The 137,364-nt window shown below is 38.8% G+C and overlaps 1 protein-coding gene across 1 annotated transcript; it reads left to right on the top strand.

Moving 5' to 3' along the window:
- The first annotated feature begins 805 nt into the window (after positions 1–805).
- LOC149065952 (neuronal acetylcholine receptor subunit alpha-10-like) lies at positions 806–114,866 on the top strand. The gene is made up of 9 exons (XM_089253294.1): positions 806–971; positions 26,216–26,355; positions 53,493–53,638; positions 55,330–55,374; positions 65,156–65,265; positions 65,375–65,558; positions 68,008–68,362; positions 94,655–94,848; positions 114,447–114,866. The coding sequence occupies exons 2-9, from the start codon at positions 26,316–26,318 to the stop codon at positions 114,789–114,791; spliced, it is 1,419 nt and encodes a 472-aa protein (XP_089109420.1). The 5' UTR covers positions 806–971; positions 26,216–26,315; the 3' UTR covers positions 114,792–114,866.
- Positions 114,867–137,364: the final 22,498 nt, after the last annotated feature.

Here is a 137,364-nt window from a genome sequence, read left to right on the forward strand (position 1 = left end):
GAGAGCGATACAGGACAACAGCTTTATAATTTGAAGTTAGAGGACGGGGGGAAGACCGAATAAAAATTTATTTATTTTTAAAATTTTGTTACACTTCACTTCAACTCCGAAAACTGATACAGGGTAATTTTTGAACGTCTTTTGAGCATTTTTTTTAAACTGAAACTATACGACAGACGATTGATACGACAGACAATTGCCGGATCAGCACTTACAGGACACCCTGTATACAACAATGTATACAATGTTATACCCTGTATACAAAACTGAAAAATCTCACAACAGATATTTTAAAATTTCTATTCGACTTGATGTTTTAAGCAAAATTGGATATAAATATTTTTGAAATGCTTAGATTCATATATTATTATTGTCTCTTTTTGCATTTTTCCCCACATTTTACTTCGAGAGGAATCAACAGTGAGTCCATCTGTAAAAAAACAAAAACAAAAGTGAAAAATCTTTTGGTGCGTTTGACACATCCGGCGATCTGGAAGTAATAGAATGTTTTGGACTGTTGTTATCTTGTTTTATGATTTGTAAGAATGTGTACAGACAGACAGGGACTTCTCGAATCTTCCATTCCGTTACGTGTGGAAACGGCTGGTTCAATATACACCAATCCATCCTTTTCTCTCCTCTTGTATACCATTCACGAAACCTCACGCTCCAGAGCATCATTTTGTCAGCTTGTGATTGGAAGAGGTTGCATCTTCGGGGTCCCGCCCGTTTTCCCGGCGTCGCCCTGTGTTGAGAGAGAGAGAGAGAGGAGCCCCAAACAAAAACATTTGGTGGAAAAAGTGTCAGTGTGGATGAGTTTTTCCTCCCGGTAGGTAATACAAAACGAAAAATATATTGTTATTGCAACTACTTCTTTCGAGGAAACAAGTCGCTTCCAGTGAATCTGTCAGTTGAGTTTTTCCCTTTCAGAAACACGAGCTTTTCATCTATCGGATATGTTTCTTTCAGAGGTATGATATTATAATCTCCGAAAATTAATTTAGTTATGAATTATTATTATTATGATCAGTTTTGTATATTTTAAAAATTAATACACATTTTATCTTCATATATTTGTTGTTATAAAGTTCTAAAGTTAAGTAATAATACAGTCGAATCCCGTTATATAACGAACTCCAAGATACCGGAGAAATAAATCGCTTCGTGTTAAAACGAAATTTCGTTAATAAAGGAATTCCAGGTTTTTGTATTGTTCCTATGGAAACTTCTGTGGGGGGACTAGAAAAGTGTTCGTTAAAATGAGATTTTCGCTGTAACGGTATTCGTTGAAATGGGATTCGACTGTATATATGTTACGGTAAATGTGATTAATCAGTTATTGCACATGTTATGCCATCAGTTATTATACGGGGGTTGTTCTAAAATTAAGTAACAATTAGAGCCCGGAAGTTCAAGCAAAATGCCGTAAATGCCCTTTTTTCGCCTATTTTCGAACTTTTTTTGGTAAAAGTTCGTTTTTTTGAAATTTTCGTTCCATAGATGCCTGTTTTAACATAGTTTGAGGTTTATTAGTGGATTTCAGAGTTTATAAAACTTGGATATCTGTGGATATATCTTAAATTTGTAAAACTTGGATATTTTGAGCATTGAGATCTTCAAAAGAATAGCACTTTTTAAAATTTTCCAACTCTCCGTATTTATTATCATCAGAAAGGCCCCGGGGCGCGGTAGCCCAGGTCGATAAGATACTCGCCTGAAGTATCAAAGGATGTTTAGAGGTGTCGCGAGTTCGATACCCGGTTCGTCCTTGTCAGGAAACTTTCCTGACGCAGGGGTACAACAGAAACGGTGGCATGACCACAGAAAAAATTGCTATCGCAGGATGTCCCGCATCGAGGCGTTAGCGCACCAACCTTTCGATGAGTATAAAAACAAGCCTGCCGTTCGGAATCGGAAATAAATTGTAGGTCCCGGTCTAATTAGCTTTCGTGTGCAGAAAATGACCGTGGTGCGACAAAAATGATCAGAAAGCCCCCCATCCCACTTAAAGGCCCATTCAGACGCAAACAAGTCATCTGAACGATTGGTGTTGTACAGTCGAATCCCGTTTTTACGAATTCCCTTATAGCGTTGGGGTTCGTTATAACGGGATTCGACTGTAATGCATTAACTTTGCTTTGACCGGACGGCATTAGAACGTGAATGAATTTGTTTCACGTGAACGCAGCCGGCGTTAGAAAAACAGAGGAAAATGAGAAATTTTTGTTCCTCCACATGCTTCACACAATATGTCTCGCTCAGGCATTGGACTGCGTTGTAACTTATGTGTGTAGTGGACCCATTGTCCTAAGAGGTCACGAATTGACGTTATGGGTCACACAAGGCGGGGTAGGAGCAGACAGGACTCTGGGACCCATGTTGCTTTGATCTTGTTTTTTGCACCATAAATGCACTGCAAACAGCTACGTGACTATTTATTAAATATACATATTCAGCTTTCGATTAAATTGATCAGAGTCGCCCTCAAGGTTGTGTGTGACAGACGCGGCCACACAGGGGCCCCCGCGCTCGAAGGAGTCTCGCATATGTGATAATATAAAAGAAGTTAAATTCGATATTAAATGACAATGATTATTTCAAATAATACAGCAAATAAACCAGAATTATTCGCAACTCGAGGGAGCCCTATAGATCATTTTCTCTACCGGCTTCGCGTCTGGTAATGGTGGCCCTGGAATTGGCCTAATCTTGAGGGTCTACTAACATTTTATTTTGGGCTTGAAATCAACCTAACGTGGATACTAATGCAGTTATTACAATTATTGTATTAATAATTTGTAATTGAAACAATAGACGGATTAAGTGGAACCAATTTTTTAAGCTAGTTTTTGGACCATTAATAGCTTTGTTTTAGTAATTTTTTTTCTTCCTTCCAAAAATAATAAATGCCTATTTAGTGCCTATTTTGGGCATTGTAAGTGCTTTTTTGCCTGCCTATTTTATACATTTTTAGTGCCTTTTTGCCTGCCTAGTTTGACCATTTTTAGTGCCGAAACATCCGGGCTCTATTTATAATATATATGTTACGGCAAATGTGATAAATAGGTTATTGCCATGCGGTTTGAGATTACGGGCCCCATCTTGTGAATCCAAAGGCCACGTTGTACATGCTGGCTATATGTTGAACATGCATATCATGGAGAATCTGAAATTCTAGATTTCATCACTTTTTTTATGAGTTAAAATGCTAAAATAACCAAATATGAAACGGAGTTCGTAAATGGCCATAAGAAAGAACGAAAACAAGGACAAAATTGAAATTAAATTGAATTTTTATTAAAAGAAAATTAAATCATCCATTTGGATCTGCGGTCGAATCTCCCGTTGTAACGAACTCCAAGAGAGACCGGAGAATTTATTTCGTCATAAAGTAATTCCATGTTTTTGCATTGCTCTCATGTAAACGTATCTGGTGGATTAGAAAAGTGTTCGTTAAAACGAGATCTTTGCTATAGCGGTATTCTTTAAAATGGGATTCGACTGCAGTATATAAATTAGATATAAATTTTTTATACAAGAGGATGACGTCACTCTCCGCTACCATACGAAGTTTTTTTAACAATTGGCTGTTGCGAAGATATATTTTGGAAAGAGGGAAAATTCAACTGCCCCCGCGGGGAATCGAGCCCACGTCCTTTCACTTCCCGGGTGAACGCACTAGACTACAGAGGCACCGAATCTCTCAATCTTTTCTTGGAGCTCGTGTGCACTGAAAGGGACCGTACATGGACGGCCGGACCAGAAGTTGTTAAAAAACCTTCGAATGGTAGCGGAGAGTGACGTCATCTTTGTATAAGTCGCCATCTGGTGGCAGCGTCAGCAGTTGTGAGCTTGGCCTGAGTCTGGTCCGGCCGTCCATGTACGGTCCCTTTCAGTGTACACGAGCTCCAAGGAAAGATTGAGAGATTCGGTGCCTCTGTAGTCTAGTGCGTTCACCCGGGAAGTGAAAGGACGTGGGTTCGATTCCCTCCCCGCGGGGGCAGTTGAATTTTCCCTCTTTCCAAAATATATCTTCGCAAAAGCCAGTTGTTAAAAAACCTTCGTATAAATTTTTTAGGCAAAATTTTCAAAAAAAACAAAACCGCAGCTTTGCCGTCTTATCGCATGGGGCCCGGGGGGCCTCGAGTGCATAGGGCTTCCTGATAACAAGATCTGGCACGATAAAATTTTCTAGAAAAAGCATGTAAGTTTATAAGTAGGTATTTTCCGCTAATTGTGGACCTCAGACTATCACTTTGCCCGGGGGGGATTCACGGTGCTGCTAAGACGACCCCGAACCGTGAAGCTTTTATTCCTTTCGGACACGTTCCGTAAAACACGCCCCCATTTATGAAAGACATGAAAACATGCGAAAAATGTATATTATATTATTATTGCAACTATTTCTTTTGAGGAAACAAGTTGTGTTTCCAGTGAATCTTCCAGTTCAGTAACTCGTTTTATTTAAAAAACACGCGCTCCATCTTTCGGACATGTTTCCTTCTGAGGGAAGATATTCCTCATTGTCACTGAAAGAAAATTTTAATTATGAGTTATTATTCATTATAGATGATCAGTTTAGTATATTTTAAAAATTAATACATATATATAATATGTTTTGTCTTCATATTTGTTGTCATAAAGTTCTGAAGTTAAGTAATATTGTATATATATATTACAGTAAACATGAATTTAAGAATTTCTAGATTTGATAATCTGTTATTGCTGTGCATAATTATTCATTGTAGATGATCAGTTTTGCGTATAATGTAAAAATTAATACGTTTTCTTTTTAAATTTGTTGTCGTAAAATTAAGTAGGCCTAATAATATATGTTACAGTAAACGTGATAAATCAATTATTCTGCATAATAATCTGTTGTGTATAATTATTCATTGTGGAGTTATTATCGTAGAGTTAATTGTGAGTTATTATTCATTGTGGATGATCAGTTTATTGCGTATAACATAAAAATTAAAGCATATTTTCTCTTTAAATTTGTTATCATAAAGTTTCAAAATTAAGTAATATTATATATGTTACGGTAAAGTGGTAAATCGGTTGTTATGCATAATTATCTGTTGTTATGCATACTTACCAATCGTCTTGGTAAGTGAAATAAATTTATCGCTTTTACCGGCGAATATATGCGTAACCAAGAGTAGTCGGTACAATTTGATAAATAATTGAAATTTATCGCCTTTATTTGTGATTATGCATAATACCATAGAGCGTAAATTGTGAATTTAATAAACGAAAAAACTTTCGTACCCCGATATAATGATATAATACATGTATGAATTGTCATGCATATTATACTATACAGATTATCAAATTTATCGATAACGCTTGGGTACTATGCATAATCGTCGATGAAAGTGATAAATTTGGGGGAAATTATCGAACTCGCCAAAATGTTCGATGAGTATGCATAATAATCGGATTTTTCACATTTACTGTGACATATATAAGTTATTATTTAGTATAAATATAACGTTCACGCGTACAATGTTATTCAAAAGTATAATTTTTACTCCTCATCAGAATTTTAAGCGGTGTGTTGTTAAAAATGTTAAATTTTTTTATCAGCGAGAAATAACAATATTGAAAAAAAATAACAATTTTGGCGGGAGAAACCGTTTTACCCGCATTTAACGCTCTGTCATTTTCCCAACTTTCCTCTGTTTTTCGAATTCGAATATTTCAGTGAATATTGCACTTTTGGCATCAGGAAAGACGAGGCAACAGCTTTCAAACTGAATTTTGGGGCACACGGGGACTGTATAAAAATTTATTTTTTTTATTTCAATACAGTAGAACCTCTCGATAACGAACATCCATGGGACCTAAACCTTTGTCCGCTAACGGGGAGTTTCCGCTATTGGGGAGGTACGATATACCGCAGAACCTCGTTTATATGACTTTCACATTCATACGGCGCTTGTCTTCGGTCGCAATTGGTTCCTATATGCTACTGTGTGTAAAAATGATACATCGATGGTTATGCATAATCATCAATTGTCCCGATAAATAAAATTTCATTTTCTCTCTCTCTCTCTCTCTCCCCCATTAAACCGATTAATTATTCTTTCCCGTACATGATACGTGCACGACACATATTTTGCAATAAAAATTAAATTAAATTAAGAAGAACTAAACATTCATAACAACATTATCAGTTATGTTGGCTTTCATCACACGTATCAACATGTGCAAACAAAACTAACATTACCATTCGGAATCGGCATGCTGGACCATAGTTATGTTAGTCAAGTAATTAATTGACGGATTATCATATTTACAAATACAAGATTAGGATTATACATAATCACCGTTGAATATCATAAATTCCCGATTTGTGAACAAAAATTAACAAATTAGATTTTGGAAAAAAAAAAATTGGAGTCTGCCTGTAGTCCGCTATCGAGAGAGTCCGCTAACGGGGAGTGAAATACATTAAAGCCCTATTCCACGGGACCGGAGATCAGAAAAGTGTCCGTTAACGGGAGGTGTCCACTAACGGGCAGTGTCCGTTAAGGGAAGTTCTCTCTCCACTGTAACTGTACAACTGCTTGAAACATGAATGATATATCTGAATATTACACGTTACTTGAAAACTGTTTACATTTGACGTATGCCCCTAGGAACAACGGTTCGCCAGTAAAATAGCGTACCTTCTGTTTGTTATGTACCTTGTATATGTGTCAAGAAATAGTTAATAGTAATGTAAGAAATAGTAAGAAATAAAAATGTATATTTAATACATTTTTATTTCTCTTAGAAAGAGTTCTTAAAAGGAAAAAAATCTTGTGTAATTTTTAAATTAAATTCCTTTCAAGGAAATTGAAAATCCTTTTTCCTCAAACATATTACTAAATATTTAAATTTCAACTGGAAAAAACTTCCCTCAGGGAAAATTGAGATTATTTTTCTTCCCGTGCTACAACTAATGATAGTTACGTAAAATATCATATTTTATATGATGTACTAATTATTTTTCGTCCACAATTTTTCTTCATAATAAAGGGAGTCTCTACTAATGAATGAAACCACGGGAATTAAGGAAAGCCGCTATAAATCAGGGGCTGCGCAAACCCCGGCCCGCTTAGGGGTTCCATCTGGCCCGCGAAAGACGCGTTCCGATACAAAAGCCTCATTACACGCTACACCAGTGTTTCTTAACCTTTTTTTGCCCGTGGCCCCCTTTGAACCATATTTTTTTCTCGTGGCTCCCCTGTCTTACCCAGAGTTTTCAACTCTCATCTAGAAGCAAGACACTTTATACGTATTGAAATGATTTTTTTCAGTGAATTTATACTGAACGAAAATTTTGCAAAGAAAATTGGCCTCCAGACCAGTAGCCTAGAATTTATTTATCTCCCCGCTAGTCCGAGTTCTATCAGGACCGTCTCAATATCATGCCCCCCCCCCCCAGGCAAAGTGATGCTATAGTAGTCCCATACTTTAGCTGGAAATAAACAGCCTACATATTTCCTATTTATTTTCAAAATCAATTGTACTATACAAAATATCATAAGGTAGGGTCACTTATGGGCATGAGGCCCCTCATAAGAGTGGGACTGACAGAGCTACAGCCCGGGGCCTAATATGGTTTTCATCTTTTTTTTTTTTGTTTTTCATACAATAAATTTCATATAGGGAAGGGGGTCTGAAAAATTTAGCCGGGGACTTGAGAAAAACCCCATCCTAGGGAACTTGTTGCAAAATGTAGGCGGTGAGGCCTGGGTGGGTCCATTCCCTAAAGAAGGCCCTGGTTTTATGGGTGGTTTTGTTGGATTCTCTCTCTCACTGTATATAAGTGTTAGTCACTAATATAAAAACTTTATTTCTTCACACCTTAATTTTTCTTCTCAGCTCTCCAAACCACCTGTCATGGCCCCCTTCTCCATTTTCTTCCGTGGCCCCCTTGAAGTATCCCAGTACCACAGCGGTTGAGAACCACTGCGCTACACGATATAAACCTAACCTGACCATATTTGCTTCATAAAAATACGGGGAATCGGGATCCATTCGAGGCATCGCCAACTAACCTGAAAAGGAATTGTCAAAGGCATTTGCTAACTATAGTAAAAAAAAATGTCATAGGAAAGCAAAGTTGCCAACTATCACTAAAATTGCAGAAAAATCTGCCAACTGGAAGTCACAATGGAAATGTAATTCACGAAAAAAAACGCATATGTAGGACCACTGAATACGAGATGGGGGATTATATGACTATTTGATTACATGGTAATTAGTCATAATTTCCACAATACTGTATTTTTAAGTTATGAAAATAATCTCCATCCTTTATTTGAGTAATAAATAAAAATTCAAGTAAACGTCTTCTTGAAAAAATACGGGGTATTGCATAAAAAAAAACAAAGTCGGGATGGCAAACTTATGGGAATGCCCCAGAAAATGTGGGTCATATGGTCACCCTATATATATATATATATACTAGTTTCCGCTCCGAGAACTGCAGAAATAGCGATGTTAATGATTAAAATTATAAACAGCAACACCCCTGTTAACGGACACCTCTCAGATGTGGCCACCCCCCCTCTTTTACTGTCAAATCATATCCCCCCCCCGTATAATGAAAGCATGTATTTCAAGCCTCCGATTAACGGCACCTTTCTTTACGGATGAATTTTTTTGTCGCGCCGATGACCGTAAAAGAGAGGTTTTACTGTATATCTTACTGTCACAGCCCGAAATTGGCCAGTTCCCGAAGTGGCCGGTGATTCCTGGCTTAGATCAGAACATCGAGCTTCGGCCAGGAATCTCCGGCCACTTCGCGAAATGTCCGGTCAAAGTCCGAAAGATTTCTGCAATTCGGTCTTTGGCCAAAACTCTTGTCCAATTCGCGAAGTGGCCGGTCTCGTCGAGAATTGGCCGCATTTGGGGCTTTGGCAGTAGCATATACACACACCGTCGGGTCACACTATTGTGACTACCTCCTAGTTCGGACATCAACTGCGTGTAGCTCTCGGACTAGAGCGAAAGTTGCGAACTGGCTTCGTAATAAAGGGAGATGTGAGTATTCTAAAAAATGTTGTCATAGGTCAAAAAAACGTCATTTATCAGATTTTGACAAAGGGACTTGTCGGCTTTCCAGCCGATCTGTCTGAAACTGGACGGTCTGTGAAATATTATTAGCGCCCTGGCGTCGTTTATTAGACAAGTGTCACCACTGCGATTAACTAAACTAAAGACAGCGAAGCACCAAGGGCCGTTTGTGCGAGACGTGAACACTAGCTGTGAGAAGGCGTGTTTGTGTGGGTGGGGGCAACCCACTACTCGCATAGAGTCGAGCGATTCGCTGTTCAAATGAATCAAAGAACCTCCAGACTTTAGTCTGAAATGTTAGTATCGCGAACTCTTAATGTGTATGGTTCTCTCCAAAGCAGATGGATAGTCATTGTACTCGTGGTAACGAAGTTGCTTCGGTACAAATGAATTTAATTTCCAAGACCGGATCGAAATTGACCTCTTCTGATTAGCAAAGGGCTACATCTTCTGATGAGTCACATTCTATTCGGTGTGAATGAATAGCCGCTGTCGTATCCGAGGATAAGACTCTGTAACCATTGCCGAGAGAATAAAAGCTGGTGATACCCAGGGCTATTTAATAAGGGCTGTCTCGTGAGGGGCTGGCGTCTGTACCAGCTGACGTCATTGCTCCACCAGAACCAAGAGTGCTACCCTGTTAATAACGGTAGTTTGTGCAATCGCGGTCCTGCCTGTTTAATTAAATTCTTTCCAAAATTATCTTTTCGATCATTGCCATTAGTATTTGTATATTTATTAGTTTGTTCGTTTAACCATTTAAAATAAGTTTTGCATTTGCTTACGAAAGACTAAGAATATTCTTCTCGGATTCATTTCAGTTGAATCGTTAACTGTTATTGGATCAATTGAAAGCCAACTCGAGAAGACAAATAATTTCAATTATCTTTCGAACTTTCTGTGTGATTTTCAATTATCCCTTTTTATTTGCATTTGAATTAGCTGTAGTTTTCAGAAGAAAAAAAAACATAGTTATTACCAATGTAACTGCCACATAAAAACACGGGAAGCAAATATTAAAAACAAAACCCCTAATATAAAATAACAGTTATCACTATTATTAATTCGAATGCTAATATCGAAAGACATTGTTACTTTTACCAACTATTTCTTGGATTTAAATCCATATCTTAGCTTTTTTTTCGCGTCTTTCCTATAATGCACTTTAATTCAAACTTTTAATTCTGATAAAACTCTTTATCCTTGAATAAACGTGTATAGATTGTGGGCATTACACGAGGGAACTCCTTCGTATGTCTCTCTCTTTCAGCGCTTTAATAACACCTTCTGTATGGTTGAATGCCTCGTGCTCACCATGGGGAGATTTAAAAACTCTTTCGAAGCTATCAACCGTTCTTCTCCTCGTCTCAGACGGCATTGTTAATCCACCAAAGGATAAAGTCATTCATGAGTCAAATATGAGCGCACTTCCAGTCTACTTGATCGAGCTTCTTACATTTGGACGCCCGTATTTTGCGAGTCTCTGGGTCTTTAGGAAAAGTACGTTAAGTAACTTGATCCCAGGTTACCTCCTCCGAGTATAGTTCTTGCACGTTGCGATCGCACAACAACTCACATATTCGTTCATCACTCATTTCCACAAGAATCCCATTTTTTTTTCATAAAAGCACCATAAGCGCACACATGTGATACAAAAACGAAACCCATTAACAAGAGATCACTCACTTGAAATAGTAAAATAAGCAACTAAAATTCATAATAATCCTCTCAATCTCTTTGCTCTGACGTCGTTTGCTACGAAGTGTTTGATCAATGACGTCGCGCGGTTGCCTCGAGACCGCGCCCATGTGAACCAAAGTGGCGAGCGCGTTTATAGAGAGATTAAAAACCATTATTATTATAACACTGGGTGATAATAGTATTATTGTCTCAGGAATGTCATTGGGGCATTGTCCAGGTTCACAGATACTTCTTGAAGCCTGGGGCGTATAGGGTCTTCCAGAACAGTAATAAGATATACAAACAAGTTTCTCTGACAATCATAGGAAAAGCATGGAAAGTATCTGACCTAATTCTTCAGACTTGAAACAGATCGAGAAGATTTGAACGTAATTCCATCATACGAGGGGTGTTCGGAAGATAGAAGTGCAAGGTTTGTTTTGAATAAATTTTTGTTTGGCAAAACGCCTATTGCGAATTACTCACTAGCGTGTCCAGAAAATTCAACGCCGAACTGTTGTCGGTGAATTTTCCGTCAATGAATTGTTGGTCGCTGAATTATTTTAGAGGTGAATTTTCCTAACAGTGAATTGCATGGCGGTGAACCCCTCACTAATTCATGCGTTATTTTTCTACTTAATTGCCACACTTGTTCCAACATTTATTTGATCTCGGTACTAGTTTCTGTACCCCTTCCCACAGTGCCACAGAAACCTGCCATCGGCACCACATTGCGACTTTTATTTTTATTCCATTATTGGATTCCATTCCGGGTTGGATTGGATTTAAAATTTGTTGGTGCAAGGACCAATTTGGTCAAACTGCGCCAAAACAAGTGGTTATATAAAAATAAGAAAAATTGCCTTTTGTAAATGTCAAAAAACTAAAATTGTGCATGATAAAAAGCAACGTGAAACGTAAAACAATGACATGAATTGTAAAACACTATAATTTGTCGTATAAACCAATGGCCTTGATGAATTTAAAAATGCGCAGATGCATCGCAATGGCCGGATAAAATGTCACGAAGCGAAAGATGATTCTGACCAAAAAGCGGTCGTAAAATGATGACGATGATGTGAACAAGTAAAAGCGTGAGCAATGGTGAATGGACTTTGACAATGTGGGCACTGTGGTTGACTCTCTCGTAATAATAGATATGATTGTGTGAGGCGACTGTGTCCCATGCTTAACAGGGCAAGTAGAACTTCCTCCTTTCGGTTAGTCCTGCAGCTCGAACGCCAATGACCAAGTGTGGGCTTGATGGCATATAATTTATTATTTACTTGGTTTATTCCATTATCGTCATGGCATGTATTGTCAGCAAGATGTTTTTCCCGTTGAACAAGAACAAATCGTCGGTGTTTAAGCAAAACGTCTCCAAGTCCAGAAAAAAACATTTTGACGCACTAAATGCGGTTGATTAGAAATTCAATTAATTACTTCATGATATGAACACTTATGAACCACTGACCAGTTATTTAAACATCAGAAAATCTACTCAGAGAGTTAGAAATCTTCAAAAGAAACGCTTACCGATTTTCGTAATGACTCAAAGGTATAAATTGACAAAATCTCAAAACTGGACTTGATGACTTCTGCTTGTGAACACCGACGAAATTAAAGTCACTTCAAGGTCCACGCTGTATAGTCGAAACTTACACAACTTGAATGTTTGAGAGAAGTGCATTGGTGACGTTCGCTGTGTGAGCCCGAGTAGGATGACATCACTTGCCGGCATTACCCTCCGTTTGCTTTGAATATCCCATTGAAAGTTTGGTAATAACTGTAATACTAAAGTATAAAGCGCCTCCTCTGCCCCAGAAAATAAAAACCCGGGACATGTTCATACATGTTCTCACTCGTTCCGGAAGCGTTTTCTTTGTTGAAATCGAGGCTTTGAATTTCTTGGCTTTTGATGAATGCGCATTTTACTACTACTTCACCAAACACCAACTCTGGCCATATCGCTATATTGCAATTTACTGCCATTAGTGAAATGGGTTGGAAGTGAAGGCGCTGTCTATCGGTGGTCACCTCGAGTTCGTTAGGGAAAATATCTTATCTATATCCTCCCTTGGGTTCGAACCCAGGACGCTGACAACAACCTTCACGATGGTAGACGAGCATCTTACCACCATGCCACTCGGGCACTCGTGCGCATTTTACTGTCGCTGATGATTTCTCCTTGGATTCATCAACATGGTCCTACCTCCAGTTCTTCATTAGATTCTTCTTTGAGCTATAACAGGGCTGGCCAACTTTTTTATATTCGAGGGCCAACAAAATGGCCAGCTGCAGCGTCTCGGGCCTCAATTTCGAACGTATGGACCACACCAGTAAAATTAACTGGAAAACTCGCAGATTTTTATACGCCGTAGGTAATGAGGAAATCATGGGCAACTAAGTTGTTGAGTTTTCAACTATAGAGCTGGGGACTTTCTGTGTACTCCACCTTTTCTTCACAAACTAACACATATAGTCCTCCAAACACGAGGTGAGACTTGACTACAGCCCCCGTCCCATAGGACGATTACAGTCGAATCTCGTTAACGTGAACCCGCTAAACATGGAAATCGGGTTAACGTGAGAAGAATTCTTGATCCCATCATTATCTATGGCGATATGTTTAAAAATACGGTTAACATGAATGAACTTTTTAAATGGAAGATCGACTGACGTGAAAGGATTTTGTCAAGCTGAATGAAAAAGAACGTAAGCTCTTTGCGGAAAAATTCCGGGATGGTAAGGATTGAATGCATGTCGTTAATGTGCTTCACAACGGAAGGGGGGGGGGCATGACATTGGTTGTCATTGGGGAGAGGGCTTTATTGCCCCTGAACGTGTGGGTGGTGGAGGGAGGATGACGCTCGCACTCTTATCGCTGAGTCGGCTCGTTGTTGTCTGGTTTTCAAAAGCTGTTATAACGATTCACGATCACAGATGGCGACATGATGCGAACTTTCTTCCGAGAGGGACGACTTGACTTGAATATTATTCAGGGCTTTATGCATCCATGGCCATACCCTGGAATGAATCATAGTAAGAGGAAAATAGAAACATATAAATATTAGAGGATATAGTCCTCTTCCACAAAAATGTGTAACGTTCCGGGGTGGGGGGGGGGGCGGTAGAACCTACGGGTATAACATAGGATCCTATGGGTTTGATTGCGTTGGGGGGCTATAGGAGAAAAACATTTCTGGAGAAGGGGGCGTTGGGACAAAAAAGGTTGGGAAACAGACTCACACAAATAGAATGTCAAAAATTAATTTTCTGTCATGCTTGTTGTTTAACATGAAATTCGGTTAACGTGAAAAATTCCGGTGGAGCGTTGAGTTTCACGTTAACGAGGTTCGGCTGGTTGACTGTATCTGGTTTCATTTCCAGCTGAATGCAATACATTAAAAATTGCAGTTTATTTTGCGAGTTATTCCGTCCAATATGCTCATGGTTTTAGTTTTACGGACGAAACATTTTTTTTCTCCAAATTTCTCTGCAATTACTGCATTATTTTTTTCTTTCCGTTACACTGATTTGTACCCCTTCCATAGCTTCGTAATAGCCCGCACGAGGAATTGATTCATGCAGCAGTAGACTTCGAGAGAAGTTTTGTTATCGAGATGAAAAGCGTGCTAAAAAGCCAGCCTGGAATAGGTAACCACATGATGGTTCCAAGGTGGACCAGCTTCGCATGGATGAGGCAGACTATCTGTTGATGTAAAAAAATTCACGCGCATTGTTGTCGAATGCTCCTGTGTGTGTCAATAAAATTACAACGAACCAGATTTGACACACACATATTATTATTACATGAGCTACCTTCTTTGACTAGAATATCGGTGGTTCTGTTTGGAGAAGTGCCAGTCTGGTCTGGTGCAAAGTAAAATGTCACCAACCTGCCATGTCGAAATTCAGCGGTGAATGCAACTCTGTTTTTGCCACAAATAATCATTGTCTGAGTGGAGGACTCCTTCAGTTAAAGACGCTATATAGTGCAACCTTTCCACTAACTGACACTCCCCGTTAACGGAAACTTTTCTGATCCCCGGCCCCATGGAATAGGGGTTTAGTGTATTTCATTCCCCGTTAGCGGACAGTAAAATTACATGCGCGCGCGCTCTATTTTTTTTCCTCAAACTAGAATTTCTTGATTTTTTGGTCATAAACCAAGAACTTATCATATTCAACTAAGATTATGCTTAATCTCAAGTTCGTGTTGGTAATGGTAAATCGTCAATTGACCATTTGGTTAACTGAACATAACTATGGTCCAGTATGGTGGATTTGAATGGTAATGTTGGTGTTGTTTGTGGAATACATGTGTGAGAAAGCCAACATTACAAGACCGATAGTGTTGTTATGAATGTTTTCATCTTCTTCATACGTGTTTAAAAAATAATAAATAAATAAAAAAGTAAAGAAATAAATTAAAAAGGTTATAATTTTTTCCCATATTTATCCGTCTTTCCAACTTTATTGGGGAATTATGCATAATCGCCTGTAAAAGTGATATATGTGAAATTTAATCAAACTTTCCTTACCGAAACGATTGGGGATTATGCATAACTCTAACGTACTGACCATGTCATGTGCAGCACGTTTTGAGGCCTGAGAAATTTTAGTCTTTGATGAGGGTTGTTTAGATGCTCGTACTCTTAGTTCCTCATCCTTTCAAAGTGATCCTCTGCGATTTGTTGGATGTAGCTGACGATGGTTGGAATCTTCAGGTCATTTCTAATACTAGTCCTCCTGATGTACTTTGGCACACACATAAGGGTTCTCGGTATTTTATTCTGTTGACAGATATGATAGGTTTAATGATCGATTTAAACAATATGACTTTGTTTTTAAGAGTTAGTCTTGCACTTGAGAATGTAATGCGTGATATAATTCCCATGGTTTGGATAGCTTCTTACATGATTTATTTGGGGAACGTAGGATAATGATTGGTTTAGAATACATCCCGAATATTTCACTTCCTTCACAGGTCTTATGACTTTGCTGCCCAGATAGATTGGTGCTTTAGTGAATTTGGTTCTTCTTGTTAGCCAGATGAACTGACATTTGGCATGATTAAGTTCAACAGCATTATCCTCACACCAGTCTTCCAACTCCTCCAGTCTCCTGAAGATTTTCTCTGCATTTATCCGATTTTCTGTTGTTGGTGATAATGATTGCATCATCCGCAAAGAGTCCCAGTATTCCCATTTGCGGGGCAGGAAAGTCATTGATGTAGATGGAGAAGAGCCGAGGCTCAAGAACTGATCCTTGAGGGAACCGAGGCTCTTATTGGACGAATAGAAGAACAAGCATTTCCATTTTTGACCAGAAAATGTCTGCCTTTAAGATAGCTGTTGAAGAACAACACGTAGTGGTCAGGAAAACCGTATTCAACAAGCATGGCCAACAGAGTTACGTGATTCGTTTTGTCAAACTCCTTGCTAATGTCCAAACACATTGCGCAAGTGAATTCCTTGTGATTGAAGGCTTGTATTGCGAATTCTACGACTCGATGCAGCTGTGTGACACAGGAGTGGTTCCTTCTGAATCCATGCTGCTCAGGACGAAGAAAATTAGAAGATTCGAGATAGTTATTGAATCGTATAAGAAGAATACGTTCAAACAGTTTAGATACATTGCTCAGAAGGTTGATCTGTCGGAAATTTTTGGCTATGAGACGGTTGAAAACGGAAAGTTTCCATACTTTCGGGAAGTGACAAGTTTTAACAAGCTATTTAAAATGTTGATGAGAGACATAAGGGCAGATTTTTGAGAGCAAGATTGGAGATGTCGTCCAGGCCAGAGGCTTTCTTGATCGAGAGCTCGTTAATTAAATTCTTTAATCTCTTACATAGTTGTTAGCTCTGAATCTTGAAACCCACTAAGACTCTGATGACGTGGTCTGTTGAGAAATTCTCCAATTATATTCAGGTGTTCCCACCGTGAGTGCCAATCGGTTAATTACTGTTAGGTTTGGATCGGTCCTCATAAGTTTCGGCAAGCACTTCCGCTCTCTCAGCATCAGTGAAGACCAATTCATCTCGTTCATTTGAATTTTGGTAATTTTCTTGTTGCAGATCTTCCAAACTTTCCATATAGGGAGCCTTCACTCGCAGTGGCCTCTTCAACGAAGTTCGAAAAGCGCTCGTTGACGAATCCTTTGATTTCTTTCCTGATTTCCTTTTTCCAGTCGATTGAGCGCAACTACTTTGTCCAAAGGACGACGAAATCTTTGGCAGGATTTTCTTATTTTAGTTTTGAGTCAAATTTTTTCCTTCAGCTCAAGAGAAATTTCAAATTTGTTTCTCGGGTATTTGATTTTTCTAGTTGAATTGTGTAATGCGGATGTAATCCTGTCCGCAAAAGATGCTCGTTGCTGCTTCAACTTCCTCCTCATTTACTATGCCGAAGCTCGAGAACTTCTTCAGCATGTAGCAGATCCCTGAATTTATTTTAGTCGACGACAAAGCAAAACAATAGCTATTTTACTTACCTGTAATAAAATCTATTTATTTCTTTTTTAATTTTTATATTGCTTTTTGCAAATATTGAGCACACCTATAGAAGATCTTATTCTTTTATCAATTGTGCATTTATATCAAAAATTACGTAATTATTTCCTCCCATTGATTTATAATTTAATTTTTCCACAAATTCTGAAATTACAGTCGACGCTCGATATAACGACCCCCCCCCGTCCCGTTGAAAACGAACGTTATACTGAGAGGGTCGTAATATCGAAAGTAAAACATATAATAGTCGTTCTAAGAAAATATTTGGAACTTATCCTACCGGTCGCTGTAGTGGAACGATCGCTATAACGTGGGGTCATTATAACGAGCGTCGACTGTATTCGTTTCAAAAATTCAAACAATTATTTCTTTCAGAGATTATGAAATTATTTCTTTAAAAATTTCTCTGAATTCCTATCTAAATCCATTCAGTGATACCTCGGTTTTCGTCGATAATCCGTCCGAAAACAATCGGCGAAATCCGAAACCGACGAAAACCGAGGCAATTATTTCCACATTAATCAATGTAAGTCCAATTAATTCATACTAGACTTTCCAAAATGAGACCAAAAAACAAATTTTATAGGGAATAAATAAATTTTTATAGAGAATATGTGTTTTTAATACTAAAAAACAATAAGAAATTAGTATAAATGACTAATGTAAAGAATAAATGAACATGTAATGGAATTTTCACATTCTTATACCTTTCTGAAGACTCTTCTAGGCGTGTGAAAGACGGCGAGAAGGGGGAGGGGGGGAAAGAGGTGCAGATATTTTTGTTTAGAAGGGGGAATCCCCCTCCATAAGGACCTTAGGTATCAAGGCACTGTCTAGGACAGGGATTTTGAACCTATGGGTCACGGCCCACTAGCAATCGTCCCAGGCATTTTCTTAATGAGATTGACATACAACGGTCTGGACTTTTTACATCGGCAACTTTTCAGTCCACGCGTGAAATATGCGGTATTGATACCACTCCATAAACTGGTATATACAGTATAACGCGACCATACGTCGTGAATTTTACGAGACCCCACACAAGGCCCCGTTCTTTTTCAACGAAGCAAATTCCAACGTTTAAGGTATCCGACTACGTAGAAAACGTCATTTTGGAAGAAAATATGGATTTTAAATTTTTAATTTTTTATAAAAGCCCTATTTGTTGCGATTCCAAAACGGGCCTTGTTTTGTTTATATGATGCTTAGAACCAAAGTTACGTTCACTTTAGTGTTGCGTTTTTACATAAAAGTAATACGCGAATAAAGACTTTAAACGTGTTTTACGAAGAATGCTATTTTTTTTCACATTTTACTTGACTTTGTGACGTGATTTGTAAAAATTGATGCATTGCATCCTTACGAAATTTTAATGTGATATTTTACTATACATTGTTGAGGTTATGAACTAAAATCTAAGGTCTATCACATATATTTTTTGAATTACAATGTTTTATAGGCAAAATGTAGGATGAAATTTCAAAAAATTCACACATACTTAAACATATTTTGGTGTAACTTATGAACATATCATGCAATCCTTTAAATTTTGGTCCATAACCTGCAACATTACTAGCTAAATGCACTGTGGAAATCACAAAGCATTTCATTAATAAAATTTTTTGCAATTGTCTTTCGAATATCACATGAATTGTGCCGAAAATTTGACATAAAAACGACTATTTCATAGAAAATATAATAGACAGACCAAAATTTGTCACTGTTTCTACCATTTCGAGATACTTTCTATCAAAAAATGTATTTAAAGGTCACTCCAGAACCATTTTAAAGAAAAGTGACAAGAAAGATAGTCGGATACCTTAACTCTTTACGGAAATCAAGGATTACGATTTTTTTTCTCAAAATTCATTAATTATAACATGATAATTACGACTATTATTATTTCGTATATTTGAAAATCCAGTACAATTTGCAGTAGAATTTCATTTACCGCCCATCTGGAAATTTTCCAGTGATAGTTACGCGTACCTCTATCATCATTTTGGCGACAATTGGCGATTTCCTGTAATTGGGATACCACAACACTCCTGTATTTTTCTCGAGAGCTTTATGTTGTTACCTTCAAAATTTCTGTCATGTGCGCAGGATCACGTTGGATGATGATGGTTTTTCACGCGTCAACAGATGCAATTAACTAATTCCCTATTACGAGAATTGCAAGATAGGAATCCAAACGACGATATCTTTGTAATTGGGATTCGATAGCGATACGAAGAATTTAAAGTAATTGCAACTGAAATTAATTACCTTCATTCTAGCTTAATGTATTTATACACGATGCATTATAATCAATTCCTCTCGCCGCAAATTACTGGCGAACCGTTCATCTTAGACGTACACTTCCAGTTCGAAAAAGTATCCAAATAACGTGTAGTACTCAAATATGTCATTCATGTTGCAAGAGGTGTTACAGCTTTAAAATTAATTTTTTATACAGTGTCCGTGTGCCCCCAAAACCAAATTAGAAAGTTGTTGCCAGCAAAAAACAAAAAAATCCATGTTTCCAAGTGAAATATTTTCTGAGATATTCAAATTCGAAAAATGGAGGAAATTTGTAAAAACCCACCGTTAAATAGGGGTAAAACGGTTTTTCCGCATCTACAGCTCTTTTTCCCCAACTTTCCTCCGTGTTTCGAATTTGAATTTTGCAGTGAATTTTGCACACGAGAAACGTGGAATTTTTTTTTTTTTTTTTGTAGGCATCGTAGGAAATATCTTTCTAACTGGCTTTTTGAGAACAGGGTGTCCATAAAAAAACGTTAGCATTTTTATTTTAATAATCATACAAACCCTTGCAACATGAATGGCATATACGAGTACTTTACGTTATTTCGAAACTTTTCCATTGGAAGTATACCTGTAGGATCCAGGGTTCGCCTGTAAAATGTCATACCTCCCCCCTATTTGCTATGCAGCCTGTATATCTACATTAAAAATACAGTAAAAGTCCACTATACAAGGATGACGTCACTCTCCGCTACCATGCGAATTTTTTTTAACAACTGGCTGTTGCGAAGATATATTTTGGAAACAGAGAAAATTCAACTGCCCCTGCGGGGAATCGGACCCACGTCCTTTCACTTTCCGGATGAATGCCCTAGACCACTAGACTACAGAGGCACCGAATCTCCCAATCTTTCCTTGGAGCTCGTGTACACTGAAAGGGACCGTACATGGACGGCCGTACCAGACTCAGGCCAAGCTCACAACAGTCAGTTGTTAAAAAACCTTCGTATGGTAGCGGAGAGTGACGTCATCCTTGTATAAGTCGCCATCTGGTGGCAGCGTCAGCAGTTGTGAGCTTGGCCTGAATATGGTGCGGCCGTCCATGTACGGTCCCTTTCAGTGTACACGAGCTCCAAGGAAAGATTGAGAGATTCGGTGCCTCTGTAGTCTAGTGCGTTCACCCGAGAAGTGAAAGGACGTGGGTTCGATTCCCCGCAGAGGCAGTTGAATTTTCTCTGTTTCAAAAATATATCTTCGCAACAGCCAGTTGTTAAAAAACCTTCGAAAAGTCCACTATAACGGCAGTTCACAATCAGAGGGAAAAGCAGGTCGATAAGACACTCGTCCAAAGTACCAAAGGATGTTTAGAGGCGTCGCGAGTTCGACCTTGTCAGAAATATCTTTTATATATGTCCCCCAGCGCACCAACGTCTGGGGGGAGTATAAAAAAAGAGTGCCGTTCGGAATCGGCAATAAACTGTATGTGCCGGTCTAGTTAGCCTTCGCGTGCAGAAAATGACGGTGGAGCGACAAAAATGATCAATGAAAACATGCTTTTGAAAATTTCCGTTGTCGTTGTAGCGAATGTGTGTGTGTGGTTTGATTTTAATTCGTAAATAACTCGCTGTAAGCGAATATTTTTTTTTTTTGTATATTTAGCATTAGCTCTTTGACAAGCACTTGCGAATAACTCGTAATGTCAAGATTGTCGTTGTAAGCCGTACTCGCTAAAACGGAATTTTACTGTACAGAGGGTCTATAACGAACAGAGCGTAAGACGTTTTACTGGTGAACCGTTGATTCTAGAGTTATACTTCCAATTATAGAAAAAGTTTCCAAATAACGTGCGGCACACAGACATGTCATTCATGTTTCAAGGAGCTGCATACTTATTAAAATGAAAATGTTAACTTTTTATACGGTTACCCTGTGCTCTAAAACCCAAATGAGAAGTTGTTGCGCTGTCTCTGTTGATGCCAACAGAAAAAAATCCATGTTTCTTAGAGCAATATTCACTGAGATATCAGAAAAACGGAGGAAAGTTGGGGAAAAGCGGATAAAAAAACGGGGTTTCCGCATTTAGAGCTGTTTTTCCCCCCAAATTTCCTCCGTTATATTCAAATTCGAATATATTTCAGTAAATATCTCACTTAGAGACATGGATTTTTTTTTTAGTTGGCATTAGGAGACAGGGCAACCACTTTCTAACAGGGTTTTGGGGCACACGGGGACTGTATAAAAAGTTCATTTTTTTTTATTTTGATAACTATACAACCCCTTGCAACATGAATGGCGTATCTGAGGTCTACACCGTTATCTGGAAACTTTTTTTTTTTCCTAATTAGAAGTATACCTCTATAGGATCAACGTTTCGTCACTGAAATGCCATACGCCCGTTTACTATGCGCCTAGTATAAATGCGCGGGGAAGTAATCAAACTGACTGGGCCGATGTCGTGAAGATGTCCAGATGGAGCTGCGTCGCAAATAGCTGAAGTGATCTCGAACTATGCCTCTGGTCACTTGAGCGATCTTCAAATGTGCCACGAATCGCTTGAGTGGTCTGGAAGTATCCCGCTAAACATTTAAGTGATTTGTTAATGTGCCGCAGGTCATTTATTAGATCTGGAACTGCACCGCAGGTCATTTAAGTGATTTTTAAATGTGCCACACGGACTGTTTTAATGGTTTGCGAATATTCCACGGGCTGCTTAAGTGATTTGTGAATGTGCCTCGGACTTCTCGAGAGATCTGGAACTGCACCGCAGGTCATTTCAGTGATCTGGAACCGAGCCGCAGGTAATTTAGGTGATTTGTAAACGTGTAACTATAGCTATCTGTAATTGCGCCGTCGGTAGCTTAGGTGATGTGAAATTGTGCCACGGACTGCTTGAGTTTTCTGCAAATGTGCCGCAGACGGCTTGAGTGGTCTCTGCAACGGTGCCGCAGGTCATTCAAATGATCTGAAAATGTGTCGTGGGTCAATAAAATGTTAGCAATTGTGCCGTGGGCCGCAGAGGCGATCTGGAACTGTGCCACGGTCTGCTTCAATGGTCTGTAAATGGGCTGCGGGTCAAGTAAGTGATTCTGGAACTGGCTAACACAGCGAAGGGTCGGCAGTGGGGGGGATAAACACTGTTTAACAAAACAATAATTGCATGAACAATGATTTAGTCAATTTCTGCAAAATTAGGTTTGAGCTCGCGAGCCACATCCACATAAGACGACTCTGAGGGCCACGTTTGGCCCGCGGGCCATGGGTCGAGCATGCATGTTCATCAGAGGAATCTTTAGGAGTTTCATATGCGTATTCAAAATCCACAAAATTATGTCTAAACTTCATTATTTAGAGGCTAACCTTGGGGCCGTCTTAAAAGCATCATGGACCCCTGGGCCAAACGATTTTTCTGAGGCCCTACCTGGTAAATTCTAGAAAATTTCAATCGGATCTCGTTTTTGTTGAGGCCCCCGGGCCGTGCCAGGGTGGACCCATGCGTTAAGACGGCACTGGCTAACCTCTAAATGCAATTAAGTCTTCCAAGTTAAAAAGGCTTTTAATGATTTACTGTCGATATTTTAATTGCATCCGATATAACGGCCGACGTTTTTGGCAAGGAAATAGTAATAATTTTGTCTTATTGCCAAAGATATCGTTTTACCAATATTATCCTGTCACTGTTTTATGGATTTATTGTTGTAAAAGATTCGGGAAACTGGTATTTAACGGGAGAAAGTATCCATTTCTCCCAACCGGGATATATTGTTGAATTTATCGAGGAAACGGTGACGTTTCCTTGACGATGTCTTTAAATACAGCCCGTCGAATCCCGTTATAACAAACTAAAAGATACTAGAGATGTCACTTCGTAATAACGAAATTTCGTTGTAAAGGGATTCCGGAGTCCTATATTGTTTCTATGTAAATTTATTTGAGGGATTAGAAAAGTTTTTGTTAAAACGAGGTTTTTTTGCTACAACGGTATTCGTTAAAACGGGAGTCGGCTGTAGTTTATTTAGTGTATATGTTGCAGTAAATGTGATGAATTAGTGATTATGTATAATAATCTGATTATTATGAATAATCGCCAACCATTTTTGGTAAATTTGACGTTTCCCTAAATTTATCACTTTTACAGGTAATAATGCGTACCCAACAGTCGGTCAATTTGATATATACTAAAAACCACTTTTAACGGCAATTATGCATAATACCCACATTCGATAGAATATTTGACAAATGCTAAAAAATTACACAAGTAATGATAATTTGATAAAATGATACGTGATATTGGGGTATGATCGCGAAATTTGGCAAATAAGAATTCACTATATCGGGGCACAACCGTAAAATTAGTTAAATAGGCGTACGTTATATCTACGTCTGATTGAAGAATTCGTCAAATAAGGTTAATTATATCGGGGTCAGATTGTAGAAATCGTTATATAGGAATTTGATTGAGTTCGAACAAAACTCGTTAAATCAAAGATTTTAATAAATGAAAGTTCGTTATATCGCGGTGCGATAGTAAAATTTTATACATAGAAGTTCGTTATATCGAGTTTTGATTTCAGAATTCGTCAAGTAGGAGTAATTTCTGGGATGTTCGGAAAAATTCGTTAAATCAGAGTTCATTATATTCGTTCCAGACCCTGGCTCACGAGTACGGTTAACTGAATAATAAATCTTATCACGGCAATGGGAACAATTTATCATACTTATCAATACGAAATGGTGATTATGCACAATAAGCGGCAAATGCTATGAATTTAGCATGATTTATCATGTTTAGCAACAACGCTTGGATACTTCGCATAATCGCCGGTTAAAAAGTGCTAAATTTTTGAATATATATTAAATTAACCAACGATGCTTGGGTATTATGCATTATCACCGGTAAAAGTGATAAATTCGCGGAATTTTTTCAAAGTTATTAAAACGGTCTACGATTATGCATAACAATCGGATTTATCACATCTACATACATATATGCGGTGCCTATATTATGGTAAATGCCATGAGTCCGGTTATTATGCATAACAATCAGTTGCTATGCATAATAGTCGGTTACAATTGTATGATGATATTTTTAGTATTTATCAAATTCACCAGCGACGTTTGTGTAGTATGCATAATCACCGGTAAAGTGTGATAATATTTTTTAATATTTATCAATTTCATCAATGACGCGGCGCTTAGGTGTGATGCATAATCGCATGTAAAATGATAAATTTCGGGAAATTCATCAAACTTATAAAATGGTCAGCTATTATGCATGATAACCTGTTACTATGCATAATGGCCGGTTGAAAGTGTGTGTGTGATAATAATTTATGGTATTCATCAAATTCACCAACGACATGTGTGTATTATGCATAATCGCCGACAAAAGCGTGAGAATTTTTTAGTATTTATCAAATCATCAACCACGCTTGGGTATTATGCATAATCGCCGGTAAAAGTGTGAAAATATTTTTAAGTTCCATCTATATCACCAACGATGCGATGCTTGGGTGTTTCGCATAATCGCTTGCAAAAGTGATACATTTCGGAAAATTCGTCAAACGATTCGTCGGCGATTATGCATGATATCCGGTTACTATGCATAATCGCCGATTGAATGTATGTGTGTGTGATAATAATTTCTGGTATTCATCAAATTCAGCAACGACGCGTTTCTATTGTGCATATGTCGCCGGTTAAAAGCGTGAGAATCTTTTAGTATTTATTAAACTCACCAACTACTCATGGGTATTATGTATAATCGCCTGTAAAAGTGATAAATTTTGAGAAATTCATCAAATTCATAAAATGGTCGGTGACTATGCATGATAACCGGTTACTATGCATAATCGCTGGTTGAATATGTGAGTGATAATATTTTTTAAGTATTTATCAAACTCACCAACTACGCATGGCTATTATGTATAATCGCCTGTAAAAGTTATAAATTTTGGGAAATTCATCACACAAACTTATAAAATGGTCGGTGATTATGCATGATAACCGGTTACCATGCATAATTGCTGGTTGAAATATGTGTGTGATATTTTTTAAGTATTTATCAAATACACCAACTACGCATGGTATTATGTATAACGCCAGTAAAAGTGAGAAATTTGGGGAAATGTCTCAAACTTTGGTCAGCGATTATGCATAATAACCGGATTTATTGCATTTATCGTAACATATGCATAATGCCCAGAGTCTGAAAAACACTGTAATTTGTCAGGTGTAATCAAAGGAAACACTCGAGCTCCATATCAAGTTAGACTGAATGTATATTTTAATTGAATTCAGCAAGAATTCTCTTGATCTGAAATTATTTTTAAGCTTAAAACAAAAAATAATTACCTCCAATTTTTTTAAATTAAGCTCAGCAATTACTGTAATCGTTTTTCGTAAAAAAGATAAATAAAAGAATAATTTATATATACATATATATATATATACATGATTTCACGATTTTTAAAATTTTGTAAAACTAATAACTAACGTACCTCAAGGCAAAAATTTTGCTAGTTTAAAGAAATTATTTGAATCACGGATTTGATTGGACGTAGGAAATTCGAGTGAGGAGATGCAGCGCAAATTACAATTATTGTCTCTAGTAAATTGTTTTAAATAATATATATATATATATATATTTTCAATTTGTGGTTTATTAAATAAAAAATTCAATTTTCTTTTATAATTTCATACAGAAATGGATTGTATCAGACTTTAAAATCGAAAAATTCTCCGGACTGATGGTGACCATTGATTTCATCTTGGAAATGGATCGTGATTTCTGATGCAAGTGCCATGATGATATTATTTAGATGGTGCTTCCTAGTGATGCAAGGTAATCGGGGGGGGAAGGATTTTGTAATTATTTCATTATAGGTTGTGATACTGTTGTTTTCTAAAATCAAACGTGGTTTTCTTTACTATTCATTCAAATGCTGATTAAAGTATTAGAATTTCGAGTGAAAATTCGAATTTTTTAATGGTTCACTTTGTCATTACTCATCACCGGGTTCGGATTTCTGTCATTGCTTAATTTTTTTGTGATTTTTAGAAATTTTAAAGCGCTTTTTCATGATTTTCAGTATTTTTGAGAAATTTTTTTCATGATTTTCAGAAATGTTAAAGCTTTTTTTCCTGATTTTCAGAAATGTTAAAGCTTTTTTTTCCTGATTTTCAGTAATTTTGAGGAATTTTTTTCATGATTTTCAGTAATTTTAAGGCATTTTTCCTGATTTTCAGTAATTTTAAGGCATTTTTCCTGATTTTCAGTAATTTTAAGGCATTTTTCCTGATTTTCAGTAATTTTAAGGCATTTTTTCTATACTTTTCAGCAGTTTTAAGGCATCTGTTTAAATGCCTTAAAATATGATACGTCACGTGTGTTCTCATTTTTTTCAGCTATATCTGATGAGCCTAATGCATAACGCTTCACAAGTGCCTACAACTAGGTACAGTAAAAAAAAAAAAAAAATCCATAATCATAGTGAAAAATCTCATTCGATAACATTGGTACTAAATAGAGGGATGCCTGAAAAATAACATGTTAATTGAGCGTTTGAATGAACGTTGTAACACAATCGAGATTAATAATTGCCATCATCCCACCCGTGACAGGGAATGCTTGTCTACTATGAACAGTTTGGCGCTTCTTTATAAGAATAATCACCAAAAAAAAAACAAAAAACAAACTATCACGGCATAATTTCTCTGACGGTTGACGTCACCTTAACATTATAAGAATGAAGTTATCGATTATTATTCATCCTCGGACTACACAACTGTCTGCTTCATGTAATGTGACTTCGTGTGTTCCGAGACACAGTAGAAGGGAATGGGGGGTTCGAGATTAATCTACGGCGTTTAATGGACAGTAAATGATAAACTATCTTCTTCGTGGTGGGATGGCAACTTGTCAACTGATATAAGTTATTGTTGCTCCCGGGTCGGAAAGTGCCAAAGATATCACATGAGCTACTAATGATGGATTCGGTTCTTTGATAAAAGATTTTTCGCTCTTCCCTCAACCTCCGTGTAATAATGATGATAATAACACGCGGGTCAAATATTTCGAGACTTGTTTACGTGATAACGTGGAAAAATTCCCATGAACGAAGTTGTTCGGTTGGATATGATGATGATCCACGCGGCATTTCACCAGTTTTCTACGAGTAAAAAGTTGTTTTTCCTGCATACTTTTGTTACTGTGCGTTTACGATACATGTTACGCGATAAACGTGATAAGTCCGGCTATTATGCATAATAACGGTTAATTTTTTTCATAACTGTCGAGAATTTAGTAAGTTTGATGAATTTTCCTGAATTTATCACTTTTCCCGGGGGTTATGCATAAGCGTCGTTGATGAGTTTAATAAATACCAATAAATTACCAATATTCCTAGTGATTGAACGTATTATTCAAGCGTCGTGGGTAAACATGACAAATCGTACTAAATTCATCACATTTGCCGGTTATTATGCATAATCGCCTTTTCGTATTGGTTCGTTTAGAATAAGACAACCATAAGTATTCTTTATGGGCATTGTATAATATTTTATCATGTGTATATATTGATTATAATTTTTGTTAATTGCATTTTTAATTGGGTTGCTATATTTTTGAAATATGTGGCATCCATATTTTTATGGGCATTTTTTTCTCAGCCACCTCGTTGGGCATTTTGTCTGTTGTGGCGTTGTATTTGTATAAATATGATAAATTGTCTCCATTCCCGTGATAAGATTTAATGTGAGCCGTATAATAAATTCGTTAAATAAGAGTTCATTATATCCGGTGCACACTGTGGCTTACAAGAGAGTCCGGTCATCTAAATAATAAATTTTATCACGGCAATGTGGGATTGATCACTAATGTGGTTAGGCCATACGTTCCAGAAGAATTTCGACATTTGCATTTTATAGTCTCTCAGGGAATGGCGTCAGACGCCTCACAAAGTGCTGTCGCAGATTAATCATACTTACCATTAAAAAACAGCGATTACGCATAACAACCGGCAAAGTGATTAATTTCTTACGATTTAGCACATTTACAATGACGCTTAAGTATCATCAAAGCCTCCTAGATACCACTACTAAACCACACATGCACCTCGTCCAGATTCCTCTGCGGAACTTCTAACGAATTGGTACATGTTGGAATATGAGTGTCAGCGTTGTGATCCTAACGGGGTTTGTTTATGTGAAATGTGCTTGTTATAGTGCTGCCACCAATTTTTCTAACTATGGGTGAAGTATAATGAATTGAATAAAGCCTCCTAGATACCATCAGTCTAGATACTATCTACCTCCTAGATACAGTAGAATTCGGACTATCCGACCTGACGTTGCGGAAGGGCGGGCCGGATAGGCTGGAGTCCTAAAATGCACACTTCCTACCCCACCATATCATCAAAAACACAATTTTGATACCAAAATCCGATCCTATTCATATTTTGTGTGACCTCTTGGTACAATACTTTATAATTAATGCCATGTGACACGTTGGAAAGAAATGCGATTAACATATTGGGATAAATCGAAAATATGTCCATTCTTAGATGAAACAGCCATAATATTTTTTTATGGGCAGTGTGCTTATATTTTACTATAATTATTGGCTTCTTATTGCTCTTATTGAGTTGCTGTATTTTTGATATACTTTAGATACACATCTGGCATCCATATTTTTTATGGGCACCTTTTCTCAGCCACTTCGTTGGGCATTTTGTCTGTTGTGACCTTTGTATTTGTATTTATACATAAATGTGAACATAATGTAAATGTTTGTCACGTACGTTGGACGTACGTTTTAGAAATTTATTATACATATATATGCAGAAAAGGAAGTTTACGAATATAAATATTACGAAAATTATGTAAACAGTTCTTGTTTATCATTTACTATGTCATTTTTCGCCTGTAAGTAGTCATTATCTTACGTATAAATGAAAATTAACGCATTTCTCCGTAAATATCGCCGAATCTGCAAACAAACTTGGCAAAGTTTGGCGACAGCTCCGATGGTTTGGCGACGTCATGGCGCCAAGAGACTAGGCCGGATAGTCACGAGCCAGACGGTCGAGATTCTACCGCACTAGTTTATCAAAGGAGGATTTGGTATTATACATAATCACCGGTAATAGAGGTAAATTTGGGGAAAATTATGTAAGTTGCCAAAATGGCTGGTGATTGCTCACAACAACCGGTTATTATGCATAATTCACTGAATTTATCACATTTACCGCGCGTAATAGATGTATTGATACGACTGTAATCGATTCATTACCATGTGCCATGCAAAGGACTCTTTTCTTACCGGGGAATGGACAATAAAAGTAAGGACATTCTCCTCTTTATTACCATCTCTTGTTACAAACTTCCTCCTCCTCCTCCTCATAAGAGGATTCTAATGAGTCAGTACTTATCCAAAAAAGGTGAAAGGGAACGTTGATTGAGATCCTGAATGATAGCATTTATACCAGTGAAATATACCGTCATTACTGTTCTCATTAGTTGAATAGCACTTTTATGAACAGTTCGATTCATCTCGCGGTGGGAGAGATTGTCCCTTTCACATGTTCAACCAAAGTTTCAAGTTGCGAATAATGATGATGAGTGAAACAATCGTGACAAATCATCGATTTTTCTTTCGTCGGTTCTCGTCCTTTTGTTTTGATGGAGTGTCGTCCTCATCGTCTCATGCAGTGCCTTTTCATAAGTTTAATTCTAGAAAAGAATACTCTTCTCCGGTTTCAAATTGAAAAGCGAAAGTTTTGAAGCTTTACAAGATAAGCGTGAAATTGATAATATGTGTTAACATGAAAATTTCGATTTTGTATTCCTCGCCGTTTTGGAACGGTTCGTCTGGAATTTCGGAAACATCTGATGAACGAATCAAAACGGAAAATAAATCTTTTTATTAGGTGTCAGGGCCGTCCTTACCAGACGCGTGGTCCTGTGTAAAAATAATAAAGGGGGCCGCCTCTAGGTACCGTTTTTTTTCCCTTCTATGAGAGAGGGGAATCGAAAATTCAGAATATATGAAGAAACTCTTACCAGAAATGATGAAAATTCAGAATAAAAGAAAAAAAAATTCCAGAATTGATAGAAATTCAGGATATATATGAAAGAACTAGTTTCAGAATCTAGATGAAAGGAATTTCAAAATTGATTATATTGATATTACACCTCTAATAATTAGAGAGAAGAATATATATATTTATGTATATATGCTACTGTTAAAGCCCGAAGTTGGCCACTTCGTGAACTAGCCAGCCCAGTTGACCCAGCCAACGTCCAAAATTCGGACTTTCGCCGTCTCCTATACGTCGAACCCTATATATGGATCACTAATATGTTGATATTCAGATTCCTTTGATCGTTAGGGCTGCCATAGCTAACCATAACAATATCTTCTATATATATAAAATTGATTTTCTGTGTGTGTGTCTGTGTGTGTGTATGTTCTCTATACAAATCTACAATTTTAGATCGATCGTCGCCAAATTTTGCATATATACCAAACGGGACCCGACTTGAACGATAGGCTACTTTAAAATTTCGTCAGACCAGGGCAAATGCCCCAAATGGGCAAAAAACTGTCTGGCAACAATGGTTTTTGGGCCTCAACAATCACTTTCCGAACGTTTACTTTGGTTACCGTGGTTCCCTAGCAATGCGTTTCAGACGTGTATATGCCTTTACAACGGTTTGTCACTTCTTTAATCCTGTTAGTATATGTATAATAGTTTATGCCTTTATAATGGTTTGCCACATTTTCAATATGCTCTCAGTAATGAGGCTTTTTGAATAGACGTCATAATCATCATCAGCATCGCTTTGAGAGTCGGGAAAAGGGTGATCCTCATAGAAATCAGTGCTAAAATTGTAGATTTTACTGTAGAAATGCGGAAATTAGTGGGATTTTCCGCCCCATCAATAATTTTAAAAATTGTATTGAATTCTCGATTTTTGAAATATTGAGGTCGCTTAGAGATATACGAAGTCCAAGAGATTAAAAATGAAGTAATTAGCCGGACCTACTTTTGAGTTAGACATTCATGCAATAACACTGATTTCAACTTTTTATTTACATCTTCTCAAGCATGAAAAATAATGTCTCCGGATTGTCTTTTGATATTCAACTGCATTAATTCATAGTTTAGGATGTTTTAAAATGAATTATGGGCCCGTAAAGTACATCGAAGAAATTCCACAGCTTCAATTAAGCATTTTTTAAAGCTGAAACAGGCAGATGGATAAATTAAAGTTCGGGGGGGGGGGATCGAAATACCTGGCGCCCCTTAAAAAAGGAAAAAAAAATATATTCGTTTCTATGTTTCTTTAAATCTAGATTTGTTTATTTCATGAAGTCGCTCAGGAAGTCGTCATATTGGTTAACTTAGACACGGTTTGCATGTCCCTCAAAGAAAGAGGGAGATATCACGTGATCCAAACAGCCTCATGGAGGAAAACCCGGGCAGCGCCGGGTATTATAGCTAGTTTATTTATAAAATTAGCTTTTTTAATGAATAAGCCATAAGAGTGTTAAACACAGTATAAAACGGTCGACAAGTGGTACATCAATCAAAATGAATCTAATCTAACACACACACACGATATATCACAAGAATATAAGAATATACATGTGTGATGAGGTTTCCTCTGATGCTTAGAGGGGACGGACTTAGGAATTCAGTTATAGCAAAAATTGTGACTGCTCCTGACTAAACGACTACAGCTACGCGACTATGACGACTATGCAACTCAACATTTTCAAGTATTGATCTATAATTATCAGTCGATAACTGATAAAATCAATTTGCCGTGAGGTTTAAATACAACTGTGCAAAGTTGATTACGAAACTGTAACAAGCTGTATAACAAAAACTATTTTTGAGTAATTGAAGCGTAAATGAAGAGAGCAAAGCAACTGCGCCACCGCAAGTAGTCAACTGAATGGTTCCGAAGTGTTTCGCGAGATAGCAGCTCTGTACATGCAAATTAGAGAGGGAGACGAATTTATGGAAGGGGACGGATATCGGACACTTTCCCTTAATACTCGGTAGATGGACATTCCTGAACAATGTAAGATAACTGCGCAATTTCCGAAACAATTTTCCCTTCCGATTCCAACTTCCATATTAGGCTTACCTCATCAGAACTGTTCTCCGTAGCTCGCGGCGTCTCAAATAACTGACGCTATTGCATGGGAAAACATGGATCCTCAACAGCGGTGACGTCATTTGAGGCTAATTTGCATATTTCGACGACCAGTCGTGAAAATTCTCTCTTTACAGCTTCTAAACTTTTCGCGAACGCAAATTTCATTCTTTTTCACAAAAAGGTTTTTTATTTATGAATTAAAACATTGTTTCTGACATTCAAATGTTCAAAAAAATATTTTCAGAAACCGAGACGTGTTTATTAATCACTAGCTGTAATACCCGGCGCTGCCCGGGTTTCTTCAATGAGGCTTTTTTGGATCACGTGATATCTCCCTCTCTTTTTCTTGAGGGACATATAAACCGTGTCCAAGTTAACCAATATGGCGACTTCCTGCGCGATTCATGAAATAAACAAATTTAGATTTACAGAAACGTACAAATGAATATATATTTTCCTTTTTTAAGGGGCGCTAGGTATTTCGATAAACCTCCACTCCCTGAACTTCAAGTTACCCATCTGCCTGTTTTAGCTTTCAAAAAATGCTTAATTAAAGCTGTGGAATTTTTTCGATCCACTTTTTACGGGCTCATAACTAATTTTAAAATATCTTAACCCACATGAATTTATGCAAATAAATATCAAAAGACAATACGGAGACATTAATTTTCATGCTTGAGAAGATATAAATAAAAAGTTGAAATCAATGTTATTGCATGGATATCAAACTCAAAAGTAGGTCCGGCTAATTACTTCATATTTAATCTCCTAGGCTTCGTATCTCTAAGCGAACTGAATATTTCAAAAATCGAAAATTCAATACAATTTTTAAAATTATTGATGGGGCGGAAAACCCCACCAAATTTCCGCATTTCTACAGTAAAATTGGCAATTTTAACACTGATTTCTATGGGAATCATCCTTTGCTTGACCCTCAAACTGATGCTGATGATGATTATGACGTCTATTCGAAAAGCCTCATTACTGGGAGGATTGAAAAAGTGGCAAACCATTATAAAGGCATAAACTATTATACATATGGTAACAGGATTAAAGAAGTGACAAACCGTTGCAAAGGCATATACACGTCTGAAACGCATTTCTAGGGAACCACGGTAACCAAAGTAAACGTTCCGAAAGTGATTGTTGAGGCCTAAAAACCATTGTTGCCCAACCGTATTTTGCCCATTCGGGGCATTTGCCCTGCTCTGACAAAATTTTAAAGTAGCCTATCGTTCAAGTCGGGTCCCATTTGGTATATATGCAAAATTTGGTGACGATCGATCTAAAATTGTAGATTTGTATAAGACAGAAAATCAATTTTACATATATAGATAGATTATTATTCAATAATTCGTTTTTTTTTTAAATTTAAGAGCATCTTAACTGTGCACTGTGTACAACGTACAACCATTTTTCTTCTCTTCCCGTTCTCCTAAAGTGATCCTTAAACTTTCCCGGGGCTTAGTTCATCCCGGATTGGAGTATGCCGTCATTTTTCGGACACCATACTTACAGAGGCACATTGACTTGGTCGAGGGGTGCAGATAAGAGCCACGCTTGCTCTTGACGGGCTTAACCGCTTTGTTTAACAGCGATTGGCAAGAAATTTGGATGGTCTATGTTTGACGAATCGGCGATGAATATCATGACCTTGTTCTAACGTAATGGCACGTTAGAAAAAGGAAGGAAAAAAGTAGAAAAGCAAGGAAAAAAAAAACAAATGAAGGGAAAACAGTATATTACTATACAGTCGGCCCCCGTATTCGTGGGGGGTTGCGTTCCGGGAGTGACCGCGAATACGGGAACCATAGGGTTTTTTTTCCTTGTTTATCTCGTTTATTGAACATCATGAGAAGAGCAGGGCGACACTGAGGTAGACGAGAATGTAAAAGAGGGTGCCGCGGTTGCTGGCGATGTTTTCTGAAAGAACGTTGTGATTTCTGTTTGCCGTTTCTTCTCTTCTTCATATCATCAAGTATGTTGACAAGGCTTCCTCTAATAATTTTGCTACTTGTGAAGAATGTGCCATAGAGCAGTGTTTCTCAACCGATATCATTTATACAGGGCCGCGAGTGATTAGCCGTTTCATTTTTCGTCATTCATTTTCCGTTGGTCGTGTGTTTGACCGGGCCTCCGACTCACAAAAATGAATGAAACCGGGCCGCGGGCTTGAAAAGGTTGAGAACGACTGCTATAGAGGGATCTATGTCATGAAAATAATCTATTGCTGATTTGAACTTGCTAAGCCCTTCCGTGCTACACATGGTGAACTTATCTTCCATTCTATTGATCTTCTTCATCTGGTACCGCTTCAGATTCAGGAGCAGTCAGCTGCATTAATTCCTCATCGGTCAATGCCCCTGAACTGCTATTAATTAGCTGTTCGACTTCCTTTTATATCCATATCATTGAACGCTTTTCCACCCACCTGTTTCGCTAACGTGACGATGCCAATTTTAAAATCTCTTCAATTGGCTCTGTAGATATAGTTGTGTCCTGGAGCGCACATTCTGGCCAAAGATTAATCCAACCCGATTTGACTGTTTCTCTCTTAAGAGCTGCCACGGCTCTAGCGACGACACTAATCGCATCAGCGATAGTGCAATTTTTCCATAACTTCAAGACATTTTCTGCATTTGCATCTTCTTCTATTTGCTTGCACAATCATCTCCGTTGCGTGACGTGCATAGTGAGCCTTGAATGCTCGCATTAACCCCTGATCAAGGGGCTGAATTATAGATGCGGTATTGGTACACATATAAAGGACTCCCACACCATCAGCTTTGTACTCATTGACATCTGGGTGTCCAGAATTTTTATCCAGTATCTAAAGAACTTTGAATGGCATATCTTTACTCTCAATGTACCTCCCGATTTCCGGAATTTACCGATTACCTAATTTTGTAAAAATTAACTAAGCGGCACATTTACGAATCGCTTAAATGACCCGAGGCACAATTCCAGAGCATTTAAATGGCCCGTGGCACATTTTCAGATCACTGAAGTAGACCTCGAAGATCCCTTTCACATTCAAAGATCATCTAAGTAACCCGCGACACAGTTACAGAACACTTAAACGATCCGTGGCATATTTAGAGATCCCTTGAGCCACATGTGGCACAGTTTTAGAGCACTTAAGCGGCCCCCACTGTGGTTCTACATCACTCAAGTAATCCGTGACATGATTACGGATCACTTGAGTGATACATGGCTCAGTTCCAGAGCATTTAAGTGACCCGGACACATTTCCAGAGCACTTGAAGGATCCGTGAAACATTTAGAGATCATTAAAGTGACTTTGTAGGGGACTTATCAAGGGAGAATGTCAGTTCAGGTGACCAATAACTATCGAAATGCTTTTCCGTTTTTGGCGCACCGAATAAGATGCCATTAAGAATATTTCATATCTTCATAAAGGGTGGTTGATGACGTAAGCATCATCCAAACACCCCTTCTCCCCTTGACATCATCAGTCAGCAAATCCGGGAACCCCTCCCCATTGATGCTGACGTAATACTTGAACGACTCCAAACGGTCTCGAAACGTAAAACAAAGAAAGGGAGGGAAACTATGGAAAGGCAATATAGCTGAGAAAAAAATAATAATAATAATAAATCACCAGCCTACACGTTATTTCTCGATGAAATATTCCATTTAATCGGATTTCGAAAATATGTGTTTCCCGAAAGGTAATATTTTACATGACATTCGCAGAAATAGAAATCCCAAGACTCTGTTCATGATCAAAAATGTGATTTCTTTTCAGCAGAAATTCCACCTTTTTTTTTCATAAAACAAAATTTATTACCACGAAGGAGTAGGTGGCAAATAAAGAAGGAAAAATGGCGGCGTGTGAAATATTTCCGATTTCTTGGCTTTTCTTTTGCTTTCTCCCGATATTGCGAAATTCTGCGCGATTGGAATCGATTCTTTTGTTTCCGTCACAAGAAGGTGAAGAAATACCCTTTTTTTCTTATTACATCATCTAAAAAAAGTAAAAGAGTTTCTCCTGGACGTGACAAGACTGAGCTTTGATTGATCAACATCCATGTGTAATGAATCTCTTCGAGTTTAGTCTAGTTCTAGACACAGGAATAGACCACCTTTACTTTTTTTTTGCCATCTTCTTTATACGACCGATATATCTTTTTCTTATGCTTTATGTGTGCAGCGTCAGCCGTTTTCATGGACGAAAAATGGACGAAAGTGGAGATTTATTAACAGCGCCGTCGGACCTTTGACCCCACACCCTTTAATTTCTTACGTCCGGAATTAGACAATGCACTTAATTCCGTGATTTATTGTTTCTATGTGCGTGCGTGGGTGGCAGGCTCTTGTCGGAGGATTGTGACAGATATCTTTCGAATGTATCGATTATTTTGAATGCGGCTCGGAATAGATATCGATGCCCGCCAAATACATCGATTTCAAACTGAAATAAATATTCTAAGACAGGCGTGCACACTCAAAATTCTCAGTCTGAGGGGCCAGACATGCGGTTTTTCTACTGTTCGCGAGAGAGAAACTGGTATATATAGACTGACCATACGGCCCGTATTTAACGGGACATTCCCGTAACCATTTTTTTTAAAAAAAAATACACGTAACAAAATACAAAAGAAAGGCAGATAACAAGACAAAAAATAAACAAAAATGGACATATAACATACACCCACTTTGTGACCTTCGAGGGACTTCTCGTTCTTCCGAAGGTCTATAATATATTGTAATAAAAGAGTTCTATTTCTGTTAGGCCACGATTACACTGTAAAAGTTTTGTAAAAGTGTTTTTATAAAACTTGACAAATACAACCATTAAGCTGGTCGATTACATTCGAGCAAATACAACCGATCAGTTTATTGGTTGTATTTTTCAAGTTTTATAAAAACACTTTTACAAAACTTTTATAGTGTAATCCCGGCCTTAAAGCAACCTGTCACAACATTCTATTCGCATGTACAGTATACATTAACACCCGTATGCACACAAAATAAATTTTATACAATGCCACACAAAAAATACACTTTGATAATTAATAATCATGAAGATTGTACATGTGCATTGTAAAAAAAAACATTTTATGTAAATATTTTTATTGCATTGGTGTTTCGAAACTCTCTTCGAAACCGCTCTTTCCAAAACAAAAAATATTACAGTTTAACCTGATATTAATATGATTTGTAGCTTGATATTGATCCAATATTTTTGGAGCAGTGCAACTACAAAACTTTTTTTGAATAGTGTTTCATCTGTTTTTGACACTTGATATTCAGTTCTTAGTCTGGTTGATGATCTATTTCGATTCTTTATCAACACCATTCTTCATTTGTCATTGCAAATTTTATTATTCTGTATACATAGTTTTGTCTGTTAAAAGGTTAATGCGTGGCACTCAGTTCTGTTTTGGTTCGATGGATCATTTTTTTAGGAATCTGACTTTATTGTATACATTATATATTTCATTTATGAGGGTGTAGTTTCGTCCCGACTCATCAACGTCATCAAAAATTATGCCGAAAGCAAGCGAAGCTGGCAGTTATTGCTAAGTAGGTACAAAGAAAACAAGTTAAAAGGTACTACTTCATCAAAATAAGTTCCATTTTTTTACATTAACCTCAATTGAAATGCTCGTCTCCATTTCATGAACTGCGTAGGAGTAGAGGCCACTCAAGTGGGAGCTTGAAGTTTTTCCAACCCCCAGTGACGGAACTTATACTTTTAAAGGGTTTTATTATTCATACATTTACCACACAGAACCATTGCAGTGATTCCCCCCTCCCCCACTGAGTCGTTTTACATTGTTTTTCGGATATTCCGAGTTTCCAGTAATCTGAGGTGGTCTTGGTACCGTTAATTTTTGATTATCAAGACTCTACTTGTACATGGTTCTAGGGATACAATAAAAGCAATGTTTTGTTTCATGTTCGTACATTCATTGCGCAGCGAGAAGCAATCCATACGTCAAGAAAGTACCAAAAGAGCTAAGTAGAAGTTTCCGATCGAAATTGAGGAGTCCGCATGCAGTAAAATGGATCTCTTCTTCGTCGAAAGCACCCTTAAGAAGCACCAACGTTTCATTCTTCGCACTGTACACCAGCAGCATCTGGTTGTATTTCCTTCTCATGACGCAACGAACTTCCATCATGGCCTCGGGTACTTTAGAGGCGCACACCACGATCATCACCTGCAATATGATGCTTAAAACTAGGAGCGTCGTGTAGAGTACCGTGGCAACCGGAACGTAGAACATGTAATTATAGCGTATAATGAGCGTTATATAGATCAGAGCGAAGGTGAAGTTTTTCGTGATACCACACAAAAGAGGTACCGAAAACGCATCACGTATTTTTTGGACGCTGGCGTACATTTCCATGTATATCTTGATGGTATCATTGTCGAACTGTTCCGGATCCGTCAACCGGGTGACTATTATTTTCATCGCCTCGCTCACGTGGACAGTTACGACGCAAAACACCAAGAAGACGATACCGGGGATCACGACAGCAACGGTGGTGAACGACGTAACGCCCAGGAATAGTAGAAACGCCGCCAACCACTTGTCGTAATTATCCTTGTTGGCTCCCAGGAACCAAACTTCACGTTCCGTATTGCCGACGAAATATGTCTTGACGCAGGGTACGACGTACGCGATGCACGAAATCACCATCAACCACACCAAGGCTTTATTCGCCGATGACGATCCGAAACCAATCTTCAGGTCATTGGAAGATTCGGTGAATTCCCGTATCGCCCGGCGGACGTTCGCGGATTGACTGTACATACCGTACCACAGCACGGCGCAGCAGACGTAGTGACTGATGTGGAACAATTTCGCGTTGCGTGTGACGTCTGTCCTGACGCAGCACATGGTGAAAACGTACAGGAAGATGACGTGGAAAAATAACGCCCCGAGGTTCAACGATCGTTTTTTTACGGCTTTCTCCTCACTTACGAGATCGAAACCGAACAGACATGATATCGATAACAGAAAGCCATAGCGTTTGTGGTTCTCGAAAGCACAACAGGATCCTAGGATTTTGCGTATTCTGGTGGCAAGGGAAACTTGTGGCTTTTCTTTGACCATTTGTTCTGATTTGAGCCAGCAATGCTTCTCTTTTTTGAATATTTGGTTCATTTCTGTAAAAGGAATAAAATAATAATATTAATAACAGACAGTTGTGTCAAGATTTTTACGACTGGAACCTGATGAAATAACTTGGACTAGTTGTTTTCAACGTAAGGTTTCTCGCGGAACCTTTGATGATAATGAAGTAGTTCTACGTAACTGAAACATTTATTTGAATATTTATAAAAAAAAAAAAAAAAAACCAAGTTTCTACTCTGGCGTCTCAAAAGCATCATAATTCCAGGGCAAAATGAAAGAGAGCTTAGGCATCACCTCCAATAAAACATATTTATTGCCATAAATCATTGTGCCAGATCTTATCGTGGAAGCCCCAACGCAATGAGGCCCCCGCATGGCCCTCACAAGGAAGGGGGGGGGATTAGCAGTGTTCCAGCCCGTAGCCCGGCATGGTTCTCTCTCTTGTCGCGGGCCGTGTCACGACTCGTATTAATTTAAATAATCAAATTGCACTACGTAAATAACGGCAGAATATCTGTGTTAGTAAGGAACGAAAGAGCTTTTACTTAATTTCACTTATGATAAATCAGAATTACGAGACATTTCATCATTCTCCATTCTGCTCACTCACACGAAAAAAAAAACAAAAAAAACAACAACATATAATAATAATAATAATAAACATAAAACATGGTCACTCACCGCCGTTGTATTTTAATCTAAAGTACTGTCACACCTCCGTTTTTTTTTTTGTTTTTTTTTTTCATATTTCACTCACAAACCTTTAGCGCTACAAAGAAAGCAATTAAACATAGTGTTTCAGTGCTTGACGTCGTCACACTATACCAGGAGAGTGTGTTTGTAGTTCTAAAAGGGACGAAAAACTTTACAGTCAGTTTTGGTTCCTTTGTTCAGACCAAAACCCCCTCAGATTGTGCGAGGAAAATTACCTGACCGGGTTGTGCTTCATGATAGGTTCGAGGATTAAAAAAAAAGGATCACAAAATATGTCTTGAGAATGTTTTCATGTTTGGCGTCAATTCTGTTGACCTGTCACAGAAAGTTTTGTCTAGTATAAACAAAATGACTGAGTTGTGGGATTTCCAAGCGCGCGGGGGCTCTATTTCTCTCTCTCTCTCTCTCTCTCTCTCTCTCTCACACACACACACACACACACACACACACACTCTCTCTCTCTCTCTCTCTCATATCATTATTTGTTTTTCGACCACAAATTCACAATGGATGGGCCCGTTAACGATCCCGGCCTGGGGTCTCTACTGCAGGATGCGAATACCATGGGTCCTTTTGCCCGGATGAGACTCGTGTGTTTAAAAGGCCCTGGATGTCCTGTAAAGTGCACGTAAATTCTGTAATACAAGAATCCTCACTTCTAGTGGGGGGGGGGGGGGGAAGTGCCAGAAAACCAATCGAGAGGTTTTGTTATAACCATCACTACACAGAAGAAAAGCTACCTTACAAAAGGTCTGACACATTTTTCAATAGAAATAATCATGATGCTAATTATTGAATCATAGGGTGTTCATCCGAGTTGTTGGTGAAAATATGTTATGAGTACAAAATCAAATATATACATCCTCAATGAGGGTAAGTGAGCACCATGACCGAAATAAAATGGTTTGCAGGATAAGCATCGCTAAAAAAGTCACGGGAATTTTTTTAAGACAGGAAAAAAAACAGCCGATAGATGGCGCTGGTACGAGTGACTTCAGTGGAAATATGCAAATGAGCGGTCATTGCCTTGCGTAAATTCCGAGTTCAGAAGAATGTGAGGACTGGAAAAGGGCCTTTAAAACAGCGACAGGCCCAAGAAGCTTGTTTAGCGATTTGAGGAAACTGGGAACGCTGGAGGATCGTGTAAGTGCCGCTGACCATGTTTAAGGAAGGCACGTTCTCCGCGTGTTGCAGCCGAAATGGAAGCGTTAGCGACTGAATCAGCTGCAGGGACCAGCAGTGCTCGCGAAGCTGCCAGACGCTTGGGCTTACCACCACCTTCGATACGCAATATTCTTCATGGAATCCTTGATCTCTACCCATACAGATTGCAGTCGTGCCATGAACTTTTATCAGCGGATACCGTACAGAGGGAAGCATTTGCGAGTTGGGCTTTCTCCAAAATCAAACAGAATCCCACCTGGGTCTTTAACATCTTGTGGACAAATGAAGCTCATTTTTCACTTCTTGGCGACGTTAAAACCCATAACTGTCACATCTGGGCGACGTCTTATACACGTGAGTACGCGTGGAAACCAGAAACCATTGCATTCTCCGAAAGTGACAGTGTGGTATGGGTTCACAGGCTCGTTCATCATAGGACCCGTCTTATTTGAAACGCAGTGCCCAGTAAATGGGTGGAAAACGGCTGCAGTGAATGCGCGGCGTTATTTAACGCGAGAAGGTCGTGCCATGTTTGCGTGAAAGAGATGCGCTTTCTACCGTCACGTTTATGCGAGATGGAGCTACTAGTCACACTGCTACTTCAGTCAAGGCATTCCTGATACAGACGTTCGGGGAAGACAAAATCATTAGCAGGCGTTGCAGGTTCTCATGGCCTCCCCGGTCTCCAGATTTGACACCGGCGGACTTCTGGGATATTTGAAATCCCGGGTGTATCGTTCCGGTCCATCCAATCTGCCGGAACTGAAAGATGCGATCCGCCGAGAGACGTGTTCCGGACCTGCTGCACTCTACCGTGGCCGGATTTGTGACTCGCCTGCAATGTGTTATCTCCTTTGGTGGTTGGTAATGTGGAACACATATTGCTGTAATAAACGATTTGGAGACATTCTGTTCATTATTTACGTATGTTTTCTTTGACTTGTGTACGTCAGCGTCACCTATCGGCTATTTATGAGGGGTTTTCTTCCTGTCAAAGAATTCCCGTGACCTAGCGATGCTAACCCTGCAAACCGTTTTTTATTTCGTGCATTTTTTCCAGTTTTATGAATTTTTAAACTTTTTACGGCCTTTTTGCCCACCTATATATATATATATATATTATATTACATGTAAAACGTCATTCAAGTGGAGCTACTTCTATCACCTATCAAATAAGAAATACAACTGTCGTGCTTCTTTGATTAAAATTGATGATCAGCTTTTGATTATTGGGCCGCATTGAAAAGTCCAATGTAGTATGTTATTAGAAAATATTTTTTCAGCAATAAAATTAGTTGAATTGCCAAGTTTGTTCCCATATTTTTTTCAGATATTTTCCTATATTTAAAATGTTTTAAACACAGTAATAAAACATTCAGGGCCTAAACAAGCTTGTATAAACCCACAAAACAATAACCGATACATATCAGTCGGCATAAATGATAACAAAACAAAAAAAAAAAAAGAAGAAAAACCACACAGATATATATACATAACACCAAGAAATAAGTGGCAACAGGAATGGAGTTGATAGACAAAAAAAAATTGGCATTTAGCAGCGTATGCAAGATAACATGAAGATTGCTCATTTATTAACTGAGGAAGTTAATTAAATATTTTGGGAGCTAAATAAATTAAAAATTTTTGGAAACTTGGTACCTGTATAGTATGACGTCTAAATTACATTCCAGATTTATGTAATTTCAGATTGAGATGGCCACTTCTTTTATAAAACATTTTTAAACTTTTATAAACGTACTAATGTTGTAGAGGGAGTAGCTTTAATTGATTGAAAAGTGGAAATGTATGTATACGCGAGTCCATTTTTACTCAAAATAATACGGAGGAAGGACTTCTGTGTGACGAAAAGTGTAGAAAGATTGCTGAAGTATGTCCCGCACCCCAACATGTAATGCCGTAACGTAATCTAGATTCTACCAACGCAAAATAAAGTACATATTTAACAGTTGTTGTGTATGGTTAATTAACATTAGTGTAAGGTACACATATGCCATCTAGAATGGGCAAGTGTATGGTAGTCACACAGACTCCACTAATCACGCATTACAGCTTAATCTTTTGGGAACTTTATTGTGAGCTCAGACCAGACCAGAATTGAACTTTGAGGCGATTCCCAGCCCGCGAGGGCCAACTGCCGGCATAAAAACTGGCCAAGAAGACCTGTGAAGAAGAAAACGTGTACATGTTTGTAGATAGATATGTGTTTGCATGAATGTGTAGTGTATGTAAAAAGAACTGGTCAAATTGGTTAAAAGTCATGATCTGGCAAAGTTAAAGTTAAAAGTCATGAAGCAGGCAAATGTCATCACAGTTCACAGAAGCAGGTCACACAATCTGCAGCTAGCAACATCTATTCGAAGTGGAATGGGGGGAAAAACATCACATGGGAGTCGGGACGCAAAAACCCCAGCTGTAACATCAAAAATGCAATACAGGTAACAAAGTTCTGTTTCAACTCAGTGCATCAGAAATTAATGGGGATTTACTATTGACAAATTTCATGTAAGCAAAACAATCCAAAGTTCAAAAAGAGTCTTCTCGCTCTTTTTTTTTTTTACACCTTTTTCACATGTACATCATATGCAGGTCAAAGTTCAATATGCAAGTTCAATTGGGAAATATATGTGCATATACAAAATTCAATAATGAGAAAATACAAATCAAATAGATGCGAATAAATGTCAAAAGTGGATAGATACAGAGTATGCAAGTAATGTGAGTATATACAATTGAATGAGAGAATTTATGTATTAAAATAGTATGTATACAATGAGATTTCTCATCTGCTCACTCACTCGTTTACTCATTCACTTGCTTATCTGTTTCCTCACTTTCTCATCTGCTCACTCATTGCTTGCTCATTCACTTGCTCATCTGTTCTCTCACTTTCTCATCTGCTCACTCATTGCTTGCTCATTCTCTTACTCTCTTGCTTATTCGCTCAGTCGTTCACTTGCTCTCTCACTCCCACATTTTCTCAACTGCTCATTCCCTCATTCAATTGCTTACTTGCTCATTCATTTACTCATCTGCTCACTCACCAACTCCCTGACACACGTGATCAATGGCTCACTTTCTTACTCACTCACCAATAAGACACATCAACCCACTCAGTATGTCACTTTCTGAGAAAACTACCAATTACCGAACTACCAAGAAAACAGCAATATTTTATAAAAATATTACTGCAATTATTACTTAAATTGATTAAATCAATGATTGTTAATTGCATATATGGCTACATGCTTTTTGATTTCTTTTATCAAGTACGAATTTCAATACTATTTTAAACGTAGAATGATTCGATCTTAGATATCATTGGTATGATATAAATGGGATTTTCAGTAGTTTTTTTTTAAAAAAAAACCAAGATCTTTAGAGCTCGATATTGTCTGTAAGTGAAAAATTAGAACTACAATTGTTATTAAAACTATTTAATAGCCATATCTCCCTTTAATCCCGAGCTCAAACGATCGTGCGGGTGAAATTACTTAAAATTCATGTTTTTAAAAATTTCCCTGTCTTAAAGGGTTGATGAGTTTAGCATTTCAAACTTAGAAGTAAAAATGAGTAAATTTGAATTTATATTTTAAAAAACGAATTTATTTACATACATAATTTTTTTTTGAAAAAAACCCTGATTTTTGTCAACCCTGTGCAGAATAAAGAATGAAGTTAGAAATTTTATATCAACAATTTTCTCTTCTATGCATACAGACAAATTACTGTTCCATGAATCACTGCATTTATTTTATCATTTATCAAGGTCAATATTATCTAAAAAATTAGTGGTAGTATATTTTGCATGCTTAAAAAACATGTTTATCTTCAGGATTTAATATTATTCAGTTATACTTTAAAGACGCAATACAGTCGATCCCGCTCATAACGTTTTCAAAAAAACTGCAACTAAAAACGTTACAAGCGGGAAATGTCTATAAGAGTTGACATAGTTTTACATCGACCTTAGCTTTTTATGTCGTTTTTAATTTAATTTATTAACAAACATTACGGAACAGAGATTTAATTAGTAATTGTTTGTTATAACAGCCAAACTATAACAGTTTCCGTGAAATCTGAATAACATTAAATGGCAAATTTTCTTGCCTTTAGACAAAATATTGAAAAGTTTCCAGTCCTTTAATTTCTTCTGCAAACGTTGCAACTGGTGTGTGTGTGGTGAATGACATCTACAAATTTAAGAATTTTTATTATTTCCTCTAAACTTAGAACTTGCTCTGAGATATTTTGACTCTAACTGTGTTCGGCAAAATTTAGCGCTTTCGCTGCTTCATTTTCCAAAATCCCAAAGGTCATGAAAGCATGGTAATACCTGTGAAGAATTAAAATCCAAGAAGTACAGTTGGGAAATCCGATTTTTCGTATCTGAAAAAAAAACCCGCTTTTAAATGCTACTTGACGCTGGAGTCTGAAAATCTGTCAAGTTGTTTATGTTTTGTGTCCATGTCACACTTTTACGGCTTGATTTTGTATCAATAGTTTCATTATAGTTTCATTCAATTTGTATCAATAGAAAGACCACCTTTGCTTTGTTATATGTAGTCGTCTATAACAACACTATGATATGATTAATTTTTTTGGAATCGATCTAATGAGGCAAATTTGAATAAGACCGCAAAGAAAAAAAATTTAACCTCTTCTGAGAACTTTTTCTGGTCCTTATCTGTTAGTCTCCCTATTCAGAAATGTAACTTCGATCAACCTTGTGTATTAGAGAAGCAGTGGTAAGGGCAATTATGCTCTGCACACTATTGTTGGATAAAGTGAGACAACAAGGAAAAGAAACGTTCAATGCTACCACACACACGTATAATCACCATTTTCGTTTCTTTACGCGAAAAAAAGGTGAAAGCCGATTCCAAGGGAGCAAAAAAACTCTTTGTGAATTTTCCGAACGTTGTAAGCGGGAATGGAAAAAAATTTAAACGTTGTATCCGGGAAAAGTTAACATTATCAATATGTGAAAAAAGTTAAATTCACGAAAAATTAGTCGTACTAAGCGAGAAAACCGTTATAAGCGAGATCGACTGTATTTACAAACCAGTAACTGTTAATAAATTAAAAAATAGGTCATGTTCCATTCTGCATAAATTAATATTTTGAGCTGAAAATTAAAAAAAAAAACTGATTTAAAAAAAAAAAAGTCGTGATTTTTATCAACCCTGCGACACAGTAAGGGCATTAGGACCACTTACATTAATGTAAGTGGATTTGCTCCACCTTATCTAGAAAGCTCATGCGGATCAAGTCTGGGTTGCACTCATAATTGAAGAATGCCTGGCTCTGAGTGGATTTATATGAACCATCTCGGCAGCCCAAGTTTGGGTCGTGACGCATAGCGGCGGCTCTTTGTTGGCCGTGCACCCCGTCGCTCTAGAAGGGGGGGGGGGTGCCACATCAATTATAAAAGACCCAAAAAAACTTGGTTGACTCATAAAACGTGGTCAGGGAGACACCGAAAATTGGTCCCGCACGGGTAGAAATTTATTTTCTCAAGAGATGCTATATAAATAATGGGTCCAACATTTGTAGAGAATTTGGCTCCACGTCCCTGACTAGCCATAGATCAAGAACGTCTGGTCGTAAGTGGTATGAGCAACTCACCTCGGAAGCCCCTGCGGCCCAAATTTGGGTCACGGCCCATAGATTAAGAACCCCCTGTTCTAGCTCATGATTTTTTAAAGATCAATTTTCACAATTTGACTCCGAAAACTAGAAAATTTAGTTATACTTACGTGTAATACTAGAGTCCAATTTTTTATCCTTCATGGTTTTGATATATGAACCTTTCATGGTTTCCTTTCGACTTCAATTGACAATTTTGAAAGGAGATAACAGAGAAAAATGACGTTCAATTATGTCCTACCACTTAATGTCGAGTGTACGCGATCACAATAGTCTCGTGTAATATATAATGAGATATATTATAACCTTTTCCTAGACTGCATGAGCTTTTCCGAAGAATATCATGCGTCATGCCAGACAATTGCAAAAATTGTAATAAAATATATCGATTTTTTTTTGTAATTTTATGGAACCATATAGAATCGATCATTTTTTCCATCTATCGATAATAACATTTTATAGATACAAAAAATGGAAGTTGGTACCGGTATTGAATAGGAAATGATCGATCATTCTCATAATCTGCTAAGAGAGAGGCCACCGTGTTAATCTGCTTATTTTATGATTTTGATGCAAAAGAGGAAAAAATTCCGAATTTCTTTTAAGGTATACGACCAAGTTAGATAGAGGCACTTTTCTATAAAATGTAATGGGAACATTGATAGCAATTTTTTGATAGAAAGTGTCTTGAAATGGTGAAAACAGTAACAAATTTTAGTCTATCTATATCATTTTCTATGGAAATGTCATTTCTATGGCAAATATAGTTGCAAAAATATTTTGTTACTCAAATGTTTTGTGATTCCCACTGTACATTTAGCTATCGATGGTGCAAGTTATGAACCAAAATTTGAGAGATTGCATGATATGCTTGCTCGTAAGTTGCACCCAAATGCGTTGATGTACGTGTGAATTTTTTGTGAAGTTTCATCCCACATTTCGTCTATAAAACACTGTAATTCAAAAAAATATATGTGATAGACCTTAGATTTTGGTTCATAACCTCAACAATATATAGCAAAATGTCATATAAAAATATAGTAATGATACAATTAATAGACTTGTAGCAATCACGTCACAAACTCAAGTAAAATGTCGAAAATATTATTCTTCGTAAAACACGTTTAAAATTTTTACTCACGGATTACTCGCGTGTACAAACGCAACACTAAAGTATGCGTAACTTCGACTCTGAGAATCATGTAAACAAAAGAGAGCCTGTTTTGGAATCTCAAACTTTGGACACCTTAGGCCCCTTTCACACGGAACGGAGGCGGGCGTCTTTAGTTTGAAATTCGTGCGTAAAAACGATTATTTTTTCGCAATTTTTGTAATTATTTTTCTCCTTAACCCCTGATTCAGAGTGCTCATAGGCAGCCTAGAGCCATTCTTTGGTGGTTTAATCTAATCTAGAGCACCATAGAATATATGGGTATAAAGATGCCTTCAGTTCGATCCTTTGCAAGCAGAAAAAAAAGGGGGGGGAGAGATTTTCAAAATGTCTGGGCTTAGAAATATTCATATCACAATTCTGTCTTAAGCCGGGATTACACTATGAAAGTTTTGTAAAAGCTCTTTGATAAAACGCGAAAAATTCAACCAATAAGATCACCTGCTGCATTCGCTTGATTGCAACCGATGCGCCTATTGGTTGAATTTTTCGAATTTTATAAAAGATCTTTTACAAAACTTTATAGTGTAATCCCGGCTTTACGCCCGGATTACACTATAAAAATTTTATAATAATTCTTTTACAAATGTAATCAATAAGCTGATCGTATGCATTTGGTTGCTTTTTTCAAGTTTTATGAAATAACTTTCATATACGTTTTAGAGTGAAATCCCATACTTAGATTAGTCACTTCTGAAATATAAAATTTCATTATTTTTTTAGTTTATAGACTCAATATCGAGTGAAATATACTTGTAGGTATCGGGGGAACCACCAAAACTATTCAAGTGCTTAGGGCTTTCAAACGTCTTAATCCGGCCCTGATTGAACGTCGTAGTGGATAACGTTGTTTAATAAAAGTATTTTTTTAAGTTTAAAAAAATTTAAAAAATAAATAAATATTTAAAATAATTTAAAATATTTTTTGAATAATTTTAAATATTTAAAAAAGAAAATTTTTAAATTAAATTTAAAAGTTATTAAAGTATTTAGTCAATTATATAAATATTCGTAATGAATTTCAGAACGGCTTATAATTTTGGTCTCGTCAGTGGCCGTTGTTGACAGGTTTTATTGAATAAAATTGTAAAGTATGGACAAAAGGCAGTTAAAGTTGCTATATCTCCATCTCAGAAGGAAATGAAGGGATATATGTATGTGGGTACATCATATTGATGAGCAGGGACCTTCATATGGTGTTTTTAAGGGTATTTATGGTAAATAATTAAAAAAATTCCGTGCAAAATCGTCTTTAAAAAGTAGCCAAAGATGCGGACGAATTCGCTCCGCATCGTGTGAATAGCTCCGAATAACCCAATTGTCAAAACTTGTATGTGCTGATGCGCAGCCCGCACTTTAGGTTTTGACACATGCGGATGACGTCCGGACCCGCATGAACATTTCCCAGGTGCGAGCGAATTTCGGCTCGTCTGAAAGGCTCAGTTATATACCAATTGTTAAAACTTCGTCCGGACCTGCGTCGCGTGAAAGGGGCCTTAATGTGATGACTTCATATTTCTATTGTTCAAGGAATATTATTATACTTCAACTTTTCGAAAACTAAAAGATTGCAGTCAAAGCACTGCCGCGAAAACAGTTTCAAGGCTTCTCAGCCCCGATTTTATATTTTTTGTGGGTGGGGTTTACATGCATTATCAAAAAATATACAAAATTGCCGTGGTATGTATTGGATGCTGAATGAATTAGCAGTAATTCTCCATACATTCCTTACAATGGAAATTTTAAAATACGAATAAACTTTAGAAGTAATATCTTTAAAATAATACAAGGTGTACAAAAATCCCATGGAAGTATTTAAAAATAAATAAAAACTGGAAAAATGACCAGAATAAAAAACAATTTGCAGGGTTAGCATCTCTGGGAATTTTTTTAATACAGGTAAAAAACCTTCGAAAAACAGCCAATAGGTGGCACTAACGTACACAAATCAATATATATATATATTTACGATATTGATTTTGCTAATCAACTCTATTGCATAGAGTAATATTGTTACGAATTATGAACGATAGATTGCGCAAGTCTGTATCGCAATCTTCTGATGGCTCTCAAAATATCGAAATCGGTTGATACCGGTTTCGGTTTGGCGGAAATGACTGTGATTGGTGGAGAACTGGCAGGGCGTGTAGAGAAAAATCCAGGAAGTCCCGCCCCCTTTAAACAGTGATTCAACGCCCCTCCAGACAGTCCGTATGGTGGCGCTGCCGACTAGGAAACTGTAAAATAGAATCTTGTAGAATGTTCTTTTTCTCGAAGTTTCTCCGGAGTTATAAATACCGTGGTGCTCACAAGATGGCAGGCTCAAAGAGACTGGATGAAAAGTCAGTCGTGATTTAACTTTGTGAGAAAGTTGTTAGCTCTCTGATTACGTTGTAAGTACGTATAAATTGCTGTTCTGTAAATAAATCTGTGTTTGTCCGTCGAACCGCTTCTTGTTTTGCAAACTCGAAGTCTTGTGGAAAATTATCCGGAACATTATTTTGATGAAGTTTGGCTGATCTTTCTGTATTTTACTATCCTGATTTTCATTTATTCTGATTCAGCATTTATCGGACTGTATGTTTGGGTTTTTTTTTCTATTAACTTACAAGCACTTCACATCTACACAAACTTGTCTATAAACCCCTTCATAGCTAGCAAGAGCAGTCTGTAAGTCGCCAGGCAGCCCCTTCGGGCTGGGCAGCGACGAGAAAAATTAAATTCTGTCTGTCTGTCTGTCTACTCAAATGCAATCAAATACAAAAATGAAGTTCCTTCATTGTAATTGGGGGGGGTGACCATATTTGTCGAGGAAAATACGGAAAATTTCGATGGATTGTCATAAACATGCAACATCCCAACTATTGCCAAAATTGTCTCTAAATAACTCTCGGCTAGAACTTGAAGAAGCAAGTTAAAGCAAGTCTGCAAGAAATTGGAAAGTTATTTTACGGGGAAACAAATATTTTACACGATGAGAGAACAAGCGAGATGGAAACTCATATGAATATAATTATATTTTTATAATAAAAGTTTGAAATTATGCAAATTATCTTCATCTCTGATTACTGCATTTGGATTAATGCAAGCCTCATTGAAAAAAAAGGGGGGGGGGGCATTTCATATAGGAATTGCTTGCGAAACTGATGCAAAAACTCCACCACCACCACCAGACCAACCGTGACCCCTAGGGCCTAGGGGATATAAGCTGGTCCTTCTAAGGAGACGTGGGCCTAGGTGGAAAAGTCCAACGACATGCAAGACCAGCAAATCTCCCACACCAAGTCACACAGCCACAAGCCAACCAGCAGCAGGAACCCTCATACAACTTCACCCCCTCCCCACCACACACGTTCCCACTTCAGTGCTGCCATCTATGTTTCAGAGGTGAAGTGAGTGAAGTGTAATAATTGATTCACATTTGTCTCCCGTTTGTAGGCCTGTTGCTCTCTGTGGCGAAACTTTTTAACGGGGAGATCGTTTCGCGTGTGCGCCTCGAAGTTGGAAAACCACCTTCAAATGACTACCACGACTGTGGGGCTCGAACCCGGGTCCTCACGATGTGAGTCCGTAACCATGACCACTCGACCACCGGCTGTTGATTTGTGCTTTTTTTCCCAACTTTTCTCCAATATCCAAATTTAAATATATATCTCAACGAAAATTACACGTAGAACAAGGGAGAATTTTTTTTTTTTTTGTCCTCAAGAGAGATAGGGCAACAACTTTCTTACTGGGGGTTTTTTTTTTTTTTTGAGGACAGGGTGGTCAAAAGGTTAATGCTTACTTTTTAACAACTGTACAACCCCTTGCAACATGAATGACGTATCGAAGTTCTACTCGTTATTTGGATACTTTTCTTGACTGAAACGCGCCTCTAAGATCTTCAGTTCGCCAGCAAAATGTGGCAAGGGGAATTAAGTTATAACAGTGTATATCAGGGGTTCTTGACCTTTTTCAGCCGTTACCCAGAATCAACAGAAATGATCAGCTTCGCGACCCACGGGACTGTTTGTTTTTCTTTTTTTTTTTAAATTATCGAAAGTTTATATAAGGACTGTAAGCGGATTTGTACGACCCACCTCAAAAGCCAAAGCGAATGAAGTTGGGGTAGCTCTGGAATCCCTGGATGCAAAGAGAGCCCTACGACCCCTCTCGGAAGACCCCACGAATCAAGTGTGCGTCGTAGCACAAAAGCCCCCGACTGTAAGTGGATTTTCACGAACTATCTCGGAATCCTCTTAGAATCAAACTCGTGTAGTAACCCCATAGCTCGAGAACCTCCTGGCGACCCTTCTTAAAGACCTTGCGAATCGGGTTTGTTTCGTGACCTGTAGCTCAAGAATTCCTCGCTGTAAGTAGAATTGTATGACCCTTCTCGGAACCACTGAGAATCAAACTTAAGTGGTGACCCATAGATCATGAATCATTGGCTGTCAATAGATTCATACGACCCTTCTCGCAAGAACCATATGAACCAAGTATGAGTCGTAACAAAAGGTCGTAAGCTGTGAGTGTATGTGCGACTTATCTCGGAAGCCTCTGAGAATCAAACTTTGGTAGTGGAAACATACATAGATCAATAACCCATGACTGTAAGTGGATTTATGCAATCCATGTCGAAAGCCCATACGACCCAAGTTTGGATCGTGACCATCGCTCAATTATCCCTGGCTGTAAGTGGATTTGCGATCCTTCTCAGAACGCCTGGCAAATCAAGTTTGGGTCGCGAACCCCTAACGCAAAAGATTAGGTGAGATTTAGGAGATTTGAGTGACCCATCTCGGAAGAACTTGTGACCCATAGGCCAGGTTCCCCTTCTGTACATCTTAATTTTATTGATATCTCATTTTAGGTCGTTGCTTGAAAAATCGGAAAAAAAAAATAATAATAGATCTCTAAATCATGCACGCACGCACGCACACACACACAAAGAAATGTGTTATCGATAGTAATAATTATGTGTTTTATCGATTTTATTTGCAGCAATAATCTCAGTAGCCGATGAGAATGAAGTTCGCCTTATGCATTACTTACTGGATAATTATGAGAAAGGCGTCAAGCCTTCCGTCATCGCTTCTCAAGCTCTAAACGTTACGTTCGGATTAGCACTTACACAGATCATAGATGTCGTGAGTTTCGCCGATAAAAATATCACGGGTAAGATTCTGTAAGCGGGAATGCGCCAAATTTGGCGATTATTTTTTGTATCTCATTAGTTCTGGAATTTTCTTTCATTACTTGTTTCATTAATTCTGGAATCATCTTCCATTAATTCTGGAATTATCTCTTGTCAATGCTAAAATTATCTCTTTCATTAATTCTAGATTTTTTTCTTTCATTAATTCTAGAATGTTTTCTCTCATTAATTTATCTTTAATTAATTCTGGAATCATCTCTCCCATTAATTCTAGAATTATCTCTTTCATTAATTTTGGAATTATCTCTCTCATTAATTCTAGAATGATCTCTTTCATTAATTTTGGAATTATATCTTTCATTAATTCTGGAGTTATCTCTTTTTCATCAATTTTGGAGTTATTTCTTTCATTAATTCTGGAATTATCTCTTGTCAATGCTAAAATTATCTCTTTCATTAATTCTAGATTTTTTCCTCTCATTAGTTCTGGAATTTTTTTTCATTAGTTCTGGAATTTTCTTTCATTACTTTTTTTATTAATTCTGGAATTATCTCTTGTCAATGCTAAAATTATATCTTGTCAATGCTAAAATTATATCTTGTCAATGCTAAAATTATATCTTGTCAATGCTAAAATTATATCTTGTCAATGCTAAAATGATCTCTTGTCAATGCTAAAATTTATCTCTTGTCAATGCTAAAATTACCTCTTTCATTAATTCTATATTTTTTCCTTTCATTAATTCTAGATTTTTTCTTTCATTAATTCTGGAATTATCTCTCTCATTAATTCTATAATTACCTCTTTCATTAATTTTGGAATTATCTCTCTCATTAATTCTACAATTATCTCCCTCATTAATTCTATAATTATCTCTCATTAATTTTATAATTATCTCTTTCATTAATTCTATAATTATCTCTTTCATTAATTTTGGAATTATCTCTTTCATTAATTCTGGAGTTCCCTTTTTCATCAATTTTGGAATTATCTCTTTCATCAATGCTGAAATTATCTCTTTCTATAATTCTAGAATTTTCTCTTTCATTAACTCTCATCATCATCAAATGGCAATTCCAATTTTCATCACAGAGTGTTTTTTATTCACAGAGTTTCATTAATTCTGGAATTATCACTTTCGTTATTTTTGGAATAATCCCATCGGTGCTGAAATTACTTTTCTCATTCATTGCTTTAAACTCCTATGGATACCATAAGAAAATAACGGCGACTGCGTCGACATTCAACGGTGATCTCCCGATGAATGATGTTAAGGACACCGTTCTCGGCACTTTCCAGGGCGAAAATACCGCTGACATCATACTCCCTCCAGTAAGGCCGGTATTACACTATAACAGTTTGATAAAAGTCCTATTATAAAACTTGAAAAATGCAGCCAATAAGGTCAACGGTTGCATTTTCTAGAATGTAACCAATAACCTGGTTGGTTAGATTTTTCAAGTTTTATAAAAGAAATTTTATCAAACTTTTATAGTGTAATACCGGCATTATATACCTAAGCTCGATGAGCTGAAACCTTGGTGAAATTGGAAATCGCCAAACTTGGCGCAACACCGCTTACGGAATTTTAGCCAATATCACTTACTCAATGATATTATTGACTATTTATTAAATATAAATTAGTAAGACTCGTGGATTTTTTCTCATGTCATTACTCACAGGATGAACGGAACCAGATCTTAACAACGAATTGTTGGCTCAATCAAGTAATGTATATTCAAATATAATTATTATAATATTCAAAAGGTGATTATGACATTAGACTAGAGCAATTTCTTTAATGCAGTTTCTGGTGAATAAGTCGCATTTGGGAAAATGAGCGTATAGACCAGGGATCTTCAACCTTACAGACAAGGGGGGGGGGGCACCAACTCATATAATTTAATGACATCTCAATTTAAGGGGCCAATATGGGACCGTTCACAGAAAATTCACCGACAACAATTTACCAGTAGGAAAATTCACCGACGAATGAGCGAACTAGGGATCAAGTGAGTCATCGGCCTACTGAGAGAACGATCGACTGACATAGGGAGTGACCTGGTGATTAAGTGAGCGACCTAGTGAGTGAGTGATATAACGAGCGACCCAGTGAGTGAGTGATATAACGAGCGACCCAGTGAATGAGTGATCGAATGAGCTACCTAGTGACTGGCTGAGGGCGGTATTCACCGACATGGTTTAAACTATAGTCACAATTGTTTGATAAGAGATCGACACGGATTGGTTATATTCAGGTTTTAACCAATTTATGTTGATCTCTTATCCAAAAATTGTGACTACAGTTTAAACCAGTGATTCCCAAAGTGGGCGTTAACGCCCCCTGGGGGTGATAAAAGCCACGGGTGTAACATAGGATCCTATGGGTTAGATTGCGTTGTGGAGCGATGGGAGAAAAATATTTCTGAAGAAGGGGGTGATAGGACAAAACAGGTTGGGAAACTATGGTTTAAACCATGTCGGTGAATACGGCTCTGAGTGACCTGGTTAGTGGGCGAGAGCGGGCTAGATCTAGTGCATATTTTCCCAAAGTTTTCGTTCCATTGCCCCCTTCTTCAGAATTTTTTTTTTCTCTCATCGCCCCCCAACTCAACCAAACCCATAGGATCCTATGTTAAATCCGTAACTTCTATCGCCCCCCCCCCGGACCATTCCATCGCCCACCAGGGGGTGATATTGCCCACTTTGGGAAACATTGCTCTAGTGCATAGTTCCCCAACCTTTTTTATCCCATCGGCCTTCCTTCTTCGGAAATATTTTTCTCCCGATCCACCCCGCAACTCAATCTCACCCACTGGATCCTATTTTATACCAGTAGCTTCTACCGTCTCCCTGGAACTTTCCATCGTTAACACCGTTAACACCCACGTTGGGAATCACTGCTCTAGTGTGTGGCGACAGCGTCCACCACTGGAAGGTGCTGTTGCCACAAGCGTAATAGGGAAAAAAGAGCGTGCCTTCAGTGGACGCGTTTGCCGCTCAAACCAGACAGTCACGCTGTCCGCTCATATCGATGTAATACGTTCTTGTAGATTCTGTTGCGTTAGTTGTATAATAAATGTTTAATTATGTTTGAATTGTGAAGGAAGTGTTGCCTCTAACCGTCTCTCATTCCTTCCACAACAATTGGTAACCCGGACGTGATTTAAACACGCATCCTTCTTGTTCTTCTTGTGAATGAAGAACAAGGACTCTGCGCTGCTGAAGAAGAGTTCAGGTTCGCGGCTCCAGAAAAGGGGTAATTTCGTATTAGTCGCCACGGCGGTAGGTAACGGCGGAGGAGGAATTAAATTGAGAGGAAGAGCGTTCGAGATCGGCCGGATCACCAGTTGTTGTGGACAAGGCCGTCTTAAGAGCATCGTGGGCCCCCGGGCCAAGTGATTATTCTGAGGCCCAACCAGGCAAATTCTTGAAAATTAAAACCATATTTCGTTTCTGTGAGGCCCCTGGCCGTGCCCGGGTGGGCCCATGCCTTAAGACGGCACTGGTTGTGGAAGGAATGAGTCAGGTTAGAGGCAGCACTTCCTTCACAATTTTCAAACATAATTAAACATTTATTATACAACTAAAGCCGGGTTTTCCTGGGAGTATTTCTGCGCCGTGTGCAGCGTGAAAACGCTGAATCTTGAAATTCAGGTTTTTTTTTTATCAATCAGAGTTTTCACGCTGCACGCACTGTAGAAACCTGCTCCTAGGATAACCCAGCTTAACGCACAGTATCTACAACAGTGATTCCCAACGTGGGTGATAACGCCCGCTTGACAAGAAGGACAGAGCACCTCATTGCACTCCGGCAGTTCAATACAGTCAGTCTAATTTCTCCGAGACGTCATTAATTAGGTTTGGGATTCATCCTGCTCCTCGCTCGCAAACAGTGCCACCAGCGCACTGTCAGGGTGAAGACGCGGCGATCTCCTTAACGGCGCTGGTACCGGAGTTGCAGGAGCTGGAGGAGACGGATCCCTTATCTTCTCGGGATGTTCCTCAAGGAATTTCACCATTTTTCTTATCTTTTCCTTTGATTCCTCTCGACGTAGTATGCCAAGCATCCATGGTCTTGTGTAGATGGGCAGTCGGCGAACGGAAGTGATAGGGTGTCGTTTCTGGACAGCATGTGGCGTAGTGCAGGGGCGTGCCAGGCTCAAGACAAGAGCATTTATCGCTGGCAATCACTTTAAAGCGATGTAAGGTTGCCGGGAAAGGCCCATGACCGGTGACAAATAAGATGAGCTCTCGTGACCAGCCCCTGCTCCTAGTATCTACTTTCTTCATAACTTCATGAGTTGATCTTCCTGACGCCTCCGGCATATCCCAATGCAATTGCCAATTTGCTATCATGTCTCTCCAGAGGAGTGATTTTGTGTGAGAAGCTGGATATAAGAGTTCGTCGTAAAAGACTCCGGTATTGGTCGCTTCTTTGGCCGCCGCATCCGCAAGCTCGTTTCCCCACTGGCCGTTGTGGGCTTTTACCCAGGAGATGCGTATTGATGGGTGAGATACAAGTATACTCCTTATCTTTCTCGCCATTGCGTTTTCAGAGAGCGGGTTTAGAATGGCCTGGATACTCGAACGGCGATCGGATCTTATTACAGTCTGCTTCCTGTTTGTAGCTGCATCCAGAGCTGCTGTAAATATAGCGAGCATCTCAGCTTGATATACTGAATTATTTTCTTTTAGTTTAGCAGCCCATTTATGCACGATCTCCGTTCCCACGGTTTTTATACAGGCAGCTCCTGTACCTGATTCCAGTTTAGAGCCATCCGTGTAATATACGACGGATTTCTCCTCAGGTGTATCATCCTCCGAAGATTCTATTAATACTTGATTGGCCTGCAGAGATTCTGCAGGATGCGAGGTCCAGCCTATAGTTTTTTGCTCGAAGGCGTCCGGGACTAATGTTTCCTCTAACAATGGACATGGCTTGTGAAGCTTTAGAAGACGTGTGACTCTTGCCAGGAATTCTATCTTGAGGGATAATGGCGGGAGCCCCAAGATCACCTGAAGAGCATTCGTAGGTGTAGTTCTATACGCACCAGAGATATATAGAAGGAAGGGTCTTTGTATAGAATCGAGCCGTCTGAACATCTGGACCTTGGGAGAATGCCATATTGAAGCTCCATAAGCTATCATAGGCTCAACCACTGTCAAGTAGAGGGATCTCCTCAGAGCCCGTGTCAGTCCCCACTGTGGTCCAGCCATCAGACGCATCTTCTGAAGAACACGTGACGCCTTTCTCTTCTGTTCTTTGATGTGATCTTCCCAGCTAAGTTGCTTATCGATAAACACGCCTAAATAACATAGCACGTCCGTTTTCTTGATGGTTTTCCCTTGGAACCAGATGGTGGGAGGTCTTTTCTTTGATATCCACAAGAATTTTGTCTTAGCCATAGAGAGAGTGAGCTTATGCATGCGCAGCCAATTTGACACTGTTCTAAGGGCTTCTTCTGCTAGATCACCTGATCCCTTGACAGTAGGGGCAGATGCAATTATCAAAAGGTCATCAGCATAAGCCTGAACTTTGACGTTTGAGGGCCAATTAATTTTCAACAACTCATCCAGAACAAGATTCCATAACAAGGGGCCGGAACATGAGCCCTGAGGTGCACCCTTTTGAAGCTCTTTCACAGCTTTTCCCGCATCCGTGACCAACACCGCTCGGCGGTGGTTCAGAAGGTCCGATAAGATTACCTTGAGCTGTTGTGGTATGGGCGCTATTGCTAGACGGTGGCGTATAGACGAGTATCTGAGGTTATCGAACGCCCCTTCTATATCCAGGGATATGATGGCTACGTCATTACCTCGATTTCTTTGCGTCTTAACCTCTTCCATCATGTCTGCAAGCGCCATTTCTGCTGAACGACCTTGTCGGAATCCATACTGGTTGGCATGCCAGAATCCTTGCCTCTCCGTGTAAAACATGACTCGTTGTACCAAAATTTTTTCCAGTACCTTCCCGAAGCCAGAGAGTAAAGAGATAGGGCGGTAAGCTTTTGGGTCTCCTGGACGTCTTCCTTTCTTCAATAAAAGGAGTAACTTACCTTCTTTGAAATGATTTGGAAAACATCCCAGTTGCAGGCACTTATTGTATAGGGAATGTAAAAGATCTGGAAATGCTTTATTTATCGCCTTGACGATCCTGTTGTTCACCCGGTCTAGACCCGGGGCTTTCCGCATATTAAGCTGGTCAACGATTCTTTTTATCTCTTGCTTAGATATTGCTCTCATATTCAAATCCGGGTCGAAGTACATACTAGAGCTCATACAAGGAGGACCATAATCATCGGAGTAAATGTCATTAAGGTGTCTTTCCCCCGCCTGCAAAATTGTTTCGTCACCAAATTGGCTCATAGTCAGCTGCGGTTTCGTTTTGCGGGACATAGAAGCACGATATACGGTACCAAATTCAGAAGCCGTTTTTTCACATAGTGCACGCCAGGCAGATAATTTTGTTTTACAAATCTCTTTACGGTACTGAGCCTGATATTTATTAAATACGATGCGCAGGCGAATTTTGTCCCCCTGATCTTTTGCTCGTATATATCGTCTTTTCAGAGCCCTGAGCTTCTTGCGTGACTCTTCCAGTTCAGTTGTCCACCATGTGCTTTTGTAATATGCTGAAGTTGATCATACGTTCGGCACTCACGAATCTGCCTTATCAGGACTGGTGTCGTACTTCTGAGGATACGAATAAAATTGAAGAGCTTACGCTGCGTTGTTTTGAAACAAGGGGTTTTAGTTGATGGAGATGAGTCACATATCACCATGTGAATATAGGAGTGACTACTTGCCGAATATTCCTCTCCCACAGACCATTGTATGGCATTTGCTAGAGACACGTGATTGCATATAGATAGATCCGGCCAGCCGAAGGATCCAGTGTGTCCATAGGTCGGTGTGCTGTTGTCGCCATTCAAAAGGAAGAGGTCTTTGGACATAAGGAAGTCTAGGATGTCTTCACCTCTTTCATTATTATCGGAATAACCCCATAGAGAGTTGTGTCCATTCCAGTCTACGGCAATAATGATCCCGTGCCTTCCATTCTTTACCACGATCTCCTCAATCTCCTGGATGGCTTCTTTTATGTCCTTGTATGGAGAGGAATATGAGCTAGCCACGATCAGCTCCCTTCCGTCCACGTGCAGTTGCACCGCCACCGAGTTATTCATAACCGATAGCACAGCTCCATGAAGTGCTCTGTTGCGGATCAGGATCGCAGCCTTCCCATTATTTGATGTCCAGCGTGACCAAGTCAAGGGGAGACCCTTGAGTTCCGGACCTTGCGCTGTGGACCAGACCCAGGGCTCTTGGGCCAGTACTATGTCCACGTTCATTTCGTTGGCAGTTTTTTCTAATTGGTAAGTAGCCGCTTTAGAGTGATCTAAGTTAATCTGAAGTAATCTAATTCCCTGCTCTTTACTCAGTAAATTATTATTGGCCATTACAAAATCTATTTCATGATATTTCGTCTACCCTTGATAAGAAGAAAACTGGTGCACATACGATCATTGGCACGGTGATAGACATCGAGATTTGTGCCATGTGCTAGGTTTTGGAAACAGCACTCCACACATCGGTCCTTTCCTTCTCTCCTGAAATCGGGGATCGACGGGAAGTTATATTGATAGAGTTGAGCACCGAATTGGAAACGATCAGCTTCTTGGCAAGATCTGCCATTATCATAATTTGCCTGCCGTCTATAGTTTTTGCCACTACTATAGCTATTTCCATTAAGATGCTTCATATTTCCCGTGCGTCGCTGACGATCTGAGTCAAAGTGATGTCGCCATCTACCACAATCTTGCTGCTTCATAAATAAGCCGCCGGTGCTACCGGATTTGTGATTTGTCAATAGAAATGTTGGGTGAAGCGGGTTGGCTGACATAAATTTCGAGCATCGGGATCTTTTTATCTTTCGCAATCGTTGAGGCCTCGGAGAGTCAATGAGCTTTTGGTGCGAGTTTCCCCTCGACTCACACGTATCATTCGAAGGTGACCAAGTGTCAAGGACTATGTATCTCGAGATAGTGTTTTCGTTAGGTATCTCTTCGATACCCTTCAGCGGTTCAGGATTAGCTTGCCACTGGCGTTCTTCCAAAGGCGTTCTCCACTGCACTTTTTTAGTATTTCGGGGGCAGCTCTTATATGTTGAATTTGCACTTGGCTCACCGTTGTTGTCCCTTCCAATGTCCTGAAGATGAACCGGCCATTCAGAATTACATTGCCGTGGAATTTTATTTCCACTTTTCTGGGCTCTAATCTGCTGTTGTGTTATCTGGGGTGGCCACGAGTCCAAGGTACGTACCTCTAGCTCCTCCTCTTTGGTAGATCTTTCATACCAGTCCGATATGGGTGTACGATACTGTACTGTGCTTCGATACTTCTGTTACATGGTCGAACTTACCATATGGACTATTCAAGAGCTGATCACTATGTTGGTCTTTGGTAGAGTTCGTGTTGCTCTTCCTTGTGCAGGTGTCAATTATTAGAAAGGATGGGCCTGGAGATGCGAGCTTCTTTTGGCGTTGCTGATCTGGCTGGGTTTCCTCATTCAGCTCCTCCTCAAATTTCCCTCCAGTTTCTGGAAGCTGTAAAGACACCTTTGCTCCCATCAGGACAACCGGATTTATCTTTTCTGAGAACCTTAGCTTTTTTCGTGCAATTTTCCTGATATCCTTACATTTTGGACTGTTGTCTTCACTTATGAGTGGCAAACGCAAGTCCAGTTCTCCCATCGCGCAGGCGCGCTCTTTTCCCTGTTACGCTTGTGGCGACAGCGTCATCTAGTAACGGACGCTGTCGTCACAAGTGACAGGCCGGTTTTGCTCGTTCATTCACTCACGTTGAGCTGATGGCGGCGAATTGTTGTCGCTGAATTTTCTGGACACGCAATGGGACCCCGAGTTAAACGGTGGAAAATAATTGAAGACTTTTACTAATTTTAAAGTTATCCCTATTATTGATTATTAATCTTGAGTAGTTCTGAAATATTATTTTCACTAATAATGAAAAAGTTTACGATGAATTACTGATTAAATTAATTAATTCTGCGATTAATGTCAGCCTCGAATCAGTTGAAATGATTCTTCAATTATTTGTTTCGGTAACTACGAAAAATTATTTCCCTTCTCAATATACCTTGAAATAATTTTTTTCAAAATAATTATGCAATCATTCCTTTATTGATTTCTAAATAATTTATATCGGGAATTACGTAATTAATTCTCTCATTGATTTATAAGTTTTTGTTTCACTAATCCTAAAATTGTTTGTTTACAAAATTCTTGAATTATTTCTTTGAGTTTCATCAATATTCTTGAATTATTTCTTCCATTAATTCTGAGTTTTCCTCAATTTGGTCCCGAATTATTATTTCTTTCATTTATTCTAGAGTTAATCTTTCAATGTTTTCAACCATTTTTGGAAAATGATCGGCGGGCTACCAACAAAAAGCTCCGAGGGCAAAATGGGGCCCGCCGGCCATGCGTTGAAGGCTCCTGGTTTGAAAAAGGGCTCTGCGCTGATATGTTTATGTCGAGATTTTGTTTGCAGCGCCATCTTTGGATAAAATGTTTTACTATTTTTTTTAAAATTTGATTAATAAAAATTCTACGTCATGGCTCATCCTCATCATATAAAATAAAATGCCCTCATTTATAGTATTGAGAAAGAAAAATTACTATATTCCAATTAGCTGCAAGGGCCAAAAGTTAATTTTTGAATTTGTGTAAGTCATTATTTTTTAAGTTATTATTATAATAATTGTAGTTTCATTTTTTTTGTGTAATTGTTCTTTATTTCTATATAAGTTTAAGCAAGATGTCTGAAAGTCATATTTTGTTTGAATTTTCTGTAATGTCCGCTGTCACTAGTTATTTGTGCATACCAAAATGGATTTTATGATGAATTCAGGGAATGAGTCTGAGGTCAGTATATCTCAGTCAGAAGAGATGATAGTTCTGATTTATTTAGTGAAATGACATTTATTCAGTGTAGTGAATCAGAAGATGATGAGATATGATCTCAGTAAGCACGTGGGTAGAAAAGAAAAAACAGTGTGCTCCTCGTTTCAGTGTAATGTGGGACTTCGCGCTGTGCCACGTTTTGAAATTTTTCACATGCAGCGTGATATCTGTTAGAACGTATGCTAAAAACATTTTCAAGGTATTTTTGATAATATATATTTTTTTGTAAAGTAAGCAATAGTCCACAATGAATTCTTTCGATGTGTTAGTAAGGTCGTAAAGCTGTTTTCCAAAACTTCTTACACGTATTTTCAATAATTCTTTCTATGCAGATATCTATCTTAAATGTCTCAAAAGCAATAGATTGGATAAATATAGTATCAGACTATTTTTTTAATTTAAAAACTAGGCGCATCGCAAGAAAAACTGGAGATCTGTGAATAAGATATTGAATGTACGACCACCAGTAGGTGAAGCAAAAACTGCTTGCTGACAAAAATATTTTAAATTTTCGAATTCAGGATAGAACATATATTAATTTTCAGCAATAGAAAAATGTTTTTTTGTGATCGGAAATTCGAGAAAAAAAATCCGACCAAGAAGGGGGTTAACAGTGCTGTCGGAGACATTTAGGAGAACAGTTGATTAGTTAAGATAAAGTTTTTAAATCTCTCCATGGTGAGCGCGAGACGTCCAACCATGGGAAAGGTGCCATTAAAGAGCCCAAAAAAAGAGTTTCCTCATGTATGCCCACAAGCTATCCACATTTATTCCCGGATGACGAGTTTTATCAGAATTAAAATTTTGAATATGAATAAAAAGTGCATTAGGAAAGAGATGATAAAAAAACTGAGATATGATTTAAATCCAAGAAATAGTTGGTAAGTATCAATGTCTTTGATGTTAGCATTCGAAACAATAATAACCAAACATTTTATATATTAGTTGTTTTTCTAAATATTTGCTTCCCATGTTTTTATGTGACAGTTGTATTGGTAATAACGAAGAGTTAACACTTCTAAAAACTACAGCTAATTCAAATGACAATAAGGAGATAATAAAAATAATAGAAAGTTCGAAATATAATTGAAATTATCTATCTGTTCAAGTTGGCTTTCAATCAATCCAATAAAAATTAACTAACGTACATCATTCAATTGAAATTAATCCGAGAAAAATATTATCAGTGGAAGTTCCTTCATAACCAAATGCAAAATTTCTTATTCTAAATGTTTAAATGGTTGAACGAAGCAAGTCAATAAATACGAAAATACTAATAGCAATAATCGAAAAGATAATTTTGGAAAGAATGCAGTAAAATATCGGCGGTGTACCGCAAACTATCATAATTAACAGGATGGAAAAGCGGGCGCACACTCTCAGTTCAGCTTGGGCAATAACGTCATCTGGTACCGACGCCAGCGCCTCATGAGACGGCCCTTATTACATACATTCCTGGGTGTCACACACACAATTTACAGATGCTTATTGATATATCACTTGTTGATTGATTTCTTTCGGATAGAATTGGATCGATTACAAACTTCGATGGAATGCGTCAGATTTCGGAGGAATCGAAAATATACGGCTTCAGGCAGACACAGTATGGAAACCCGACATAGTGCTTTACAATAAGTATGACGGATGGTTTCTGTAATTTTCTATTTTATTTTCGTTAATGCGTGGATTGCGATGTCTCGAAGTAAATGAAATTTTTCACGTGCATGGCTGTTTTATATTGCAGTGCCGATTCCCAATACCACAACGGTATCCTCAGCACTAACGTGATCATTGGAAGGGACGGGAATGTCACGTGGTTGTCCAGCATCATCTTCAAGAGCTCCTGCAAAATCGACGTGTCGTGGTTCCCTTTCGACCAGCAAATCTGCAGGATGAAGTTTGCTTCTTGGACGTATGACGGATACCAAGTAAGGGAACGTGATATACAGGGTGTCCCGTAAGTGCTAATGCCTCCTTTATGCTGTCATTTCCCAGCTTTTCTCCGATTTTTGAATTCGAATATCTTGTGGATATTCAACTTAGGAATTTGGAGTTTTTTTTTTCTGTTGGACTCAGAAAAAAGACAGGGCAACAAATTTCTAATTGAAAGTCAGAAGACAAGGGTAGCGTATAAAAAATTTAGATTTTTTTTTTAAATTTTGTGACACACACTGTATTTTTACTCTCAAAACTGGTACAGGGTAATTTTCGAACAGCTTTTGAGCATTTTTTAAATTGGAATCATACCTCTACGACGTGACGGTTGATGAGATAAAGGCCACATTAGCACTTACAGGACACCCTGTATATGTGACGGTAAACTTTATAAATTGCTTGTTATGCAGAGTAATCGGTTATTATGCATAGCAATGAGTTATTGTGCAAAATCACCAATAGTCTAGGTAAGTTTGATAAATTTACCGCTATCGATTATGCATAATACAAGGTGTCGTTGGAAAATTTGATGAATGCTAAAAAAAGATTCTACGTAATTATAATCTCATAATAATTTTATTACATGTAAATGCATGCGTGCATATGCATTTGAATTTTTCGGCTTTTTCTATTAGTCATGCATAAGGGGCCGTTCAAGTATTGCGTAAGCAACTTTTCAGTCATTTTTGACCACCCCGCCCCCCTTGTCAGCAAAACGCTGACCCCCCTCTCCTCCCTTGTCAGCAAAATTTCGTCATCAGCTCTTCCCCTCTGAATCCTAACTCATACTTTCATAAAGGGTAGTTGATGACGTAAGCATTATTCAAACCCCCCCCCCTCCCCCCTTGTCATCAAAAGTCAGCAAATTGGAAACCCCCCCCCCCATCGATGATGACGTAATACTTGAACGGCCCCCTAAACAGGCGTAAAATTGAATAATTTTTAAAATGAATGCATATTTTTAAAGCTCAATCACATTTTCATAATTTTTTTAAAGGACCTGTCGCTCACATTACATTAAAATCCCCTGTTAACGCGCATTCCTTTCTTACAGACAATTAATAATTTCCATTCGTATAATAAAAGTTTGCATTTCAAACCCCTGATTTACGGTCACCCCTCTTTTACAGACACATTTTTTTTTATTTTACCAGTGACCACAAAACAGAGAGGTTTTTCTGTGTAACTGTGTTACGGTGAATTTGATAAATCGGTTATTATGCATAGTAATCAGTTATTACGCCAAATCCTTAATCGTCTTCAAGTTTGATAAATTTGTCACTCTTACAGGCGAATTTGTATAATACCCAAACGTCGTTGGTAAATTTGATAAATGAACGGTTCGGACGAAAAGACACGCGATTAAAGTTGTCATTGAAAAAAGGGAACTTTTTTTCTCTCCTGAAAGTAACATAGACCGTTTTTCCGTCTGTGAAGGCGACTGAAACGCACTGGGAACTTTGACCGTTGTTCCAATTATAAAACCACGATTGCTTCTGCATAATGCCATAACAACGAAATGTGTGAGTTTCTGCAGGAACTAATTTGAGGAAACGCCAAACCGGAAGCTATGTGGAACATTATTCAGTCGAAAACCCGATTTCACAAAAATGCAACATAGACCGTTATTTGTCCGAACCCTGAATTAAATTTTTTTTAAAATCATCACTTTTACCGGTTATTATGCATAATACCAAATTGTCGTCGGTAAATTTGGTTAATGCTAAAAAAATTACGCATAATGATAATTTAATAAAATGATATGTAATGTCCGGGTACGACAGTGAAATTTGTTAAATGAGAGTTCATTATATCTGGGTGCGATCGTAACATTTGTTAGGAAGGAGTTCGTTATATCGAGGTGAAGAATTCGGGGTTAATTATATTGTGGTCCAATTGTAAAACACGTTGAATAAGACGTTATCGTTATACTTTGGGTCTGATTACGCAGAAAACTCAAAAAAATTGTTAAATTGAGAGCTCGTTATATCGTGGTACAATCGTGAAATTTGTTAGATATTTGTTCATTATATCGAGGTACAATTTCAGAATCAACAATTTCGTAACCATTACACTTCACTCTGGATTCAATTCAGTTTCATATCATTACACTTCACTCATAGTTATAAAAACTGACGGCAGGTGGCAGCACCACAAGCATCACACAGAAACAAACTTCACGTTAGGTTCACTACACACATTCCACAGAGGAATGTGTACGAGGTGCGGTTAAGTAGTAGTATGACGTAATCAACCGCACATTTTTATTATGCATAATCGCCAGCGAGAGGGATGAATTAAAGAAATCTGGCCAAAAACCTATGCATAATATCCGGATTTATCTCATTTACCGCAGCATATTATACTCTTGAATGTACCAACGCAATTCAGATAATTATTGCGATACATGCAATTCACGTGAATTCTCGCGTTTACTTTCAGCTCAACCTCGTCATCCAGACCGAAGAAGGTGACTTGTCGAATTTCGTCGAGAGCGGGGAATGGGACCTCGTCAAGATGGTAGTGACACGGAACGAGGTCTTCTACAGCTGCTGCAAGGAACCTTACCCGGACATAACGTATTCCATAGTCATAAGGAGGAGGCCCCTGTTCTACGTCTTCACCCTGGTACTGCCCTGTGTGCTCATCACGGGAATCGCACCCCTGAGCTTCTACATGCCATCCGATTCTGGAGAGAAAGTCACTCTCGGCATTACCACGCTTCTCTCAATAACTGTCTTCCTAATGGTCATTGGAGAAAGCATGCCGCCGACTTCAGACACGGTACCCCTCATTGGTAACCACCAGCATTTCATGTCGAATCAAACATGCATTTGAATTTCATGATAATGGTGATTTTTTTCCTTCAACAGTTAACATAGGCCAGGGGTTCTTGACCCATGAGGTGCGACCCAAACATGGGTAACCGCGACTTCAAGATGGGTCGTTCAAACTCACTAACCACCAGGGATTCTCGAACTATGGATCACGATCGAAACTTAATTTGAGGTGACTTACGAGATGGGCCATACAAATCCACATACAGTCAGGGACTCTTGAACTATGGGTAACGACCCAAACTTGATTCGCAGGGGCTTCCGAGTTGGGTCATAAAAATCCACTTACAGCCAGAGGTTCTTGAGTTTAGGTCACGACCCAAACTTAATTCGCAGGGACTTCGCGGATGAGTAGTAAACATTCACTTACAGCCAAGGGTTCTTGAGATATGGTCACAAACCATTGATTACGGTCGTGACCGTAGCCCAAGAACCCCAAGCTGTAAGTGAATTTTTACCCAACTCGAAAAAGCCCTTGAAAACTTGATTCGCTTCCGAGATGGGTCATAAAAATCCACTGACATCAAGGGATTCTCGAGCTATGGGTCACGACCTAAACTTGATTTACAGGGGCTTCCTGGAGGAATAGTAAATATCCACTCAAAGCCAGGGCCAAACGTGATTCGCACGGGCTTCCGAGATGGATCATTGGATCATAAAAATTCACTTACAGCGAGAAATTCTTGAGCTATGGGTCGCAACTCAAACTTGATTCGCAAAGGCTTCCCTGAAGAGTAGTAAACATTCACTTAAAGCCAGGGGTTCTTGAGCTACAGTCACTCCCCAAATTTGATTCGCAGAGGCTGCCGAGATGGATCATAAAAATCCAGAAACATCGAGGCAGGGCCGATTCATAAGTGCATTATGGACCTCCGGGCCAAGTGATTTTCCTGAGGTTCTACCTGGAAAATTCTCAAAAAATTCAACTACTTCTCTTTTTTCTGAGGCCCCTGTTGTCTTGCGGCCCCCGGGCCGTGCTCGGATTTGCCCATGCGTTAAGACGGCATTACATGGAGGGAGGGATTCTTGAGGTATGGGACATAACCCAAACTTGATTCGCATGGACTTCCTGGAGGAGTAGTAAACATCAACTTACAGCCAAGGATTCTTGAGCTATGGTCCCAAACCCTTGATTACGGTCGTGACCGTAGCTCAAGAAACCTTGATTGTAAGTAGATGCTTACTGCTCATCCGGAAAGCCCCTGCGAATCACGTTTGGGTCGTGACCGTAGCTCAAGAACCCCGTAGCTGCAAATGGATTTTTATGACCAAATTTGGAAGCCCCTGCAAACTTGAGCCCGACACAAACTTGATTCGCTGGGGCTTCTCGGAGGAGTAGTAAACATCCACTTAAAGCCGGAGTTTTTGAGCTATGGTCACGACCCAAATTTGATTCGTTAGGGCTTCTTAAATGGGTAAAAAAAATCCACTTACACATCCAGGGATTCTTGAGCTATGGGTCACGACCCGAATTTGAGTCGCAGGGGCTTGCTTCCGAGATGGGCCGTAAAAATCCACGTACATCCAAGGATTCTTGAGCCAAATTGAAACTTCCCGAGATGCCCGCGGGCCACCAACAACTCATGTAATTCAGTGACACCTTAATTGAAGCCGATGGGGCCCCCGGAGTTAAACAGGGACAAAAACAATGGAAGACTTTTATTCATTCTGAAATTATTTCTCTTTTAATAATTATAAATTTTGAAATAATTTTTTTCACTAATTCTGAAAAGTTCTGTTTTATTAATTTTGAGACTGATTTTAATCTGAAATCACTTTAAACGCTTCTGTAATTATAATACTTCGGCAATTCTGAAATAATTTACTTCTCAATGTATCCGTACCTCAGAACCCTACTGTCGTATACGAAGTACAGACGACTGGATGCCAAGCGAAGATTATTTGGAAAGAAAAGTCACATTCCTCTATGGGGAATGGAACCACCAACCTCACACTTTCCGGACGCGTGTTCTACCATTAAACGGCAGAGGACACACATTTCCTTCCCTAAGAACACTGTGTTCCTTTCGGCTGAACGGGGACTGCGCAATAGTGTGCTAAGTAGCAGCTCGTAATCGAAATTAGCCTCCAATTATCTTCGCTTGGTATCCAGTCGTCTGTACTACGTATAATTAGCGCAGAGGTTCGTCGTTTCGTTCTATGTTGCCATCTAGAGGCTAATTTCGTTACGAGCTGCTGCTGTCGAGTTAGGAGGCTGTCTATTGTGCAGTCCCGTTCAGCCCACCCAAAAGAATAGTGTTCTTAGGAAAGGCACGAGAATGTAAAGCTTATATAATTACAATTTGATTGGTCCTTCTCAAGGGTGCACAACGTTTTGAATCCGCGTTCCAGATATGTTGTACTTCTGCCACTTAAGGAGGGGGGGGCCGGCAGAAACTGAAATATATGAGGTGACTATTCAACAAGCATGGGACATTTCCGTCCCGATTTTCAACAGAATTTAGTTGATTTTCTTGAGGTGATAATTATCACAATTAACTATAGTCCGATAAACATACTCATTTCATATATTTGTCAAACACATTTTTTTGGTGGATTTCATTTTAATCAATGCAGTAGATATATATTTTTCCCGCCATTGGTGATTTTTCCACAATTTTAACAATATTTGGCAACTTTCATCTTTAACAACTGGTTACCTTTGACAATTTTTTGGCTATAATTAGCTACTTTACTTGCCCTTTGCAATTTTTTATCTATAACTAGCAATTTTTCTTCTTTTGATAATTTATTGGGCTTATATATAATTAGCAATTTTCCTTCTTTTAACAATTTCTTTGGCTGCATAATTAGCAACTTCACTTACATCGACAATTTTTTTGGATGAATAATTATCAACTTTACTTACTTTTTGACAATTTATTTATCCATAATTATGAAATAGACATACCCTTGGCAATTTTTTCGGCGATGACCAGTATTATTCCTCATATTTTCATGAAGGATATATACTGTATGTATGGGCAAACTTTGATTACTGAATTTTTTTACCGGAACACCTTCGCGCGCGGGCCAGATGAAACCCCTCGGCAGACCGCATTTAGCCCACTGACCGGTGGTTGTGTGTGAACCCTTATCTAAAGTATCCCTACACTTGCAGAGTATCTGGAAGTTTCATTCTCCTATTTTACGCAGTTTTGAACGTAAATAGGTTAACTAATAATCGGGCTAGTCCGATCATATTCCGTACTGCTAATTTAGTTTGAGTCAGTAGGAATGGTTTTTCTAGACTGTAATCTTTTTTTCAGGCTCTTAACAAGACTATTCAACATAGATAGTGAATAGCAAACAAAAAAAAAAAAAATTGCCGGGGCCCTGCTAGTCTCACCCTTATACGAACCGTACGAGGTATCTGGTTCTGATCAATAGTATATGATGAAAGAACAACGCTACCATAAATACAATGCTACTCAAAACAATAAATTTTAGAAACTGTACTTCGTCCACAAGAAGATGCAATATCCCACCAAGTCCTACTTTCGGCTAAAATACAAATACAACCTACTACAACGGCACTGCTCACCTCACAAAAATAAGAACCAGTTAAAATTTTCGAGAACTCGCCAGGTAGGGTCCATGACGTTCTTAAGACGACCCTGCGGTTTAAACAAAATGAGTGTAGATCAAGTCGAGACTTCGAATGATCGAGTCAAGAACCATATTTTACACTTGAATCAGCATTGATCAGTCACCGAAGACCGTAATTGGTGGAACGGGTTCCAATGGATAGTTATAATCCATCAAACCCCCTTCATCATGACTCTGCCAATTCCTGTGCAGTAGTGCGCTTTGCAATGATAGTTAGATTCTAATAAGATGTGTGAAGACGTAGGTTCACCTGAGACCCAAGGGGTTTTTTTTTTCTTTCAAGCTCGGCTTTCAAGAGCCGAGATATAATTTCGTAGTTTTCAAATGTTCATAGACCTGGCAACACAGGTCGAGGCATGTGTAGAAAGTTTTTTGGTCTTTTTAATCGTGCTTTGTGTCTACTGTCGTATGATGAAATCTCCGCAAGGTGTGGAAATTCAGAATCGTTCAATTTATCAAATACGTTCTTTGCCAGATTCTTTGCATGTGACGTTACATCATCTACTCCGGAATCACGTCTGATATTAACGTTTCTAACGTACCAAGGTAGTCCGGTGTATCTCCTCAGAGTCTTGTTCTGAAATCTCTCCAGAGCGATGATATTCATTTTCTTCGAGAACAACCAGACAGGCGCAGCATACAGAAGAATCGGTCTAATTGCCATCTTATACAGAATAATTTTATTTCGAATTGAAAGACTTGAGTGCCTGTGGCTTAGTCTGTTGAGCATGACCGAGGCCACGGTCGCCCTACGGATGGCATCAACACACTTCCGGGAGAAACTGAATCTCTTGTCCATTATCACCCCCAAATATTTATTGTGAATGACTGGGTTGATTATAGCTCCTTGTACCTCTATGTGTGCTTGTTGTGGTAATGAGGACTTGTTAGTGAACCACATGAATTAGGCTTTATCTGCATTCAGTTCAACACGGGTTCGCACACACCAGCGTTTGACCAATCTTACCATTTCTTGCAAGTTTGAAAGGGCCTTGCCAGGGTCCTTATCTGTGCAACAAAGGGCACTATCGTCGGCATAAAAAGCGGTGAAACCCTTAGCGGTGGGACCTAACACACTTCCCTGAGCAATTGATGAACGAATCTGTCTAGAATTAGATATTGAGTCATTTATCTGTACTCGGAAGGAGCGCGAGTCGAGATAATTGCTCACAAATTTGATGATGTTGTACGGCATTCCCATGCGAATCATCTTAAACAGCAGCCCATTGTGCCAAACTTTATCAAAAAGATTTCTTCAAATCGAAAAAAGCTACTGCTGCAGTGTCTTTATAAATTTTGGCTTCTTGAATTCGTTCTACGAACCGCAATAATTGAGTGCTGCTCTGGACCGATAATGTTATTGTCCTCTACAAATTTGTGTAGTCTGATGGCTACCACTCTCTCAAAAAGTTTCCCTAATGAACTGTATTGATTAGTCGCACATCTGTTTAGCCAATGTCAATCAGAATTACCTTTTCAACTTATGAATTGATATATTTTTGATGTGTATATACAGCCAGATAGACCCCAGAGAATAATAATTATTCTTAATTCTGAAAGATAATACAGTATTATGATGATGTATTGCCAGTCGCAATTGAGAATTTTATGTAAGAAAATAAAGTTTAAAATTTGTTCATAGATGACGCTGCGCCGTTTGATTTGAGATCAACTCACATTGGACCTAAAAAGGCCTTGAGAGTGAGGAATTAAAAGTACCGTTTTTTTCCTAGATTTAACCCAAACTATTGAGAGTTCACACATTAGAATGTGGTGGTGGATGAAGAAAACGGTCAACTATATATATAGGGGGTTCTCAGGCTGTGCGCCGTGGCACCCTGGTTCACCGACAAGCTTTGTCTGGGTACCGCGGGGGGAGTTTGAGAACCCCTACATATACAGAGGTGCATAGGTAACAGGCTGTATGACATTTTGTCGGTGAACCGTTGATCCTAGAGGTAAACTTCCAATTAGGAAAAATATCAAGAGGTTGTATAGTTATTCAAAAGCAAAGAAAAATAAGCTTTGTATTGTGTCCAAGAACCAAATTAAAAGTTGTTTTGCTCTGTATCTCCTGGAGCCAACTGAAAATATTTCGCGTTTCTAAGTGCAATAGTCACTGAGATATCCGAATTTTAAAAATGGAGGAAAGTTAGGAATAAGAGCATTAAAATTTGAGTTGAACCAATATCCCCTAATGAAAATTGGGGGGGGGGTATCTTTAGGGCAGAGGTCTTCGACCGTTTTCTAGTCGCGAGCACTGCCTGTACCCATCATCAAACGAAGAGCACTCTTACGTCATGTTTGACATAACGAATGCATGAAATTCGAATGATTTTAATAATTAAATGCAATTTGTACAAGGCGGTTTATATACGAAACGTTGATCAAGTGCTCGCGAACACAAAATCGGACACGAGCATCATCGAGCACTCAGGGTGCTCGCGAGCAACGGGTTGACGATGCCTGCTTTAGGGGGGTGTTGTTTAAACCCGCATTTAATGCTCCCTACTATATACGGACACTACTCCGACCAACGTACTCCCGTTGTGGTGGACGTATTTCATTGAAACTTTGCATGCTAAGCGTTATTTGGACCATGGGGGAAAAATAACTGTAATAAAAAAGCACCACTTTTCCATCTGGTGGTAAAAATTTAACTCTTTTTTTTAATATTGAACCTTTCTTCCCCCCCCCCCCATGGTACATGTACCTTCATCAGAAGGGGCGCTACAAATGTCTGAGTAGTGTGAGTTTATTTGTAACCACTCTATATTCCCGCATTTATGGAAATTAATATTCGCAACTGTTTCTTGTTTTTTGCGAAACACCTCATGAGAAAATTGTAGAAATATTTTCTGTTACAGTTATTGTAAAAATGCGCTTTATTTGAATAATTTGCTTTTTTAAAGGTATTTCCAGGGTTTCTTTTACATGCACATTAAAATATGTATGAGTAAGATAATAAATATTCAAGGTATGACTTATTCAGGGGATGTCCTGTAAGTGTTTATGCTGTCTTTATCTCATCAACCGTCCGTCGTAGAGGGGTAGAGTTTCAGTTTAAAAAATGCTAAAAATTCGTTCAAAAATTACCCTGTACCAGTTTTGACAGCGAAACTGGTGTTTCAGAAAATTAAAAAAAATCTAAATTTTTAAACGGTCCTCTTGACCACTAACTTCCAATTGGAAAGTGGTTGTCCTGTATCTCTGAGGCCGGCAGAAAAAAATTCCATGTTTGCAAGTACAATATTCGCTAAGATATTTGAGTTCAAAAATCTGAGAAAAGTTATGAAAGAACAGCAAAAACCAACGAAAAAACGCCCCTTTCCCCTTATTTTTATGCTGTCTTTTCCCAACTTTTCTCCAAATTCGAATATCTCAGCGAATATTGCACTTAGAAACTTGAAAATTAGAACAACTTTCCAATTGGAAGTTAGAGCACATGGGGACGCTATAAAAATTTAGATTTTTCTGTTTCGTGCATTTTCGCTCTCAAAACTACTGAAAATTTAGATTTTTCTGTTTCGTTACACACTGCATTTTCAGTCTCAAAACTGCTTTACCAAGCACCAACTCTAGCCATATCGCTATATTGCAATTTACTGCCATTAGGGAGTTCCAGACTCCGTCACGAAGCTGGGATGGAAGAGGGTCTCGGCAACGGGATAAGTCCAGGGACAAAGTTCTGGCGTTCATTCATGCATGCCAATAGATAGATGGGTTGGAAATGAATTCGCTGTCCATCGGTGGTCACCTCAAGCCGCTCTCAAAACTGGCACAGGGTAATTTTTGAACACGTTTCCAGCATTTTTTAAACGGAGACTACCTCATCGACGGACGATTGATGATATAAAGGCCGAATTAGCGCTTACAGGACACCCTGTACGCAATGTTTCATCGAAAATTGTGACATTACATAAGATGAAAAGAATCGGACGGATCATTTTATTTTGCGGCGGTTACGGAGATACATTAACCGCGCTTAGCGATCCACTTAAATATCTGCCAAAGATTCTTGCCACGGAGAAAGTTATCTTTGGGATAAAATATAAGAAAGTAAAAAAGTGTAAGAGAGAGGAAAATGTTCGAGTGATGAATGGACGAGAGGGGCCACAACCGAGATTTTCCTGTTACATTATATTACACGTCATGCTCCTCAAAGTTTATTGCTTCCCAGTGAATCGCTTGGGGATTAAGGCTTATATCCTTCTTCGGCGACCTCAGGTTTTGGTATGACAAGAACTGATTGCAACGACACATACACAAGGTTTCGACTTGTATTCTATGGAGCTACAACATCCTCTTTTCGGAAGCCATTTTTCTCTGTTGTTTTTTTTTTCCCCCCGAAAGAAAGATGTGCAATGATCTCCATCTTTTTGTAAGATAATATTCAGACGTTTCATTTTCCGTGAGTCTGCGGTGTGCTGATAAGAGGGGGGGTCTATCCCCAGATAGGGTCCAATTCGTTTATCATGGTGATGCTTATATTCTTGGAAATTTATTATCTTTTTTTTTCTTAGAATTATTAAGCGGTCCCTTAAGTTTTTTTGCGTGTGTGTCTTCATGATCATAGTAACATGTTATGGCAACATTAAAATCCACAGAAATGTCTAGTTTAGTGTTTTCATCGAATAATCGGCGCTTTTTTATTTAATATAGGAGTTTATCCTATATTAAATTCATAAAAACTCATCCAAATTCTAATTTATTGGCATTTAATTTTTTTTATTACTGCATAGACATGGCAATGATGCAGTTTGACGGTTCCTTGAAGTTTTAAATCTGGGAATTTCAGTGTACATCAGTGATTTACGTCCTCTGGCGCATGTGTAAGGGTGGATCAAATGAAAATGGAACAGGGTTAAAACTTTGTCTATTTTTGTATGAGTGTGGTGGAGTTTTTGTGTAGAGGTAGAGTGAAGGTAAGGTAGGCAACCCCCTACTGGTGAATACATTTGCCCTAAGAAGTCGCTCGGAATTACGTGATATGTTCTGGTGGTCGGCCAACAGTCGGCAGAACAATCGGTTGCTTTTTCACGCGCGTCTGTGAAATGTTTGCGAGTAAAGAAGAGCAACGTGATGTTGTTCATTTTTTTAGCGACAGAAGGAGTTGGGGTTCGCGAGGTGCATCGGCGAACGAAGGCAGTGTGCGGAGAACATGCACTATCATTGACTCGTATGCATGACTGTCACAATTGTTTCCAGAGCCCCAACAAGCAACTATAATCTATAGCGATAGCCCTTCAAGTATGCACACAATACAAAACCCGATGGCCATCCATGGCTAGGGATATTCCGCAGGTCCTCCACAAGAGCCCATGGATTCGCATACCTTGGATCAAAGCGCATGAGGGTGAGTGGGGGATGGGGAACGAAAAAACAGACACCATAGCCAAAGCAGTGACAATCAATGGCACACAATTAATCAAAATATTATGCAGATCATTGCCTTTATGGTGTAATCGGCACTCCCATCCATTACTCGACAACATGTAAATCAACTGCACAATGGAAATAACAGGTAAATAACTACACAAATAATTAAATTAAAGCACAAGGGTGGACCCGCTGCTAAAAACGCCACACTCTGGATCAGAGAGATTTTAAAAAAGAAAAGTAGAGTGAATAATGTCAAGAAAATAATTAGATGGATAGAAGACAATGAAGACAAAGTGATCCACAGACGCCATATCAGCCAATAGCACAAGTACAAACTACTACCACACCACACATGCACCTCGTCCATATTCCTCTGCGGAACCTCTAACGGATGGGTACATGCGGGAATGTGCGTGTAGTGAATCCTGACGTGAAGTTTGTTTCTGTGTAATGCTTGTTATGTGTAGTGTGCTGCCATCTACCAACAGTTTTTCTGACTATGAGTGAAGTGTAATGATTGAATAATTTACCGTTGTAGGCCTGTTGCTCTCTGTGGCGAGATCGGCTCGCATTTGCGCCTCAAAGTTGGGAACCACGGGAAACCAACTTCAGCCGACCACCACTGCGGCGACGGTGGGGTTCAAACCCGGACCACCACAGCTGCACACACAAGTATGAACTGCCCCACCTCGGCGTTCACAAAGAAAAAAGAAACTGATCGATCAACTATAAAGAAAACTGATTGATGGCACAAGACGAGTATAATGTCGTAGAAATCGAACGGTTTAAATTGAAGATGAAGATCAGAATTTTATACCTGATTCATTATTGATTTCAATATGCGATTTAGGATTTTATATTCGAATCAAGATTTAATGTGCGATACAGTATTATATGTTTGATTTCCGATGGCTGTGTCTAGCAACTGATTTTATACTTAGATAATGATGTCATACTTGCTATGATTGTAATGAATTTTGTGATGTAAATGTCTTTTATATAAATGAATTGCCAGAGGTATCCAGTCCGTGAGGACAATCAGCCCATATTGCCATACCGCAATGTGGCTTGGATATCTTTCGGTTTGACGGCACAATCGTTCCCGAGATGGACGGGAATCTGTGAAGAACGATACGCAACCTAGTCAAGGTCACCTCGTCATCTTAGACATAAGGTGGGAGGTACGTTTTGGTTCCGTTCGTGTGCCATCATTACAGAAAAACTCTACTACAGGAAAGCGAGTGCTCAGTAGGATCGCTCATGCCAGTCCTGCATAAGTACTGACCTGTACCAAGAGGTCACGAAATATTAATAGGAGCGGTTTTTGGCATTAAAATGGTATCGCGTTGATGGTACGGTGGGGGTACCGCTGTGGTGGTTGAGTGGTCATATTGACAGACTCGCTTCGCGAGGATCCGGGTTCAAACCCACCGTCGCCGCAGTGGTGATCGGCTGAAGTTGGTTTTCTGCGGTTCCGAACTTCGAGCTGATCTCCCCCGTTGAAAAGCCTCGCCGCAGAGAGCAACAGGGGCCTACAACGTTACAATTATTCATTCATTACACTTCATGCTCAGTGAGTTGAGGAAAAAACTCATAGTTTACAAAAATGATTGCAGATGGCAGCACTACAAATAACAGGCATTACACAGAAACAAACTTCATGGAAAGTTCACTGTATATACACCCACATTCCAACATGTACCAATTCGTTAGAGGTTCCTCAGAGGAATATGGACGAGGTGCATGTCTGGTTTAGTAGTGGTACGATGGGGGTAGGAAGTGAGCATTTATACAACTCCGGCTTTTCCTTTATCCGGCGGCCCGCTTTTCCACCTCATCAGGCCGGATATTTCGGATTCTACTATACATTTCGTTTTCAATTTTACACTGTAATACCAACGCAATGGGAGTTTTAAGAATGTTCCGGTTTTTAACATTGAAGGACCGGACACACCCCGCTTCCCATCTCAAGGAGATATCAAAGCGTTCCCGAAAGATGGGTGCATCCGGAATTTTATTAAATATGTATATGTATATATATCTATATAAGTTTGTATAACAGAATAACAAATCCAATTACAGGAGCATAAATCAACGAAATAATTATGATAAATCATGATCTAAGAATCGAAATCTAAATTGATATTATATCGTCCTTGGGGCACGTCCAGACTCGATAATCAAATTCCGTTGGTGGCGGTCCGTCCGCGTTCGTTGGATGTCACTAGTCATGTAGGCCGTACAACGACGAATCGATGTCATGTTTGCGTCACATGTCCTGGTCCAAGTGTCCAAGTCAGCCAATGTTCGGACACCCAGATGTTTTAGCTCATTCTAGGAACACATTCCTGTTCCATAAGCATCCTACGTCTTAATTCTCCTGGGCAATTAGGAGATTTCATCATTCCCGAAGCTACATCGGCTGGCTAGCTGGATTATGGGGTGCATTGATTCACAACGTTAACATGTTAAGTGTTTATAGTTTCTCCAATAAAGTTCACCGTTCAACGACGTATCAGTTTCGTGAATTTCCGGTACCCCTACGTGGCCGCAAGTTGTAGACTCTCCCTGGTATCAGCTTTACTGGTCTGGAAGGCTGAAATTCATCCTGCTTCTTCCGTAGTCCACCCATCTTGTCGTGCAGCAAATATAGGTTACGGTCTAAAAATTGAATCAAATTTTGAATGCGTGAGAAGTTCATCGGACTTTTTAGTATTCTTCTTTTGAATGCCGTCATCTGACTTTGTGACATCTGACCAAAATGAAACGCTGATGTGTGTGGACATTGGCAGACGTAATGCCATAGCGAGCCCGTAGCACCACACTTACAAGCATTGTGAGATGATCGTCCAAAGCGCTGCAAGTATGTCGGAAATGGACCATGCTCAGTTAAAAGGATTGTTTTTGTACGCGGCCATACACACTTGCGCAAAGCCACTCGACGTTGTATCTTGTAGACGTCTTTCGTTGAGTTCTTGTTCCATTCAACTTGCCAAAGATGAAGCATTCTGTCTTTCAAGATATTACGGGCATGACTCCTCGGCCAAGGTAGAACAACCAAGTCTTTCAATGTTGTCGCTTCCTTGGCAAGTTGATCCGCTTTTTCATTTCCAGCAATACCAACGTGCGCTTTGACCCAGACTAACCTTATGTTGTCATGAGCGCGTAGGATAAGACGAATACTTCGTACGTCAGGGTTAGGTGAACGAGGATCTTGTATGGCTAGGAGGCCAGATGCGCTATCTGTCAAGATTGTTACTGGACAAAGCATCTCTCCCGCACGTTTAACAGCATTGAGTATCGCAAAAATTTTGGCTTGGAATACGCTATTCTCTTTAGCTAACCTTCGACTCCATTGCTCCTCTATTGAACCATCTTCCGCTAGTACCACATACGCGCAGCCAGTAGCCGTTTCTGTTTTAGAGCCATCAGTGAATATTTTCTTAGAGCCCAAGGAATCTATATTATCAATACCAAATGGCATTATTTGAGACTTGGTGAGATGTCTGCTTGGATGAAACAGCCATTGCTTATGCCGCTGCTCAAATTGGTTTGACGAAATTCTCTGCTCGTCCAATATTATGTCCTTTTCAAGATGTAGCAGTCTGTTCTTAAGAGCCTCGTACTCCATGTAAATACTCAAAGCTGGGTTGCCTGTAGCCACATACAGAACTTCGTTCGCGGTTGTAACGTATGCTCCTGTAACATATAGAAGAAAGGGACGCTGTGCGATATCCAGAGCTCTCTTTTGTTTTTGAGTTGGGTGCTGATACCAAGTGGCGCATCCATATGAAAGTTGCCTTTGTACAATAGTCTTATATAAGATGTTGCGAAAGGCTCGCTGCATTCCCCATTTCGATCCGGCCAATCTGCGCAGTAATTGCAGTGTGCCATTTACTTTGTCGACCTGTTTTTGGATGTGCGCCATAAAGTTCAATTTACTATCAAAGTACACACCAAGGTATCGTATTATCTGAGACGGTCGAATTCGTATACCTTCAATGTAGATCTTAGGTTTCATCTTTTTCTTTGGGTGCGGCCACAAGAAGCGGGTTTTTTCTACTTCCAATTGAAGTTTATTATTAGCCAGCCAAATGCTCAATTTTTCGAACACTGTCTGTGCTTCATCCGTTATTGCTATATGGTCTTCGCCGGATATAACATATACCAGATCGTCGGCAAATGCCTGTATATATACCCGCGGGCCCCAGTTAATCTGTAAAAGCGTGTTGAGGACAAGTGACCACATCAAGGGGCCGCTGCATGAGCCCTGTGGACACCCTTTCATCTGCTTTTTCATGGCTATTCCTCCGTCTGTGGACATCATTATATATCTGTCTGAAAGCATATTCTCAATAACTCGCGTCAGGTTTCCAGGAAGTGGCAGTTGGCGAAGTTGATTGATAATTATTTCATGGCGCAGCGAATCGAAGGCTCCACGAATATCTATCGTGACTATCGCCGTCTGATAGCCTTGTTGATGCATACCGACAATTACTTGCAACAGTGAATCTATAGCTTTCTCAGCTGACCCTCCAGCACGAAATCCAAATTGTAGAGGACTTAGCCAGTTCATGCACTCCAATTGATACATAAGTCTTTGCACTATAACTTTCTCGTAGACCTTACCTAGAGTGGGTAGTAGGCAAATCGGACGATATGACCGTAGCAATTGTGGGTCTTTATCTTTCTTAAGGAATAGCAGGAGCTTCCCCTTTTTAAAATGTTTAGGAAAGAGAGATAATTCCAGGAACCTGTTGAGAATTTCAGTAAACGATTCGGCATTGGCTTCGAATAATGTCTTCAGTATGGGAACACTAATATTATCAAAGCCAGGTGCTTTTCTATTCTTCAACCTTGTGACAATACTCCTGATCTCTTCCACTGTAATTTGCTCGTCATCTGGGATACCAGTTCTAATTGGTTTTACCAAGGATATTGTGTCCGTAGGATCTGGGTAAATCGTATCGAGTTGCTGCTCCGCCGCTTCCAAGATTGTGGAATTGTGACTCCCGCTTTGCATCATCAAAACTTGAGGCGGTACTCTCTTGCTTTTGAAAACAGAACGGTATGCGATCCCATAAGGATTATTTTCAGCAGCGCAAAAATTTGTCCAGCAGTCGTTCCTAGTTTTCCTAACCTTCTTTAGATATTCTGCTCTAGCCTTTTTGTAAATCGTATGGGCCTCACCCTTGAACTTACCTTTAGCCTTGAGAAATTTTCTCTCCAAGGCTCGAACCCTCTTTCTATGAATGGCTAAGTCCTGTGTCCACCAGTTGGGAAGTTTTTCGTTATGTTTTTGAGCACGTCCCAGTATATTTACGCAAGCAGACTGCAACACTTCCATAAAGGTGTCCACAGTTGCATTGAGGTCTTCTTCCGTGTGTGTCATACGCAGCTGCTGTGCAAAATCGGTTAACATTGGCCTGGTGTGTGTCTTGAGCCTGATTAATCTCCGTGTGGTCGTCCTATAACGCCATTGCAGTTGAGATTGACATTCTATATGCAGGTCCAAATGAATATACCGATGCGAGCTGTGCGAATCCTCGTTTCCTACTGACCAGGCTGTGTGAGCAAATAATTCTTCAGACGAGGTAAACGTGAGATCCGGCCATCCTTTTGTACCAAAAAGTTCGTAAGTAGGTTTTGTTTGGCCAGCGTTAAATAGGTACATGCCGTGACCGCTGAGAAATTCTTGTAATTTCCAGCCTCTGGCATCTGTAGTTTTGTAGCCCCACAATGACGAATGACAGTTAATATCGGTTGCAAACATCTTCTCTTTAGCAGTAGATGATAGATGTATTTCTTCTAGTTCTTGTAGTACCCCGTCTAAACCCTCGTAGGGAGAAGCATAGGCACTCACCAAGATTATTTCTCTCTGTCGAAGGCTAAGCTGTATGGCAACAAGTTGTTTACCTATACGATAAGTTGCTGGATGCACCCGCGAAGAAGAAGCTATAATTGCACTTTTAGAATCTTGTGAACTCCATATAGTCCATTGTTGTGGCCAGCCACGGAGAGCACCGCGATTAACCCACGGCTCCTGTACCAACAATAGATCAATCTTGTGTTCTATTGCATAGGTCACCAAATGAAAAGTACAGTTCCTAGATCTGTCCATGTTAATCTGAATTAGACGCAAGGGCGCCTCCCCTTCTAATAGGTTTACGTCAATTTGAGCACTCATCTCTTCTTGGTCTAGTGTATCAAGCTGCGACCCCGTACAAGTAAATGGCTTGTACATTCTTTGCCGGCTGTTCTATGATCTGTTCTCAGTTGTGAACCGTGGGCCAAGTTCATCAGAGTGCAGTCTATGCACCTATTTTTTGCTTTGTTTATTTCTCTAGATGACTGGGTATGTGTTCTTCCAAATCTTGAATAACAGCATGACGTCTTTCTTGCATTATCGTGTCTGTCTTCGCCATCATCACACCTAGCCGTCCCCAGTATGTGATTCCTGTTGATATCTATACTTCCCTTGCATGTGGGATAATCCCCCCTTGCTATTTCCTTGGGAACAGTCCATTTCGCATGTGTATGACGACTCTGTGATGACCATCTTCCTCTCTCTGAGAGTTCGTAGCCTGATCTAATCCCAGCTCTTCCGTCACTATGCCTCTGGAAGCGATTGTCTTGCACTGCTGGTATGTTACACCACCATTGTTTATTTGATCCATTGAAGGATGACATTGCTCTGTTGTTTCTTCTACCGCCAAATGGTCTTTTTGCCAGAACCCTGACATGCTTGTAGTTTTTCCCTCCATCATATTGATGCTGACGTTCACTTTCCTGCTTGTAATCGTCTTGCCAATCAATGTTCATCCGTGTTGGCTGTAGTGACCATTTATCTGCGATGTGGTTGTCTACCGCTCCTATCCTCCGATTTTTCTCTATTCGAGAGTACCATACATCCTTTCGACTGATGTTTGTAGATTCATTTATGGAATTTTGTGGTCTGTTAGAACCACTCATCACTTTATAACCATATCTCTTCTTTTTTAAGGGCTTATCACCTACCACCTGTGACCACGATTGCTGAGTACCTTGCAGTTCTTGGTCATTACGATTGTAATTTGCCTTGTCATTTTCTACCTTATGTTTTAGCCTTATCGAGGTGTCACTGGACTTTGTTAACGGAGGCCACGTGTCGAGAGTTGTAAAATCCGTCAGCTTTATTGAGATATAACCATTGTCTTTTTTACTACTGCTGTCTTCCGATGTTGATGGATGCCGTTTATTTTTTCTGCATACCTTCTTCCAGTTTTCACCTTCCAGGTTACTATGAGCTGACTGCAAAACGTCTTGTTGCTTTTGCTGATCTTCGTTCCAACTGTCCTCCTCATAGAATGATAGATTTGAAATTTGTGATGATCTTATTGCAGAAATGTTTAAATTAGCATGGCCATCCGGCAATATCACAGAGTGTGCGTTTTCATCCTCACATAGGTTATAACTAGTGATTTCAGAGGACTGTCCATCTTTAGGGTTGTCCATATTGTTTTTATTCTGAAGATTATTCTCAGTTAACGTTTGTCCATCGACTTCGCATGCTTGCCCCATCGTGGAACGTTCATACCAATCCAGCCGCTCATTTTCATCATTTCCGGTTGTGAGGGTGCACTTGTGATTTCCAAGTTGAGTAGCTGTTTTCTGTAGGTTTGGCGATCGATCTTCCACTCGAGATTCTACTTCAGCTGCAACGTCACTTCCTTCGTCAGTGGGTAGATCAGAAAAGTCTAATAGAGATTTACGACCCGATGAAACTATTGGGTTGAAACATATCTTCCGATTCTTTTTGCTCATGTTGACATTTACCGAATTTTGTCTATCCACTGGAGCCTGGAATTTCTTCCTAGATGTCTGAACCTTTGCTATATCCGTTTTTTCCGTTTGTGATCCCCTGTTGACGTAGGTTCTCTTTGTTTCTTTCCGCACCTCGGTTACCTCTCGGTCGGTTGTAGTTTGTGTATCCACTGTAGAAGTTGTAATTAGCGAAGCTTCTCGTGAGCTGTGCTTGTGGCAGTCTATAGATGACAGTCCTTCATCACATTTTGTCAAGCCTTTACCAATCAACGCTTGGCAAGAAGGTAGTTGTTTAAATGCTAATGGCTTCGCTATTTCTTCAAGAAGCAGCTGGAGTTGTTGTAGAACTATTTCTTGTTCATCAAGAGGAACTCTGTAGCGATTCCTCCCTCGTACACTCTTGTGTGTCATGCTAATTAACGCCCATAAGTCTCTTATGTCATCGATTGTTCTTGTTAGAAGACCTTGTAGTTTCTTTCTTTCACTCATCGGGATTCGACTACGTGATTTGGCGTTACCGTTTTTCTTCGTATCTGTCAGCATTGTCCATATAGTCTTAGCAGCCTCATACGCGTAGGGTCCACCTTGTTGTTCACTACCGGTTTCCCCTTGTTCTGCGCCTGACACAGAAGATGGTTGCTTCATTACTTCATTCCCTGCTTCAGTACCATCTAAAATCAGATATCCCTTTGATCTTGAATCTGTAGATCTTAATACGGAAAGGAATTCCTCTTTCTCTGCACTGGGCTGGGTTAAATCCATGGTTCGGAGAAAGTTCCTCTTCAGTATGGTCTTGTACAGTGACGCTGAATTTTTGATGTCCTTCTTTGAAAACGATGTCTGTTGGGGGGAAAAATTTAATTGAGATTGCAGTGATAAATCCAGAGCCTCCATCAAGATCGCTCTAGCCCTGAACCCATCATCTCTTTTTTCGTTCGTTGAGTCAACATTCCTTTTTATTTGACCATCACTCAGCACACGACGCAACCGGCTGAATTTCATTGCAGAGTTGCGTTATCACTCCGGCTTAACCAAGGATTGCTCTGTTTCTTAAACAATTGTCTCTTCATACAAAAGATAAGATTTTAAAATAATATAATTAAATCTGGAATCAAATCGAAATCACAAAATTTATCTATTCTCCCGAAAATTACAATCGGTGGACCAGACAGCATGCTAGAGTTGCTTGGTGCGAGAATCGTGATTATCAACATACGGTCACCGCCATCTTGCCACGCATTCGAACGATTCAGCTGCTGGGCGAAGTCTTCTTAACTTCGGTTCTACTCGCCCGATTTAGACGAAATAAAGACTGGGGCAATCTTTATGACATACTGGACCCTCGGTGATATCAATAAAATTAAAACAACTCTATATTCGCATAGAAAGAACGCATTGAATCAGAGCGACTCCGGTCAGAGATGTTTACCGATACATGCCTTTGTATCGGCCTCTCCCGGTTTTTAACAACGATTTCCGGCATTTATCCCTGTTTCGCAGGCACCTCACCTGGTCACCCTACCGCGGATCATAGCCTTTTTGCCCCCACCCCGCCTTCCATACCGTAAATGTGTTTCTGTGTCGCTATCTTTCGGTCGTTCACATGCTTCCACACCATCTTGGCTACTGTTTACGTCCCTTACTCAAAAGGTCATTCTTTTGGTCACTCGCGTACTTCCACACTGTTTTGGTCACTCACACGCTTCAGAGTCTCTAAATTAGTCATCCAACTGGTCTGTATTTTTTTTAAACGCGACACACACGCACTCTCGTTAAAATTCAAACCAAAGAACAGTTTTGCGAATATCAGCAACAAGAAATTTTTCTTCTTTGAAAGTTCTCTCCGGGATTTTTAAGGGTTCCGCGTGGCATTTCTTCATGCGGAACCCCAAAGAAACTGTCAGGAACCCCAGGGTTCCACGGAACACCAGTTGGAAAAACTCGTGTTCTACTGTACTCGTACATTGTACGTTGAGTCCCGTCGACGTAATTCAAGAAAGTGTCCGTTGGTGGAGGTGTCCGCAAATGGGAGTTTCCACTGTGGAATGATCGTATTATTTTATGTTATTCACGAGAGGGTAGTAAGGGTACATTACTTGTCTAGGTCGAACCTTAGACCAGCTCCGATTTTGATGAAATGGTGACATTTTCACTAATTTTCTTTCGAAACGGAACATTTCCAATATTTAAATGTGGATGAACTCTCTTTATCAATAAACACAATATTCAAATATTCTTATACCCACTTCTTTATGCTAACTGTGGGGCTATTTTCTACTTTTGTAAGTAAACCAAACGTATTCCGGGGGAAAAAGGTTTTTCATTTCTACTGTAAATTTAGTAAAAATGGAAATTTTCCGTTTTGAAAGTAAGCTCCTAAATTGGAAACCTCTGCATTTGAGATGAAGATCGCAGAAAAAATACCCGCGAAATTTTCAATTCTAAACCTAGCAGAGATTCTAAAAATGTTCCTCATAGTGCAATTCCCCTTAAACTAGCTAAGATCAATATAGAGTGGGTGACATTGTTCTGAAACGAAACGGAAATTACCTATTTTTAGGCCTTATTTTCCTTTGGTGATCCAGAAACGAACTACATGAGAGAGGAATGTGATGATTTTTCACGTCCACAACACTGACCAGACATCATTCCATCTAAAATTCGCTTATTTCGATTCCTACAATTTTTTTTGGCAAAACTCACCCACTAATATAATGCTGTCAAAAAGCACTTTTATGGATTTCCCGATTTGAAAACCAGCAAAATTCTGTTAGAACTAAATTTCGAAAGTTCCCAAAAAAATTGTAACGAAAAATGGAAGATATTTCTAAGAGAATGTAAGTAAACACACACATTTTTCTTTTAAGGTACCCGAATACTTTTCTTGGCATTTTTCTGTAAAATTGCATGGGAATAAAGTTTAATAACATTTTTTTGATAGGAAGTGTCCCGAAATTGGGGAAACAATAGTAAATTTTGGACTACCTGTGTCATTTTCTATGAAAAAGTTATTCTTATGTACCAAATTTTAAGCTAAAGTCGTATAATATTCGAAACACGATTGCAAGAAATTCTAGAAATGGAATGTTTTGTTGTTTTCACGGTACATTCAGCTAGCGATGATGCAGGCTATGAACTAAAATTTAAAGCATTTTTTTAATTATTGTAACTTATGCTCATGAGTTACACCCAAATCTGTTGATTTAGCAGACACCTTGAGGCACATTATTTTTCAAACATTTTTTCCGCAGTCAATTTTTACCGTAAAATTTCACTGTAAATTGATTTGTTTAGGTATCTATATTGTATGAAAGATATAGTGGAAATTAAATTACCTTTTTTTCTTACTGTAATCATGAAATATGGATTTTTAAAACGGCAAAAATGTGTTCCAATGTACAACAAGAGGTCTTATACCTTGAACCATGCACTGTTGTACCTTGGAACAGAGTAAATTTACGAAGATAAAAACATACAAATGCTACACGAAAAATAATATAATAAGTATTATTAATACAAATCATGTAAAGAAATATAATGCATCAAAATAATGACATTAAAAATTTCATTATTAATATACAGGGTTTCCTGTAAGTGCTGATGTGGCCTTTATCTCATCAACCGTCCGTCGGAGAGGTATGATTCTAATTTAAAAAGTGTGCAAAAAAGGTGTTAAAAAATTACACTGTACCAGTTTTGAGAGTCAAAATACAGTGTGTCACAAAATTAAAAAAAAAAACCTAAATATTTATACGGTTCCTTTTTCCTCTAATTTTCAATTAGAAAGTTGTTGCCGCGTGTCGAATGAGGCCAACAGAAAAATTTCAATTTTCCAAAGTGTAATATTCACCAAGATATTCGAATTCGAAAAATCAGAGAAAAGTTTTCAAAGGACAGCAGAAAGTGAAGGAAAGGGGCGTTGTGTTCGTTACTTTTTGTTGCTCTTTCATAACTTATCTCCGATTTTGAATTCAAATATCTTAGCGCATATTTTTCACTCAGATGCATGGAATTTTTCTTCTATCGGCATCGGGAAATAGGATAGCAACTTTCTATGCGGAAGTTGGAGCACAGAGGGACCATATAAAAATGTAGATTTTTTTTATTTTGTGAACACACTGTATTTTCTATCTCAAAACTGGTAGAGAGTGATTTCCTAATGCATTTTGAGCATTTTTTTTAGATTGAAACAATATGTCTGTGACGGAAGGTTGATGGGATAAAGGCCGCTTTAGCACTCACTTACAGGCATCTTCATCCTGCATAAAAACAAAAGAAATAATAATGGGGATAGAAATGTATTAAATACGTTCATGAAAATATTAACGTTATATATAATTACAGGGTGGGCAAAAAGTCCGTAGAAACTTTAAAAATTCATAAAAACAAAAAAATAAAAATAACCGGAATAAAAAACTGTTTGCGGGGTTGGCATTGCTAAGTCACGGGAATTTTTTTAAGACAAAAAATAACTCAAAAACCCCATAGATGGCGCTGGTATTAATGTTATTCCCGGTGGTGGTCATGTGGAACACATACTGCTGTAATAAACGATTTAGAGACATTCTGTTATTTGCGTATCTTTTCTTTGAATTGCGTACGTCAGCGCCACCTATTGGCTGTTTATTTAGGCTCCCCCCCCCCCGTGACTTAGCAATGCTAACCGTGCAAACCGTTTTTTATTTCGGTTATTTTTCCGGTTTTTCGGGGTTTTTCAGAATTTTTAGTTTCTACGGACTTTTTGCCCACCCTGTATATATAGCATTAAAATAAACGGTTTAAATAAGTATAAATGTTACACAAATGCGTAAATTTCGTGTAGTGTAACGCATAATTATTCTTTATTTTCTCGTAGAAAGGGGAATTATGTTTTTAAATCTTTAGTTCTATCAGTTCCTTTGACGCGAGGTGATTGCACTAGACCAGTGATTCCCAACGTGGGTGTTAACGCCCCCTTGGGGGTGATGGAAAGTTCCAAGGGGGCGGTAGAAGCTACGGGTATAACATAGGATCCTATAGGTTAGATTGAGTTGGGGAGCGATGGGAGAAAAAATGTTCTGAAGAAGGGGGTGATGGGACAAAAAATGTTAGGAAACTGCACTAGACATACGACATCAGTGATGTCATCATTTGCTGTATATCTGGCACTGATAAACAATAAATTGTTTTCTCACCTCTCTTCATATGGATATTCAGTTGGTAAAAGTTCTTAGACACAATCCTCACGGTACACTTAATGTCTTTCCCAACCAATTTGACTACGAAATAACAGGGTGAATAGAAGAGAAGAAATGGATATCGCTGAAGATTTTGTACGAAAAATACAGGATAGAACTAAAGTTTTACAATATAAATTGTATTTGAAAGCAAAAAAGTACATAATATTAAAAATTAGCGTAAGCTGAGTATTCTCCAAGGTGAAAACTAGGAAAATTTTGAGTTTTATACTTTTTTCGAATCTGGTAACCCTACCCAATGGGAGGGGGGATTGCCCGAAACTAAACCTTCTCTACAGGGGGAGGGGGTTCTGCTGAGAATTTACCTTCTCAACAGAGGGTCCGCGTTGCGTGGGCTTTCACTATAAGGGGTTCGTGATATCATAAATATTGAGAAACACTATCTTATTTAAAGAACTTTCAGGACGACCTAATATCATTCTTATTTACGGTAATTATAAAACAAGGAACCCGGAATTTTTTATTAAATACCTTCTCACTGGTAATCATTAGATGTATTTCCCACTCCCGAAATTATTCTCACGTAATTATCTTATTTCGAAAAGAACAATTTATTTCGGTGTTTATATTATATAGTCAATAAGGAATAAGAAGGGGAAAAAAGCGGCGGAAAAGCTGTAATCGATATTGATTAGTTCATCCGCGAACTCAGCAAATGTTTCTCCGATCAGCACTTTGTCTTATTGTGGATCGAAACTACTCGGAATGACGACTTTTACATTAAAGTGATTGAAGTTATTGTATTTGTCCTTTTACGTTGAGAATACTTTGTACGTCATCGATCGTTGTTTTCCCCATTTCTTCTTCTTATTTGTATTTGTATTCGGAGGAAAACTTTTAACGGGAACTTCATCAATTCGCATTATTTGAGTTCGGTTAATGGATGTTTGAATTTCAGATCTTTTTTTTTTATAGATTTTATTTCACTTTGTTCTCATTATTTGAAATTAGGATGTAGAAATTGATCACACGTGTTCGCTTTGATTTCAACTGTCTACGATTACAGGGGAACCTTCCCCTAGCGGACACTCCTCGTTAACGGACGCTTTTCTGATCCCCGGTCCAGTGGAATAGGGCTTTAATGTATTTCACTCCCCGTTAGCGGACAGTAAAATCAAGCAAACTCTAATTTTTTCTTCTTCAAAACTCTAATGCATTAATTTTTGGTCATAAACCAACAATTTGTAATATTCAACCAAGATTGTGTTTAACCCTAAGTTCGTGTTGGTAAATATGATAAATTGTCAATTTAATTTACTAAACATAACTGCAGTCCACGATGTTGAATTCGAATGTTAATGTTGGTTCTGTTTGTTGATAACATGTGGAAAAAAAAGCCAGCATTACAAGACTATAACGTTGAGCGAAGCCGAGGCCGACATCTACAGCTGCGAATGCAGTGGATATCTTGAGTTTCGAATAAAGAGAGGGTATAAAATCTGCAGCTGCGGATGGAACGGAGGCAAGTACGGATCCGGGTAAACATGTCGGGGGACGCGACTTGTTTAGGTTCGTTTATAAGGGGGTAGTCACATTTTTCCGCATTATTCGACTTTTGGGAGGTGACGATCGCCCCTAAACGTGCCCAAAGGAATATTAACGTGGAATCGTGTCCGGTTTTCCTCCTAAACACCCTACTCTGAATCCGTGCCTACTATCAACATATAATGTCCTATTATGGGAAAAGAAAAATGGTCTCAGTACTTTAATTCTTCATTGTCACCGATGAAAATCTGCATCAGGGCCGTAACTAGGATTTTTGCCGCTCGGGGTAAACAGGATTTTGCCGCCAACACCCCTCCCCCCGAAATTTACAGTTCGATCATTTTATAACGGTGTTCTTTGTTCCCAACTAAAACAGCCTCCCCTGTGTAGTTCCAACCTTGCTGCCAGCGCTTTATTCAGAGCTGAAGATATCTGCCTCGGCTTCATTAACGGCTGAAGATACCTGCCAATGCGCCATTCACAGCTGCAGATATCGGCCTCGGCTTCATGAGCAGCTGGAGATGCCTGCCAATGCTCCATTCACAGCTGCAGATATCGGCCTCCACTCCATTCGAAGTTGAAAATATCCACATCGGCTTCATTAGCAACTGGAGATACCTGCCAACCAGGGCCGTAACTAGGATTTTTGCCACAACCACAACTTTAAAATTCGAAAATTCATTTTATAACGGTTTCTATGTTCCCATCTAAATTTTGCCACCCGGGGCATTTGCACCCCCTGCCCTCTTCCACCTACATTTCCGACCCCGGAAACCATACTTCAAGGCGGAATACTTCTAGAAGACTGTTAACTAGCTTGTGCTAGTTAAAATAGAAATATAGAATAGAGGGAATATTTAAAATTATTATTTTCAGATATATTTAAATAGATAGTTTGGAGTATTTTAATTTGATTTTTGGATTTAACTATTTAAAACTGTAGGTCTCCAGGCGCCGATAGCAGGCGACAGTAACCGATATACTATATGTACAGCAAACAAATAATTGAACAATCTTTTAGTTACCGTCACAAAGCATCTGGTCGGTTGTACTTCAGGGGTGCCCTAGGCAAAAGGGATCGTCCGAGGAGTGTTTTCTTGGAGAAAAAGCGGGGAATCGTAGAAAATAAAGGGGACCAACGAATGAATAGACAAATTTCAAGATTGAGAATAGATAACGGCCATTTAAGTAGAAGTAGAATCCCTTTATTTAGGGGGTGCAATTAAAGTATAACAGAGGATCTAAAATGCCGAGTGTTAGTCATGGGAAGCTTCGATGTAGGTTAAAGGTTAGGTCATGGCCGTTGGGGGTTCTCGGGGTCCTGAAGGGAGAGTCGCTTGGACAAAGAAATTAGGGATGGATCGGCAGTGGCCAATCTTATGAATAAACCTTCAAGAAGCGAATAGAAACTTAGAGATGATGGGTAAAATATCAAATCAAATTAAATGGGTGGAGTTTTCCAAGGGACGGGGGACGTCCGAAATGAAATCTTAAAGGGATGAGAAAATCTGGATACGGGGAATTGAAATCAGAGTTTTTGGAGTAAGAGAGCAATGGAGTAACGAAACTAGACTGAAAAAGAGATGACTTGTGAAGACGAGAGTTGTAATCAGAGAAATCGGTTTTTTGGCTGCGATGAGTGTCTAAGGGGCTAAAGCTAAAGACTGGAGAAGGGTCTCTCTCTCTGCAACTTGGTGAGTGATGCATGGATTATATTCTCTCTCCCATATGTGACATATAGTATAGGTACTTGTAATTAATTGTTTTTGGGGCGAACTGAGATGCAATGGAAAATCACGGGTCATATAATGTTCAGGGCCAAGAGCTTAATTGCTTTGGGGGCCAACCGAAGATTTTGTTAAGTATTTTTGAATGAAGTTGTATTAATTTTCTTTTAATAAGGATGGTAATATGAGAATACAATTTGCATTAATTCAATTAACTATAGTGTAAATAAACTAATTAACTTCCAGCATCTCGTGTATGACTACTTTGTGTAAACTTTGCCTGGGTTATTATACTTTATATATACGCAACGCAATTTGAAATCATTGAACGGCATTCGCTTACGTACTTACGAGAACGGCCTCAAACCCGAACGGGCTAACAAGACGCGTCAAAATGAGTAAATAAATCAATCAAATAAATTGAAGATGAGCCATCCGCTAGTTTTCTTGTATCCCGATACTTTCAGAATGAGCTACTGTCATGGGCGGAATACGTGGGGGGGGGGGCATTGCCCCCCACAGCGTCGAAGGTGGAGTTGACTGATCTAATGTATATATGAATTGACATCATCATCATCATGCCCCCCCCACCCCCAGCAATAATGGCCGTGACCCTCCCCAGACTTCCAAGTCTATCTCCGCCTATTCCTACTGTGAAAAAAATAGAATGAATTAATTTCCACGACTGTTTCACATTTTTTGTATAAGTCATACAGGGTGCATATGTAATGGGGCATATGGTATTTTACAGGCAAACCGCTAGATACTGATGATCCTAGAGACATATTTCCAATTAGAAAAAGTATCCAAATAACGTGTAAACCTCAGATACGTCATTCATGTTGCTACACGAACGACATATCTGAGTACTACGCGTTATTCAGATACTTTTTCTAGGTCGGAAGTATGCCCGTAGGGTCGACCAGTAGAATGCCACATACGCCCTGTTACCCATGCACCCTGTATAATTTTTGAGCTTTTGATGAATTTTTCTTTTTTCTTTTGGTAGGCATCTATTACGGGGTGACGATTATTATGGTGTCGTTCACGACAGCATTGTGTGTCGTTACCCTCAACATCCATCACCGGGGAGTTCTGGGAACTGCGGTCTCCAACAAGGTCCGGAAGCTGGTTCACAAGATATTCGGAAAAATCACTTTCTTGCAGCTGGAAGAAGTCGAATCCATGCAGCAAATATCCAAGGTGAGGATCAATTTTTCGTTTTGATGCGGCTACACGCGTAACTGCAGGCTTGGCAAGCATGCGTGCGTAACCAGTCTTGCGCAAGCATAAGGGCCGTATTCACCGACATGGTTTAAACTATAGTCACAGTTTTTTGATAAGAGATCCACACGGATTGGTTAAATTCAGGTTTTTAACCAATCTCTGTTGATCTCTTATCCAAAAATTGTGACTACAGTTTAAGTCGGTGAATGCCATGTCGGTGAATACGGCCCTTAGTGATTCACGATCACTTTTGAATACGTGATGATCACGTTTATTATAAAAAAGAAAAAAAGTGGGTTGAGACTAAAACAATTCACCTCCGGAAAACTCACCGACAACAGTTTGACATGACTCAGTTGAGCGAGGAATGACCGATTGAGGGAATCGGTAAATGATACACGACTTGGTGAGTGAGTGACGGAGTGGGGTTGGTGATTGAGAAAACTAGTGAGTGAACTAGAGATATAGTAAGTGACCTAGTGTTATGATGAGCAACCTTCATTTGATCATTTTTGTCGCACCATGGCCATTTTCTGCACACGAGGGCTAATTAGATCGGGACCTACAATTTATTGCCGATTCCGAACGGCAGGCTTGTTTTTTATACTGATCGAGAGGTTGGTGTGCTAACTCCTCGATGGGGGACTCCCTGCGGTACCAATTTTTTGCTGCGGTCAAGTCGCCGTTTTTTGTTGTACCCCTGTGTCAGGAAAGTTTTCTGAGAAGGATGAACCGGGTATCGAACTCGCGACGCCTCTAAACATCCTTTGGTACTTTAGGCGAGTATCTTATCGACCGGGCTACCGCGCCCTAATCGGTGGATGGACTGGGGGATCTAATGTGAGCTATTGACAGTATGAGTGACCTAGTGAGTAAGTGCGTGACCTGGTGATTCAGTGTCATTGACAGTGATTGATTGGCTTGGTGGCAGAGTGAGCGATCTAGTTAGTGAGTGAGCAAGTGACGGAGTGAGTGACTTAGTTAGTGAGTAACGGAGTGAGCGACTTAGTTAGTGAGTCAGATGATTGACCGAACTTTCTGTTTACTTTAAACCAGAGGTCTTCAACCTTTTTCTAGTCGCGAGCACTTCCTGTACCCGTCATCAAAGGAAGAGCACCCTTAAGGCAAGTTTGACATACGAATGCATGAAAAATCAGGATGATTTCAATCCTTCAATGCAATTTTTTCAAGGTGTTCTCATTGGAACGTTGATCAAGTGCCCGCGAGCACGAAATCGAATACGAGCATCGAGCGCTGTGGGTACTTCAGGGGAGCACCGTGGTGCTCGCGAGCAACGCGTCGGAGATGCCTGGTTTAAACGACGACACACAAAAGGAATGTTTCACGAACTTGGAATTCTTCGTCGATTTTTGCGTAACCATCATTCAAAAAATATCTCCTAAAAGAGTTGCTAGAGTTGAATGATACCAAAACATAAGGGATTTTTTTCAGGATGCTCATATTATAAGCCCTACCCGGAAAATAAGCCCAAATGAATTTTTTTTTTCGATGCGAAAATTAATATAAGACCGGGTCTTATTTTCGGGAAAACGCGGTGGTAGTTCCTTCAAAGAAATACATCATCGTCGAATTTTTTGACGAAATTTTCAATTTTTCGAAATTCTTTGAGAAACCTCCCCCCCCCCCCCCCACACACACACACATAAACCCTTTCCCAGAAAAGAATTCCAAAGAATGTATCCTATATTCCGGTTCAATGGTCGTACGTCTTTTGAATATTACAACACGTAAAGGTGAGTCGGGGTTCTCGTATTATCATCGATCCGGGCAAGAAAATTTCTTAGAAAAATATAAAAATTTCAAGCACTTACAGCAGAATTTTTTGAATTCCCCCCCCCCGCCCCCGTTTTATTCCCGTGCAAAATACATGCGATAAAAACATATTTTTACCTCCACAAAAGCAAACCTTAATACCCGTCTGTTGAATACAAACAGGAGATTTTTTTTCCCCCCTATCCTTGTTTGGAATTTTCCTAGAAATTTCTGAACCTTCATATATCTCTCAGTCCTGAGAATTCCATATATATATATACGAGAATATCCTTCCCATATTGCCCTCTATGATGCTTATCATGTTGACAATTCATAAATTTTATGAATAGGTTATTCAAAATACATACGTGTGGAAGGTTCGGGTACGGAATTTTCAGTTTTGTAAAAAGTAAAATCGATGTGTAGCATCATTTATACCGAGAAAGTAGCCATGGATAGAAGAGAGGAGCCAAAAAAAATTGGACTATCTGAGATTTTGGCTCTAGATCCAATTCCTGGTAAAAGGATCTCTCTCTGCCTCTATCGGAATTTTTTATTTTTTTCGGAATTCTGAAGATGGGATTCAGCGATTCTAAGTACAACATCAATGTTGGATGGATCCTCGTTAATGTAGAGCATGGGTGTCAAACTCGCGGGCCGCATCGTGACGTCCCAAGATCCAGAAAATATTGTTTTCTAAGTTAATTTAAAAAAAAAACCGCATACATTATTCTTCAGGCTAACATGAACATCACTGAAGAATTTTCGGAAATGTTTCTAAAACGCCGACCGCCACTGAGAGGGTTCGAACCGGGTCAGAAACAGTCAAAGGGGTTCGAACCTGGCTCCTTACGGTGGGTGATCTCTTGATACACCCCTGACCCAGCCTTTCTGCCATACAGGAAATTTGCACCTATTTAAGACCGACGGGTGAGACGGGAAATAAATCCCCGAATCGAGAGCCGGCGAGAATGTGATTCGAGGGATGGTGCCCAATCCTCTTAATGTCCGTCGCGTGGTTTTTGGCTATAGCTACAGACAAGGGCGTAGCGAGGGGGGGGGGACTTGGGGGTCTGGTCCCCCCCCCCCCCGAAATGTGAGAAAATGACCGAAAAAAGGGGAAAAGATGGCCAAATCCATTGTTCTGTCCCTTTGGTCCCCCCCGGAAATGAAAGTGGTCCCCCCCCCGAACGAAATTTCTGGCTACGCCCCTGGCTACAGAGCTAAAGCCGCTGACCCCAGGGTTTAGTGCAGAACGTGCACCAAGCTGAAACCTCATCCCACTGCATCGATCCGGAGAGCCCCGGCTTATCAACAGTAGGGTAACACTAACCTGTCTCCTTACGGTGAGAGTCTAGCACGACCGCACAATGGTGCTTTTGCGATCCTGGGTTCCATTTGAGAAACTGTTTACCCTTTCATTTTAGTGATTCTGGGACACCATGAAGGCTATACCTTTCTATTGATTAATTTTCAATGGTGAGTTGTTTCGTTCACGTACCATATGTATGATGGAGGATGTTCATATGAAGGGTTGGGAATCAAAGCAGTGGGACCTAAAAAGGGAAGGGTCCCAAGGTGGAGTCTCCAAGAAGCTTTGAAGAAATTACCATTGAGATTGTACTCATTTAAATATGAGTAGTGGTGTTTTGGGTCGTTCTGGCTGCACCGCACCAAAAATTGTCCCGTTCTGGCTGCACCCTCACAAAAATTGTCCCGTTCTGGCTTCAAATAAAACACGAAAACCACAACTAAACACAACTTTACAAGTTTTAAAGATAGAAAACATTGAATTTTTTATATATGTAAACGAGTAGGCTTGCCTTTTTATAAATTATTAGATAATGAAATTTGTTAGATAATAATATTTTAATATTTCTAAAGACTAAAAATTGTATAAAGACAAAAAAAAAAAAAAAAAAAACTTACTGTTCATTGTTTCTGTTATCCATTGTTTTCTTTTTTCAGGTGATTTTATTTTTATCACTATGTATGCTAGTACGAGCATAAAAATATTCAATGTCTTTTTTATGTGCGCACTAACATGAAAAGTGATAATTTTATCTTCCTTATTTATTCTTTAGCTTTTCTAATAAAAATACCAGGTTCTGAAAAAGTTGCTATAAAACACAAACTGTTGATTACATAAAAATTATTTTTATTTAACCTAATTGCTCAATCTAAAATGTCCGAAAAATTAAATGCTTTGTTAGATTTAAAAACGCCGATTAATTCATTTTAACAAATTTTTGTCATGTTTTTAGATCTTACGTTTTTAAATCTGGTTTTTTTTTGGTTTTTTTTTGCGGCCTCCAACCTCCCCGAATAGCCGCACCCTAACCAACCAGGTTTTTGAAAACAAGGTAAAATATACCTAAAATTTTAAGTTTTTTTTTAAATTTTGTTGTCATTAATTTAAGATTTAGGAGGGGTTCACTTGATAACACTCTACGGAGCTAGAAAAACCCTCCTCTAAAAACTAGCTTGAAGTGTTATTAGCACGCTAAACAGAATAAAATTCATTTTTTTTATTTTTTATGTGTCCAAATGCAAAATTTTCTAAGATATTAAAAAAAAGTAAGATTTATCAGTGAACGGGTATAATGTTATCTTATTTTCTTTCAGTGTGTATAAAATATGCTTCTTGGTTTTAATAAAGTGCTGTGTACGTTTAAATAATTATTCATTGTATAAAACTTTTTTATATGTGTTTAAATCATAAGTTTTGAGAATACTTTTTTTAAATTCCTTTCCTAACTGGTTTAAAGGACCGCCTAAATGTTTAAGCATCTTTTTTCCAAGTTATCAAGTATGTTTATAATATGTAGCTGAGCAATCCAGTGAAAATCACATTGAATTGATTTTCGTTAGGTTTTCGTGTTTTGTCTATTTATATATATATATATTTTTTTTTTTTTTGCGGCCTCCAACCTCCCCGAATAGCCGCACCCTAACCAACCAGGTTATTGAAAACAAGGTAAAATATACCTAAAATTTTAAGTTTTTTTTTAAATTTTGTTGTCATTAATTTAAGATTTAGGAGGGGTTCACTTGATAACACTCTACGGAGCTAGAAAAACCCTCCTCTAAAAACTAGCTTGAAGTGTTATCAGCACGCTAAACAGAATAAAATTCATTTTTTTATTTTTATGTGTCCAAATGCAAAATTTTCTAAGTTATTAAAAAAGTAAGATTTATCAGTAAACGGGTTTAATGTTATCTTATTTTCTTTCAGTGTGTATAAAATATGTTTCTTGGATTTAATAAAGTGTTGTGTATGTTTTAATAGTTTTTCATCGTATAAAACTTCTTTATACGTAGTTAAATCATAAGTGTTGAGAACACTTTTTTTAATTCCTTTCCCGGCTAGTTTAGAAGACATCCCAAATGTGTAAGCATAAAGTTTTGGCTTCAATGAGCAAAATTCTTTAATAGGCTCCCCACATGTTTCATCTTTTAGATACCCTAATCTGTTTTTATTATCGATATTGTAGAAACGGTTATCAGAAGAATAATTACTGAAATCGAGAACATGACTGAAATCTTTTTTTAATTTTTCATAAACATTCGACGCTTGGATATTTAAGACTAGGTTATCAGTGTCTGTGTAAATAAGCGTGCATTTGTTCTCCCCGAAATATGATTGAAAATTATAATAAAGATCAAACATTTTTTCTTTAGCTAATTCTAGTATAGTGAAACCTATGAAAATTGGTTTATTTAAAACAACTTTTTTTTTTCTATTTTTAAATAAAACTAAGTTTTCGTTGAGAATTTCAAAATATTCCATAGTTGGGTTCGCTAAATGTTTTTGGGTTTGACTTTTAGTTAGAGCACATTTAATGTCCGTTTTATTTCGTACGTTTTGGCAAGTTTTGCCAAAGAATGCATTATTCATTAGTTTATAGAATAATCGATCAAAATCATTTGTTGCTGATTTTCTTTGTGAATTATTAAAAAGCACATAGGGTTCTAAAAAAGGTTCCTGACGAAAACTCAGTATTTTATGTATTTTTATCAGTTGAAGCCCCATTTTGAGATAAAATTTTAGTAGTCTATAATGACAGGTATATAGATGCTTATCATATAAAGTGTTTATTAATTTTTTTACGTTGGAATTGTATTTTATATTTAGATTAGCCAGTAAGTCTTTTTGGTAAGGTGATAACATTTCCTCGTTAATAACTAGATGTTCAGGAGCTAGGGGGAACGAATTGTGTTTATCATGTAATTTTCTACTATATTTCAAATCTACTTGTAAAATATATCCAGTTTCACTATTATCAGGTACATTTAAAATATTGAATTTGTTAATTTCTTCATCACTCAACCAACGGAAATTACCTATTGGTAAACATTGAGTTTGACAGTAACCATAGAGATTATTTACGTCTAGAGAAAGTATGTATCTCTGTTTCTTACTCGGGTCAAAACCATATATTTCTGGGTTATTAGCTTTTACATGGCGATGGTTATTAAAACACATCCCACCTCTCATGGCATCTTCTATGAAAGTGTACATCTGTATTTCTGGTAAAAGTTCAATACGAGCCATCGTGTATTTCAGTCCAGCTACCCATGTGAGGTGAGGTGTTGATAAGAACTTCGTTACTTCTAGACCGTAAAATCGATATATAATCGTTCTAAAATGCTCAAATACATCACTCAAAAGTAGCACATCCGTGATTTGATAGAGCTTAAGGTAATCACTGAATGTCGAACATTTAAAATTATTCCAAATTAATTTAGCATGACTATATTCATCGTCACTTATTTCAGAGTTTGTTAGTAAATTGAAAAAAAATTTTTTATCGGGTAAACGCGAGTATTTTAATTTTTTTTCATCATCGAAGAAAGAATAGGGAAAAACTCCTTTTTTTCTTAGTAAAAATTTATTTTTGGATGTGAAAATTGAATTGAAGAGAGGAAATTCAGTATTGATATCAGCTAGTTGTTCTAATGAGCTCTGAAGAAATTTATACGAATCCAGTATCAGAATCTCATCTAACTGAATGGACGTGAATCGCTCCGAACTACTGGGTATAATTCTTATATTTTTAAAAAACTCCTTGGTTAGAGCATTGATTATTAAATTAGAATCATATCCTGTGAAATTGTGGATAAATAAAGGTAAAAAGAATTTTTTTTTTCTGTTTAAATTGCAGGAGTTGTGGGCAAAACCCATGAACTCACCTGTTGCATGACAATGATCCTTGACGACTGTATCATTATCACCGAAACACTGTCTGCAAATGTGGCAGAACTCTTTGTTAATATTATTTATACTATGTTTATCAAGTGGTTCTATTTCATGAAGCTCGTTAATGAGCTGTTTTTTTAATGTTTTAATTGTTTTTAAAAAAACCTCAACAGCATCTAACCCGCAATAATAATTTAAAAATATTATTTGTTTCTTTTTAACAACAGCGATAGCATAACTAATCGGTACATGTTTTTCTATAACAACAGAATTGTCACTTATAATTATAGTTTTTTTTCTTGTTATAGCTTCAAAATCCGCATACATACAGATAGGGTGTTTGACTGTTTTTATATAATCTTCGAAACTTGTCATTAAATTTTTAGGCAAACTCACGGGGACAATGTCATAGCAAAGTTGTTCGTGTCTTATGAGAGATTCTCTTCTTTTGAAGCCAAGTAGGCATGAACTGCAATAGTGATGTTTACCGTTACTGTTTATGAGTCTGTTGATATTTGTGATTAAAAAATAATGACCCTTAAATAAAAGTAAATTTATTTTTTTTTGTTCCCTTGTTGTTTTTCCTATGTAAAGAGGTGTTACAGATTTTTTTTTATATTTAAAAACATTAATTATTAGATTGTTTGATTTTTCGAAAATGTGTATATTATTAATATCCATAGGGAAATCTTGTTCATTAAATTTCAAGTATTTGAAAAATTTAAAATAAGAAGTTTTTTTACTTCTTACATTTTTTTTTAGGGGGAAGAGAGCTGCTAATACAGCAAACAGAAAACATTTCTGGTCATTAATATTTTTAATTTCAAGTAAACATTTTTTATTTTTTAAATATTTTGGTAACGATACAAATTCACATCCACCCGTCAGAGGTTTATATCGACCTAAACTCAGATCTATAAAATTAATGTTTTCTATAACCCACCCACTACCATTTCTAACAAAATTATCTATTCTATCGAGAATATTAACTAAGGCATCATTCAAAATATCATCTAAATTATTTGAACATATTATTTTAAGAACTTTTGATGCGAAGTAAAATTTGGTTCTTGATATATTACGATATTCATCGTATTTAAAAAAGGATATTTCCAAGCAAATTATGATCTTAAGATATGTTTTATGAAATTTTAAAATCAAATTTTTAATCTGGCCCTTTGTTTTTGATAATAATTTATAAGGATCACGTATGGTTGTTACCGCTCGATATGTTTTGATAAAGTTATTGAAAGCTGTTTGTTTTAATGCAAACATTTTGACCACATAATTTTTTTTTTAAATATTAGTATTATATTATACGCAAAATATTATTTAATAATATAAAAATTTAGTATTCTTTTATTTTTTTTTATAATGAGTTTGGACACATAAAAGCTAAAGAAAATGATATAATTTCTGATACCAAAATACTATTTAGAAGTATAAAAATCTAATCTCTTGGCAACGGGGGTAAAATCTGCTAATCAATCATTCAATATAAAATTTTAATTCTTTCTTTTTTAAAAAACCACCACCACCACGATAAAACCTATTTCATACATACTTATATATACATTTAATACACCCTTTTTTTATATTTATACGATAAAATACTTTTTTTTTCCTTTTTTTCACATTTTTTTGTATATATTTTATAATTTTTTAACATTTTTTTTGTATATATTTTATAATTTTTTAACATTTTTATATAGATAGTTTATATTTTTTTTAACATTTCATATATATATTTCATAGTTTTTTTATATATTTTTATTGTCTTTTTATTCTAGAAGCTAAAAAACGCTTCATTTAAAAAATATGAATCTTGGCTAACAACACAGGAAGATTATTTTTACTTTAAATGCTCAGCCATGCAATCAAGAGCCTTTCGCAAAGAGTCTAATTGCGTTACAGGAACATTAAATCTATTTTTTATCTCGCCATCTATTGATCTCGATATGTTTATGTAAGTGTTGTTCCTATATATTTTGTTTTCAATAACTATGCCATTACCTACATAAATAGAATAAGTCCTGTTTTTGCTCTTCTTTATCTGATCATCCTCCAATACGAGATCATATTTTTTTTTGGTTTTGCTAATCCGACGTTCAGTTTCTGATTGGCTATTATTGTCCTCGTCGTCGTCAGATGAAATGTTTGCACTTTTACGTTTTTTTGTTTTTAATGAGTCTTCATTTCTAAATTTTTTATCTACAAAACAAAAAAAAGAAATCGCCCCCTGTGAATATATAAAAAAACGCGATATAAAAATCTTATTAAGAAATCAATGTTCTTGAATTTTATTATTTAAAATCATAGCGCGAATAAAATAAGAGCTAAGTTGTTCTTTACACGAGAGTAAAAAAAATTTCTTTGTAAAAACTTACCAGGAGTAGCCATCTCGTCTTCCGAGCTTTTCGTTTGTGTAATGTGAAATGGTAAGCGATGCACTGGTTTTTATTTTAGATTCAAGGTCAACTCACGCGATTAATCATTCCTGTTAAAACACGATATAGCATACCACAAAAATAAACATGGTTTATATGACATTGTGATGCGTGAAAGACTTGAAGAGAGGGGGTGGTGGAATGTTATGGTTTTCCCCATAATTTAACTTCGGTTTTAAGATAAGGGAGTAGAGGAAGCAATTATTCATAGCTAAGCCAAGAATTATAATTTGATCGTAACCTTCAAGAAAAAAGGAAGATGATTACCGAATATGTGTTACGGAAACAATCATATTGTTTCTGATTTTCATTCACGATTTGACCTTCAAGAAATGAAAAGTGACCATTATAATGTATTAACATTTGTAAAACTTTTTTTATTTCCGGGATGGTTTTTACGTTTCTAATTTATTATTTAGCGTTTCGCGAGGTTAAGGTAATTACAGTGTAATTTGTTTAACAGCCTTGAATTTTTTATATCCATGAATAAAAAAAACCAACAAACAAAAAACTCGAGATATTTATTCTTAAATTAAAATATTTTTTTTATTATTCTTACAAGTTAGATACAATATCATTGTAACATATACACACTGCATACACAATCAATATAATCTTACATATCAATGTTATAATGACAATATGTAATTTTTTTTTAACAAAGATAAACTCGAGAGTAGTAAAACACGAATACTAGCAGATTGTTTAATTAATGAAAAGATTTTGTTTTTTCACAAAAACACTGTGAATTTCTGTCACCACGGAATCCACCGATAACAGTTTAAAGTATGCTATTTTAACAGAATTAGTTATCAACGGTAGATCAAAGTCAGTTTCTAAAACACAGTTAACGCATTCCGAAATGCTGTTGTAGAAATTATCGCAAAATATATGTGGAACCCATAGTCCAGCTTCTAGTTTTAAAATGCAAAAACCATATAGTTCATCATCCATCAACGATGTTGGAATGCACTCATCGTGAAGTTTGGCCAGAATTTTCTTGTTATTCATTACTTTGAAATATTTTAGTTCCAATGGACAGCTATCGGGGTAATCAAGGGATACACTCATCGCACTTTTTATGGCTTGAATCATATCCGAGAATAATAAAGGTGTAGGGTGAGATGGTTTTTCGTTCGAGCGAACATAAACGTAACCATATTTCTGGTCCATCTTCAGAGCGTAGAATGATGAAAATTGAGATGTTCTAGCGTTTATATAATCACATTTACAAAATTTTAATTGGTGTATTAAAGCAAGCTCACGCAGTACTGTATGACATCATTTTGGGGGATACGGGAAAACTGTAGCATTTGTTTAGCAGCAAAAGAACACATTAACTTCTCGTTCTTTTCTTTATTGTTCGTCAATTCATTCAGTCTCTTGCCTCGCACGATATGTGTAAGGAAATACAAACAGAAAATGCCACATGATTTTGAGAACGGTGATTGGTACACAGTTTCATTATATTCAGTAACTTTTGAATTTCTACGAATAAATCGTAAGATATACACGTTTCTGCATTTCATTCCGTAACTATCAAAGTAATAACATTTTTCTTTATCAAAAAAAATAGCGATCCAATGAGAACCGGGCTTATTTTTGGGGTCTATATTTACAATATACGCTTTATGCTTCCTTTTCCTTTTTAGCGGAAGTTGATCGCAAGCAAAAACCCCTGCAAACACTGGTGATAGTAAACTATCACCGTGAGCGATTTGAAATAGATCGTTAGAATTCATATTTAGAAATCGGTGTAAATGCTTCTAGATTTATCGATTTGTATCGTTTTTGGGACTTGAGAATAAACAATCAATGTCATCGTCTCTGTTAAAGCTTCTGAAAATTTAATTTCGATAGATAGATTGGAGGTTTCAGGAGTGGAAATCCAATCACCTTCGCTTGAAAAGTCTGGAGTTAAATCCCATGCTATCAAGTAAAAACCGTTAGGATAATCTTCGTAGCTTATTGGGATATCAGTAGAACTGGAAAATTTGTTCAGGTCTGTGAATAATGACATATAATTTCTAACGTAGGATGTTGCAGAAGGAGTGTATGGGTTTGATGGATACGTCATGCCATCTTTTCTTAGACATATATAATTTATGTTCGAATGCCTGAAATTGAATGGATTTTTTCTTTCATCACCACTGAAATTTTTGTTTGGTACTAGACCGAGAATCAGTCTACTGGGAATTTCACTCAAGAAAGCATTTGATATAACATGGCTTTGCAAACCTGCAGAAAGGGTAAAGCTTCGAATCTCACTGTGTTTAATCTGAAGCTGTATATTCCCTAATTCCAATGCTTTAGCATGTCCTAGAAGAACAGATGGAGCTATTTGTACTTTTCGAACGTACAAACTAGCCTCTGTGATTAGCAGCTGTGTGTCTGTTACATCACTCATTAGAACAAACGAATTTTTAGCGCGTTCTAGCTTTATGGTAAGGTCAACTCCATTCAATAAAAGTTTTGATTGGTTGGCTAAATCAAAATGTAATGGACCTATTAAATCCATCTCTCGTGAGGCTTTGCAACGTTCATGACGTTGTTTTAGACCGGAGTTTAAAGAGTTCAGAGGGGCATGGTCATCCATTTTGCCAGCAGTGTCAATGTAAAACAGCGAACTAGTCAAATGAGTTTTTTGTGCTGCACTCGAGGTGAACAAAAGTGATTCAATATATGCCTTGTATGCATAATTAGCGTAGTTGCTTATTGGTTTATCATTCAAAAATACTTGCAACGAAGAAAAACACGTATTCAAAATATAATTTATTGGTGTAGATTTAGAAGTTTCGGGTAAATCTGTCCCATCTTGTTTCACGATTTTAGCTTTCAAATGCAAATAAATATTCGAAGGGTCTATGTATTTCTCAGTGTTACTCCCACTAACTAAAAACTCGATTGGACCTTTTTGTGAGATACTTGCGATTGGTTTTACTTCTACAAAAGTAGAATCATCCACAGCCACTTGAATGAAGGGTTTTTCAAAAATATCTAATTCTGATTTCAAACACGGACAACCTTTTTGTTCCATATTGGAAATAAATGTGATGATATTTTGTTTTAATCATCTATTTTTATAACTTAAGAAAATAAATCTTTTCGCTTTTTCTTGGTTAATTTTTTTTTTGTGATTCTGCGTCGTTTTCGACCTGAACCTTTTTGGATCTTATCAATAACATCACTGGTTATTGAATCACGCATTTGCGTCAATCTGGATTTAGCAGCTGTTTTAAAATCCTGACCACTTATTACATCATTTGCAACGTTAGCAGATGTTTTCAAAATCTGTCGACCCAAATATCGACCACCTTTGGCTAGAAATGGAGTAACATATCTAAATATATTAGAAAAAAAACCATTTCCTCGTTGAATTAACCTGCCTTGAAAATATGGTAAGCCTCCTCCTGTTTGCTGATTGATATAGTAATTGCAACACGCTCGCGCGCACAACATAGTGACAATACTAGATGCTTGTCACTATAATAAGAATCTGAAGAAAAAGGTAGTCTCTTTTATATCTCCATGAAAGATAAGACTAAAAAAACTTTTCCTGAGTGGAAATGAATTTTCGAACCAGATGAATCACGCAAAACAACCTCAATCGATTCGATAAAATTCCTCGATACGGAGCAATATAATGGACTTGGAAAGCTTAGTATAACCTGTTCATTATCTTTTTCTTTTAAGACAGGTATAATTTTAAGTAGTGGGGCCATGGTATTACCAATTAACTGACTGGAAATGATGTCTGTATAGATAAATATTTCTGAAACCCCAGCAAACAACTCAATTTCATGTTTTGAATGATATATACCATGTGGATAGTTTAGTTTTTCATACCCCAGAATATCTGCTAGTTCCTTAGAAAGATTTAACTCATGGTTCTGTGGTACAATTATTCTCGACATACCTTTTTTTAGCATTTGAAAATTAATTTTTTCAAAATGAGGTGTTAGTTGTTCACCTTTCGCATACAAACCAGGAGGCAGAGAAAAATTTTCGGTTTTTTGAACATCTATTTTACGTTTGAATGCCACTTCAGCTATTTCAAAAAAATCTGAATCATTGACATTTACAGAGTTTTTATCATAAACACTTGCTGTGACACCGTGAGAAAATTTTGTAACTTCTCTTTTCAGATTCATCATAGCTGAAAAAGATGCAGCATCCTTTTTATTGATAATCAATTCAAAACCTTCAGAGACTCTAATTTGAACGTATTTCTCAGTTTTATCGAGTGAAAATTCAACTGCATTTGTACCTGTAATCAACTTGATATTCTCATTTAAACCCGAAAAAAATGATAAATGAGAAAACTCATCTTTGACTGGTTTAACTGGAATCATATAGTTCGGGATATCAAAACTTCGTTTATCTACTAGTGTAAAGTATTGTTTACTTAAGTCCCTTTTACTAGGTGACCATGAAAACGTATTGTGTGTTGTCGAAGTTAGAACTTTATCCTCCTGAGGTAAACCCAAAATAGCCATCAACTCAGATGCGTTTCTATCAAATTTAATTTCGTATTCAGTAGGAATAGTAATTGTTACTTCTTTTTTTTTCTTTTTCACATTAAATGATATCATATTAGTATTAGCGGTGTGTAATATATTTTTATTAATATTCTCACTAAGTGTAGCAGTGTCATCTCCGGATAAAAATATTTTATATTCTCTAATGCCTGTATCATCAATCTGTTCAAAAAATGTTACTTGATATTTGGAGTTATCATCAGTAATGTTATACCATGTTTTAGGAATTATAATGTCTGTTAATGCGCATTTCCAATTTCCCTCAAGAAGCAACGGATTGAATAATTTTGTGATGAAATGACTCTGCGTATTTTCTGGAAACAAATCATTATTAGCGTTACTCGCGAGCGTTACGAAAAACTGATTCTTCATGTTTTTAAATCCGGTTCCCGTATCCATTCATTAAATTTCGAGCTGTACCCTAAAAATTTCACGTAGAATTCTTTGTTTTTACCAACTTTACGGGTTTTCAATATCTTTTCAATCTTCCAATATGCACTATCAAGCGGTTTTATAACCTTTTGTAATTCGAATTCGTTAAAGCGTCCAATAAGCGGTTCTTTTTTCAAATCAATCAAATCATAAGTTGGTGGTTGAGTTTTATACCGTGCTTTGATGAGAAAAATTTCTTGTGTCCAATTAGGTAGATAAGATTTATGGAAGACTTTCCTGGTTTTTGAAATTCTTACTTGGTCGTTTATTTTGAACTTGAATCTAACATTGTGGCTAGAGCCGTATAGTCTTTCAAAAATTTCTGAATGGTGAATTTTCTTAATTTTTGATGGGGCAAAACCAGTACTACGGTTAACCGAATCGTTGATTGATCTAACTAGCGCAGGTAAAAAGTGAATGTATTTATATTTCGAGGTGTGAGTGAATAGCCTATATATCTTGTCTTTAATTTGACGGATTTTTCGTTCAGCTAGCGCAGCTTTAAAAACTGATTGTGTTGAGTAATGTTCGATATTATTATCCCGAAAGAAAGTCTGTAGTTTTCTGTTGAAAAACTCGGAACCGCGATCGGTATGGAGTTTTTTACACTTTTCTTGTTTGAAAAGCGCTTTGAAAGCATGCAAAACTTGGTCCTGTGATTTGTTTTTGAGGGGGTGAACGAAAAGTTTCCTTCGAAACACATCAACAACAACTAACAAATATTTTACCCCTTTATTGTATCGTGAATATTTCTTCATGTCCATCAAATCGGCTTGCCACAACTCATTAGGCCCTAAAGCTATTGTGGGTCGAGTTGGAAATTTGTATCTGACAGGTTTATGAAGCGTATAAGTGTCCTGACGCATTAGCCAATCTTTCGCTAACCGCTCAGAAATATTCGCTTTTTTTGCTAACTTCTTCACACCACCAAAAGAAGCAGGATTTTCCAAATCGTAGTAAATATCCCCTAATAATTCAGCCATTGAGCACCAGGTTCGTGCGTTCTACTTCGTTTACGTGCACTTCTCTTAGGTTCTTTTTTTTTAAATGGTACTCGCACTGGAGTGAAGTAGCCTTCAGGTAAATTCACCGAACTTATATTGCGTTCATCCGGAGAACTTTTCTTCTTTGGTGTTAGCAGACTTTCCTGGGCCAGTGAAGGAGAGTCTTGTGCAAAAGTTCTTTTAACCATATCATTTTGTATCCATTCGAATGGTATTCCAGTTTTAATCAATTTCATAAAAAACAATGGAAAAGCACTGGGGATTTCAGCTGATCTTCTATTTCTGAGTATAAAACTGAATATATCGATGATATGCGTACCTGGCAAAGATTTCCCGTCTATTAATAATTGTCCTTGTTCATTCCAGGATAGGTTAGCTTGCATCATTTTATCTATAAGTGGAAGAACATACTTCCTTGTTGTTTGTGGAATTGAAAGATATATCTGCTTAATTATCGGATCTTCGTCCACTTTTTTAGGTGATTCGATAACTGTTTCAGTTACATCAATCGATTCCTCAGGTTTTTGGATTGAAACTCTGACAGGGTCGTACGGAGTATGAACCAGTTTTTTGTATTTAGAAACGAGATTATTAAGTATTTTCACTTTGACGTCATCAGACATGTTGTTGGTATTCAAAAGATTTCCGATCTCATTTTCGGTTTGTGACTCCTCAGATATTCTCATTCGCCGAGGTAACAAATATTCTTCTGGAACTAAGGCCATTTTTTTAGCCATTTTTAACGCTGGAAAAGACTGCCTATTGCGCTGATCACAGAAGGAATAAGATATGGTAGAAACGCTCCACCTGTTTGATTAGATAATATCCGTTTCTTGACGTGGTTTGAGACCTTCTTGTCAGCAAGCTTTCTAATCACTGTCTTATATTTCTTAAGTTTAGAAACATTACAGTTCAGGTCCTTGTTATGTAGGGCATTATAGCATACTTCACATATAGAATGCAATTGGGATGGACTAACATTTTTCAGAACAGCACGACGTTGAAGTGGGGTTGCTTTTTGTAAGAAAGCAAGCATATGGTAATTTTTACGTATTGACTTCATTTTGTTGGAACAAAAACACAGTAGACACCTTCTGCGTCCGAGAAACACGAATCTCTCAAACGAAGCGCTTTGTTGCTTAACGGATGACAATCAACCAGCAAATAAGCATACGGTTTCTCAGTGCTTTTTTTATAAGCATCGATGAAGTATTTCGACTGACCCGGGAACATCTGACGAGCCAAACACTGAATTTGACTGCAATCCCTGTTGTTCCCAAATAAAATAAGATAATGAGTATTAAGGGAAATATTTCGAAAAATTTTATTTTTAGGAAACAGATTTTGAGTTAAAAGTATAACACTTTTATTGCCGTGATGAGATGTTACTGTAAATAAACGTGATACTTCATCATTTAAAGATTCTAATAAATCATCAAGAACCACGACATCATAAAAATCATCAAATGCTTCAGGTATGCCTTGGTAAAAATCTATTTTTGATTCTTCTATAAACCATGGCTGGAACATTGAATAACACCATAAGATATTGTTAATATCTCTCCCATAAAGATTACACTTTAATAACTTTCTGACTAAAGTTGTTTTGCCACTTAATGTGGGTCCAACAACTAGTGTAGTGGATGGGAAACGAAAATGATAAAGATCATTCATCACTACATCTTGACTGGCAAAGTTTTGAGAATTCATCTCTATTCAACTGCACACCGACAAAATATGGAGCTAGCTTCCCTTGATTGTTTTTAAAGAAATGTCTGATATCAAAAACACTTTTATTATCCTTTAAGCAAACATGAAAAAAGTAACTTCTTCCAAGATAAACCGATTCAAAACAAGATGAATTAGTGAGATTGGGCGTTAAAGCTTCTTTATCATGATTAGTGGTAAACAATATCAAGAGGAAAAAAAATAGCAGGCAAATAATGCTTATTACATAAAAAGAAATAAATCTTGTATGCCGGTTTTGAAAAGAGAGCATCGTTTTAAATAGCAACCTTGAATGCCGCGTGACAAGCTTACAATTGCGTTATCTTAAAGAAAAGTTTTCTTTTTATTCAGGTTAACAACAAAAGCAGGTATATTATAATGAGATACGGAAAAACAACCTTGAGAGGGAGAGATTTTAAGTAATCGGACTTGCGATTTTTGGGTGTGGGGGTTTTCGTGTTTTATTTGAAGCCAGAACGGGACAATTTTTGTGAGGGTGCAGCCAGAACGGGACAATTTTTGGTGCGGTGCAGCCAGAACGACCCAAAACACCACTACTACTAAATGACCGAAAAAAGGGGAAAAGATGGCCAAATCCATTGTTCTGTCCCTTTGGTCCCCCCCGGAAATGAAAGTGGTCCCCCCCCCGAACGAAATTTCTGGCTACGCCCCTGGCTACAGAGCTAAAGCCGCTGACCCCAGGGTTTAGTGCAGAACGTGCACCAAGCTGAAACCTCATCCCACTGCATCGATCCGGAGAGCCCCGGCTTATCAACAGTAGGGTAACACTAACCTGTCTCCTTACGGTGAGAGTCTAGCACGACCGCACAATGGTGCTTTTGCGATCCTGGGTTCCATTTGAGAAACTGTTTACCCTTTCATTTTAGTGATTCTGGGACACCATGAAGGCTATACCTTTCTATTGATTAATTTTCAATGGTGAGTTGTTTCGTTCACGTACCATATGTATGATGGAGGATGTTCATATGAAGGGTTGGGAATCAAAGCAGTGGGACCTAAAAAGGGAAGGGTCCCAAGGTGGAGTCTCCAAGAAGCTTTGAAGAAATTACCATTGAGATTGTACTCATTTAAATATGCACAAAAATATAAAAAAATCCAGGGGAATTATTACGGGATACTCAAAAAAAAAAAGTATATATTAACACTTCCAACGCCAATTGAAGCTAAGAACCGCAACCATAGAGTGACGTCATTTGAACAACACACGATCGGGTACAACACAAAGAAAGAAAGAGAAGAAAAAATAAAAATAACTACTTTTTTTTCTAGATCAGAGAAGCTGGAGGAAAAGAGGGGAAAAGAAAGTGTAAAAAAAACGTTTTTTTACGGATATCACCAAGAAGCGCGAGAGGCGATGAGTAACCAACTGTTAGCAATTTTAATATATAATTTTTTCGGCTATAGAATTTGGCCGAAGATGGCCACGAAACTTGTGACGCCACTGAAGAAGGCCGTGTTACCTGTAGTCATTGGATATGCTACAAAAAATGGTAAAGATGGCGCATAAAATCGGCCTGCCGTATCCAATGACTACAGGGAGATGACCCTCTTCAGTGACGTCGCCAGCTTCGTGAAGAGGCTTTATTCTATATATAGGTAGTTTTTTTCTCTTTAACGCCATCGCTTACAAGCGATTGGTGAGAAGTTCGGATGCTCTCTATTTCACGAATTGGCGATAAATATGGAAACCTTGCCCTAACTTAACCCCACGTTAGAAAAAGAGGAAGGGGAAAAAAATAAAAGGAAAGGAAAAACAAATGAAAGAATAAGACAGTATAATATACATAAGCTGATAAGAATGTAGGTACAAAAGAGATTTCCCTTTTCACCCTCACAACTCTACCTGTTCTTTTTCTTTCACTCCTATTATAAGATAGATTATATGTGGAAAAAATCAATATCAGGGTATGCAAAAATCAAGAGGAAAAAAATTATACGGGTGCAACAAAGCTTCGCGATGATGAGGAGAGAGGAAAGAAAACAGAGATAACTTATTTTGAATTTATTCCACTGGCGTTTGGACGCAATATTACGTCTTCTATTGTTAAGTGATTAATAATTGCATTCCACCGCTAATTTTTTGTTTTTATGTGTTTCTGGGTGAGATGAATGCACTTGAATGTTTTCATAATTTCAAGGGGAAGGGGGAGTGTCAAAAGGGATTACACTTTGGGACACTTTCCTTGTAAGCCACTTGAGTGCAACTTTTCATAATAAAACGTTATTTCCTGAAAGTTCTCCCGAAAAATCACTTTTCCTGGCAATGATTTTTTTGCCTGTAAGACACTGAACTTGTACCTCTTTGATTCTCAACATCCTTCATATGCAAATGTAATCACAGCCTTTGTGACTCGTCCTATCAATTCAAATTTCACAGTATTTCTCCTAAAAATGATAGTCTCATTTATTTTTTGATATTCGCCAACCCTAGCTCGACCTCAACTCGAAAGCCGGCAGCACCATGACGGTCGAGATCGACAAGAGGCAGATGGCGGACGGGCAGAACGGTACCGAAGCCAACTCATCGCCCCAAGACCCTTCCATTCCGTTCAGGGCGGCCGAGAAGAGGATAGTCGAGCTGCTCGAGAAAATCTGCCTGACCATCGAGAGATACGAAGTCCGACTCCGGGAACACGACCGCCGTTACGTCATCACGGCCGAATGGCAGCAGCTGGCCCTCATCATCGACAGATTCCTACTGGGAGTCTTCATATTCCTTACCGTCACCACGACACTCGCCGTCTTGACTATGTCGCCGTACTCCAGGCTGTATTGATCGCAGCATCAAGCGCTTTTCTTATATAGTCGAAAACAAAACTTATAAAAATTTCGAAATAAAGCTTATAGTTATAACAAAAGACCTATTATAGAACCTCATTTTTTATTTAAATGGAAATAAATTACCTTTTGGGTGACTGATAATATACATAAACAGCGTCAGTAGACCCTATGACGAGAACAACCGTGTCCAGAAAATTCACCGAAAGCAATGCACCGACAACAATTCGTCACCGGAAAATTCACCGACTAACAATTCACCGACAACAGTTCGATGCGAGTCAGTGTTAGCAAGGGAGTGAGTGATTGAGTTACTGAGTCAGTGACAGAGTGAGTGAGTTACTGAGTCAGTGACAGAGTGAGTGAGTTACTGAGTCAGTGACAGAGTGAGTGAGTTACTGAGTCAGTGACAGAGTGAGTGAGTTACTGAATCAGTGACAGAGTGAGTGAGTTACTGAGTCAGTGACAGAGTGAGTGAGGGAGTTGCTGAGTCAGTGACAGAGTGAGCGAGTTACTGAGTCAGTGACAGAGTGAGTGAGTTACTGAGTCAGTGACAGAGTGAGTGAGTTACTGAATCAATAAGCGAGTCAGTCCGTGAGTGAGCGAGCTACTGAGTCCGTGAGCAAGTGACCTAGTGAGTATGTGAGTGACTCAGCAATCAGAGTGAATAGCAATATTGGGTGACGGATGACCTGCTGCACTCTGCCGTTGCTGGATTTGTGACTCACCTGCAACGTGTTATCCCCTGCGGTAGTGGTCATGTGGAACACATGCTGCTGTAATAAACGGTTTGAAAGCATTCTCTTCGTTATTTGCGTATATTTTCTTTGATTTGTGTACGTCAGCGCCACCTATCGGCTGTTTTGAGTTTTATTTTCCTGTCTTAAAAAAAAATTCCCGTGACCTAGCGATGCTAACTCTGCAAACCGTTTTTTATTTCGGTTATTTTTCCGGTTTTCATGAATTTTTAAAGTTTTCTACGGACTTTTTGCCCACCCTGTATATGATAATCCACATTGGCATGAAATGCTGTAGAAGATGCTCCGGTTGTTCTGCCGGTCAATGTGATCCTTCAGTTTTAGAGAAGCTGATTGTATTGATGATGAAGGTGAAGATCACATAGAAAAATTGTTATATTTATTAGGAGGATTTTGGCGATGCGTTGGCTGGTTTTCAGGAAGAAATACAAAATGATCAAGTTTTTGTGTTCGGGTTCAGGTTTGGTTGTGGAAATTATTTCTTATTAATTTGCCGCGTAGATTGTCAATCAGGCAGCTGCGGTAGCCGCGATCGACTGCTATTGCTTTGAGGACATCGAGTTTACCTGCTAGTACTGTCAGTGAGAAGCAGGTCTTAATGTCTCACGTCACTGATGTATAGAATGCCGTTTTTTAGTTTTTGTTTTTTTGTGCCGGAGGATGCGCAGAGAGGTTGTGTGAGGGGTAAAGAAACTACAAATTGTTTTCGAAAGATTGACGAGTGACCAATACGGTATCAGTTATTGTTTTCTTCCTCTATAGTGAATTGAATTCAGGGGTCAATGGAGTTGATAATATTTGGAGTGTGGTTAGCATTAACGTTACGGTCGAGAAGGACGAAGCAAGCATCAACATATCTGATGTAAAAAGGAAATTGAGTTCTGTTTCAAAATAATGCATGTAGAGGTCACTGAGTACTGGACTGAGGGGATTTTCCATAGCAAGACCTACAGTCATGCGATAGAATTATTTATTAAAACAGACCGTATTCTGGTTGAGAGTTGAGACAGATCCGAGTAAGACCTTACAGTTCAGAGATTTCAAATTGCGGAAAATGGAAATCGTTAATTCTAATCTCCAGACATCGAAGACCGCTTTCTACTAAGTGGCCCGCGGCATATTTTTTGATCACTGAAGTGACCAGCGGGGGTTTTCCCAGACCATTCTAGTGACCCGCGACACAAATTAATATATATATATATATATATCTATTCTATAATATAAAATCACAAACAAACTCGAAAAGGGCCTGTTGCTAAGCAACCGAGTGACGGAAGTGGGTGAAATTTTTGAGTGACGGAAACTCTGTTACGGAAGTGGGTTCGATTCATATATCGATATTCACATTCATATATCGTACATTCATATTCATATATCGATATGATATCATATATCATATATTGGGTCGATATTCACATATCGGGACCCATTTGACCCATCGGGACCATGTTATGTGCATGTAACAAGAGGCTCCTACATCCTACAGCAGAGCCCTTAGGCTGGAATTTAGATTTCGAGCCCCCAAACCAGCTTTTCAGGGGCCCCTCTGTGATTAATTTATAGTGTGAAAAATCAAAAAGTGATAAGAATCGTTGTGGCCCCTGTCAGCCCTTCCTTTGGGGGGGGAGGTCCATGCCGAGAGGTATATATATGTATAATATACACACACAACAGCAGTGCTCCCAACACAGGGTCGGGGAACCCGGGGAAGATTTCACGTATAAGTAAAAAGTTTTCATTTCCAGGGGCCCTTGATGGATTTCATTGTTTTCTTGCTGCTTTAACGTTGAAAAATTTCGATAGCGGAAGCAAAAGATATATCCAGTCTGGGGCCCCACCAAAAGTATGCGAATTGGTGTCCCGGGTAATTGGTTGGGGGGTCCTGGATTTTATTCGTTGGTAAAACGAATACAAATGAAAATTTTTCATGGTACTCGCTCCGTGGGATGGCCGACAAGCTTCCAAGTCGGGGCCCATGTTTACAGGTTTCATTTTGGGGCCCTGGACGAATCTCATTCTTTTCTGTTGTAGAATTCGCAACAGCGGAAGCCCGAGATAAAGCCAGTCTGGGGCCCCACCAAAAGTATGCGAATTGGTGTCCCGGGTAATTGGTTGGGGGCCCTGGATTTTATTCGTTGGTAAAACGAATACAAATGGAAATTTTTCATGGCACTCGCTCCGGGGGATGACCGACAAGCTTCCAACTCGGGGGCCCCATGTTTACAGGTTTCATTTTGGGGGCCCTGGATTTTATTCGTTGGTAAAACGAATACAAATGAAAATTTTTCATGGCACTCGCTCCGGGGGATGACCGACAAGCTTCCAAGTCGGGGGCCCCCATGTTTACAGGTTTCATTTTGGGGGCCCTGGATTTTATTCGTTGGTAAAACGAATACAAATGAAAATTTTTCATGGCACTCGCTCCGGGGGATGACCGACAAGCTTCCAAGTCGGGGGCCCCATGTTTACAGGTTTCATTTTGGGGCCCTGGACGAATCTCATTCTTTTCTGTTGTAGAATTCGCAACAGCGGAAGCCCGAGATGAAGCCAGTCTGGGGCCCTGCCAAAAGTATGCGAATTGGTGTCCCGGGTAATTGGTTGGGGGGCCCTGGATTTTATTCGTTGGTAAAACGAATACAAATGAAAATTTTTCATGGCACTCGCTCCGGGGGATGACCGACAAGCTTCCAAGTCGGGGGGGGGGCATGTTTACAGGTTTGATTTTGGGGGCCCTGGATGAATCTCATTCTTTTCTGTTGTAGAATTTGCCACAGCCGAAACCCGAGATATAGCCAGTCTGGGGCCCCACTAAAAATCTGCGTATTGTGTCCCCGCTACTGGATGTGGGGCCCTGGATTTTATTCGTTGTAAAATTGATAAAAATGAAAAATTCTCACAGGGGGGTGTCCGACAAGCTTGCAGGTCAGGGCTTCATGGAAATGTTGGCAGGTTGTAATTCGGTGCCCCTGAATGTATCTCATTGATTTTTGTGGTTTAACATTGTAAAATTTGCAACACATCGGTAGCCCAAGATATATCCAGTGTGGGGCCCATAGACTTAAGATATAAATAGACCGCGCACGCTATTCATAAAACTTGTCGAACGTGAAGAAAAGATGAGCAGTATTGTCGGGGAAAGAACAGGTTCTGCGCTATTACATTTGGCGCGTTTTCGCAGAAGCTAGGATGTTGCTCTAACGAAATTTGACTCAATTCGATCAAGTTGATGAAAACTTTCCTTCATTTTTTCAATGAATTTCACTCATTTTTATGTGAAATATTTAGAGAGTATCAGATTTGAAAAAATAAATTCTATAAAATAAACAAATATTGGAAAACGGAACAACGTATATGTTGTAAAGCCTAATTCATTTATATTTTTAAATATTCTCTTCATTCACTTTGTCGCTTTTAATTTCGAAAATTTATTTATACTAGAGGTTATTAAAACAAAAATATATCTTTCCAGAACATTACAATTACTCTATATACTCATAATTAATGTATAATTAATTATAATGCATCATATTATGTTATATAATGTAACACATTCACACTCATACCATATTCAGTCATGAAATAATATTCAAACAATAAGAAAAAGTTTCATTTCTAACATTCCTGAAAAACCTTTTATAACCTCATCACACAAAACTGTAAACACTTACATAATATTTCAGGATTAAAATAGATTTTACTCAAGAAAATTACAGAATCTCATCATCAATTTCTCTAAATTATAAGAATTAAAATTCCATGTAGAGTATATATGTAATAATTTAAAGTGTGTATATATATATATATATATATATATATAATATTTTAGGATATAATATTTCATATATATAATATAATATTTACACACGTCACACATATATATATATATATATATATATATATATATATGTCACATATATATATATGTCATATATATATATATATATATATATATATGTCACATATATATATGTCATATATATATATATATATGACATATGTAATCTCTTCGCTCCAAAAGTATGCATATGTTAATCTTAATTTAAGGTATTAAATCGTTTTTAGAATGATTCTTTTTCAAGATAACATCTGAGGTACACAATATATGACTTCAGGTCTTAGTACAGATATTGACTCAAAAAATCAATTGAATAATTAATTTTCTTGTTTGAAGCGGCAATTTCACATACAACAAACATAAATTAATGAATAAAAAAATTTCTTTTCTGTAATAGTTTTATCTCAGGTGTGAAGAGGGGTAAAAATACTATTATTTTTAGAGGTTGTTATGCACTTTTATGCAAAACTGCAATTGTCTAGAGGGGGGGGGGAGAGTTTTCCTCACATTCTATTTAAATAGAATATTTTTCATAAATTTCTCCTCCTGAAAAGCATATTTTCCTCCAAGTTGAGCAAAAGTCGAATGAACTCACTAGCTCGCCAAATCTCGCCAAATCTTGCGGAGACGTATATTTCAGTTAAAACTTCATAAAACTCACAATTTCAATCATTTATTGCCAAAAATTCTATTAAAACATTTAATAATGATTCATGACATTTGAATTTTACCAAAACTTGGAACTTTAATTGAATTAAATCCAAAATGGAGTCGTTAAAAACTGAGATTACGTCAGAAATCCATTGCATCGTCAATTTAATATTCCAATTTTTAATTTATAAGAAGAGGAATAAGCAAAAAAGTATTCCCTTGTGAAAGGATACTGGTCCCCCTTTCCTAAACCGCTCAGAACATCCGAAAGCTGCGCAAGTGTTGGCCATTCTAATCAAAAATAAGACAGCGCGTGTAGATCGTCATAGGAGTAGCCATAAGGAAAGCATTGCCAGCGAGATTCCCTGACCAGCCTTTCGACTGGAGTCACGTGACTCCGGATCTTTGCTTCACATTGTAACCCCTCGCGCGCACTCTATAGTATTATTACTCTGTGGTGGGGCCCCACTGAAATTCAGCGAATTGAATCTGGGGACCCCCATGGGGAAGTTTTCTGGGGATACTTGATGAATCTCATTTGTTTTTTGTTGCTTTATTATTATTTTCATTAAAATTCGCTTCTTCAGTAGGCTGGAGCTTTCACACGTCCCTTTCCCCTTTTCCATAGCACGCTGATGAAGTGGGACGAAATAAACAAGATGTCCGGGAGAGAAGTGGGGGGGGGAGGGGGGGTTGGCCGCCAAAGGCGGCAGGGGGGCAGAGCCGCCCTAGTATATATATATATACACAAATCTTTTTTATGGTGGCACTAAACAACGGCAATTCAGAAGAAATGCTAACAACAGCATAAATCTGACGGCACCCTAATGCTACCTCTCGATATAACGATAAACTCTGTACACCGATATTTTCTCTTGCTTCGCCGAGTATCGTTATATCGAGGTTTTCTTCACTGTAGTTACGCTTTTAGGGGGGATGGGGTGAAAACTGATCGCTTTGAATATGTTTATCTTAAAGCTTTTCCTCACGGAAACAAGCCGTCAAAATCGAGCTGGAATTTCGGTGATTTTTCACGACGCACCGCCATTTATTTTCCTAGACGTTGATGGCACTTGGAATATCGACCACATTTTCTCTTCTTTTACCCTCTCTAAGAAAACTGAAACTTCGAGGAGAGACACAAAGAAAAAGGTGATGCATCTCAAATCAAATTTATGCGTGGTATGGCGGCATATAACGAAGAAAGAATAAAGGAATAAAAGAATCGATATATTCGTGATAAAATTCCCATAAGGGTTCCAACGAGCTCTTATGGCCAATACGGTATCATTTTCCCGATCGTTACTGATGCCTCGGGATAGATCCGATTTAGGTGCCGGCTTTACTTTTTCTTTTGCATTGAATATGTTACTGCCAAAAACCTAAATTGACCCGGACAATGTCCGAATTCCGGGCTTCGCCAGCCAGTTCGCGAAGTGGCCGGAGATCTCTGGCCAAAGTCCGATAATGAAAGGCATGATTCGGAGGCATCAACAAGTTGGCGTATTTTTTCGCGATAATTGTGTTCACGCGTTAGCTATGGCAACCAATCATGACTTACCATGTAGTAAATCATTTTTCGCCCCTTCAAAATTTGACAGAAAAACTATATATACATAAGAGAAGTTTCTCTCTCAAATTTATCTTTCTTTTCTCTCGTCACGTAGAGCTAATCCAATACAGCTACTATAGCCATCGAAAAAAAAATGGATTTGGTGCCTACCGGAACCTCTTCCATCATCATATCGAGCGTTGGCCAGGGATCTCCGGCCACCTCACGAATTGGACGGGCAAACCTCGAATCATTTCTGAAAATCGGACTTTTACCAAAACCCATGGAAAATTCAAGAAGTGACCGGCCAGTTTACAGATTGGCCGCACTTCGTGCTTTGGCAGTAGCGTATGTATATTTGTTATTTCCAAAGCCCGAAGTGCTGCAAATTCACGAAACGGCCGAGAGGTTTGGCCAAAGTCCGATTTTTAGAACTGATTCAAGCTTTAGTTTAAATTTGAGCTTTAGTAGAAGAAATTTAGTCCCAAATTTTTTTCTGCACGAAATCAGGAATCACAAACATAAGGTTTTCATTGTGATGTTGACATTGGTGGATAAAGCACTATTGGTGAAGTTGTTTACCTCAGCAACGAATCGCCGGCTGAAGCTTTGCGAATGTTTCTGACCTAGAAGAGGTTGGAGAAAGGTTCAGGTCAAATCACTTCCGCCGGACTTTCGTATAGTGACTTTCAAATAGGACTTTCAACAAAATCTGAACTAAACTTCTTTTTTTTTTCAGTTTGCGGGCACCTGAACTAACATTCTTCCTATTGATAAATCGTCCGTAGAACCACTTTAAGCTGAGTTTTCCTAGGTGTAGAGTTTCTGAGTCGTGGATCAACGTGAAAACGCTGATTGGTCAGAAAACTTGAATTTCAAGTTTTTAACCAATCACCGATTTCACGCTGCACCCACCGTAGAAATCCTTTACCTAGGAAAACCCCGGCTTTAGGGATCTCTAAATGTCCCGCTAATCCTTCAAGTGAGTTGGAGCTGTGTCCGGGCTGCTCAAGAGTTCTATAAATGTGTAGCGGGCCGCTTAAGTGCTCTGGAACTGTGCCGCACGTCACTCAAATGATCTGTAAGAATGCCGCGAATCATTTAAATAATCTGGGAATGTCTCATGGGTAAGATGAGTGATGTAGAACTGCACTGTGGGGGGCCGCTTATGTGGTCCGAAACTGTGTCCCATAAGAGATCTCTAAATGTGCCACAGACCGCACTGTTTTGGAACTGTGACGTGGGTCACTCAAGCGATTTGTAATGTGCCGCGCGTCAATTAAGCGATCTGTAAATGTGCTGCTTAGTTCATTTTTTACAAAATTAGGTTTGAGGTGGCGGGCCACATTTGACCCGTGGACCATAGGTTTAGCATTTATGGCTTAGAGCAGTGTTTCTCAACCACCGGGCCGTGAGTGGCTCACTGTTTCATTTTTACCCATTTATTTCCCATTAGTCGTGTGTATGAACGGGCGTTCCACTCGCAACGAAGAAATCAACCGGGCCGTCCGAAGGTTGAGAACCACTGGCTTAGAGGGTGGGTCGCAATGAATTTCTTAAAGAGAAATTTCGAGTTCTTATCCTTCAAACAGCGTTGAAATTAACTGAAATTGATTATATATAATAACATGTATAGAGTTATTAGCTTCCGAAATTTTAATTTGTGTTTGTAAATAATTTTTGCATTAAAAAAAGTCATCTGCGAGAGGGTCTCGTGGCCCCTCCCGCGTACTTCTCTGATCCTAATATGCGTTAGAAGTACTGACAAGGGGGGGGTAAAAAATCTGTTTACGTAATACTTGAACGCCCCCTCATCCTATAATGGATCCATTAAAATCAAGTTATATTAGACCGCGGGGTAAACGCCATACCCCTACGGTTTATCATCATGAATTGCGTAGATTATACACTAACTTCCAAAAATTTATTGAAAGTACAACACAAATATAATTATAATGACCCTGTATGTTAACCACTAAGTACATAAAATTAACCACTAAGTACATAAAATTTTGTTCAAATAAAAAACTTGCTGCCTCTGTGAATATTGTCTTAACTCTCTATCTCCAGAACATTCAATTTCCATTATTTTATTTTTGTTCTCTGTTGAACACATAGAGGGCGCTAACTTTTTTTCAATAATAATAAAAATTTGATCAAACGATATGGGCTTCATGAAATGTCTTGAAATAATAAAAATGAACGCGAAGGATCTCAGTTTATATGCAATATTAACTGAATTTCGTGCAGGAAGACTCGGCTTTGAGATTAATTGTTTGTCGGTGAATATTCCCAGCAGTTATTTATCCGTCGGTGAATTTTGCTATCTGTAAATTGCAAGGCGGTGAATGTTATCGTCGGTGAATTTTCCGTAAATTATATTTTTGGACGTAAGAGGTGAAGTTAAATTATATAGACACTCCCTGGGGTAAGATGTATTTTATTTATTTTTTTGTGGAAAAAAATAAATGCTCCCTTCGGGGAACCCCGTATGGCGAACTATGTTTGCCGGGCCGGGGGTTAGTATCTCTTGATAATATAGACACCCTGTATACTTTAAACAATTTCTCATGAAAGAATAAACAATTTTATTCAGAGGATCAATGTTCTCCACAATACTGCTATATCAAAAAAATCAAATTCCCGATTCAAAAGAAGTGGAAAAGGGAACGTCTGTCAAGCATCTTCATCTTCGTCATCGTCCTCGTCTTCATCTTCTTCGTCTCCAACGTCTTCTTGTCCTTCATCGTCAACCGCGATCCCCAGAGTCTTCTTGGTGCTCTCGACGTTGTCTTTGAGAAGTTCCTCCAATTCGCTGGTTATGGTCTCGTAAAGACGATACTCGTCTTCCTTGGCCTGCAGCGACGATTCCACGAACTTCCTCATCATTTCGTTCTCCTCTTCGATCAGGGAAGCTCTGGCGAAGAAATTCTATAAATTATCGCCAAACAATATCAAAGTACAAGGTGATTATAAACAAACTAACACTACTCAGACGTATGTAACGCCTATTCTGATGGAGTTATTTTGGCGAAACTTGGTAAATGTATATATGGACCACAGGGGTGGGGGAGAAAGATTCAATAAGAAAAATAGTTCAATTTTTGACCACCAGGTGAAGAAGTGGTGTTTTTTTTAAATTGCAGTTATCGTTTTCCCATGGTCCAAATTACCAAGTTTTTAAATGAAATACGTCCAACCACAACGGATGCTACACAGGCGCGGATCCTGGACGATGTGATGAGAAGGAAGAACTGTGTAAGTTCGTTTCGGTAACCTGAGGCTATTTGAGATCCCCCCCCCCCGATAGATTTTGTGCGGAGGCTGAGCCAAACGTGAGCGTGTGTATCGTGGGTAAGTCAGCCTTGCGATTCAAGGAGTCCTAGTTATAACTGGCTGTAGCCTTAGTTAGGCCCACTGTATTCGTCAATATAAGCTTCACATTGAGCTCGATATAGTAGAATTGTGATCTGCTCTTACATTACGGTGAGGTGATCCGTTTCTGTCTTTTCTTGTACTTGGACGTCACGTGACTTCACGCTGCCTTTGTTCCAGATCTTCTTCGAAGATTTATCCCTGGCCGTCTCCTTGAGCTTCTCCAATTTGTTCTGCATCATTTTCAGCTGCCTTTTTGATTCGAAGTACGAGGACTTGGTCTGATCCAGATAGCCGTCGATCTCGTCGATTCTTTGATGGAGAAACATCGATTTTAAATCGATATTGATGAATAAATTACAATTTTCAATTAAGTCTATCTTCATTTCATGAATCATTATCGAACTCGATAGATCGCAGTCAGGTCCACGCACACTCAGAGTTCCGAAGCACGAAAACTGGTATTTAGGTGTGGCTAGCACAGCGCTGGCGCTTTCAATGGTCGATTTTGCGTAGCATCGCCAAAACTGGTTTTTTTGTGCAGTATTCTGTGGGTGCGTATGGGGAGAATCCATCGCCAACAATTCACCTGCAGAAAATTCACCGCTGGGAAAATTCACTGCAACTCAATTCACCGACATGGCAAGACCGCTAGAAAAATTCACCGACAAGCAATTCATAGACAAAGTGACGTAATGATCGAGTGAGTGAGGAGGTGAGCAAATGATCGAGTGAATGAGCAGATGAGCAAATAAATGGTTGTGTATGTGAGAGAGTGAATCGCTCACACTTTCACTTAATCAATTGCTTACTGTTTCGGTCATTCACTCGATCACTCAATCGCTTACCCACAACTTGGTAACTCTCACTCACTCACTCATTCCATAGCTAATTTACTAGCTCATTCATCAACTCATTCGGTCACACTCTCTCACACACACATTCACTCACTTGCTGAATCACTCGGTCATTCACTCCCTTTTTGACGAACTGTTGTAAGAGAATTTCCCTAGCGAGAATTTTTCGGTGAATTGGCGGTGCATTTTCAATAAATCGTGGCTAACGCAGCGCGGGTGATTTCAATGGCCGAATTTACGTAGCTACGCACAAAAACCGGTTTCTGCACCACGGAGTTCTGCGGGTGCATGTGAGGAAAATTCATCGCCACGCAATTCTCCAAAAGAAAAATTCACCACTGAGAAAGTTCACTGGCACTCAATTCACAAATAATGACAACCCACCGCTAGGAAAATTCACATCGACAAAATGACATAGTGAGTGAGTGAATGAGCAGGTAAGCAAATGATCGAGTGAGTGAGCAGGTCAAGGGGGGAAAGAGAGTGAGTCACTCACACTTTCACTCACTTACTCGCTCGCTCACTCACGGCCGTATTCACCAACACAGTTTAAACTGCACTCACAGGTGAAAGGATTGAAGATCGAAACGGATTGGTTAAAATGAGGATTTTAACCAATCCGTGTCGATCGCTAATCGTTTGATCTGCGATTGTAGTTTAAACTGTGTTAGTGAATACGGCTGTCAGTCTCACTCATACTTTCACTCACTCGCTCTCACGCATATTCACTCACTTGCTCAATCACTCAGTCACTCACTCACTTTTTGACGAACAGTCATCGCCAAATTTTCCCAGCAGTGGTAAATTGCCATCGGGAATTTTCCAAGCGGTAGTCATATCAGTGAATTTTCACAGCGGTAAATTTTCCTACCGGTAAATTGCGTGGTGGTGAATTGTTGTCGGTAAAAAGGTTCACTGCTATAAATTTTCCCATCGGCAAATTACAGAGACCGTGAACTTTCCAGCAGTTAATTGCCATTTCGGTCAGTTGCGTAGGGGTGAATTTTTCACAGAGGTAAATGTTCCAACGGTGAATAGCCATATCGGTGAACTAATTGAGTGGCGGAGAGTTTTCAGGACGGTATATTTTCCTATCGGTAAATTGCGCGATGGTGAATTGTTCTCGGTGAATTTAGCGTAAATCGTGGATAGCACAGCGCAGGCTATTTTAATTGTCGACTTTGCGTACTAACACCTCCCTCAAAAAACCGGTTTTTGCACTGCGAAATTCTGCGAGTGCAGACCTGGCTTTAGACAATCTAACTGTAAAAACCGTATCACCCACGTACCGTTCGCTCAATCTATCGATTAGTTTTCTCAGGTGCTCAGATTGCATTCCAGCAGCGGCGTGAAGAGCCTTGAACTTGGAAACCTCTATGAGCACTTGCTTCATTTGCTTGGCTTCCGTCTTGGACGCGTCTTGCGCCACATCATCATCATCATCATCTGCTTTCTCTTGAGGTTCCTCAGGCTTTTCTTCGTCATCGCCTTCTTCTTCATCAAGGTCACCTTCTTCATCGCCTTTACTATTCCCAAATACAGTATATGGCGAAATTAATTTAAACCCAACTCGAAAGCTAATTTTAACGATAGATATCCATACCATCTGACGCAGTGTTGTCACAACCTGGGGGCTATATGGCCTCCTCGTGGTCTTGAAAACTCCAGGAAAGGGGGTGGGGACAGGCAGGACCTGTTTCTCGCATTGACAAACAGGGCACGTGCCCTGTTTTGCCCTGTTTTGCACGTCACTGTTTGTGCCCTGTTTGCCCTGTATTATCGGCACGAGCCCGTTCCATCCGTTGGATATTTCATCCCGTTGCATACACCTCTGTGTGCCTCGAAGAATAATATACAGGATGTCCTCTAAGCACTAGTGCATATCTCATCAACCGTTCGTCGTAGAGGTATGATTCCAATTCAAGAAATGCTCAAAACTTTTTTTGAAAATTACGCTGTACCAATTTTGGTGGTGAAAATACAGTAACTGTGTAACAAAATAAAAAGAATCTCAATTTTTATACCGTCCCTTTTCCTCTCACTTCCAATTCCAAAGTTGTTGTCTCTCTTCTGAGGCCAACAGAAAAAAATTTCAAGTTTCCAAGTGCAATATTTGGTGAGATATTCGAGTTCAAAATCGGAGAAAAGTTGGGAAAGGAACAGCGTATATAAATGGAGGAAAGAAGCGCTGTCCGTAAATTTATGCTGTTCTTTCCCAACTTTTCTCCAGTTTTTGAATCAAAATATCTCACTGAATATTGTAGTTAAAAACGGTGAACGGAATTTTTCTTCTATTGGCTTCAGAAAAGACAGGACAACGCCTTCCTGATTGGAAGTTAGAGGACGAGGGGCCCGTATAAAAATTTCGACTTTTTTATTTTGTTACACACACTGTATTTTCACTCTCAAAACTGGCACAGGGTAATTTTTTAACACAATTTGGGCAAATTTTAAATTTAAATCATTCCTCTACGACAAACGGTTCATGAGATAAAGGCCAAATTAGCACTTATTAGCACTACAATGTAAAGGGTCCCAAAAATTCATATTTGCCCGTGGCCTAAACTTATGAAGAATAGACCCTGGTCACAGGCGATAATACAGATGAAAGGAAGCCATGATTGGCTGCTAAGAGAGGCCACAACGAGCTGTGAAAAATGAAAAATTTAATGTGAAGTTAATAATGTGAAGTAAAATTTAACAGAAATATGGTGGATGTACGTGTGACTTTCAGAATGATGTAGAAGTGCCCTCATAGAGCCAGGGCCTTCTAAATACATGGGGCCCATTCTGTTGGGTGGTAACTTCTTCATCATAGCAGAAGGTAGGCTTGAAAGACTTGGGTACGATGTTGACGATGTAAAGGCTGGGGGCGCGATGTGATGATGTAAATGTCAATTCATATATATATGTGCATATACATTAATTCGGCCGACTCCGTCATTGACATATTGTTGTTCCATGCTCCCCCATCCGTATCTCCAATGTTTGCCTTCTCCCACTGTAATGAAGCACAAGCGACACCGGCTGGCTACACACTTCATCAGCTTGGCCCAATGTTTCTTGGCGAATATTTGCTTCCAGAACATTCTCCGTGTTGTAATTATTGGCGTTCTTTGACCAATTGTGCTGCCAGACGGATTATAGAAGATAGAGAAGGAAGGCGACACTTTTCACTTGAATTGGGAGCCGGAAGGTACTGGTCGACCAACCTTCCAATATCTTCCAGCCTCCACCATTTGACGATCATCGCTAATGGTAGAGCGTCCACACTACTCGCCCATAATCAACCTTGGAACGTATTGGGCTAGGCTGGACATGAGTGTAGCCTTCGCTTAAAACTACGAGCAATAGGATGCAAATTTTTGGATGGGATGTGCTAAAAATTGGGCTATCGATCGATACTTCGTGAACAAGTCCCCCCCCCCCGAAATGTGAGAAAATGACCGAAAAAAGGGAAAAAGATGGCCAAATCCATTGTTCTGTCACTTTGGTTCCCCCCCCCCCCGAAATGAAAGTGGTTCCCCCCCCCGAACGAAATTTCTGGCTACGCCCCTGTAAGACGGCCCTGATTCAGGAAACTCTAGGCAACTCTTTCCACGAGGCCCCTCGAACTCACGATTGACCCAAAACGAACATTAATTATCACGACAGCTGCAACTTCGGAAAATGTGAAGTTTAATGGATACCCCCTTGTCCACCTCCACGTAAGGCCATTACTGCAATCACCAAGGAGTTTCATGTATCATGGGCCCCTTCCCCAGGGAGGAGTGACGATTCGAGGGCCCCCTTAATTAGCTGGGTATACTTGCCAATTTGCGTTCGGCCATAGTATTCTAAATAACATCATCAAAAATTTCCTATGTATTTGAGACTTCCCCTTAGTCTATCCCGGGTAGGCCCATGCGTAAGACAGTCCTGTCGACAAGTCATTAAAAGCAATTTAATGCATATAAAATTCTTACTTCTCGGCCAGACCCATGGCGATACGAACCACATCGGGCTCCTGCGCCGAATCTTCTTTTGTTTCCTTACGCTGAAATGCAAATGTAACAACATCTCTATACAGGTTGTCCAAGAACCGCCAAAATGAAAAGGATGATAGAAATCGTCAAGAAAAACGGTTTGTGGGAACCTATGGTCGCAAATGCCTTTTTTCAGCGCCTGTAAATTTAGGGCGAGAAAAAAAAACTGGAGGAGGGAATTCCCCTAAAGTAACCGTGGGAACGAGAGGGAAAAAACAGTTTTTTTGAAGTAGGGGTTCTTTACCCTCTTCAGCCGTGACCCAAAACCAACAACAAGATCAGCTTTGCGACCCACGAGACTGTTTATTTTTTCAAAATTTGTGACGCCAGTGACGCAATAAGTGCATTTATAACAAGACTGTGAGTGGATTTGTACGACTCATGCGAATCAAGTTTAGATCGTGACCGATAGCATAAGAATCCCTGGCAGTAGGTGAATTTGAATGACCCATCTCACAAGCCCCTGCAAATGAAGTTTGGGTCGCGACCGATAGCTCAAGAATCTCCGGCTGTAAATGGATTTGAACAACCCACCGCTCAAACTTCTGCGAAACAAGTTTGGGTCGTGTGACCGTTATATCAAGAATCCCTGGCTGCAAGCAGATTCGTACGACCCTTCTTGGAATCCTTTGCGAATATGGTTGGGGTGATTCCATAGAGTCCCCGCCCCTGCTGTTAGTGGATTTGAACAACCCATCTCGGAAGTGTCTGCGACCTAGGTTTGAGTCACGACCTATGGGTTAAGAACCAATTTTTTTTAATACTTATTAGACCATATTTTCCCTCCTTTTAATGCCTGTGAAGGGAAAGAAGAAATTACAGAATCTCTCCTCCTCGTGAGGAAGCGAGGTTGCCAAATTTTGGCGATTTCTGAAGTCGAATAATACATGCTTCTCCCGAATAAATGGGTTGCGACCCTAGGTTGCATTGGAAAATTTTTTTGTATGGACGCGTACTATCACCTCTCTCGATTTGGCGGTAGAGCTCTTGGATACCCTGTATACACACACAAATAAAGAAAATCCTGTTGCCAAATAACGTACGTGTTACTAAATACCATGTAGCCAGTACCTGCTCTTCGAACTTTCCCACGAGTTCCTGTACATTTGTGTATTTCTCCGAGAGGGAATCGGCCAGCTCCTTGACGCGATTACACCTCTGTGTGTTCTCGCTGCGAATCTCTGCCATCCTGGAAATGAATTTCATCACGGCCTGGTGTTTCATGAACTTTTCATTGCTCAGCTTTTGTTTCAGGTACTTGTTCTGAGCCTGTGACATCACGCAATAAATAAATTAATGAAAACAACGTTAAAAACCTCCCTCACATGTTTATAATAAGAATCTGCGACACACCACAAATATTTCAATTCCAAAATATGGGACAACGCCAATTATCACCACTGAAGCCGCTAATTCTTTGCAAAATCGTCAAGTAATTGCTGAAAATGTACAAAAATAGGTATTGAGAGAGCAGGGCCGTCATTTCAACTTAATTACGTCCGCGATCGTAAAGAGGTTAGTTCACACTTGGATGAATGATCGAGTGAGTGAGCGTATGAGAGACAAAGTGAGTGGGTGAGTGACAGTATGAGTGACTCGCTCGCTCACCTGCTCATTCACTCGATCATTTTCTCGCCTGCTCACTCACTCGATCATTTGCTAACCAGCTCACTCACTCGATCATTTGCTAACCAGCTCACTCACTCGATCATTTTCTCACATGTTTTTTTTTGCATACCCTCACATTCACTTACTCAATCACCTATTCACTTACTCATTTACCCCTATTCACTTACCCCTATTCAGTTACTCATTTACCCCTATTCACTTACTCATTTACCCCTATTCACTTACTCATTTACCCCTATTCACTCCCTCACCCGATTTCTCTGTCTCTCATTTACCTACACAATTGTTCAATTACCTACTCACTTACTCTTACTCATTCACCTACTCACTTACTCTTGCTCATTAACCCGCTCACTTACTCTTGCTCATTCACCCACTCACTTACTCTTGCTCATTCACCTACTCACTTACTCTTGCTCATTTACCTGCTCACTCACTAACTCCTTCACTCACTTGAGCGATCACTCACTTTCTCATTGGCTAACGCCCCTCATCTACTCACTTTGACTTTGTCGACGAATTTTTTTTCCACACACGGATATTTAATGCAGTACATTTAAATGAGGAATGAAAGGATAAGTATATAAACGAAGTATGCGTACTCTTAAGCACTCGGTTATGGTCCTGCTGTCAGCATTTTTGTCGTTCAGAACCCGTAGCTGTTCGTGCAGACGCTGGACCTGATCGTTGAGGGTCTCGTGGTGGGATCGCTGCCAGGAGAGTTCCCTCTGGATCTTCTTGTATTTGGGCGATTCTTCGATCGCTTTCTCGATGTCAATTTCCTAGAAGAAGAAAAAAGGTCAAACGCACGTAGTATCATCACCGTCATCAGCACCAAAGTGATAAATGCAGGGCTACATACAGCGTGATCAGCGAATAAGCCCTTATTTCAAAGTTAAATATCTCTACAACAAAGATCAATAGAATCATGCGGTAAACGGTACGTTTATTAGCAAAACTGTAAGAATGTTGTACAGAAATTTCGAAAATTTCGTTTTTTTTTTAATTTTTCAAAATTTAAAAAAAAAATACAAAACTGGAGATTTTGGGGTTCCGAAAATCCTCATTTGTGTGAAGAGAAACCACTGCATTCGCCTAAAGTTACTGCATGGGCTGCGATATGCGCCAGAGGCATTATCGGCCCCTTCTTCGTGCGAGAAACGATTACTACTGAACGTTACGTTACAATTTTGGAACAATTTGTCAGCACACATGGCGCATACCGCAGCCCATGCAGTAACTTTAGGCGAATGCAGTGGTTTCTCTTCACACAAATGAGGATTTTCGGAACCCCAAAATCTCCAGTTTTGTATTTTTTTTTTAAATTTTGAAAAATTGAAAAAAACAACTAAATTTTCGAAATTTCTGTACAACATTCTTACAGTTTTGCTAATAAATGTACCGTTTACCGCATGATTCTATTGATCTTTGTTGTAGATATATTTAATTTTGAAATAAGGGCTTATTCGCTGATCACCCTGTATATACGTACACAGAGACGAAAAATAGGGATTTTGTGAGGAGGAGGTAGCAAAATGATTTCCCCCCCCCCACCCTCAAGTTGATGATTTTATGACGACGCTTTTCGTTTCTCCCAAAATATTACAACCAAATCCCCACCCCACCCCCAGGATTACTACTCGATAATCTGGAAAATTCACTGACAACAATTCACCGCAAGGAAAATTCACCGGCAACAGTTGGACACGATTGAGTGAGCGAGCGAACAAGTGAGTGGGTGAACAAAGGGAACAGTGATTGTGCAAATGAGCAAGTAAATGAGTGGGTCATTATGCGTGTAAATTAGTATTTAAGTGAGTCTACGAATGAGCAATCGAGTCTATGAATGAGTAATCGAGACTATGAATGAGCAATCGGGTCTATGAATGAGCAATTGAGTGATTCTATGCAATGAGCAATTGAGTGATTCTATGCAATGAGCAATTGAGTGATTCTATGCAATAAGCAATTGAGTAGTTCTATGAAGGAGCAATTAAATGATTCTATGAATCAGCAATTGAGTAGTTCTATGAATGAGCAATTAAATGAGTCAACGTACGAACAATTCAGTGAGTCAATTTATGAGCAACTAAGTGAGTATGGGGCCGTTCAAGTATTACGTAAGCAAATTTTTAGCCATTTTTGACCCCCCCCCGTCAGCAAAACGCTGCCCCCCCCCCCTTCCTTGTCAGCAAAATTTCGTCATCAGCTCTGCCCCTCTAAATCCTAACTCATATTTTCATATAGGGTAGTTGATGACGTAAGCATTATCCAAACCCCCCCTCCCCCCTTGTCATCAAAAGTCAGCAAATCGGAAACCCCCTCCCTCCCCCATCGATGATGACGTAATACTTGAACGGCCCATAAACAGGCGTAAAATTGAATAATTTTTGAAAAAGGTGGGAGAAAAGCTCATAAAAAAAAAACCGTGTGTCTTGGAGTGGATTGGTGGTCGACACCGGCCTTCTCTCCCATAATCCTTTTCGCCGTGAAAATTACTGTAAGCTCCTTCGTCAGCCATCTTGAATCAAGCACTTCCGTTCAACCCACGTAACCAGTGACGACTTCCGGAAAGAGGAAGAGGATTACCGGCATAAACTAAACGTCATGTGAATGGTTTGTAGCGAAAATTCCCCATTACAGCGAACTTCCCGGGATGTTTTATTGCACTTGTGAACGGGGCTATAGAGAAAATAGTAGAAGTAGTGTAAAGTTTTTAAGGATTATCTCTTTTTGTCACAATAGTAATGTCATCTATTGTAAAAAATTGGTGAAAAGTGGCGTAACTAAGAATGCGCGCAAGTGTCCACCTTTCTCAGTTTTCCGCTATAGCCTATGGCGGCAAACTTGAAGAATGAGTGGTAAAGAAAATTGACTGGAATGGGAGAAGGGTGGGAAAACCATGAACCCGCTTCTGGTGTGGATCCCTCAGAATATCCCACAGGAGCCATATCGTCCCAAGGTTGAGAACCCTTGAGTTAGATCAAGTTGCTCAACCTTTAGGAGATTGCGGGCCACTTCATTGGTTTTAAAACTTGTCAAGGGGCACTCAAGTGATTTGGAACATCACGGCTGGTCTCTTGAGTGATTTGTAAATGTGCCGCGAATCACTTGATCTGGAATTGCGTCACGGGTAACATAAGTGATGTGTTACTGCACCGAGTATCACTTAAGTGTTCCGAAACTTTGTCGCAAATCACTTAAGATGTCTGTAAATATGTCACATGTTGCTCAAGTGACCTGTGAATGAGCCGCGGGTGACAAAAGTGATTCGTAAGTATGTCGCAGTTACTTAAATGATTTGTGGATGAGCCGTGGGTGACTGAAAAGTGTTACTAGCTGCTTGAGTGATCTGGAACTGTGCCGCGAGTAACTTGGGTGATGGGGTCACCCAAGAGGTCACTTGAATGCTCTGTAACTGTGCCGCGGTTTACTCGAGTAATCCGTGAATATACCGCGGGTCACTTGAATGTCGTGAAGCTGCACCGTGGGTCACTCAAGTGATCTGCGAAAATGCCACTGGTCCCTAAATAGATCTGTGAATATGGCGCTAAAATGTCAAGAAATCTGGAAAAATGTGCCACTTACTTCATTTTTACAAAATTAGGTTTGAGATCGCGGGCAACATCAGGTGAATCCGAGGGCCGCATTTGGCCCACGGGCCACGGGTTGAGCACGTATGAGCTAGATGATGGGAAAAAAAGTGATTCATACGTACCTCATCCTCCATTGGACTCCGATACATAGTTGAAATTATTGACCAGTATTTCTCGGGTCCAAGTATTCACCAATATGGAAACTCTCTCCAATACCGGTTCGGATCCCTTCAAAGCCAACAATAGATAACCCAATAATTCGTTTCTTGATGATACATATAACGAGCACATATTTGTTCTCATAAATTACACATTATTAACAGTGACGACCAAAAGAATGGACTACAGAGTGAGAGACCACGTCAGTAAGTGACGTAGAGCGTGAGCAAGAATGACAAAAAAGTGATCTAGAGCAGGGGTTTCTAACCTGAAGTTTTTCGCGGAAGTCTTGACAGTTATGAGGCTGTTTCGCGGAACCCTTTATGATGATGATGATGATGAGACTGCTACAGAACTCAAACAAATATTTCAATAGTTAATCAAAATAAAAAAATGTCCGTACTGTCATCTCAAAAATATCCTAGCCCCAGGGCAAAATGAAAGAGGGCACCTTTATAATACATATTTATTGACATAAATCATTGCGCCAGATCTTATCGTGAAAGCTCCTATATAATGAGGTCTCCGCATGGCCCTTACGGGGAGGGGTCCCCAGCCCGGATACCCAAAATGCCCCTCTCCCTTACGGGGAGGGGTCCCCAGCCCGGATACCCAAAATGCCCCTCTCTCTATCTCTCATCATTTTTGCTTTCATATTAAAATTGTATCGTTTGTAGGCCTGTTGCTCTCTCTGGTGAGACTTTTCAGTGGAGGAGATAGGCTCGAATTCAAAAAAAATTCCACGTTTCTAAGTGCAATATTAGCGGAGAAGCTAGTTTCACAGCAACGTTTTCTGCTTTGAAATCTTGTTCGGGTTCTAGGATTTTTAAGGGTTCCGTGGCGTTTGTTCATGCGGAACCTCAGGGTTGGAAACCCGGTTGCGGATCACCAGTTGGAAACCCATGATCTAGAGCTCGTGCAAGAATGATAAAAAGAGTGGTCTGTAGCGTATACGAGCTCGCCAATGACCAAAAGTATGACCTGGAGCATGGGTGAACGATCCTATGAGTGACCTATAAAGCAAGGAACCAAAACAGTGTGCAGGCACGTGAGTCACCAAAACAGTGCGCAAGCATGTGAATGACTAAAGGAGTGACTTGGAGAGTGTGTGAGTGACCGAAAGAGTGATTTAGAGACACAAGTATATTTGCAGGCTGCAGCACTGTGACTGGGGTGGCCAAGCTGGTTTTAGCACGGGGGGGGGGGCGAATTCGAAGAGATTAGTCGAGAAAAATCAGACTGAAATGACAGAGGGGTGGCAAAATTTCGTGTAGCCCACAGGCGGCAAAACCATAAAACCACAGGCGCCTGTGGTATAATACTATAAATATTCGCGTTTATTCTCATGAATGTGAAAATTACAGATTTTCCCACAATGGGAGTGTCGGGAGACTTAGAGCAGAAGCAGATCGGCATCTCTAGAGTTCTGATGTTGATCTGTTTACATCAGCTGGGTCTCGAATTAAGCCAGGGACGTCTTGATAGGATCGTGGGGACAGACAAGCGGGCCCGGGCAAACATGAATTTTTGGGGCCCCTTTGGGGGCTTATGCTGGGAAAAGAAGGAACGTGGACTGTGCCTAAAATTCATTAGACTTTCTCGGTTATCGCTGGGGCCCCCAGATATCTCAAGTAGATAGGTGCTTCCAAAAATAGGATCCTCATAGACAATGTCAGACAGGATTAAGCGTGTTCATCTCTCAACGGATTAAGGCACTCACGGAAAGACGGATGACACAGCGGTAACAAATAACAGGTTTATTGCAACAATTAACAATTAAACATAATTTCGTTAGAAGTTAAGATATGCTACACAGCACCAAGAGCTGTGAGCAGACAGAATATAAATGTACATTTTTGAGAATTAACGGTTACAACCAGCGAGTGAACGGAGTAAAGCAGCGACGACCTAACATAGCTCAGTCCTTTTATACACAGCACACATCTCCGAGAATATGCAAATGACAATCCATGCAACAACCGTGGATCGGTTGTGACGAAGGTTCGCAGCGACTCCTTGTACGTTACTATAAGCAGAACATCCCCGAAGCGATGACGTCGGCTAGCAGCGACAGAATTAGCGTACCGCCACAAGACAGTCAATTTTGGGCTCCGGGACGCGCCCCATGCGAGAA

This window comes from Pholcus phalangioides, unplaced genomic scaffold, assembly GCF_987345545.1.
Source record: "Pholcus phalangioides strain wild (caught in Gottingen) unplaced genomic scaffold, Ppha-v1.0 ptg000036l_1, whole genome shotgun sequence".
NCBI lineage: Eukaryota > Metazoa > Arthropoda > Arachnida > Araneae > Pholcidae > Pholcus > Pholcus phalangioides.

What these genes read in the sequence shown, in the direction of transcription:
- LOC149065952 (XM_089253294.1), top strand. Translation starts at nt 26,316, where the DNA reads ATGATGATATTATTTAGATGGTGCTTCCTAGTGATGCAAG. An exon ending in GACATAGTGCTTTACAATAA is followed by an intron (nt 65,266 to 65,374) that starts GTATGACGGATG and finishes TTTATATTGCAG; the next exon opens with TGCCGATTCCCAATACCACA. An exon ending in GGACGTATGACGGATACCAA is followed by an intron (nt 65,559 to 68,007) that starts GTAAGGGAACGT and finishes GTTTACTTTCAG; the next exon opens with CTCAACCTCGTCATCCAGAC.